At 40.8% G+C, this 115,096-nt stretch overlaps 1 protein-coding gene across 1 annotated transcript; it reads right to left on the bottom strand.

Moving 5' to 3' along the window:
• Positions 1 to 27,945: 27,945 nt before the first annotated feature.
• On the bottom strand, positions 27,946 to 90,324 carry DAPK1 (death-associated protein kinase 1). Its single transcript, XM_014936114.1, has 25 exons — positions 90,257 to 90,324; positions 75,535 to 75,756; positions 64,923 to 65,061; positions 62,900 to 63,029; positions 62,569 to 62,617; positions 62,374 to 62,400; positions 61,801 to 61,953; positions 61,607 to 61,652; positions 59,907 to 59,996; positions 58,794 to 58,886; positions 57,112 to 57,231; positions 55,870 to 55,968; positions 54,972 to 55,070; positions 53,893 to 53,991; positions 52,583 to 52,780; positions 51,340 to 51,537; positions 48,636 to 48,734; positions 45,018 to 45,095; positions 42,063 to 42,285; positions 39,481 to 39,669; positions 37,614 to 37,811; positions 35,260 to 35,398; positions 33,836 to 33,956; positions 30,973 to 31,161; positions 27,946 to 30,364 (listed from the first exon to the last, which is right to left on the bottom strand). Exons 1-25 carry the CDS (start codon positions 90,322 to 90,324, stop codon positions 29,132 to 29,134), a joined length of 4,299 nt encoding a protein of 1,432 aa, XP_014791600.1. The 3' UTR covers positions 27,946 to 29,131.
• Between the last annotated feature and the right edge of the window lie 24,772 nt (positions 90,325 to 115,096).

The raw sequence follows: 115,096 nt of genomic DNA, 5'->3' as shown, positions 1-115,096 counted from the left end.
GCCGCGGGGCAAGGCGGGAGGGTGGGCCCCGCCGCCGCGCCGTCAGAGCGGGGTAGGCCGGTGCTGCGGGGCGTGCGGGGCGGCGCTGGCGGCATCCCGCACCGCCGAGGCCGTTAGGTCGGTCAGCCTTGGTCTACATGTTTATCACGGGGCTGAGGGCAGCGGCGGCGCCCTGAGCCGGCTGGGACGTAACCCGGGGAGGGCCTAAGGCTGCGAACTGGCAGACTAAAGAAAAACAACATCTGGAGGGAAAAAAGGACCAAAAAATGGCGAGGTTGGAGAGCCGGCCCCCTCCCCTGTGCCCAGGTGATGGCTCTTGCTCAGGGTGGGCCGGGGTGCTGTCTGGGGACCGGCGGGCTCCTGGAGGAGCAGCAGCCCCAGCCGCAGCGAGTTCTGCTGAGCACTGCGGGTAGGGCAACTTCATAGAACCAGAGAGAGTGGTTGGGGTTGGAAGGAGCCTTAAAGATCATCTAGTTCCAACCCCCGCGCCACGGGCAGGGACACCTCCCACTAGACCAGGTTGCCATCCAGTCCGGCCTTCGACGCTTCCAGGGATGGGGCATCCACAGCTACGGACGACCTGTTCCAGTGCCCCACCACCCTCATGGTGAAAAATGGCTTCCTGATACCTGGTCTAAATTTACCCTCTTTGAGTTTGAAGCCGTTAACCCCTCAAATTTCTCTGATGCTGGTACCGGGGAAGGTGTGAGGGAGCATCTCCCACTGGGCAGGGTTCCAGTGGTATGGTGGTTGGTTACACTGGCACGAGAAACATTTCCAGGGAAGCCCCTTCTATTCGCCCATGTTTTAATACCTGAAAACTGCTTTTTCCTGCCTCTGGACCTGAACCTGGTAGGAGTTGGGTATTTCACCAGTAGTGTGGCTGGTGTTTTTATGCCTAGCATCTAGTAATATCTACGGGAAAACAGTTTTTGTGACACTGAGAGTTGCAGCACAGGTGAGATATTAAAAGGCATGTGGACTTGGTCCACACCTAACCAGGAGCAGGCAAGACTTTGATTTCTAACAGGGAACTTGCCTCTAGTAGTAGAATAACTGCATGAGTTTTCCCCTTAAACTCTTGTAAAGGCAGCATTACTGATGGCTTTAGCTTACAAACTTGAAAGCAAGTATTCAGAGGAAAAAACAAGGTTGGTTTTTTTTTTTTTTTGTGACACTTGCACAACAGCAAAAAGGAAGAAATCATATGATACGTGCTTCTCCCTTTTTTGATGTCTTAAGACACACAGCATGTTGTTAAAACAAGCAATACGTGTTTCCTTACTGAGATTGTCCCAGGGGCAGTTTTTGCCCCAGGGAAGCCCCACAGAGCCAAATACATAAAGAGAAGTTGGAGGGCTTGTCTTGTACTTTCAAAGTACCTGTGCAGGTCTCCAGCCACTGAAATAGTATATTGATTCCACAAAAAATGCGCAGCAGCAATGGTCCTCCTCGATTAGTCAGTAATCATAAGCAAGCCTTGTAAAAACTCTAAGAAAAGGCAGTATTTTAAAGCTAAACTACTTAGTTAAGTGAAAGCTGGCATATGAACACTGAAGATGGTTTATACACGTGCAGCCCTGCCACTTTGAGCAGGAATGGAAAGGACTTCCTCAAAATAGGACTGCAGCAAATGCACACTGGTCGCATTACAATTTTTAGGAATTACTTGCTCATCGTCTTACTATTTACTTGCTTTGCAAAGCTGTGTTATCAAATTTCTAGATGTCTTTGTGGATGAAATTTCTGAACGTTCTTGTTTTACCTTGAGGTGTTATACAGCTAGTGGCTGACTGATGATACAGACATCATGGAAATGTCTTCTGAAAAGAAGAAAAAGAGTGTGACACGCACTGCAACAATCAACATTGCATGCTTGCACAAATTAGAATAATTAGCAGTGTGTGTAGGCTTGAAAAATTAAACTAGATATCCTTGTGCTTTCTTTTCAACTATTTGTATTTCTAATCGTGAAAGAACAGTTTGAGCACCAGCCTCTTCTATGGAAAATGACCCTTTTTCTCATTTGTAAAGGAAAACAAAAATGCGTGCACTGAGTAAGACTATGTGTTTGTATCTTTCCAGCATGAAACTTTTCACTACCTAGCCAATTCACACGTAAGTACCTCATGAGAGTTAGATGAACTTCAGATGGTTTGACTAACTTGTAGTTAGGGAGTTTTTGTGGGTTTGGGTTGAGTGTTTGTTGTTGGTTTTTGTTTGGTTTTTTGTTTAAGTTGTGTGGGACTTTAAAAGCTTAACAGCTTTTTCTGATATTTTCTGTGAAATGGGACTTCTCAGTCATATTTATGTTAGCTTTGTTTCTGCAATTGTATCTGATAGCAACTGAGCATTGAAAAGCTGTAATTAAGTTCTCAATGAACTGTGGACGAGGACTTCTTTTCTAAAGTGGCAAGATGTTTAGCTGGCATCACAGGACACAAGGTCAAAATTACAGAAGGTCTTGCACCATAAATCACATGTGTGCTGCTCTGTAATGTGCCCTGAGATGCACCACGACAAACTGATGCTTTTCCAGAAGGTACGAGCTCCTGTGTCTCTGGGGAAGTTACCGTGTAGTCAGCTAGCATGTGATACACTGTTCTGCCTCTCCTCCTGAATAGTCTTAGTGCGTGTGCACGCACACACACACAAATGCCAGATACCATTTTTACTGAGAAGATAGTTTCACCCTACAAGTTTATTTAACTGCCGTACACAGGGAAATGTTAACTGAAAACTTGTTGAAATACCTGAAGGAGATGGGAATTACTTTCACCTTCAACACGCTGGCTTTCGGCTTGCACTGAGTCATAACTGTTAAATGGGTATATCAGTTCCCCAGGTATTTTGGGAAGGAAGCCTGGGAGCCCAGGTACAGAAACGTAAGCATATGCAAAGGAACTCCTTATGGGAGGAACGTGGTCATCACAAGAGTGCCATTTAGAAATCTGTGATAGGGAGCTGATCTAGGACTACCTCCAGCTCCTGGGAGAACGTTTGGTCTCCAGAAGTCGTACTATCATGTCATCGATGTGAAGACTGCCAGCCATGCTGCAGAGACTGTTCATGGCTTCAGTTTAAGGTAAAAATGCCCTACAGCACCACTACTAGCCATCCCTCTGTCCCAGCACTGTCCCTACTGCTTCTGTCTATGCACCATGATGTGTTTCCGTGCTAAACTGCAAGCCCAGCATGGTGCCAGCATGGTGGTGGTCTGCTGAAGTGTCCAGAGGGCCAGTGGCAGCAGTTAGCGGTGGTAACTGGGCAGATACTGCTGGAAGGCATTTTCTGTCAAATTACAGCCTTGTGACACCCTGCTGCAGTCACACCATACCAGCCACAGCAGGCTTTGCTCTGTTGAAAACATCTCTGCAGGGACTAGCAACTGCGTGGGGCTCTTGAGTGCAAAGCATTCCTTCCAGGTTAGCAAAGAGAAGGGGTGAAATCAAGTTCCTCTGCTTAAAGACCTCAACTGAAGTCATGCCATGCAGAGGAGACCTGGAGAGCCACACTAATCACAGTAATCACAGTTCTTTCTGCAATAACCTAAAGATCAAAACACTGAACGAAGAAGACCCTTGTCCATTAATTTAAGTCTTTCCTTTTTTGGAGGGTAACTTTTCAAATTGCTTTGAAAAAAACATCTTTTGAGGAACTCTATATATGCAAAACTCAATTTTGTCAAAGGCAGCGCACCACTCTTCTAAGATGCAGGAGCAACACCTTTTAATTGAACGGTCACGTCTCCATTGCAGCGGCCAAAAGATTGCCAACAGCCCTGTAGCTATCTGGCCCTACAAATTACCAGGTGATGGAGGTCATGAATTTCTCAATAGTCCGAAGAACTTCCATAGTGGTGTGTTGCTTCCATAGTTGGAGGGGTGAACTCAACACTGATCTCCAGGGAAGCATTTCATCAACATGAAACTGAGCTGCCACTGCACATCCCAGGTGTGCAGCACAATCCTCCCACTCTGGAACCACTCTTCTTATTTTAGTCCAAGATTTCTGAAACTTTTTTTGTACTTTTAAATCCTTTTTCTTCTTTGTTCTCCTGGTACAAAAGCACAGAGGAAAGGGCCAACCTGTATCTGCCAGAAAAAGACCCAGAAATCAGAAAAACAAAGCTCCTTTCTAATGGTAGTTGGCATGCAAAGCTATAGCTGGCTGGCAAGGTATCAAAAACATCTCTAGAGTATAAATGGAATGACGTATGTCACGCTTAAGTGGCAAAATTGTGGCACAAGCAGCTCCCGCAGAACAGCTATCTCAAGGTAACTTGTATGCTGTGATCCTTCCTGAAGTGAAAATAAGTGGTTTGTTTGGATGCAATTTCTCCAAAAAGCAAAGGAAGGACATTATATTTAGGGAAACATTAATTTTTGCATTACTACGAAGACTAAATTCAGGATCTTTATTCCTGGAATACAAAAAGCTGAGCTGGCTTGCTTAAAAGGTTATGACTGTGAACATGTTTGTTTATGCCACGTTGAAGTCCTCTGGCTGAAATCATTTTTCCTTACTACACCATGGCTTAAGAATGGGCTTCTGCAGCAGCATAGTCTTAGTCAAGGTGTATCTTCAATTGTTATCAACCCACAAATGTCAATTACTGTATTTCATAGCAAGCTTTCACTGACCAACTTTTATTAGATGCTACAAAAAAAATAAATTAATAAATTCAAGTTGTGTACATACTTCTGCTGAGCCAAACACCAATCCAATTAAGAAAAGCATGGGTTTATTTCAGAGTGGACTGTTCTGATTTTACATGCCAGTGTCTGGTTTATATGTAAGAAATGCCAGTCATACTTGTGTGTAGGAAAACAAAACTTCATAAAAACAGGTCAACTTTCGTTTCAGAAAAATAATCATGTTTTTCTTCTATTTTACTGTAAAGATTCTTCTTACAGAAAAAAAGCACAGTAAGTTTCCAACACCAGAGTGACTGTTTCATAAAGCTAGGAAGATGTGAGAAGAAAATTATAGAACAGATATCCCCATGCCATCTTAAGAAATGCTGCTCACTTTAATACTTATTTTTAGTGCCAGTTTCAGAGAGGTTTTAGGACCTGCAGATTTTTTTTACCTAACTTGATTTGAACGTGGTGGGTTAAAAGGCTTTCTAAAAGACATACAGTTTCTCTTCTTCCTTGCAGCTCCATGAAAAGTAACCAGCCTTCCTCCCCAGCCTAGGCTTTCCTCACCAAAGATCTGAGGTGGCTCTGAAGTGTATGATGTCCCTCTGTCATTAACGATGTGATGTTCGTAAGTACCCACTTAAGAATCTTTGTTTTGGATTCTCCATAGTAAAAAATCAGACTCAAACTGTGCTTCAGATGGAGCACCCATAGGGAAGTTAGTTATTCGTTATCATTATTAGATTAAAAAGGAAGCAGCATCTGCTTCAAGGGAACATAGATAGGGTTCTGTGAGTTTTCTGAAGACCTGGGAGATGGCTGGGGAGCAGTGACACAACCCTTCTGAAACACCTCTTTGTTTTCAGCAGTCTTGTGATCTCCCAGAACCATCATTTCCTCGAGACAGATAAGAAACTGCATTCCAGCTTTTCTGCTGGCCCACGAGGCAAAGGAGATTTCGTTTGCATCTCAATGTCTTACCTGGCCACAGGAGTTGGGGATGATGCAAGGGACTGCTTGCATTGCAATTAAGGCTGGGTACGGGGTCCTACCATCGTCACTATGTCAGGGTTAGGGTTTCCCAAAAGCAGGATTATTTTCCTGTGAGGTTTTCCAATTACGTTATTTTTGTATGCATGGAAAAAAAAAAGAGTTGTTTTGGTTTGTTTTTTCTTTTACCTTAACATGTATTTTTTTAGACAGGCTGAAAACTGAGTCATACTTGAAGCCAGCTCTGAGGCTTTCACCATGGTGTAATTCATGTACTTAAAATTTCAAACCTCAATTTGATTGATTCCTCATTCTTTATTCAGTGTCTCCTCCTGATTTCTGGCGGGTAGTAATTTCTGAGTTTTAGGAGATTTTAGGAGATTTGTGATTTTAAAAGCTAAGCTGGGGAAATAGTGGGGGGATGTGTGGAAGTACCATAGTAAATTGCTGATATAGAAGGTCACAAATATAGAATAATTTACACATTTTGTTGGCACTTTTCTAAAATTTAAAGGACATCATTGGTAATTTTGTTCCCCATAATTAAAGGGATATTTTTGTCAATTTTTACTCAAAAGTAATTACTATTTCCTGACTCTCTTAATTTAAAATTTTATTGTAGCAAGTTGAAATTTGCAAATCCTGTCTCTCTGACCAAGTCTGGTTTTTTACTGCCTGTCTCTAAAGATCACAATGAAGGCATTTTAACAGAATTAAAAGAAGACTTTGGGGAGTATTTCACATGCTATTTAATATTTGAAAATCACATTTTGATTTAAATGAACAATGATCCAACATTTCTGTTTTGAAAAGAATGTAGTAAGAAAGTCCAGAGAAGTATAGATCTTTAAGCGCTTGAATGCAATATTGGTGTTTCTGCAAGCTGCTGTAAACAATTGCAGAGCATGAAAGAAAAATCTGTTTGTCTCCTGTTGTTCTTGGAGCAGTGGCGTCTAAAGGGCAAGCTGACATGCTGGAAAGCATTTCCCATGATAAGGTTAGAGACTGCGAGGAATTATTTTTAAACTTAAAAGTTACAGGCTGGGTTTCATTAACAGATCATGTGAGGGAAGGTTAAACAAAGCTGCTTGCAGAAGAGGAGAGAGGCAATTGAAACAATCTGGTGTAAAGTTTGTTTTCCGGAAAATCAGGTAAGAGGAAAAAGAGACCAGTGCATGTGCTTTTTGGGTAAGAGCAGTGGTGAGTCACAACTGCTCTTTATTCCTGCCTTACAAACGGGAGGACTGAGGCAAAAAGCAGCAATACCATGCTGCTGTAGCCACTGAAATCAAGTGAATGATCACTTTAGGCTCTTCAGAGGCTAGCCATGGTAAATCACAGTGTATCTTTTTTTCCCTCTTCTACTGATCAAACTAAAGGCAAGGGTTAGCTCATTTTGGGAAGGTGAACAGAAATGATACAAATCAATGCAATACGCGTTGCATTGCCTGTCTCTCAGAGCCAGCTGAAGCATACTCAGCCCATTGAACTCCAGGATGCTGGTAATTGCTGTCAGATTTACATAATCATTTCAAATATTTTAATCACTGTTTAATCACTGTGGCAGACGCACACTACACTAGTCTTTCATAGGACCTTTGCGGCCACCAAGGACCTACTTGATTGGGATCTCCTCGCTATCAGTAGAGCAGAGAGTTTCTTTTGATCTGTTTCTCTTTGATCACCTTCAGCTCATGGACCATCCCAAATGTACGCCTCAAAGCTTCAGGACAGCACAGCAGAAGGAAAAGGACTTCTGCACTGGTTCCTCATGGGGTACAGAAGGAGAGTATGTGCAAGAGGACATGCATCTGGATGTGAGATGAAGCGGGTTTAGTTAGTGGTTAGCACAAAACAAGATATTTTGGGAAACTGTTTCACATCACAGTGATGTCCTGATGATTCCATGGCAAGGCCGTACATAGTGCAGCAGCCACAGAGCTGAGAGCTGGTTGCTGCTTCTCTGACTTGTCTCATGAGCAGCTATTAGTTTGTGCAATTTCCTCTTGCTCCATATGGGAACATCCACAGGGACTTCACTAGACCTTACCCTTAGGCTTGTTGAAGAGCACAGTGTGTGACTGACACAACAACATTCATGCAATCGCTTCTCATCCCCATCACCAGAGCCTTCCTCTTGCTCTTACGGTAGGTGATCTCTTGGTGTGTGGTTGTGCAGTGCTAGAAAAGTGGGCTGGCATGGGATGATCCCTGTGGTACCTATGGTAGCATAGACCTGTGCTGGACTGTGGCCCAGCTGCCTAAAATTTGGACCTGCTGAGGCCCAAGCCTCACCATTCACGTGTCAGCATCTTTTACTAGCAGATTCCTCTCTCCCTGAGCAGTATTTCTGCAAGTCAGAGACTTGAGCGTCAGCCAAGAAAGCTGTTTTACACACTGGCTTGCAACCAACTCATTACCTACAATACCCATGATTTAATGCAAAAATTTGACCTTTGCCCCTCTCTGGAGAAGCGGTGATGAAACCCCTTTGCCCAGGCGCTGTTCTGATGCCACGGGCCTGGGTTGCCTTCTGTTCCCCTGCCCCCTGATAGTGGTTCCAAACACCTCCCATTAGCATGAAGGACAGACAGCTGAGCACACGCTGCAATCCAAACACGGCGCTCGCTCTTTCCTCTCTCCTGGTTTTGGGTTTTTTTAAGGATTTTGTGTCTGACTAAACAAATATCTGTTCAAAACACAGGCTGTGCTTAAGGGAGAACAGTTTGGGCTCCATTTGGCTTTCTTTAGTTGGCAGAGGCTGGGGCTGGAGGGACACAGGAGCCACTGGCTGAGGTGTCCCTCCTCGGCGTGGTGGGAGTTTGCTGGGTGAAGGCAGGATGCTCCAGCTCCCATCTCTGCTGGCAGGGGGTTTCCCTGCGGCAGGTTTCAGTGCAAATGTACACAGGCCCTCAGCCCTGACACTCAGATCTAGAACTAGGTACATTCACCGCCTGGCTGCAAAAGGTTAATCCCCCAATACTTTGGTGGAGACAGGCAGAAAGGAAGGGAGGGAGAAAGAAAAGAAGAAACATATGAAAGATTCAACACACTAGCAGTCTGGAGTATTATAAAACCTTATTTTGTGGCCATTTTGATGACATGTACAGTGGCAAAGATCAATGTAAATATTACATGTTAATAATTAATATTACATATTAATACATGTTAAAATATTTTTCTAGTTATTCTTTTTTCTTAGCAAGGAGAGTGTTTTTGGAATTAGCTTTGGGTTGGGTTTTTTTGCATCACCAATAACTATTTCATGAAATAATATATCCGTAACTCATATATAACATCACACACATTGTTTCATGTATTGTTCAGTGGATTGATTTTTTACTGTCCAAAACCATTCAGGGAATGTAAATGAAAATTACTAGAAAGAAGGGCAAATTATTAATGGGAAAAAAAGCTTTAGCAATGTTCGGCATTTAGTATACTGTAATCATTTAAATTATAATGCTTCTTCATAACAGTATTAAAAATTTCTTCCCTTGAAGCAGTGGCTGAAACTAAAACTAGAGAATTTTCCAGTGAAATATCGGATTAGACTTTGTTGAGCTTGCTAGAAAGATTTTTAATTCCACATAGAAAGCTTTTTTTCTCCTTTTCTCACCGCTCACTGACAGGCCAGCCAAGCAGAAGTGGCAAAGTCCAGCTGAGACTAGACCATACTTCTCTTTATGTTTGGCTACATTTAAAAACTATGTATAAAATGTCCATTGCGTACTATTAATGTCTTCAGTTGCCTGGTTTATCTGAAGGTGCTGAAAACATTAAATGAAAGCATGAAATCAGCTTTTAAAGAGCTACCAAATAGAGGTTGGTAGGTACAGATTTCCTTTTTTAAAATAGCTTAGATAATTCAGACTCAGATAACTCCCTGGCTTTCCATGTTTGCTTTTGAACGGGAATCGATAGACACGTGTTTGTAAGTGATACCGGAGTGAGTAGCACAGGTATGTCTGCATGTTTCAGCTCTGGCCATAACGTGCCCTTTTCACCTGGACTCGGGGGTGGTTTTGTGCCTCGCAGATGATCCCAGACAAACTCAGCGCCGCCGATGTTGTTTGCTGCTCCTGCCGTCACCTCCCTGAGGTGGAAGTCCACTTCCTCAGCCCCCTGCCCCCTGCTGCCAGTGGCCTTTCTCTTAACCTTTCCTCATGTGACAGAGGTTGTGTGCTGACGGCTCCTGGCACCCAGTGAAAACAAAGACAGAGGACAGAGTTGCCAGGAGCTTAAGTAGAATATGTGGGGTTTCTTAACATTTTCCCTCCTCACGGGTGGCTTCTTCTCTCCCACCCATCAGTGGGAAGTCTTTTTTAAGTCAAAGTCTTTTTTCAAAGTCTTTTTCAGTGCTCTTTTATGCCTCAGCTTCTTAAAAACATAAAAAAAAGAGCAAAAATAAGCCTCCCTCCCACCCATTATCAGCAAGACCATTCACTCTGTAAAACTCACTCTCCTTAAGTGCCAGCCGTACCTTATCACTGTACTTTGGGAGAAGCAGAGGGCAGCAGCCGCCCTAGATACCGTGTTAATGCACATTGTAGGTTTTCAGCTAAATCTTGATTGGAGATAATCAGAACAAAATAAAAAGGAGATAATAAAATACCTCACTGTAATGATATCACTACTAAATGTAGTGCTTTGCATTGATTGAATGCCTTCCTCTTCCATCAGTGTTAACTATGATGCTTTGTTAATTTAAGTCCTGTGAGGGAGTTGGGGAACAATCCTGAACATAATTTGGGACTGGTGTTTCTATATAATATCCACACAGCTATCAGGATGCTATCCCACATATTTTCCTAGCTAAAGCTTGGCTGCAAAGACAAATTCATTGGGATGACAAATTAGCATGTACGTCACTGCAGGGTTCCCTAAACTCTAGGGGCAGAAGATGAAAGCTAATTCTCAAGCTGATTTTTCTTTTTTTCTTGAGATAAAATTTCCCATTTTTTTCAAGCAAAACGTGGGGAAAACGACAAGAATTCATGAAATATGTTTGTAATTCATCACCTCAGATGTAATTCTGCATCCTGAATTCACTATGGGCCTGGAGGATAAAATAGCAGAATGGGACTATCATGGTTCACTGAGGTCTCGCCTGAGCTGTTGCTGTTCTCTTCAAGCAGAGGACGTGAGGAGGATGCTGGTTACTTGTTCTCATGTGCGACTGCAAAGGTATATTCATAGGAACCCAACTGCTCTGTGCAGTGCTTTTTTTTTCTGGTAAGACTGCAGGTAGTGGGGCTGTGGGTGGCTCTTTATGAATGCTCAGTAGGTGAGATATATCATAACAGCACAATTTTGTCCCCAAGTCCCTGGGCAACCTTCTTCTCACCTTTGGTTACGTACTTGCAGTTGTGGCCCTGCGTAATTCACCTGCCTGTTGTCTTCCCCTCTGTTTCCGTTTTGTTCCTCCCTCCCACTGCTTCTGCGAACAGCCAGGGTTACGTCACATTTCTCAAACAGCTTTTTGAAGTTATGAACCCCAGTGTTTTTCTCGTTAAATTGCTGAGTGTGCTGTGAAGTAGGGATTTCTTATAAACAGGGAGCGCAAGCAGAAATTCAGCACTAGTTTTTTCCGTTTTCCTGTTTTGGAAAGATAAGAAAATACCAAGTTTCATGTGAATCATAGTGAAGCGCACAGCACCTTATCCTGCATCCTTACATAGGCTGAGTTCAAAGAGCAGCAGTAAGAGTTTCGCTGGGTAGGCAATGCAGAATAAACGGTGAGAGTCACTCTTGCCCTACTCCTGCTCCCTTAGTCAGACCATCAGTGCCTTCTGCATGGTTTTTTTTCCCTCTAAGAATATGAGACATCGGGCATCACATCATCCATGGGTCTGTTTCCCTCCTCGTGTGTCTGTTGAGCCCATTGGCCATCACAAGTCAGGTGTGAAAGGGGAGAGAAGTCTCCAGCTCGCCTGGAAGGCAGCAGTTTGGTAGGAGAGAAGCAAACCAAACCAGAGCTTCCACTGGGGGAAAGCCAGGCAGACCACAGCTGCCACAAAATAGTGCTCGGCAGCTGCCAGTGCTTCCCCATCTGAGAAGGTACAGCTCCAGACTGTCTGTGGCTGCAGCAGGTCAGTGCCCTATCCTTGGCTAGGAGAAGGAAGCCTTTGCGTTGCAAGCAGGCAAACTGCAGGAAAAGGGGGAGGCAAAGGCAGGATGAGGTTTGCTTTTCTGTTTGACTGGTTTTGATTATGTGTAGTCTTCTTTTTTTTTTTTTTTGGGCTAAGTGAAATCACTGTAAAGATGGAACACACTGTGGCTGCCAAGTATGATGTGACAATGTACTACTCATCAGTAATGGAAGCCAACAATGGTAATAAACGTCAATAATTTTTCTAACCAAACATCTTAGAAAAGCGGATAGACCGAAAGGATTAGCACTAAAGCTCAACATATTGCTTGAGGAATCCATTATTTAGTATGAATTTTAAAAATAAAGCACTTTCCTGTTTCTATAGATCCCACTTCTAAAACACTTGGCAGGAACCTCCAGGCATCCTGGTTCTGAAGACAGTGAAAACGCATGCAAAGGTGATTTCATATAATTCTGACAATTCACTCATATGAATAAACACACACATGTTTAAATCTTTGCAGGGTCAAACACTAAACACCTAGGCTTTCTGCTTCAGCGGGATGGTGGAATTCTTTTTTTTTGCTCAGCAAATGCCTGGTAACACCAAGTCTTTTGTCCACTTACAATGTAGCGCCTCATTTGTTTTTCAGATTGTAGCACTAAATTTCATGAAGACTGTGAAATAAAAAAATAACTATAGGGCACTTATATGCAGTCTTACTGAAGAAAGTGTGTTTTAACCGGTGTATAATTTAAGATGGTGCATTTCAGAGGACTAAATGGAGAGTAACCTGACATTTTTGCTGTGGAAACATCTAACTTGAGAAAACAGCAACTTTCTAAGAGCCGCGTAAGCTGTTGTAGGCTACAGAAGGCAAGTGGAACTGGCGAGAAGAAATTTTCTCCCTGCCCCAAAGCTGTTGTGAGCTCATGCAGCAGTTTTTGCAGGTGTTACTCTCTGCAATGCAGAGTATAAGGATCATTGGTGTTTTGTTCCAACATGTACAAGTGTTACAGCAGCATTTCATAGTAACATACATCCAGTGTCCAAAGAGTCCAAGGGGCTTGAATGTGGTGGATTGATGTTGGTGGTGTTGCTGTTTGTGCACAACGTGTTTTATGGAGAGGGGTGCATCTCATTCTCTTACAATCCTCCCGGTTTGCTTCCCTTAGAGGTTATTTGTGGGGAGAATAAGGCTCTGAGCATCATGAACTGAGCGTTTTCATTAGGCAGAGTTGATGAAGCAATGACACTCACAGATGAGATTAGCAGTCACTCACATTACTTGTACACGGACACTGGCAGGGTGAGAGCAGAAGATCAGAGCTGCTGTTTTATGAAGACCTTGTTACACCCTTTTTTGACTTCGAGCCTAGCTTTGTGTTCTTCTCCTACAGACTTTGCAGGGGTTTCTTTTGTCACTTGAAGAACTTGATTTCTTCTGAGCTTCCTCAGGCTGGAATACATGTGTTTGGTGTGCTTTTCCCCCCGCCCCTCTGACTAAATAAGCCATCCCCTGTGCTGTAAACATCCCTGCAAACTTTTGCTTTCCTACTTCTCAAGTTGTTTTCCCTGACAGAAAAGGCCAGCTGTCTCTCTACGTGGAGAAGGTGACTGAAAGCACGGGATGAAGCAGCAACTGGTGTGGAGGATGGCCTCCTCTACAGGAGGTCCGCTTCAGCACGGGGGCTGAGCAGAAGGGGGGAAATTCCCCCTTGCTTACATGGATGGATGCAGCACCAGACTGCTGGACAAAGAAAGGCATTACTCTTTCCCTTTGAAAGATGAAATAACTCCCAGACTCTTTCTGCTGGTGCAGAAGTAGTATGTACTTAGATTCACTGAATTTCACTGAATTTGTAGAGTTGGAAGGGACCACAGAGATCATCTAGTCCAACTCCCCTGCTGAAGCAGGATTGCCTAGAGCTTGTCAGAGCATGTTACTCAGGACTGCATCCAGGTGGGTCTTGAAAATCTCCAAAGAAGGGGACTCCACAACCTCCCTGGGCAGCCTGTTCCAGGGCTCTGTCACCCTCACCGTGAAGAAGTTTCTCCTCATATTTGAGTGGAACCTCTTATGTTCCAACTTGTGCCCGTTGCCCCTCGTCCTCTCACTGGGAACCACTGAAAAGAGTCTGGCTCCCTCCTCCTTCAACCCTCCCTTGAGATACTTAAAAGCATTAATAAGGTCTCCCCTCAGCCTTCTCTTCTCCAGACTAAAGAGTCCCCGCTCTCTCAGCCTTTCTTCATAAGGGAGATGCTCCAATCCTTGAATTATCCAATCCTTGATTCATTTGCATCCAGCCAAGCGCTGGGAGAGACGTTGAAGCGTGTTAAGCAGGACCCTGCTAGCTTGGTGACTTCAAACGCCCGTGTCCGCACGTGACTTATTTGGCTAGCAGCTACAGCAATTAAACAAGTTCTGCTGGTAGCTTGGGTCGATGTAGTCTTTTTTCCCATTAAATAGGTCACAACGGTTTTTTTTTGATTTTTTGCTCTTGTTTACCAGATTCTCCACCCCGGCTGACAGATAGCCTGAAGCCACAACGTTGCAAAGGGGCAGCAGGATGACTGTAGGTCCTCTCATTGAGCGATACCTCCTTTTGGTCCAGTTGATGGAGCTCCCACTGCAGACCCCCCCCGTGCCCCTCTGGGAGCCCCGGCAGAGGGAGGCGGGAGGAGATGGGGGTCAGGGCATGTTGTGCTCTGCGGTTTGGTGGTTGTGCAAGGGAAGGTCTGCCAGCAGAGACCGGAGCCGCTGCAGCGGCGCGTTGGGGTGTCCCCCTGCAGCAGGCAGCTCCCCGTGCTTTGCCAGCACGCATCGCACACCGGCTCTGCAGGAAATCAGATGTCATAGATCCGCGGTCAGGCGTTGCGAAAAAAGCTTGGCGGTGTGAAGAACAACAAACGGGTGGTGTTTACCTCCCAGAATGGTCAGATGAGAGACCCCCGCAACCTCCTTTCCCAGGTGAGTTGGACAGATTGTGCCTCCGAGGGGTGGCCCGGGGGCAAACCGAGACCCTCCCTCTCACCTCCCGGAGGCAAGTGTGCTGACAGGAGTCGAGGAAGGATTGTAAAACAGCCAAATACAGGAGGCATGTCGCAATGACCGTTTTGAAATAAACCTGTTTGTGAGGAGAAGTGACTCTGGCGATACTTATGCTATGATTCATACCAAAGGACAGCACCTGCAGTTTTAGTCTGGGTGACTTTTAGGGTAAAACCAAATACTGTTCTAACATTTCAGAATGTGAAAACAAGTGTGAGGGGTGTTCTTGGTTCTGGAACTGCATTAGCTTACTTGTGTAAGAGGTGGCAGGAGCATTTTTCCCCTGTGAGGTGCAGCTTGCTTAGAACTGACTGGCAACAAACAGGGGGTTGCGTGGTTGCCTATCTCTCTGTATTCACTTGCAGTCTCTCTTCTCTTTTATGTAGTAATTGCAATTACACTGAACACTTAGGTGGTGTTTCATTCCACATTAGAGCTCTTCAGGGATGCCCTCGGAAAGTCCTTTACCCTACCTCCCGCTCCTCCTTGATGACAAATCTGAACCATCTTATCTATGTCTAGGCTAGATTGCTGGGGACAGCTTCTGCCTCTGTGTCCGTGGGCTCCAGGCACCCCCTGACAGCCTCCTTACAGCAGTCCTTGCTGAGAGACACGCATGTTTTTCTCTTACCACTGCTGATAAGTAAACTCTTACAGCCAGGAAGAGGTCAGAGATGGTCACTGTTTGTATGCCTGGTTGTTGATGCTGTCAGAGGGAAGCCTGGGTATCTGCTTTTAGAAACTCATTGTATTCCTGTTGGAACCTCTGGGAGCTGCATGGTGGAAAAACAGCTCTTCTGGTGGAATCAAAAAGTCAGGCTCCCATTTCTTTACAGAAACATGGCATGGAGGCTTCAGAATATTGGACTGCGCTCCCACTCCTGCCTTAACACCATTGCTAAATACCAAGTTAGCAAAAATACCTGGCTTACTGCTATCTTACCAGGGAAAAATGACATCAGGGAAGGCAGCGTCCAAAGATTATTTACTCCAAGAAGATCTTTACTTCCAACAAAATCCTCAACGCACAGACTTCTCAGTTCTGTCCTCAAGGATATGCAGTGCTTTTTTCCTACAAGTGCTTAAAATACTTGAAAGTGCGGTGAAAAATCTTTACACAGGCTGGTTGGATGACTCTTCTGCTTAGAACTACACATGTTTTTTTGTTGGTTTTTCCCTGTACTCAACCACTGGAGGTAGTTCTGAACAGTTCAAACAAAACACCCTTAAACACTTAGGGCAAAAAAACCAGTTTGTTCAAATGCATGAATGTCTGTCCAAAAGCCTGGAAGAACTGCTTTCTGTGGGAAACCTCCTTGCTGACATTTTACTCTTCTCACTTGACTTTATTTTTTCACTTGAAGTAATTTTTGTTTCTTTTAATTTCCATTTCAGACAAGGAATATGATGTTTTATCTCCTAGGTCAATGCAAATTTCAGATCCCAGCCAGTGCATTATTTGTTTTTTACTGCTGGCAGGGTGAAGTTTGCACCTGTGCACATTGGAAGCAGGTGCGTGAAAGCCAGCGTTATCCACACCTGAAGCAATGACAGATCCCTTGCCTGTCCTAAGCTTAACAGCTTTTCCCCACAGCGCAGTCCTGTCCTTCCTACTTATTTATTTTCATGGGTCCTTACACGTGCTTTGTAAGTGACGATGAAAATAATTCACAAATGCGGATTCCCAAAGCGCTGCTAAATTTATGGGGTTTTCCACACATGCTAAATAAAAGACAAAGCCTACAGGTAAATAGTATTACAAACATCTTTCTGTACTCTCTTTTCTTACCTATACAGACCATTTAGAGACACGTAGACTCTGGAAGCTGTACGAAGGTGCATCCTCCCTGATTCACATACAATGTGCCCTTCCCGATCTGCAAATCTTTTCAGTGAGCTTAGACCCGTTGCAGAAATGACAGGGCAGGAGAGCCAGGAGGAAGCTGCACCATTGATGTCTCTGCAGCTGATGCTGTTACACAAGAAAACCCCTCTTCCCTGCCAGCATGGTCAGGGGGTGATAGGAGAGGTGCTGTGAACTTTAGTAAGAATACATGGACCACTCGCAGAAAAGTTCACCCTTGTCTATGGTTATGGTTTAGCTGTGATACTGTCACTGTGATACAGTCTGGTATCCAGCTGCAGTACCTGGGGAAACCCCTGGAAGCAATACCCTGATCCTTGGTCACACCTGACCCGGTGTCAGGGACCAAGTTGTCCTCTGCTCTGGCTTTTGGGGTGGTGCCATCCTGGGAAGGCTGGTCCTGGAGAGTGGCCCCTGTGAATGACCCGTGTTGTCTCAGCCACAGCAGAGCAATCCCTCCTGCTTTCAGGGTGAAGAACGAATAGATTAAATGAATGCTATCTTTCAGAAGCAGGATGAAAGAGTATCTGTTAAATTCATGAGGGCTTGATAAAATACTAGGCAAAGTGATTTAGAATTAACTTACAGATTCAGCATGGTTTGTTGGTTTGGGTTTTTTTCATGCTTTCCCAGATAGAGTGACGTAGATGTAGGTCTTAAACCCAACAGTAATATTTGGTGTGCAAGAAATAGAAGACCGAGCCTTGCTTTGTGGCTGTACTTTGATTTTTAATTCAATTTGTTCATTATGTTGGTTTAAGAAACAGAATTTACAGCAGCTGCTACATACTTATAAAATCAGTTGGGTTTTTTTTCCCCCCCCTCTTCTTTTCTGACTGAAAGGAAAACAACAAATCCAAATGCCAATAGCCTGAATATCTGCTGGGTATAAATGACTGAAAGGAAAACAACAAATCCAAATGCCAATAGCCTGAATATCTGCTGAAAGATGAAAGAGATGAAAGGGGTCAGATGACACACAGATGAGCTCTACTCAGAAGTGTTTCATGGCAAGCAGTACCATATTTCTTCTTCATGCTCTGTGTCTTCCCCTCCACTTCTCCAGCTAGCCTCTCTCCTCTCTCCTTTGTTTTGTTGCAGCCTGTAAAGCCCAAGTCCCCTGACCTAGAGTGGTATGGTCCACATCTACATCTCTGTTGACCGTGCTGTGGGACCGTAGCATGCCCTGTACAGCTGTAAGGAGTTCAGCAAAAGCGATGGCCATCTGGAGGCCCAAGCAGAGCTCCTGCAGCGCTGAGATGTCCACCAGGTTTAGAACCATTCCCTGTGCTGAGCCTCAGCCCGGCCTGGCCGTTGGGGCAGTGCTATTATGGGCCTGCACGGCGCAGGGAGCTGAGTCAGGGAGGGACTCTGCCACTCCAGCAACGCCACAGGAATCCTGTGGCACAGGCCGGAGCAGAGCAAACTGCCTTTTCCGTGCCTCGGTACTAGCCTTGCTGCCATCACCGGATGAACCAGAATTAGCTGTGCCCAAAGAGAGCCTGAGGAGAGAAGGAAGGGCTACGGGTAGCATTTTTCATCTGCTGGCAGGAGTAAAACACATGGCAATTCCTGGTACTTCAGCGGGGAGTAAGGAGGACTCAGTCCCACTGCAGAGGAGCTGTCGTTGTTCCTTGGGGCTGGCTTTCCTGGTTAAACATCCCCCAGGGCACATCTCATGTTTTCTGGTGTTACTGGCTCTGGGATAGTTGCTGATTCCCTAGAAGGGGGTAGACGGCCGATTTAGCTTACTGTAAACTTTTTTAAATTGTCTTTTCTGCCAATGGCCACTGCCCAGGGGTTTATCAGAGCTTGTGGAAATGCTTTAACTAAAACAAACATTTAAGTCAAACCTTTACAGGGTTCACAACTATTTATGGGCACGGTTTCCCAAGCAGCCTAGGTAGATTTGAACAAGCATTACTGCTGAAAAAAGGCAGTCTGGCCCTTCCCTGCACCAGCAGCTCTGACTAGTGACAGCTCTAAGGTGTCACAGCAGGCTCATCAGGCTGCAGACAAAGCCTACAAAACAGTGGCAGCTTCCTGCTGGACCAGGGAGCTGAGCTGGCTGAGCACGCAACCACACCGGCACTGGGGCAAGCCCAAAAGCCTGCAGTACAAGGGTGGAGAGGACAGGACTTCCCCTTGCAGTAGGAAACAGCTTCAGGTCAGTTTAAGATACTTGGGAAAATGGGCTGTCAAATCTTACAGTGTTGAGACTAGGCTGCTGACTTGAGATAGGGCAGAACCTGGTTAAAGTCTCTTCTGTGTCAAGCTGAGCAGGGATTCAGACCATCCAGCATCAAATTCACCTACCCTTACAAACACAAATTCCGGGTTTACCTGTCTCCATTATTGCAAACGTATTTTTGATTAAAGATAAAAAGATGAAAAAGCAAAATGTCAGAACACAGAAGTTGCCGCAACGGGGTCGCCAAGCCCCAGCAGCTGTCCTGAGTGTAGGTACAAACACACGTGCACCACCCGCACACACCAACTACCCTGCAAATAAGAGATGTCAGCCTTGGACGGATTTGCTGATCGGTTGCCAGCAGTCTCCTGACCAAAATACGTGGACGAAGGCTTTAAGCAGTGGCTGTCGGCCAGAAGAGCACCTGCTCCCCTCTCTCTGCCTGAAAACATCCAGTTACGTTAGCTGCTGCATGCTTAGCTTTGTTTACTGTTTCCCACTAACCTCTACTGTGCTGCTTTTCCAGGACAGCTTAGATAAAGCTGAACATGCTGCTCACGAAGCTGGCAGAATTGGATTCCCTCTCGCAATCGATGCAGAGGGGCTCTGCCAGAACTGGACGTACAGGGCTCTCCAGGAACCTGTACCAGAACACGGACTGGCTTTAGAAAGTGCTTAATCTTATTTCCTAGGTGCACTTAACTCTTGTTTACTACAGCTACGGGCCTTGCTCTCCTAAGCCCCTGTCTGTGTCATGGGGAGTAGTGCACAGGACTTTTCACTGCCTCCTGCTGTCCTTTAAAACTGTTTCTGATCCCTACAGAAAGCAGTGTAGATGTTTCCCAAAGGTGAATGCCATCAATATGCTTTCTAATCTGGCTATTTTAACACAATTATTACATTCCCACTCCCTCAAATGTATTATTTACCTGGCTCCTTGAAGCTGGCAATCATAGCTCAGTCTCAGGTAGCAGAGGTTAGGAGGAGCACATCTGGCTTCCCAGATTTGAAATTGAAGTTTGTTGCCCCAATGGACTGGAAGCTGAAAGAAAGGACTACAGCTATTTGTGACACAGCAAAGACAGATAGCTTGTGAAATTTGTTCCTTGCGCAAGAACACCAACCTTTTTTTGAACCTAGACTCTAGTTTCAGTCCTTGGCATCTGAACACCGTGCCTTTGAGCAACGACTGTACTTAATGTCCCCAAGCATATGGCAAGATCAAGAAAGCACTGATTTCACAGATCTCCTTATTTTTCACGTTCCTGTTCTACTCTCATCTCCAGCCCCTTTTCATGTAATTAATAAAAATAGCCTGAGGTGACAGAGAACATTGAGTAAAGTCTCTCTCATGACTTAAACTGCAGTCCTCACCTCTTCACAGGAGAGTCCAGGACAGTCTCTTGGCCACACCAATTACCACATCTCTGCTCACCAGCGATAAGATTATGCCACTCCTGGTTAATGCTGGGAAATGTGAGGAGAGAACATATCAAGAGTCTGAACTTGGCTCTACCATAACACTATGGCTGTGGCTGTAAGTAATTTTTACAGTAACACAATTTGGACAACATCCCTCATCAACAGTTGGACTGATTCAAATGCCAACAAGAGGAAGGAAGGACATCCTCACAATTAAGCATGTGTCAGATGAAAACTAAGTGGTAGAGGCAGTTTAATAACCTACCACCACACCCTGCCTGATGGCAACGCAGCACGCCAAGAAGTCTCTGTTGTTGGCAGTCATAATAGAGGCCATGTTTGAATTACAGAAATGTGCTCCTACACAGTAGATCTCCAGCTGGGATTTCTAAGTGTTGGGAAGTGCCCTGAAGCATTGATAGTGACCCAGAGCCACATATGATAATCATACTTGTGAGGCGATGCATGGTTCTGCTGGTTGTTCCGTTGGCCAGCAGTGGTCCAATGTAGAGACCCTTCTTCTTGGCAAAGGCAGGAAACATTTCTACCAAGCAGAGGAGACAGAAGTCAGACCCTTGCTTGGAGAGAGAGAGTGTGTTCTTGAATAATGTGTCCAGTGAACCATTCTAATTTCTTAATAGTCATATTTCAGAACATAGCCCAAACTGCTTACAGTACAAGCTTTCAAGACTCTGTTATGTTTCCTAGATTCAAAAAAGATAAATGGCAGCTTTTTTTTTTTTTTAAACTGGAAGTTGCAGAAAGAGAATAAAAGCAGCTTCCTGTTGCAAGTGAAATGACCTTACGATCTCACAGCTTCTCAAAATCACCATTAGCACTGTTTGCACACTTTACTTTTTGAGGCTCACCTCAGCTGAATAAACACGTGGAACGGCTGTGGGCAGATAACAGAAGGAAAAGGATAGGCAGAGAAACACAGCCCTTGAGTAGAACTGAGACTAGGTCTGCCAGTCAGCTCCTCCAAACTACAAATGGAAAAGCTTGGCTTCAGCTTAAGCGAAACGTGGCTCTGGGCCTGGTGGATATCAACAATAAGGTTGCAATAGTAGAAGGGGTCCCTGTAGGTCTGACCACCTGTAGAAGGAACGACAAGCTTCATGCCTACCGAGTATGCATGGATCCACCAGTCTCTAAATACCTGCTGGGGAGTGTAGTCATCATTGACTTCTGTTCCGTGGAGGCATACAGAGAGTCACGACTCTGCAGTGGTAGTTACCATGCAGATGCATAACAAGGACTTGTGGCTCCACAATGATAGTGGATTAAAAGAGGTTCTTCAATCAGGTTTTGGAACTAATTCTTCTAATGACAGGAACAATTTGCATATTGCTTCACTTACCAGTCAAAGTAACAGTCAGCGGCAGTCCCTATTAGTAGCTTCTGTAAGTAGAAAATTGCTGCCAAAGGGTTTGTTTCTCTGTTGGGGAAAACTTCTCTTTCAGAAATTTCATTGAAACCACATCCTAGAAACAACGTGGACCAGAGATGGAGATGACAAACACTTGCTGAAAACAAGTGGTTTCCAGCACTTGTACAGAATGAACACCGAGGTGGGAACGTCCCCCTTCCTGCTGAACACAGTGGTGCTGGGCTTTACACAAACACACAGGCAAATGTCAAACCTGAGTTTCAGAGAGATCACCTGGTGCCTACAAAGCCTGTTCCTCAGCTCACTGGTGGAATGGGAAAGCTCCAAGGCAAGCACACCATAAAGAAAAGCGTTAGACAGTTTCGCCTCTATTCCCTTTAATATATGTGATATTTTCTGTCTGCTGCTGCACAATTTAGAGAGATCACCTCTTCACTGCGCAGCTGAATTGAGCTGGAGCCAAGAGCGTGGTTTGAGTGACAGCAGGGGGAGGCCCTGCCACCATAATGAAAAAAAAACAATCTGCATTTATCTGTCCAGCCCCAGCAGCTGCCACGTCCATTTGCTTCGAGCTGTGCTCTTCCCCCACGCAGGACCTGTCTCGCCTGGTGCTGCAGACGGCGTTTCACACCAGTGACGCCGCGCTCCTTCCTGCGGTGAGTCATTTAAAGCAGAAGGGCAGGTCTGGTAGGGGAACTGTGGAACTACTGCACCAGCTGGGACGCCTGGGCTATTTAAATAACTGGATGCCATTAGTGCAGTAGAATACATAAAAGAAGACAGAATTTCTCCCTGTCGCTTACACCTTCCTTTGGTGGGTACGAGAGCTCCCACAGAGCTTTCCTAGCTGTGATAGTAAGAAATACAACAGCTGCAGAGCGCTGTCACAGCTGGGTAAGTGGTTCTTCCCGTGACACTCCTTGGCTTTCCACCACTCTTGGAAAGATGCTCTCCCTCTCCCATTAAGTACAAATAAACACTGACCCTTGGAGAATGAATGGCAAGTGAAGAGGTCACTTGGTGGCTTTATTTTCATTCTTTATGTTACCCATCCTATACACCCAAAGTGATGCCAGTAGATTAGGTTCCATACCCTGTTTTCCTGAGAAGGCAGCAACAACCGCTTTGCAAAGCACTTCTCAGCCTGGTAATATTACCTGGGACAAAAAGCTCTGGAAGTTCTCCTGGTAGCACTTCCAATCTCCGGGCCTCGATTCAGTTCCTGAAGCATACATGGAAACCGTGTTAATCCACCAGTTTAAACATTTGTACAGCTTCTTGCTGAACCTCTGTATGCTGCAGGCCTCAAGCTTCCTCTGGAATCCTCCCTGGCACTTGGCTGCCAGGTCTAACAGCTGCAAGCGATATTTCCTTCTGGCTGTGAGCAACCAAGGAAATTCAGCCCATCCTATCTGATGCTAATTTGGTTACAGTGACTCACCCCCTTCCACGATTTCCAGGCTAATTGCTACAACATTCTCCAGCTGCCAACACAATCTCCAGGGTTCTGCAGAAAATTCTGATTTGAAATGTTTGAGTTGTAGAGAATGGTGGTTTAACTCCTTACGTATAATCAAATCAAAGAATCTAATCGTAGCTATCAAAACCTTTCACAGGTGGAAATGCCTCCAAAATGATCTCTTTCCTGCATCTTCTGCCAATATATACTTTAAGAATGATGAAATAATCCACAAATCCACACTATAGGATTAGGAAAGAAGGATCTGTTTTGCTTCTGTCCTGCAACTCACCTGGGTCTGGCACTGGCTTTCATGTGAAGACACATTGCCTTCAGCACAAAATTCAAGACCTGTACCCTCTGTTTTCCACAGTAATAAAAGCTTTGGATTAGCAGTAGCTGATTGCAGTCAGCACCCCGCAGAGCAATTTTTTTTTTTTTCCCCACATTTGTAACCAATAGAAAGATCTTAAAAAAGATGCCAGTGCTACACAGCTGTAGTGCTTTGTAGGTAAATTTAGTGACAGCAGGATTTGCTGATGTTCCCCCAACGTTCCCAGCAGCTGACCCTTCTCTCTGCGCTCCCTTTTCTCAGCTGATCCACTTGTTGCATCCATTCTGGCTCGTAAGCAGTGCTGTGCCGGGGCTCCGCAAGGGAGACGGAGTCATCTCCAGGGGAAACAGACTGCAATGATCACAGTATACTTCTGCCTGGCCAGGCTAAAATAGCAGATTTTGCAACGCAGTGGCCAGCTGGAGAGGTGAGGCACTCAGTGACTCAAAGAGCCATGTGCACGAGCTCAGTAAGCGTGCAAGCCCCCTCCCTTCTCTCGCACGGTTCCCCAAAACCGTTTTGACAAGCACAGCTTTATTCTCCCCTCCTGGGGCACCACATGCTGGTGGTGTCTCATTCGGCCCTTACTCACTCACACAAATTCCACCCGCTTTGCTGTGCAATTCCCCCCAGCCCCCAAGGCACCCCAGCCTCCACTGCTGGGAGGCAGCAGAAGCATCCAGACTATCCTTCCAACACACATGGCCTGGAGCTTCTCCAGGTCAGGTGCACCCAGCGGTGACAATGCCCCAGTCGGCAGGGAAGATGCCTCGCCAAGCTGCTCTCCTTGGATCCTGTGCAGATGGTGAGACAGTACATATTCCTCAATCTGGACACAGAGCCACTAGAACAGCCCAAACTACTGCCAGCAGGGGCTGTGGTGTTTCAGCAGAAGGTGGAGGTACGCGCTCAGGCTGTCAACGTCTCTTTCCCAGCAAACCCATGCCAGTAAGATGCAGGATGCCCCAGCATCTACTCCTGTTCAAGACACCTTATCATCCTGCACCAGGATTCTTGTTAGTTTTCCTCTCTGCCTAGGAGATGTTGAGTGCATACTAGTTGTGTAGGTGTCCTAGGCTTAGTAACAGCAAGACCCAGAGTTTGGGCAAGACAGTTCAGGTTTGCCCTGTCTCAGGGTGATTTTTAAGGCACATCCAACTGACTCAGCAACATGGTTGCATGCTGAAGAATGATCTTTAAACATGCATATTTTGGATTTGGACCTCACCCAGGGTATTCTGGATGGTGCAGAAATGCTAGGTCACTTTGGTTAATGCAAACCCAACCCAGGTCCACCGAGATCCTCATCTGACTTTGAGGCAGTGCTAGCTGCTGGCCCCACTGTTCCTGCAAACCTTGTTATGATAAACAGTGCATCCACATGGAGGAATACCGTCAGTCCTCTTCTGTCTACAGCTCATCTGACTTCTGGAGATTGAAGCACTTCTACCTAAAAGGCTGAGTGGCTTGGCTGTAACCCTTTTGGAAACCAAATATCTCAGTCATTGTTAAAACCTGATTTTCTTCCGCTTTTCTACCAGCTACCTTGCTTTGCCTTCCAAGCCAGGCAACGACTGAAAAGATAAGGAAAGTGAATCTGTGATTGTGACCTGAGTTTAACAAACTAAAAGTCAAATAGAAATAAATTTTAATATTGTACATAGTGCTTTCAGACCACCTTCAAAGAAGATATTTCATCTCATCTGAACTAAAAAGAGAGGTTTCAGCCAACAGCACGCTTCATTTACTTTGTCTGGAGTTACAAGATGGGCATTACTTCTCCTTTTCACTGGCAAAACTGAAACAGTGATGTGATTCAAATCGAGGCACCTGCTTTAAACAACGATGCTGCAACACAGCATCTTTGGACTACAAAGCTTGCCATGAACTAACAGGTCCCCACTTCTCCTTGGAGTGGGCAGTGCAGCCAGCACAGTGTTTGGGCCTGGAACTGGCTCCAGCACAGCCAGCTCTAACAGACTCACTGTTGCTGTCTCTAGAGACCTGACCTTTTAGGAAACTGTCCTCTGACTCCTTTCTAAGACTCCAGACCGTCAATCTCTTGACACTTGGGAGTTGCTAAACCCCTCCAGTTTCATAACTCTTTCTCAGTCATCAGAATCACAAGGATCCTAAAACCTGTGGCTATCTCCACTTTACATCCTCTTAAGGCAAGAAGAATGATGTATATCCTCCTCCACCCAAGGTCACCTCTGGATGCCCTTCTTGAACCACCCCTGAAATTAATTTGCCACTGATCTCTTGTGGCTTCCCAAACCCACCAGTCATGTCAGAAGCAAAACCCTCACAGACTTAATACAAATACAGCACGAACCACTTGCCTATCCTATGAATACCAGGGAGAAAACGCTCTTACATTGGAAAAAATGTTTTGCATCAAAATGCTTCTTTGCTTCCTATCTTCATCTTCTTCAGAAATGTTCTGCAGAATTTGAGTCCAGATGCCAGTAACATACATTTCTAAATGGGAAGATCATGTCATCCATCTTGGCCTTGAGCAACTGTGTTGCAAACCTAGAAGTTTGTCTGTGTTATGGATTTTGCAGACAAAGCAAATGTTGCAGCTAATCTGCTTTATCCTCAAAATTGTGTTTCAGAAGCTCTGCTCTGAAGCTACATATAAGTGCAAGGAAGAGTCTCCTAATGGTTAGTATCCAGCTTCACTTATTACACCAGCAGGAGCTGAGCTTAGCCAGTTCCTTGCACAAACTGTACCTAATTTACATGTATAGCTAAACTTTTTTGATCTTGCAAAGACTGGCATTTCCTCAATTTCTGGAGTGAGTCAGGCAGAACCAGTGCATTTTAAAGACTGTTCTAAAAACTGTGGAATGAAGCTCTGCTCCTAGTTGCATTCACAAAACAAACCAGAAAACCAGTAAAAGAGAAGCAACTGAAGGGATGCCCACTTGTATCACTTTACTAACTTTTTTGTCAAAATTGTCATTTTGGACAACAATGTGGTTTTTTTTTTAAAAAACGTCAGTGGCACATGATCTATGGGAAAGCAATCCAAAGCTACCCTATGACTGTGATTCACTTTCCTGAACCTATTACCATGAAAACTGTAAATGATGCAACAGGCTGTTACAGCCATTCAAAGATCCATCGTAGCATTTGTTAAGTAATTTATACTCTCCGGGCTACATTTTACAGTAAATGGAAGAGGAGAATTGTCAGAAACATGCTGTTGGGAAGGAAAAAAAAACCACAAAGAACCAAAAAGACTTCTGCATCAATATTGGTTATCGACCATGCGTCTGGAGCACATATGAAGCATCTGGGGAGGCAGACAGGGAGGAATTACCTGCTATCTCAAAATCTTGGCACTCCACCACCTGCAGTGCAGTGGTGCATTAAACCCCAGACTAACAGACAGCACTGACAGCCCTGCATGGGAAAAGCATCTCACAGCAGCCTCTGCTCTCACACGACTTGTTGCTGTGAAGTCCCACACCTCTGCAGGCACACAGACTCCGTGAAGGTGACTCCAAGTTTGATGCTTGAGGAACAGACCTAAAGAAACCAGCTAGAAAAACATACAGTTTTATGAGATGAGAAAAACCACACACAACCCCACATACCAGAACTTGACAGAAGTGCTGAACACATCCACAGCTGAGAGGGGAAGCCTGGTAGTGGCCACAAAGCCAAACAAGCAAACAGGGGCTGCTCCAAGTTGGGCTCTTCAGTGAGCAGCTCAGAGCAGCAGTGGGAGATGCTGGACTTGGTTCGACAGACGCAGGAGAGTATCAGAGCAGAGACACCCCCGGGCAGGACTGACTGCTCATGAACCACACTCCTCACTCAGGACTAGACTTTAAAAAAGGTTTAAGAAAGGAAGCCCAGTGATCCCCGGGAAAGGATTTAATGAAGTAAGGGTACAATATGCAAAGAAAGGCAGTGGGAAATGGCACCTAGGATTTTAAGGGGAGTCCTTTTAATTCCCTTGCAGCATACACAGGGTGGAGGTGTTGTGCAGAGCTGCCTGCACGGGGCGCTGTACGGGGACTGTGCCCCCACCAGTGAGGGATGCTGAGAGCTTCAACGGCGGCAGCACAGCCCCTGCTGTGACCAGGGAACCCTCCGTGTGAAGGACCATCACCCAAGCACGGCTTCTAACCCAGCGTCCTCCTCCTTCACAACACAGCGGGGACAATCCGGAGGCTTCCTGAGGATGGACTCACACCTGCTGCTCTGGTTTCCCTTGTAAAAAGAAAACCACAAAAGGAAAAGCTACGTGCCCATCTGCTCTGGCTTGCCGTTTGTCTAAATGAATGTAAATCTCTCTGCTGCAGACGGGCCACCTTCTGCAGTACACAAACCAACAAATACTCCTCCAGTGTACTGAGAAACCCCCCTGATGTGGAACAGGAGGCTCCCAGAACTTCAGGAGCCGGGCACTGCTTCTCTCTCTGGGATTGTGACGCTAAGGAAAAGATAAATTTTGGTCCCTTTTAGCTACAGAATATAAACGACAAGGATGCAACAAGCAACAGTTTTATTTGTAGAAAAATCCTTTAAAATTTTACTACATTGTAAGATTAAGGAAAAAATAGTATTAATATATGTACATACAATATATATAAACAAACACACATCGCACCATTGAAATTACATGCTTTTTAAAACAGAGAATGGGTCATATTCCCTCATATCAATTTTAAAATTATCACTGCAAGAAACCTTGCTTCCTTTTTGTTTTTATCCCCATCGAAGTTTTCAAGTACAGGAAGTAAGTAATGCAGGATCTAACAGTAGAAAACCTTTGTTATACACAAATTACAATGACAGCTATACAATATTATTCTGCAGTATCCAACACTTGTGTTTTTTGAACTCTATAATGATATGAACTTTTACCTGAGGTGCATGGAAATAATGAAGCATGATAACTGGCAAGTCTAAGAGATTTTCACATTATGATTTGACTGTAATTGAAGTTGATTAGGTATCACACGTACCTATAGCTATACCCATAGCACTGGCACAAGAATGCTCTGCGTGAGTGAACACCAATGTTTTAGAAGTGCAGGAAAAATTAAAAGGCAAGCACCACTTGCAATGATAAGCATGCAGACAATTTAAGTGAAACAGAGGTAGCATGTTCTTGTAAATCCAGCAGGGTCATTCAAATCAACTGTACCCTCCCTTCTGCAAAAGGCACTCGCTTTTTCAGCTATAAACAACGTTGTTTTAAATTCAGTCAGATTGACCACAAATGGTGGATTTCTCTCCTTACAAATATAAAAAATGTTAAGCAGAAGACACAATGAAAAGAAAAAAAAATGGGTGTAAGAAATACACATTTCAGGTAATATGTGCTATTCCTCTCCCCCTACCTTTTATGGGGAGAATAAAAATATTTTATAAAACAGTTGCAGTACGCAATCCAAAAATTAAGACTTTCCAGTTAAAATGGCAGTATTAAGCAGCACATTATGTATCAGGAATAATTTTGAAACACCAGAAGTACACCAGCCTTTTTAATAGATAAAAAGCAACAATTCACAGTTAGAAGTAGAAAGTTTATGCACAAAAAGGTGGTGCTGGAGAAGGATAAAGATCCTTTGATGTAAAACCTCATAAATGAAAATGCACAGGAACTCTTGTACTATTTCTTTTATCTTTTCTGCACTTTGAAAAGTTGTCCATGCAAAACACCTGCTCTTACCGTGACACTACAGAGCTAATCGAGTTATAAGACGTGCCACTGTTGCAACTGGAAGCATAAGCCTCTTGACCATTAGCATCTAAGTTTATTTTAAATACAGAAGATGCCTTCAGTAAAAAGTCTGCTGCATCTCTGCGACCTAATTCCCTCAGTTTAGACATTAGGATACCTACGGTGCTCTCAGGAGCATTACTCCACTCCTGCAGAAGGGCATGGACTGGGCTTGAAAGAAAGTCATTTTGTGTTCCATTATTTGTATTGTACTTTGCAACAAGATCAGGAAGGCCCAGATTCATGGCCAGAAGGCACCAATCTTTGCCCATAGGATCAGGTGGATCCAAAAGTCGACTTAGCTTTCTCCTGGTAAGCAGATTCAGATCGGAAACATGAATATCCATTCCTAGGCTTCCCTGGGAGTAGACATCAAGACACCCAAAACACAGTATACTGCTAAAGCTCTCTTTATATCCCCCCATAGTGTTAGTTAGTGATGTCTCCTTTAGACTCTGTGCACGGAAAAAGTCTCTAGGCTGGTAGACCATTACTGGTTCATGATGTTCCCTCAGCTGCTGAGGACTAAGGTAGTATTTCACGGTCAGAAGGCCTGGTAAGGTTGTGGCCATTAAGTTATCAATAGTGCTGCATACAGAATCCAGAAGTAAGCAGCACTTGATCTTCTCTGTTTCCAGTCCTCTAACTTGAACCTCTATACCCTGACCATGGTTGACCAACAGCACTAAAAGCTCTGCTCCTCGATTCACAATCTTTGATCCATTTACCCACAGACGTATATCAGCATCTCCCTCTGTGCTTTGCTGATGAATCCACCTGCAGAGATTCACCTGAACTTTATGAAAAATTCCACAAGGAAATGGGGTAAGATGTTCCACAGGAACGATTCTAACACCACCATAAATCAGAACCTCATCCTCCTCATCTGTCCAAGACCTGTGGAGATTGTCAGTCTTTATGAGAGCAGGAATATCCACCATTGCTCCACTGCTAAGGTCCCTTGCACAAATATCCATGGCATCCAAAATCTGTATCAGTTCTTCCACATCACTGTCTGTCACCAGACGCTGGATGTCGTCTATAGTGTAGCGACCTCTATAGTGATGGAGGGCTTTTGGGTTCTCCACTGACAGGATTTTTGCAAGGACATTTGAACAGAGCCAGCGAGGATCCAGAAGTACAACATCTTGGACAGTTTCACTCTGCATAATGTTAATCTGTTTATAAATATGAAAGTTACTATTTGCATCTTGTGAAGTACACGATGATAGCCCATGTTCTCTCCTTACTAATTTACTGACCCAATCATTTAATTAACACTGCTGACAGGAGAAAAACGAACAGTGCATTTTATTTTCTTGCAAGTATTCGGAACAAAGAGCAACTCTTGTTCTTGACTGCCACTAGTAATGAAGCCATTAGAGCCCAACAGCTGTAAAGCCTAGACATGCCTTGCAAGCTATTTATGCAAAGGTGTTATCCTATGATTCCATTTCTAATGGACACATAAATTTCCCATATGCAGTGAACACATGAGGCACTCTCTCATTTAAGACGACAGCATAGTTATCCTTTCTGGGTATTTTATATCCTTTCAATTATAGCAATAAACTGCAATTCTCCCCGTCTCAAAGGAATAATGTTGAATGAAACAGGAGCCACAAGACAATAACAAAAATCATTATTAACCAGTTTCTACTTCTCATGTCTTAAGAGGAAGGAGAAAAAAAGTAACTACAGACATGCGCTCAAATCCCATTAAGCAATATTCTACCAGAGCAGTACCTGGCTAATAAAGATATGCAACTTAGATAAAACCACTTACCTCTCCAATGCTATGCAACTGCTGTGCGATATGCCGTAGGTCATCTTCACTTGCCAGGGGATTAAGCTGCTCTTGCACGTCATATACAAACTGCTGCAAGGACATCAGCTGGTTGGGGCCATTCATTTTTCTCCAGGAAGGCAGCGTGGAGATTATTTTTTCACACAGATGAGTCATAGGTGGGCAAGTCTTACAAAAGCACAGAAAACATCTCTCTGTAATTCTACTCTGCTGATAGCAACAGTACTATTGTTGTTGGGGTTTTTTTTTTGTTTTAATGGAGATTAGAAGGTCTAATGCATTCATGATGTATATTCATGTCTAAAAGATTTCCCTTTGTGGTGGACCCTTACTCTTCCATCTGGCATTCACGTGCCATTAAGACCTAACTTTTCTTAATACAGTGAATTCCAGAAACAACGTTTTTGCTGAAATAAGCAACCTTCCCAAACATCATCACGATTACAAAGGAAAGAAGTTTGGTTTTTGTAGTACTGACTTGTCAAATGTGCTGACCACCTGAAACAGTGACTTCAAGATTGATCAATTGCCTTCATGCATCTAGAAGTTATTTCAGAAATTGTCAAGATTTAATTAAAATCTATTCTCATCAGTATCTGTACAGGACTGATTTACTTCAGCAGGTGAGACTGCAGAGTACCAGTTAAGAAGATGGTAGTTCTATCTGTTGATTGGCTTGGACTTCACTGATGCCTTCAACCCACACTCTCAAGCCACAGCACATTTCTTACACAGCAATGCCCTCCAGATTTCAAGCTCGTGACTATGACTGTGATAAAGTTTTGTCAAAGAGAAAAAGCTTATTAAATCAAGAGACCATTGGGAATGTAAAATAGGCTGAATTTTGCCTAAAACCAAGCATTTTCCTCAACCTACAGAATGAACTTAGTAATATGTTCACTTATAATTCTTTTTTTTAAAAACATACCTATCAAAAGTAGCTGCAGAAACTCTTGTTGGTGTGTCACACGAGTAAGAGGGCCTTTGGTATGAAGAAATATAAATCTGCCTAGCACTGGCTACATAACAACTTGACTTGGTCACCCTCAGTAAGGAAGCCTCTGGATTCATGGTGATGACATCAAATCATGGCTATTCTACCTTTAATCTCATATATATATATATACCTACACATATACATACAACCCCAAGCACATATTTTTCAGTAAAAAAGTGCAGCAAAAGTTAATACATATTCAGTTCACACACCTGTATTGGGAATTATCTTTCTACAATTATCTTTCTACCATGCAACTCTTCTAGTCTAGTGAGTTTTTTAAATGAAAAACGTACTTGCCTGAAATACATTCTGTTTCTCTGTAATACACTCATAAAAAAAAGATTATAAACAAATAGACAAAAAGGACCTGCTGATAGCAACAGTACTATTGTTGTTGGGGTTTTTTTTTTGTTTTAATGGAGATTAGAAGGTCTAATGCATTCATGATGTATATTCATGTCTAAAAGATTTCCCTTTGTGGTGGACCCTTACTCTTCCATCTGGCATTCACGTGCCATTAAGACCTAACTTTTCTTAATACAGTGAATTCCAGAAACAACGTTTTTGCTGAAATAAGCAACCTTCCCAAACATCATCACGATTACAAAGGAAAGAAGTTTGGTTTTTGTAGTACTGACTTGTCAAATGTGCTGACCACCTGAAACAGTGACTTCAAGATTGATCAATTGCCTTCATGCATCTAGAAGTTATTTCAGAAATTGTCAAGATTTAATTAAAATCTATTCTCATCAGTATCTGTACAGGACTGATTTACTTCAGCAGGTGAGACTGCAGAGTACCAGTTAAGAAGATGGTAGTTCTATCTGTTGATTGGCTTGGACTTCACTGATGCCTTCAACCCACACTCTCAAGCCACAGCACATTTCTTACACAGCAATGCCCTCCAGATTTCAAGCTCGTGACTATGACTGTGATAAAGTTTTGTCAAAGAGAAAAAGCTTATTAAATCAAGAGACCATTGGGAATGTAAAATAGGCTGAATTTTGCCTAAAACCAAGCATTTTCCTCAACCTACAGAATGAACTTAGTAATATGTTCACTTATAATTCTTTTTTTTAAAAACATACCTATCAAAAGTAGCTGCAGAAACTCTTGTTGGTGTGTCACACGAGTAAGAGGGCCTTTGGTATGAAGAAATATAAATCTGCCTAGCACTGGCTACATAACAACTTGACTTGGTCACCCTCAGTAAGGAAGCCTCTGGATTCATGGTGATGACATCAAATCATGGCTATTCTACCTTTAATCTCATATATATATATATACCTACACATATACATACAACCCCAAGCACATATTTTTCAGTAAAAAAGTGCAGCAAAAGTTAATACATATTCAGTTCACACACCTGTATTGGGAATTATCTTTCTACAATTATCTTTCTACCATGCAACTCTTCTAGTCTAGTGAGTTTTTTAAATGAAAAACGTACTTGCCTGAAATACATTCTGTTTCTCTGTAATACACTCATAAAAAAAAGATTATAAACAAATAGACAAAAAGGACGGTCAGTGCTGGAATCCAAACACTGTCAATTCCAAATAGGGAACTGTAACTTGGAACTGAAATTCTCAAATACTTTCCTTTCAAGAGAGATAATTTTGGTGACCTGTATGGAACACATACAATTTTGAAAATGCTGACTGACTCTCTGATGTCAGGAGTTTGTTTATCACCAGGTCTGTCACGCATACTGCCAAAAAACTGAAACAGCACTTGCTTCTTTATGTTTCATAATGTAAGTACTAAACTTACAGCAAATTATTACACAAATTTTTCACATTTTGGCTGGCCCAACCCAGACGATTAGACAATACTTACAGAAATTATTTGGCTTCTTATTTCTTGCAAGTGATTTCGGAGAAGCTTCATATCTTTAGACCCAGATGCTCCAGCATCCAAGACAAATAACTTGTCTGAAATTTGCAAATCATTTCCAAATCTAAAAGAGAAAAGGTGAGCAATTATTTACTTAGTCCTAAATCCAGTTTTTCCTAATTTCTTAATCCTGTTGTGCTCCAATCTTAAATTACACAAGAGGGTTTTTTTTGTTTCAAGGAATGATGAAAAAAAATAAGCACTGATTATGCTAAGATATTTTATAAGCACAGACAGCTGCTGTCAAATTTTCTTGAAAACAAACAGAGATGCTGAGAGAAAACTGTGGTCTTTCCTAAGGAAGATGGCTGCAGATGCGTAAGAAAATTACAACTGCATCACAGTGCTTATAATTCCAAACCCAACCTTTTTAATAGAGAAGGGACAGCAGGAATTTTAAGATCTTCGTGTTTGTTGTTTTCTTTCTTTTCACTTTAAATAGTTTAGTTATCATTGCTATTGACACCATCTCTGTTTCTCACTTCCTTTTTACTTTTTAACTGCACTTGTGTTCTTAGCTCTGGACTGATTTGGATTCCAACACTGAAGATTACGCACAGGTATTTTCTGTTGGTTTATTTTCAATTGATTAAGATACTGCTCTACTACTACTGTGCTGGAATTCCTGCAACTGTTTCTTGTACAGTCCAGACAAGTGTCTGCGTTCACAGGCATGGATGGTTCTTCGTACCATGTGTTACCTTTTATGGGTTCACTGTGAATATTGTTACTTTATATAATAGTAAGTTCATGAAAAAAATCCCTATTCTCATCTTCAATTAGCATGCTCTCCAAACATTTGCTGAAGAAGGCTACAAGTTTCCTTTACTTCTAGGTACCTCTTGGGTGACCTTGTCACCTGTGTGACAATGTCCAGCTCAGTTGCACAATGTCCAGCTCTTCACAAACTGTGTATAGAGTACCTCCAGGCCTGGTTTAGGTTCCTTACTACCCTCCTAAATCTATTCAAATCAAAGGGTTGCTCTCCTGTAAGGCTTCCTCTCTTGCACCCAGAGGTTGTAGCTGAGAACTGCCCATTTTTCTGAGACTGCTGCAAAACCTGAACACCAAGACATTACACAGATGGCTGATAGGGGCCTTTGGATATATACCAGTGTCAACAGGGTGAGACTTTCTGAGCCTCAACTCATTGTTGCACCTCTTGGCTCATTTTAGGTCACTTAAAGCAGCTTGCTCACTGCAATATTGGTAATTTTTGCAAAATACAAACTTCCTGAACATACTCAAAATACCATAATACCACAAAGCATAAGCTACATGAAAACCTTTTACATATTCCTATGCATATATTTTTCCTTTCCAATTGTCATGTTTAAACGCTGCATATAAAAATAATCCCCACTCACCTGTTCCTGATTTCTTTCAACAACGACATGTCTTTGTCATACCAGAACTCTCCCGCAACAGGCCGGGGAAGGTTCACTATGTCAGCATGTGTGGCGACCAAAACCACACGCAGGGGGCTTTTCAGCTTCCCACCGAATGCTAGAAGAGAAACAGCAGCACCTTGAGACACGGCGATGGCTGCCTTACTGAGCTGGGAAAGCAGCAGTACATTTTACATTTCTCTCACACTGCTACGTTGGTAGTGACTCTACCAATCCCTTTTGCAGTGGATTTACCAACTCTAAGCATAGCCATGCTGTGTTTACACCACTGGTGCTTTGGCTGTTATCAGCCTACAAGATTATCCATACATACTCCAATTTGAATAGCCAAACTCTTTGAATAACATCAGATGTGTTGATATTACATGACTTTCTTGATTAATGTCTTTGTTAAAACAATAACACTAATGATATGTCTATCAACTAGAAACTACAACAGTGTGAGGAAAAGCAATTAAAAATAACAGCTTCTTGAAAGGGTTTCTCATAATCTTTGGATGGTCCTTAATACTACAGGTGCAGAGTAGAGGATTATAAGTAGAACACAAAATGTCTAGAACATTCATACATTGGTATGAATGCTATTTTGCAGTACTTACACAAACAATGACCTCTCACTTAGGTGAGAGTTAAGTAGGAAAGCCTGGCAGAAACCATTGAAAAGAACAAGAAAGAAAGAAAGAAAGAAACAAATGGTATGAATGAGGTGACAGTATGAAACACACAGTTTTCAATCTTTTCTCAAACTGATCTTCCAGAACAGAGGAGACATCATTACATTATTTTTTAAAAAGACAGTAAATCCAATAATGCTATTTCAGTTTGACAAAACTCCACATGAGAGAAATATGCTTATATCACTTCTCAGTTTTCATTAATTGAGAGCTACAGAATCTTGGTTCATTCATAAAATGCCAAATATTTCCAATTCTCTGCAAAGCATTTCAAGGCAAGTATTTTAAAATTGTAAGTTGTTTTTTTTTCTGGCAGCTGAAGGCATGGGTGCTCAAATTGAGCAGAGCAGTATAAACACTGATTTAAGCAAAGTATCTAAATAATGCTGATAATTAGATCAGCAAGAAGAAATGATTAACTCAGTCTAACTTGGTCAAACCAAGAACTAAGTTTCCTCGCTAGGCTGAGGAGCCATGAAAAGCTTTCAGCAAGTGCAAATTAACTGTATTTTAGGCTTTGATACTTTTCTGCAAATTTCTGAGCTTTTACTTCCAGAAGTAATTTCATGTCAAGTATATACAAACACTCATATTGTTAACCTTGCGATTAGAGCTAAGATGGAAAATGAAAGACATGCAGACACCTGAACTAAAAGCTGAAGGCCTGCTTTGGCTCATCCTTATCATTATCTGGCTGAGATAATGCACACAGAATTGAGCAGAAGTCAAAAAGAGAGGGGAAATACTCTTTGCACTATGTATTTGTTTTCCTTGTCTGATGAGTCCCTAGCAGCTTTATAAATGTCCACGAGGCCTGAGTTAGATCCACTGGCTGGAATAATATTTTGGTTCATAGAACCAAGACACATGTCACAGCCTGGCTCGTCTGTCAAGCTCTCCCAGTCTGCAGACCAATACTCAGTGACAAACACAAGTTATATAGTAGATATACCTAGACACTTTAAGAAAAAAAAAAAAAGTTATTTGTTTGCTGGCCAAGTAACTTGGTTTGTTACAAAGCTTGCATATAAAACAAGTAATCTTACTTAAAACTTGTGTGAAGTCTGAGAATGTGTGAAGTGAAATTTACTAGAAATACTAGCTTCTGTACTCCCTGATGCACCAAAGATTAACATATTTGAAGTTCAAATACAACTCTAGCTAAGTACATTAAGGTGGCACTATTGAGAGGGAACATCACTCCACAATCTCATTCTGTACTGTTCTCAATGACAAGACTAATTTATGCTGGAAACACTGTTTACTGGAGTTAGATAAAAGTAGGATTTCAGCAATGTGTCTGAAACTGTTTTTAAATGGTTCCAACTGTCTGAAGCACTTTTCCCCACAGCTTATCTGACATAAAACTTCATCTGCCATTTACAGATGTAAATCCAAGTGCCACAAGGGGCTGCACTGTACCTCATGACCACGGACCGAGGGGTATGCACAACTCTGCAGGCTTGTTCCACATAATAAAATTGTCTTTCCATAAGAAACCTGATGTAAAGTTTGTTTGAATACATGGGATGAAGACACATAACAGGACTCAACACAGAGGATGTTCAAACTTGCAGAGAAACAAGAAGCTTTATCTTACAGTCCCCTAATATTTTGTTAACAGGCAGAAAGGCATACCTATTGGCTCCTCAACTGGGACTAATGATTTCAGGAAACTGAGCCAAAAGGTCACTTGGTTTAACTGGATTTCGTAAGGCTCCTCGAGACTAAAAAGCACTATGTGAATTGCAGTGGGATCATTTGCAGCAAAATAGTCGTAACAGCAGAAATACACAGGATTCCCAGAGAATTCCCAGATGCTGAAATCACCAACTCCTGAAAAACAGCCAAACAGATGAAGAGATCAGACCATACTTTGTCAGTAAGAATGAAGCATCTTTCAGCCATGGAGAGACAAACAAAAGAGTTAATCTGATTTAAACTTTCACAAAGATAGAGTGTATGCCTGTGAGAAAGCAAGACTGTAAATGTAATCATGAACAAAGTGAACGGGTTTCAGTCAGATTCAGTAGCTGAGAAGTTGGGTCCTCACAATCTGTTCCTCTCTCACATTCACTTCTCTAGGACGTTCAGCTGGATGCCACATGGAAGCACCTGTGTATTAAAGGCATGCATCCTTACGTATTAAATTTACCTTTGCCTTGCACAACAGCAACGGATTTTGCAACTCCCTTGAAAAACAAGAATGAAGGCTCCTATTATTTGCCTGCTCACCCCAAAAAGCTCAACATTTTTATTAATTTTTCTTCTTAACACATCACTGTTGGTATTACAAACAACCGAAGGACATTCTCAAAGAAGATTTACAGAGTTGCACTATTCACACCACGTTGTTAAGTAAGGACTGAAGAATCACCACGTTAAGGATCCCAACAGTGTGGCACTTCCCAGCCTCACCACCTGATCAGGGTGAAGTCTGATTCACTTGTACTACCACTTTTTAAATAAATGCTGATGAAAATGCACCTCAAACTTCTAGAAGAAAAGAAGCTAGAAACCTCCATATGTGCTGTTGTAAGTACAGCTATTCAGAGTTCATCCACGTGCACCTTCTATATCAAGACAGCACAGAGAAAGAAAAGAAACTCCTTTTGCTAGTCTGTTGCATAACTCTATTTCACTACAGAATTTGACTTGGTTTCAAATTACCGTGAAAGAGGAAATTAGCCTGGACAAAGAAGGAGCTTTTAGCTACATGCCAAATTCTTCAGCATCTAGGACAAATATTTTGTCACTGCATATGTTAGTGTGCATATACTGCATTCATGAACAGGTTTCTCTCTCCAAAATAAAATCTTGATTAATCCTAACTTAGCCTCAAACAATTAGTATGGCTGGAGCTGTATATGCACCACTTGTATGGTCTTCACAGTCAAAAGCCATATATGTACTTATGACAACTTCTCTGACTGATCCCTCTTACTGCTAACTGGTTTCAATTGCAGAGCTGTTAGCCTCCTTTTAAAAAAATGAAATTAGAAGCTCCACTTACCATGTTTGGTGAGCTCCAGGACTCACCAACCATGTTCCAGCCCCGTTATGGGGTGAGAATGTTAGGTCCTTCATATAGCTGGGAACTACTTACATGGTAAGGGTGCTTGGGTCTATGGGACCTGACTGAATCTGCTAAAATCCCCAAACAACATAGAGTATATAGGTGAGGAAGCCTTCACACCAGTAGCTGGTCTGCCAATCCACTCCTATTACACTAAATCCCTCCTTCCCGCTACCCCACTTACTCATCTCAAAAACATTTCTATGTGATACCATAAGGATCTGACACAGGTGATTTCTATGTGTATTACAGGTGGAGAACTTTGCATACATTTACTTTCTACTTAAATCAAATTCCAGCATTGCTGGATTCTCAGCCAGTCACTAAGACACCAAGTCAGATTTTTTTTCATTGTTATTTTTGAAAACAAGCAACACGGCATTAACTGCCCCACGGCACTAAGGCATGCCAGCCCAGGGCTCTGCTTACCATGCAAGGAGGCATTTTGAATGTCAATGGCCTTGGTGGACTGGTCATCAGCAGAGAAGTGAGAGTGATGAGCAGGTGAAACGAAAGCTTCTAATACTCCTTTGGTCAGGCCCGGCTCAAACATCATACTACGGCTTCTCACGCTGACATTCTCACAACCAGGATAAAGATTCGTAATGCTTACTGAAACTGGGTCAGGGAAAGGAAAATGAGATTATAGACCATGTGAAAATCACAACCAGATCACTTCAAAATAAGTAGGCAAAGCATAAAAGCCGAGTAAAAAAACCCAGACTGCTCTTCAAAGAAAGGAGATAACTACCAAGCTGTGAGCATACACAAATACATCCTTATTCTGAATGATGAAAAGGGAAATATTAGAATGATCCCACATAACACTTAGCCTTTAGCAGATATGCCACTGGCTGGGAAGCATAGGAAAAATATTGAATGATTTGGTAATAAAAGGTTTCAGTAGTTAAAGTTCTTCTATTTTGCAAAGATATACTCCTTTTTTACCTAAGGGATGCAATTTCATAGCATGGGCTATTATTATTGGCATGGAAATGCAACATATTCATACAGTTGATTCCTGTAAGGAAGGATAAAAATATCACTGTGTAACAACTGTTTCGGTGGAGGAGAAAGGCAGGCCCTAACCAAAATTATTTAACTAATAAGCAATTTATTTAGTCCATGCTTAATACAGATTCCTTAGGATTAAATGAGAAACGAAAAAGCTTTTTAATTGACTTGCACCATCTAGTGGAGAAAGTTAAGATTCCTTTCCTCCACTAGACACTGAATTCTAATATTCGGGTTTTAATATAGAAAGAAACTACCTACCAGCTGTACTTGGTATACCTTCATGTTTGATGTTCTAATGTAATATTTAAATCTTTAGGCTCTTGTAAAAAAATACAAGGTGAATTCACGTGCTTATTTTTACAGAATTTAAACAAACCTAAGCAGATGATCAAGTATAGAACAAATTGTGCTGGTTTAAATGTTTATCTGATTAGGTCACTCAACACATAACATTATTTACATGTTATATAATTATTTTAATCCAAAAAGAACACATACTGAAACAGGCAAAAACCAAAAACCCAAACATTATAACACCACCATAGTAGTGATTTTTGGCATAAAACTGCACAGTTTCAAGTGTGCATAGTACTGCACAACTTCCTGGCTTTATATCCAGGTAAGCTATTTTCAAGTGCATGCTTCAAGTTCACCAGTATTTCTATAAAGATTTGCTAATGTGACTGGCAGTTTTGTCTGATTTTATGATGGTGTGAGTGCGTAACACTTATCCTCTGGTTCTGGTACTAACCAACCTAAGACAATCTGTCTTCAGTCAAAACCTTCCTGCACTGCCTGTGGGAACTGATACTCCTTCAGTGACGTATCTCCCCTCGTATGACACAGTAAATTAAGATACGGAAATCAAGAACTTCTGACTGATTCATTTAATCCATTTCTTTATACTGCTCTCACAGATGTAAGCCTCTTGTGTTAAGTGAACAGCATATAAAACAACAATCTCTGTGCCAGGTATCTTGTCTTGTTAAGCTGCTCTCTGAGTACCTTATAGCTTCCTCAGGTGACTAGAGAGAGATATGAAATCTACTACTAGCACTGTTCTAACATTACTTAAAAAATGATGAATGAAGCCTCAACATGCAGGTATTATCCAAACATTTCTAAAGGCAAAGGCAACCCTGACACCATCTAAAACTTACATAGTAAGACCACTTTTAAACACAAACATCAATTTAAACCTGAGCTCCTTGATATGCCTGCTTAGCTTTGTATACATTGTACAGCCCCTCAGTGTTACAAAAGGAAGCTGAACTAATAGTTCACTACTCTTTTAGCGTCCTGCCACAACTGTAGGTCGAAGTATAAACCTAGCTAGTTCCTCCATATCCTAAAGCTCTTCCCACTTCTCACAGGCTAACTGGTGCTACACGTGCAAAGTTTCCCTATTACCTGCATCCATTTACTTCAGTTTGGAAAACCTTCATTTTCATCATGTTTGGAGACAATTTTAGATGTCTCTAACTGGGCTAATCCACTCCTGTCCCTTAGTGGACTCCAAGCCATTAGAGGCAGTTCTGAATCCTCCGTTATTACTTAAAGATCACATAAAGATGCAGCAACTGTTTCAACTTTGCATGGGGTCTAATGAAGCTACTCAAACAAAAAGGCAGACAAAACACAATGCCTAAACCAACAACAGTGGAATCTGGTCAGAACACTGGCATTCACCGCCTAGAACTTTTTGTGAATAATAAATGCCAGTGTTCCTGAGTCCTGTCCTCCACTCTCCAAGTTCACTTACGCAGCACGTGAGTAAACAAAACCTTAACCACTCCTATACCCTCCACATCTGCTGCTCCTCTTCACTTTTTAGGTATGATCCTGTGCACAGAGAACTCAATATCTTCTCCCCTTCATTTGGTTTCTTACACGTTTATCTTATCCTGTCTTTTCCAGTACAGCCAACAGCTCCTCCTCCACAGACTAAGAGGAAAATGTCTTCTTGTTCAAATGCTACAGCTTTGATGTCATACCTGAAGGTTTTGAAGACAAAGGAGATGGAGGGAATCTGGTTGAGTTTGTGGAGGAGAGCCTAGGCCTACGCCTTCGGAAAAAGCTTCGTATCAGGCCACACTTGAGAGACTCCACGAGGGTGGTTTTCCCAGCTCCAGAGTGTCCAAACAACTTCAGTTTGATCCGCGGCTGTGGATTCTGAGTGTGCCTCAGCTGCTGGATAAAAAGGCCCCGGTGTGTATCCTAAAATTCAACATAAAGAAGAAATCAAAATGTGTGGCAGGCAACTTGTGACTCTCAAGAAACCCAAAACACAGGATTTAGGTAACAGTTTCTTGCCAGGTTGGTGCTCATCTGCATCAGTTCCCCAATTTGGTTCATCATGCAAATCATCAAGAGCCACCTTGAGCCTTCATCGAAATCACACATGACTTCAGGCTCAACATCAGTGAATGGGATCTTTTTGACCTCTGATGGGCAGGGCAAAGGAGGAAAAACTAGCCTCTTTCAGTACTCATTCTCCTTACCTGTGAATCTCAGTAGCATAACCAGTATCTGTAATCTTATATAATATTCACGCAGCATTGAAGAATTTTGAAGTGACAGTTACCACCTGAGCAATCCAAAAACTTGATGTCTGTCTCCCCTCTTCTTTAAATCAACTTTATCTGTGCTTCTCATATTTGGTTGGCTTCTCTTCCTCCCACCCAGTTCTCCGTTTATTTCCACTTCAGTTCTGCTCAAGAACTGAAAATATTGCTTTTCCCCGACTGATCTTATCTCTCCTACACACATTCCTCTTTGCCTTAAAAGACCTCTCACATACTATTCAACTTCCATTTTTCTACCCCTCTACTGCAAGCATACAACTTCCAGACTGGTTCTCATCTTTACTGCCAGGCCTCAATAGATCTGTCTCTCTACTCAATTCTCCTCTCACAGTTTGCCCTCTGTGCCCTCGTTGTCTCTTCCACAGCTGCAATCTCATCCTCCCACACAGGCCTTTCTGAAACACAATCACATCTCCGACAGAAGAGCTTTCCAGTTTGAGCTTCTTCAGTACCCCTCTGCATCTTGTCTTGTAGTATCTCAAGTACAGTCCTCCTGTTCCCATCGAAGACACGAGCAGGGAATGAACAATCAAACCTGTCTTTTCTCTTTGCCCAGTAACAGGCAATCAGACATGTAGGCTCTACTTCCCACACAAGCTAAGCTTTCAAAGATCAACTCAGCAAGGGGATGCAGTGCAGGACAGCAAACTAGCAACTGCCTCTCACCACAAAAAGGCCTGTTTTAAGCAAACAGGGAGACAGCAGAAAGGGAAGGACAAAGGAAGTAGCTTCCTCTTCCCTTCCTTCATTCCTCACTTGGAGCTCAGAGAAAGGTCTGTTGTTCTGCCCTTGTACTAAGTTTAACATGTAGGATGACTCATTAAACAAGCACCTACAGCCCCCCAAAATTATAAGCATGCAGCAATTAAGCTGAGAAATCTGACAGAAATAGTAGTGCATATAATTTAGTTCCTTTCTTGCTAACAGGCATTTATTAAATAAGTTAGTCACAATGCAAATACTGCACCCCCTCATGGCTAATATCGAATCCTCTGCCAGAGCCATGGTGACAGCAGGTTCTTCGTATGTGTGCTGTTAGGGACAAAACCCTCCACAGGCACTAAAAATAAAAAAAAGTGCCAGGTACACTCTGTACTAGATGCAACTGACCATTTTGAGAAGTAGGGCATTTTCAGTGGTTTGATGCAGTTTATTAATTTCAGTTGATCAGAATCTCTGTTGCAAAGTATACTCTGATGACGTATATAATTATCATACATTTTCCCTATATGTATAGGCAGGACTTCAATAATTAAGTATACTCTGCTATCAAGAAGAGAGTTACCAGCTGCTAACATCTCTTTCAGAAGAGATTCATCTGACCTTCTACCTTTTGTTCTAGGTCAACTTGTGCATCATATTTACATCATCATGTTTAAATCATATCTACATCATGTTACTAAAACGCAAAATTGTCCACCTGCATGCAGGCCCAGGCAAGGGTTTGGTGCGATCATACAACTATACAAAATGGATCCTGTTATGACAAACAGCCAGAAAAGCTATCATTGCAAAGAAAACATGAACTTTGGCACTTTCTGACATCTTCACTAACACATTTTACAATCCTAGTGTATGGATTTACTGGCAGAACTAAAGGACGTGATTCTACTTCCACCTTGGCAATGCCTGCTACGTACCATCTTCTATTGCTACTCTGAAAAGGTCATCTATTTCAGTTTTCCACAGATCCATCTGCAGAATTGAACCAGGATTGTTTTAACTGGTCTGGCTCTTGCATGTAATCTCCAGCCAAGTCGCCTCTGAACCTTTACAGCATGAGTGACACTGCCTATCCAAAATAATCTATGTGTATCAGATATATCAGACTTACTGCCTTACAACAAGCCCAGACCAGCTTTGCATTCTAGTTGTCAGGAGATTGTGAGATACTGAAATTCAGAATTAAAAAAAGACATTGAAACCTTTTGCAACTATTCCACATGGTATTAGAGTTACCAGAAGGGGCACAAACACTCATACTTCATAAACTTAATCTAACTAAAACAGTGATGGTGGGGAGGTAAATCCTCTTGTGGGATGTGCTAATTCTACATAGTTTATTTTCAATTTACTTCTAAGCACCTTAAGTGGTTTGAATAGGCATTGTTAGAGACAGGCTAAAATAGATCAGTGGTGAAGACTAGCTTAGCCATTTTTGTTAAGATGTACACACTAGATTTAACTAAGGCCATCATTTAAAAAAAAGGAAGGAAAAAAAAAAAGACACCATTCCAAAGGATTTTTGGAACAGCGTTTCAGAAAGGCTTTGATGACTATATTATCATATGATCTCCCACGGTCAAACTTTTCTCGGTATATTAAAAACATGAAAACCTCAGATAAAATTAATGCATTGCCAACCTTTTTAAGTCTTGCAAGCAGACTCGCTACATGTTCATGCTGCTCTGCTCTGGCAAGATCTTCTGCTGTTTTCCCATCCTGTTAGAACATAAATTATTAGCAGCAGTTCTTTCCTTTTGCCCATAATAAAAAAAATCACACACAACATAGCTCAGCTGCTCAAGGTAGTTACAGAATTGCTGTCAGATGCGATTGAAATAGGGAGAAGGAAAAAACCAACAACCAACCAACAATCAGTAATAGTTACCCCCCACCAGAATCCCTGTTTTTTTCAATTGTACAAAAAAATACAGTACAATGCAGAATAATGGCATTTCTTCATTGCTTTCATATATTGGCCTCTGGATGCCACTGTAACAAGATACTTGGAATTTAGAGCCTGAGAGCCATCCCATCTGAATTTCTCTTCTCTTCTTAGCAAATTGATGACAGTGATTTCTAGATATTACATACTGAACAGATCTGAAAGTTTAAACAGTTCACAAAGACGGAACACATCAGCATACTCACTCACACGAATAGCAGGTGAATTTTAATGGGTAAAGAATGACAGTGGCATACAAGTCACTGGAGGTTTCCAGAAAGCTAGAAATGCTGACTTCAGCATTCTGGTCTTGCCATTTAATTACCCATGTTTCACAGGTCAGCAGTTTAACATTAAGTAGGCTGAAAGAAAAATTGCTCACAACTTTCACTCTTATGACTACATTAATGATATTGTATTGTTCTAAATTGTGGTAACAGGTATATGATTTACAAGCACTTTGCTTCTTTCACTCTCAGATAGGAGCTTTCAAGTATTAAGTAGTACTAAAAAACTAAGATCTTTTTCTTGGTTTTCTATCTTTGATTTTACTGGTTTTTCATGTGAAATCTGCATTGGTTTAAGTATCTCCTGAGGTTACTGTAATTTTTATCCCTACACATGAAATAAATGCCTTTGACAATTGAATGTCCACCTACAGAAACCATTTTCAGGTTTCCATAAAAATTATTACATACTCCAGAATTACAGATAATTCAGACAGAGCAGGAACAGAACATGAGCAAGAAACAGCCAAAATTGTAACTGATGGTGTGAACTGACTAAATTTGAACCAATACCTTATCCTTAAATTGCTTCCATAGTTGACATGCAATCACAACTTTAGTAAAGAAACATCTGAAAGTATTTTTTAAATTTAATTTTCCTTAAAGAAGATGTATCAAAGGGGAAGAATCTCTTTGTCTGTGTTGACCCCGTCCTCCAAATCCCAGTTAATTCTGACTGCCTGCTGTACAAGAGGAAGAGTAGTCTAGTGGCTGGGGCTAGCTGCCATCAGGAGAACTGCTTCAATTCCTACAGTACTTCCTGAGTTTCTAACCTTGGGCACATCCAAGGGAATCAAGGGGAAACCCTGATCTTCTTCCTAATAACCCCTCTGGCAACAGGATGCAGCCTTCACCAACCCACAGTATAAATTTTAGCTGGATCCCCAAATCTTTGGCCTCCACTTCAGTCCAAAGCAGGACTGTTACAGCCTGACCCTGTGCTCTTCCAGAGTACAGTGTGTTCCTGTTGCAGCATAAGGTTGGAGATGGCCAAGCAAACTAGCACCTGTTAAACTTGGTATGATTTTAGAAACTTCTGTGAGGAGAAGCCAAGGACAAGGTGCCAGCTAGCATGTGAGCACAAAGATTTTTTGGGGGGATATTCAAACATTGGAAATGATTGTATACTCTAGGACCATAAGGCTTTCTAAGGTCACTTAACAACATTCATGCAATTAAATTAAAAATCAAACTAGCCCTAAAACGGGCTTTAGCCTGGGGAGAAGGCAGGGAATTTGTACTGCAGCCCAGTGAACTTAACAGTGCTGAAAAAGTTAAGTCCTCAGAAATGGCATTCTGAGAGAAGAAAAAAGGCAATCAATTCTACTGCACTGGCTCGGAAACAGCTGTTAATAAGACTTCTCAGAACAGCTTAACATTCACCTAGCAAACTAATGCAAAACTGAAATGCTATTAAAATCACCACACACACTTCCTCCCTTCCTCTCCTCCTTTTCCCTTCTCTCTGACACAACACTGCTGAAATAATGCATAGATACATGTATTCAGTCTGTTTCTCCTGCCAAATGTAGTATCAGCATGATTTACTTTGTTATCTCCTTCAAACTGATCTGAATTAAAGAAATAAAAAGTACTTTTACCTTGAAAGGACAGAGTCCACACAGGCAAATATACCAACACAAATCAAATGCTACAGCTCAAGAATTCCCTCATTGCCTTTTTGTTTTATCTTATCCCTACAGTATGTAGTACTGAAAATAGATACACAATGGGATACACACACCAAAAAAAAAAAAAGAAAAAAAAAAAAGGAAGGAAAAAAGGGACAAAAACAGGTGACAAAGGAAAATCTGTAAAACACCCCACAATGTCCACTTTTCATGCATGCATGCATGCACTTTTCGCTATTATTGATTAATAGGGGACATGGCAATCTGCAATCTAGTAGTTATTAAGAGTAATTTTGATGCTAAACTCATTTAAGCTACAATTCCAAGTTCACTGGTTTTAATGACTGCTTTTTTAAGGTTTCCTCCTGCCATATGACACACTTTTTGAGGAAAAAAATGTGTGTCATATGTACAGTCCTAAATGTACAGGAAAACAACAAAAATATTTGTATTTTCTACATGGGTAGAGTAAATGGGTAAAGTAAACGGAACAGAAGTTCTCTCCCTTTTCCCTCCACTTAGCTATCTTAGGGACACTTTTTAAGGAGAAAAACTTTGAAAAACATGGACTCAACTGAAGTCTAATCACAACATGCCTAAAATAGGCAGAGCAATTGTCATTTCTATGCAGAATGCATTGGTTAGGGTGAGTAGCAACCCAATCCAATGCATGTGAAAATAAAACTTGGTTAGTTTGGTCAAAACACAGCTCATGGTGTGTAAGATCCTTATAATATATCATGTGTGTATGAGGTGTGCATGATGAAGGACACATCAATCTGGATATGTCAGCTAAAACGATGTTTCTCACTTTAGTGAGAATGAAAAATACCTTCAGTGGTGCTAATTGGAAGCAGTGGTGCTGACTGATCTGACATAAATTATTTGTTTTACAAGGATACTTGCATACTAGTTCACTCATCCATTCACTCCCACATCTCCCACCATGAAACTAAACTTTTTAATCCCCTGAAAGGAAGAAAAATGTTTATGATATATACAATACATTTGTATGGTAACAGTACCTGATGTGAAATGATGTACATCTTAATGACAATGGCTCACTGTGCTTACAGAAAACACAATTCTACAAGTAATTCTTAGGTGAAGGAATTCTTAGACGAAGGAATTCTTAGACGTAGATGAATCAATAGCTGAATTGTACCTTAATCAGTTTCAAATTCATTTGTAAGAAGGGAGCAAGTTGACAACAGAGAATGCTTTCAAGCTGTGGACACTTAAAAGCCTAACATTTTAAAATTTATTTTCAACACATAATTAGCTTAGACCATTGCTCACATGTGCCTCCCTCAACCTCTGCCCCAAAGAGATGAATTTGTTTCCTGCTATCATGCACAAAAAAGCAAGAAACATAACAGTATCTCTCAATACTTACAGAGGTTAAAGCTTCTACATTGGCACCAGTAAGACACAGGAACCGGACGACATCAAGAATGCCATTGTTTGCTGCCAGATGTAAAGGTGTTCTTCCATACTAACATGGTGAAAAAAGTGTCATTACGTCAGTCAAAGAACAGAGCTCCAAATTTTATGACTAATAATTGAACGTATTGTACAATTATACATACTGATACACAGCAAAGGCCTTGCAAAAACTCTAAGAAAAAGTACAAAGCAAAAACTGCAGAAAAAAGCTTATGCAGAGCTGCTTAAAGCTCAATTAAAAACAAAGGCTAGATTGACTGCTTAAAAAATGGGAAACAATTTTATAGCTAAATCCCTCATAACTGTGAAGGAATCCTTTAGAGTTTTTTGGCTACATTTCAGGATATCTTTCTAATTCCCTGTAAATTTGATTGCATTTTGCTTAATTAAATATGAACCAGTTAAGCAACACTAAGTCCTTAACCTTTAAAACTCTGGATTCCATTTCAATCCAAGTATTACTGAAGGTTATCTATCTGCAGCCTTCCCACTTCCACCCAAATGAATAAATGCAAGAAGCCTGCCTGAAGGAATTTTTGCTTTCAGTGACAGAGGAAAGAGCTGCAAGTACTCCTTCCCCAATTTTTGCTTTTCCCCCTGAATCTCTCAACTGACAGGCCCTCATAACATCCACTTCTGGTCTTCCATGTTCAGAACTACTGTTACAATAAAGATCACTACCATTTATTCTCTGCTTGTCACTCTTCTTGCTGTACCTTGACACATTTTTGTCCTTTCAATACTGTTCTCCCTGTTCCAACCCTACAATCAGAAACAAACTCACAAACTTACTTCACAAAAGAGTATTTGAAAGCAAAACTAACTTTCAGACAGCTGGAAACTGAAAAGATGCCTGGCTCCTCAAAGCCCTACAACACAACTCAAATAGATGTGTATGATGTTCTACTGCATGTAAGTATGTGGAAGAAACAAATGGTGCCTTCGGTCAGTATTATGGGCACATGGCACAATGTCAGATGTGAGGACCAAGGACAGACTATGTTACAGGACTCACTGCTGAAGAAGACCAGTAGAAATAAAGACTCTCTACTTGGTAAGACTCAAACCCACCCTTTCACATAAAAAGCACTCTAAAAATCACTCAGGATACATGACCCATAAAATAAAAACAGGACAGAAAATTTAACCATAGCTTCTGTAGTCATGATTCTACCCTCACCGAACACCTGAAGATTATTTTTTTCCACAGCAGGCTTGCGGCCAGGCCACCGATCCCAGCTCAGCATTCTCCATTATGAAAAGAGGTGCTAATCCTGCCTTGTGCTGCATTAACTCACCTTCCTCAAAATGTATTCTCGGCTGTGGGTTTAGATTTAATTGCCTAGTCAATCAGGTTTAACCTAAGAGGCAGGACTGGAGAGCTCATTATTGTAAGTTTTTTCACCTGACAACTGATGATTTTAATGATTAAAACCAAAAGTGATTGCTCTGGACAGCCCTCAAGCCAACACAACTTTCTCTGGTTGGCTAATACAGAGAAGGTCAGTGATTTGGTAATAAATGGAAGCGTTAACTAGCAAAATGTTATTGCCAGAATATGTACTTTTCCAGAAAAACAAAGAAGCTACAACACCTGAACCAAACAAATCATAGATAACAACATAAATACTCCTATGAATATATTTTAAATTTAGTAACATATAAAGATTAAGTAAGGAAGAGAAAGGCATTCAGAGCTAAATATCAAGCCCTAAGCCCCATAGCCTGTCAGCAGAGTCCAATGGCTAACTTTAACCTATTCAAACTAACCAAAGGAAAGTTTCCTGAAACAGCTTACTTTTCTCTTAGATATCTCTAGGAAGAAAGCCAGAATGTTAATTCTGTAAAGTATTACATTTAATTATCCTATGCACTGCAACACTAGCATGACCAAAGAAGCACACAAGGCACTAGTATCTCAAAGTTCAGAGACAAGCTATTAAACATATTCTTTATAGAACTGCTTTTTAATTCTGAAGTGCATTTTGATTCTGAGATTTCCTGTACCCTGCCCGTGGCAATTTGTTTAACAGATAAATAAAGGTTTTCTATTCTAAGATTAATGTTTGATTAAGATTTAATAAATCAACTCAACACAGAAAAACATAAATTAACCAATATAACACTTATTTTTATAACCAGGAAAGAATCTGCAGTTGATTTAAAACCCTTGTTAAGATGACAGTGCAGACCTTTTCATGTAACTTGGAAGAATTCAAAGCAGATTTATCATAAAAATGTACCAGTCTTCAATTCTCTTTATAAATTACTATTATTATATCACATCAAATCAACACCTTCTTGCACCAGTAGCAACGCATTTCATCTGTTCTTCAGTGGCTAGAGGTAATCTGCACAAAGCAAATCTACACAGATAGGGAAGGAGGTTAGCACATACTTCAACATTAAAATTGAGTGGCAAAATACACTGTGATAATTCATTTGGGTTCTGTCTTCATGGATCTTGAATCACCTATGCAACTGAAACAAACAGGTAAATTTGCAAGGTGAGTATTTAATGCTTTGCGTTTGGCCACTTGAAGAGAGAAAATGTAAAAGGAAAAACATTTTTCATGCCAGAGGACTGGAAAAGGTCATCTGATGCAATAGGTGAGCTACTAAACAAAGTAGTTCAGTACCCGTATTCCATTTACCTTATTAGTGACATCCAAATTACAACTTGCTTCACAGAGTGCCATCACAATAGGAACATTTCCATCTTTGCAGGCCACGTGCAAGGGAGTGTTGCCGTGTCTGTCTTGGAAATCTACAAAACATCCTCGACTGATGAGAGTTTTAACGACTTCTATTTGACATCTTCTGACAGCAAGGTGTAGGGCTATATGACCATCCTGAAATCACAAGATAGCTTGTAAGTGAGATTTAATAATGCTAAAAATCAAAGTATTTTGCAGAGGCACAATGATTTCATGCAACTGAGTGCATGTCCTTGCCTCAAGAATCACAATGTTTTTTGTTTTGACTTGGAGGGTGGAGGCAGGGAGGTGCACAGTATCTGTCAGAACAAATCAGCTACGGGATGAAAGCAAATTTGTATTAAGCCACTGGGCTTTGCAGTGGAATGGATGAAATGCAAATACACATTCTCAACTGATGACTTCCCTAGGAAGTGGGAGAGTGACCAACTCTAACAACCAGCTGAATATTGTAAACCGTTCTACTGTTTACTGGTAGAAGTTGATCAACTCCAGAAGTGATGCAAAAGTCATGCAATCTGCTTAGTGATCAGTAACTTTACAGAGAGAGCTTTTTCTCTCCATGGAACAACTTACAGAGGCAACGTGACTGGAAAAAGCAACTTAATTTTTCAGAAGAAAAATTTTTTTCTGAATTTCCTTTAATAACTATTTCAAAACTATGAGCAATAAAGGTAGCTAAAAGCATACCAAAAGTAGAAGCAATGAAATGGAAAATTTGTTTTTTAGGACTACAGCATGGAAAACAAAAAAAAAAATTCTGAATCAAATAGAGTTATGTTTTTAAATAGCTGGCATTTAGCTTATTGGAAATAGGTCTGATTTATTCAGCCCATAGGAATCAAAGGCGACCAGCAAATCCATCTTTTTTCCCTTAAGTTAATAGTTTGTTGCCAATTACAGAACTCCGTATTCGTGCCATTTTTCACAGAGTGTTTCTCAGAAGGTGATAATTGATAACGTGATAATGAATCAGCAAAAACCCAATCCTGGACAAATAATCAGTGGGCAATTTTAAAAACTACTGCAGTCATCAACAGCCTCCATGTGAACTGCTCAGAAAACCTGCACCACAGAAACAATGCTAGCTTGCAGTGTCCAAATGAAGCAATTCAGACATGGCTCTGCAACACCTGTGATCTCTGAACGTAATTCCCCACCAAAGGCAACTCAAACTAACCTTGTCTGTTGCATTAAGGTCAGCCTTGTGCTCTGCCAAGCATTCCACAATGTCATGGTAACCCCTAGCAGATGCTGTCAGCAGCGGAGTCTCCCCTTCCTTGTTTTTAATGTTCACATTGCAACCTGTTTCACAGAGTGCTTTGGCAACAGAGTAGTAGCCGTGCCAAGCCGCACAATGCAGTGGCGTTTCTTCTTCCTATCAACATGTAAAATAAAAGAACAATACACCTGAGCCAAATGCCAGAAGGAACAATTCCCCCAATTTAACTTAGAAAGGCAGAAAGATGTCACGAAAGAAAAAAGATCATCTACTAAGTAAGCCCTATACAAGATGTTGTGATTTCTAATGCTGACATTCTCAAAGTAAGAAAAATTCCTGTTGCCATACTAAGTGATTATGGTAATGCACTAGATTTTCACCATCACCTGGATTCTGAGAGTCCGTACTTCTCACCATTAAACTATCTACTGACAACACCTTGCATGTCATCAATCTTAGTACAGATGTTTCCATGCTCCTGAAGCTAACTACTCGAAAACTGATCGTCATTCATAAGCAACCTCTACACCCTGTGTGCTGAGGGACTAATCCCTCAGATTGCTCTGATTGCTCACAGAGGGGTCTCATTAAAACAGATCGCACACCAAGGAGATGCAAATCCCACTAGACTTGCAGTTTCAGGCAGATCACTGCCTAGCATGTTCAAAAAGCACATTCTCATGATTTAGGAGTGTAGGCAGTGACTTGGATACCTAGAAACCTGAGTCCTTTAAATGTGCATCATAACAAGCCTGTGAAACTGCAGGCATTTTGAGTTCAGTTGTGACTGAAGTTCTAATTTGCTTTTTGTTTAAATCTAGGAAGCTTCAAAAAAAGCGATTTCTTTCCTGTTCTCTCATAAGAGTTCAGAGTTCTAAAGAAGCCCCCCTGAGCCCTCCTCTCATTTTCCAAAATGAGTTCTTGAGACTTCAGGAAAGTCCCATGACAGCTAAAAGTAAGCTGAAGTCAAGCAAAAATGAATAAAAAGCTTTAGTGGAATTCAGAGCACATACACGGCCACCCATACCTTCATGATGTTTAGTTTATCTTTAAGCTCTCATTTTTGAGAGAACCTGTGTTTTATAACAGCAGCTGGTTCATCCACACTGGTTTGTGAGTAGTCTTTGTCTTTTAAGAAGTATCGAAACCTCCATAATTCTGTTAATTTTCAAACGCAAACATGGCAGAGGCTGCAAGGCAAGACTAGGAGTTTTGACCACTCAAACTAAAGCCTCATGTGTTGAAGAAAAACAGTGTCCGTGACTCACCTTGTCTTGAAAGTTTGGATTGGATCCAATGCTACACAGAAACTGAACCACATCCACGTGCCCATACCGAGCTGCGACGTGGAGAGCGGTCTCCCCAGACTGCAATTACACAAGAACATGTCAGCATAAGATCATCTCTCAGCCCTAGATACAGCCTGAATGCCTGTATGCTGCATGGGGTAATACCTCCCCCCCATAACCCAGCAGCACAGCTCTGTTCCGCAGAGAGAAGTCCTATTTCTATTCATACTATTTCCATATGCCTCTCCTCTGCCCTGCATACACAAATGTAAGGAGCTGGCCTAAAACCTTGGTATATTCTGGCGTATTTTGGTCATTACATGTAATTACTTGCAACCTTTTGTTGAAATTATATGAAAAAGAAATGGTATTCTTATTAAGAGCATGACCTTCTTCCTAGTAACCCTATCAGGAGTTGAACACTAATTTTGCTAGTGTGCCTTGCTTTGCACTAGTTCCCTGCACAAAATAAACTATGTTTCACAAGTATAACTGCCTCTGTACTGGAGCTTTGGCTAGTATAAAAACACTGCTATGGTATAATTCTTTAACAGTAACTAGTTTCTAGGGCAAATGTTGCTGAAGTAAGACTGCTGGAGACAAGGTAAGTGCTCATCAGCTATGAATTGTTAGGCTTCATTATACTCAACTTAATAACAGTCAAATTTACTTGTCAGACAAAAGTGATTTTCAATCAAGAGGAATGAAAAACAGAATCACGATTTTACCCTGAGGTCCAATGAGAAATCTAGTCTTCAAGCAAAAATTAATTTAGGTTTTTACTTGCCCACCTACCCACCATGTACTCACCACATTTAATATGCACGCTTGGTTAACATTTGTCAGGAAAATAATCAGTACTTCCAGATACTTTAAACCTGTGGTATCACAGCCCTATACATGAATTTATAAAACCACAATAACAAAATCCAGTCACATTACTGGAATTGCAGCACAGCTGAAAATCATTCCAATTGAAAGACACCTCTCTTTGCTAAGATAAAGTTATTAATAAAAAGGCTCTCTGAATGAGAAATGAAAATAACGTTTTTTCTTACCTTATCCTTAACATCCAACGGACATTTGTTATCATTGAGAAATTTCAGCGTTTCTACATGACCATGCCGAGAAGCCCAATAGATTGCATTAGATCCAGCCTGTCAAAAATATTTGATTACAGATGTTATTAATAAATTTAGAATACAAATTCTAGTTTTTCAACTGAGGTATACATGCATTTAGATGTATGTAGACATATTGAACAGCTATTCAATCTTATATGAACATACTTGATGTAAAAAAAAAACACTGCCAAATAGGTTCAACAACCCTGCATACCAACAACGACAACAAAAACTCCTCTATGCAGCAATGATTAACAGGATCACTAACAGTTTGCAAGGATAATCCTCTTCCCCCTTGTAAGGGAGTTTTTTGGAAAGAACAGTCATGAGATAAAAACCCGCTGCTTACTTTACCATCTATTAGATAGAGCAGGAGACAGTGCTTCAAGTTTGCTATGAATGAACCCCAAACCATTACAACATATTTTGAGAAAAAAAAAACATTGTCCACCATCACACAGGAGTTTTTGTTGCAAAATTCCCCATCGCTAAAACCTGCATTTATCATTCCATATTAAATAAAGTTCACCACTGTGTTTTAGGGCAATTACTAATTTAAACTAATTGAGGCAATTTTGTAAGCATGAACTACATTTTAAGATTACTATCATTCAAACTACTTCAGCTAATAAAGAGATCAAAATCGGAGAATATGCACTAGTAATAAATGACATTATTAAATATTTGCTTTTATCTTTTCGCTGTGGAAGATAAAAACCAGGCTCTACAGCCCATATTTTTTCATTTCCAATACAATTTGGTCTGAACCGTTTGCCCTTTGCTAATTGTACTGAAAAACTTATACAGAATGGTGACAAAGTAGAACCCTGACCTTATCTTGAACATCAATACGGGATCCACGCTTCAAAAGCAACTGAAGCATCTGAACGTTTCCACAGCCAGCAGCAATCAGTAGCGGAGGTGTCCCATGCTAACAACGAAATACAAAGAAGAATGTCATACTTAATTTTTGAAGGATTAAGAAAAGAGAGTGGAATAGAAGGCAGGCATTGAGAGGAATCTCTGGATTTCCAGTTTCAAATTAAGTCTTCAGGGAATACTGTACAGAAAATACTTTGTCCCTTTGGTCCAAAGAAATTTATTGCACGGGAATCTTCCATATTTTGGGGATGAATTCACATTTATTACATGACACCACACATTAAAGGCATGCTTTTCAAATTAGGAATATTAATGTTAAGCTCTCACCAGCCCAATTTGGCAAGGATGTTTCCCTTTGCAACTTCTTTCTATCTACAGTTTAAGCCAGATTACCTAAGGTGTTTCCCACACCACCTCAAAGACACAAGCCACCACCAACACATGGGAAAGTTCAATGGGACTCCACCATTAAAACACAAAATACAGTGATTTCTTGAAAAGTTCAAGACCCCATCACATTAAAATAACATAGCGTTCTTCATGAATATTTCTCAAGGTACTTTATAACAAGGGTCAGTATAATAAAAATAATAATAAAAAAGTGAAAATTAGAGCAGAGATGATTTATCCAACATTAAACAGCAGAGCCAGCAACAGAACTCTGGTCTCTTAGTCTCAGTTCCACCACTCCTGTTGGTAGAGAAGCACTGCACTGAAATACTACTGTAGAAGGCAAGTCATTTGATTTCCAAAAATGAATGACACCATCTAACATTATGGTCACATAACCAGTTTCTGCAGTAAGGGGCTTCTGTTTGTAACAGTGCTCTGCAAAGTCAGTTTTGGCGATACGGTTATTCCTACATACTCTGCCATCTTCAACTGCCACAGGAAATAACAACTGCAAACAAAAGAGAAGGCTGGTATCTGATGTACCACAGCTCTTGACAACAGATTTGATTAATACTTTTTCAAAGGCATCCGCAAATAAGATAGGCTCCATTTTCATGTAGTTTGAGAAGACTGAATACAGAATGCATTAAAATTTCTCCTAAAGAAAGTCAGAATTATTTCACATCCACTTGTCTTTTCCTTTTCATTTCAGGTGTTACACTCTATTTTGCAACCACCTTGCTCTATTCAACAGGGTGATAGCTAGCCCCCCACGCACCTCAACGCAGACCCACACTACCTTGTTGGGTTGATTGACATCGTAATTTGTCAGAGATCCCAGAAGGTGCTGCAATCCAGGAACATTGTCATCATTGATGGCATGAATAATAGCTTTCATCACAAAAGAATCTTCCTCATCCTTGTAATTAAATGAGAAAAAAGACAAATTGTTAGCTTCACAGAAAAAAAAGATCCCTATCTCAACCGCTGCTAAGACATCTAAAAAAATTTAAAAAGTAAAATTTTTAAAGTGTTTAAGAGTGCTTCAGCTCCAAGTTGTAATCCTTTGTAAAGCATATGGCTCACATATACGCATGTTATTTGAAAACCCACACCAAAAACCTCCGCACTTTTCCTGGTACAATATGCTTTCCTCTTCATACACGAACCCATTACCCACTGAGATTCCAAACAGGTTTCTTTTATTAGGTGTATTTTCTTTCTCCTCCTAGGACTTTCAATAAATACAACACTTGCATGAAATGAAACGAATTCCATGCATATATGTGAACTTTAAAAAACCCAAGAGGCACACAAATACAAGCTGGGCTTATCAGGTTTCACGCCATTCAAGAATATGACACAGAAGATGTACTCTGGACCAAGTTTTACCCCACTGAAACGGACCAGTTAAAAATCTAGGACATCAGTAGTGAGCCTAGATACCTCTGCAGCTGTATCTTTACTTTCCATGCACCAAAATGTCAAAGAACTGTAATTCACTGAGCCAAATATTTTGATCACTCTTACCTCCTCTCTCCTGAGGTTTCAGATTTTTTTAGAACACTAGCATTAGGCTACAATCCCTTCTGCTGCAACACAGGTGTGAAATGCTGATCCAGTGTGAAAAGGAATACTAGCAACTGAGGTGGAGGAGGAAGGGAAAGGAGAGCAAGACTGAGAGAACAAAGAGCACGGAAGCAGAAAGGTAAGAGGAGGAAAAGTGGAAACAACAGTGTGGAGTTGCACAGAAGGGACACAGAGAGCCTAATATGGATAAAAAGGGCTTTGCAGCATTTTTGAAGTTTGATCCTATTAATGTTGAGAAAAGATGAGGTTACCCAGCTCTAACCACCTTAACATACATATTTTGCTGATCACAGGGAATTTGTGAAGCATGTATTAAAACCTGGAGAGTAAGCTAAGTAAGAATGATTTTGGATTTACAACCATTTGTAATAATAAAGCATACAGCAACTGCTCCTAAATACTTAAAATCTAGTAGACATACATAATACCACAAACTGAATACTGGCCAACTTTAAAATTTCCTTCTTGAACAACTACTTTTTGCAATACTGCTGCCTAGCATCTAAGAGGGTCTCAAGGATTTTTAATATTATGTTAAAAAAAACAATGTTACTGTACTGTACACAGTGCCATAAAAGAGATGCAACTTTTCCACATTATAATTGCTACAGTACAAAAAATCCTGCTGATTCAAAACCAAAATAGATGACTTTCAGGCACTAGCTATCAGCCTCACCATGGTAATTAACAAATTAAATTTTGAGGTTTGTGTCATGCGGAAGATCTGACCATGGATAACTGATCTATGTAGCCTTAAAATCTATTTATTCTGAGATATAATTACGCACTGTAGCCCAATATTTCTGTTAGAATAATTTCAGAAAATGTTAAGATTCATATATAGCATTCTAAGACATATTCTAACATTTCTAACATATTCTACACACTTACCAGAGTATCATCACTCCTAGCGACGCTCATGTTACTTCTGGATAAGAAAGATCTTGACAATCTTTGGCACAAGGATATTAAGCGCACTGATTGCTTTTTAAAAACAACAAGAAAAAAGCTACATGTAAAAAAACCTTCAAAACAGACTACTTGCGATAAGGCGCTTTTCCACAAATGTTCACATTAAAATATTTAAAATGTATGTATATTAAAGTATGTACACACAGAAAACTAAAGCACTCCTCTAAATGCCATATTACAAAACAGTTTAATATATTCCTAGACCCACCATTTCGTTCTAGGGCAGTGGAATAGTACTTACACTTTGTGAATACCATAGATGTTCACCTACTGCAGACACTTAACTGTGACAAAAAAGCTGTACTGCATAGCTGGATATTTTGTGCCTGTGGTCCATAGCTAAGTAAAATCATCTTACTTCTTGGGCTCTGTGACAAAGCTCCTTTTCTAGTAATAGAAGCCTCTGTTGTCTCATGTGTCATCTCATCTCGTGATAAACAGATTTTTCATACAACAGTCCTCTTCCTTAGCATCAGTATGAATTCCCCAAGGAGGATGCTCAAGAGGAAGGGGTAACTGTGTTATCTCAACTGCTCCTTGCAAAGATCAATGCTTTCAGCTAATACCTTGCCCCCAGCCTTCTACATAGGTTGGCAGTTGTAGACCAAAAATCCTTTGCGGAAAAGACTAGTTTTTCCTTCCTTTGTTAAGTGTTGGCATAACTACTGGAATAATTAATTCTGTGAGACCTGCATAAGAGATGTTTGATTTACTGGGATTACTGTCACAAAACCATGCACCTACATTTAGAAGTGCCTTTTCTCTGAAAATATTACCAAGACAAATGATGACAGCATACAGCTAGATCCATAAAACAAACAATCCACATATAAGCATTTGTATGCAGATCAGTAATAAAGAAATCTTTTCCCATACCACCACACTCAAGCACTTAATTTATTCCAAATGACAGAGGAATGAGTTTCTTTTTCTTTCTTCTCCGCTTTCAAAATCACTGATGTGTCCCTTGAGCAGGTAACTTTACTGCGTCTGTATATCACCAACATTTTGAAGATTTATTGAACAACTTACTTTCCATTTTCGCCGTGCTGCAAACTTTTTGAATTTCTCCATATTCACTGCAGATGCTTTTCTACTAAGTGCTTGCTGGGTGTCTTTAGGCTATGCACAAAAGTAAAATAAAGCTATTGTAAAATATCCCACAATTACAAAGAGAACTTTCATAAAGCACCTTCCTGTATGTAAGACTCTGCCCTTCAGTGATGACTTCCACTTACATTATGATAGCACTGTAATCATACTGTAATAATAAAGTAATTATTACATAATATTATTACATAACATTATCAAAGCACATCATTTTAACATTCACAGCCTAGTAGGGCACGCAGCTGGAATTTCTTGAAAAAATGTGATAAAGGAAATCCAGGCCTAAGAATGTTTCATGCAACACTAAAATGTCCTTTTTCCTTTTACACAAAGTAAGCCAACACCCAACAGAACATCCAGCTTTATCCTTCACCTCTGTGACAGAGGCAACAGGTATCATCTCCTAGATAAATCAGATAACCAAATTTCCTGGTTGATTTTAAATGCAGTCAAACTTTGTTTCAGTGTAATCAACTGGATGCTGCTGAGACCCAAAATAATCACATCCCACTTATCTGTGCAGGAAGTTTTAAGACTGCACCATTTGAACTTTCTCATAAGCTAATACTAAGCACCAGTTACCAGTGGAGTATACCAAATTCTGCATAATGTGGTCCCATACTTGAAGTCATTTTTAGAGAGAAACGCAGATAAAGGTAGTGATGGACAGGGAGAAAAGAGAATATGACCAGTGGGATGAGAATGTCCATAAAGTAAGATCTAAATGAATACAACAGGGTATGAAACAACATGTCTTGTTGCAGGAGTCTTGGTCCCTGAGACACAAACTTGGACAACGCTTGCTTCAGCAGTTCATTTCAACATGTTCGACATGTTTCAACTGTTTAAGATTACCCAGGCAGAAAGTCAGCAAAACACAGTCAAATCTGTAGTTTGGCATATTGGTGAAGAAATGTCTGCCCTAGGATGCTGAACTGTGAACTGAAGCAGCTGTGGCATGGATAAATATTCTGCTAACTGGTTCTCTGGGAAATGGAATGAGGTCAAATACTCACTATGCATCCCCAAGACCTAGAAAATCAATGGCACTGAAGAGGTTTAGTACTCACTATTAAAAAGCAATATAGAATTGAAAAAATTAAGTGGCACACATTAAGAAGAAAAACAGGTCCCATTTTCTCCCTCTCAACCTACTGGTACCACAACACCTTGATCCAAACAAAACACTGTGGAACACTGAAAGGAGAAGCGTACCACTGCCCCACATCAGCCGCTTTCTTCAGTCTAAAGAAGGTCAGAAGAGAGATGACCCCCTTTTGCCTGATCTAAATAAGGGATTAGAAGATGACAAATATGAAAGGACTGGATTCAGAGAATGTATCTCTGTCAGTGCAATGCTCCCTGAAGATTAGCTTCTCTGTCTGAGCATTATTTTAATCTCAATAGTGGGCTACTTCCTTATTGCTAACTTATATAGAGGATATGTTAATGAAGTCTACATTCTGCATGTATTAGTTTTCACACAGACAGCTTTAAAAAACAGTCAGTTATATTAAACAATTATGCTAATTTTCCTAGTTAAGGAACTTGAAAAGTGAAAGGTAAGTACGACATGAAGAATGATTAAAAACAGGACAACAAAGAATGAATTACATGCTAACCTTGATCCAAGGATGCAGCAAACTATCTTGAATAGTCATTCTCTTCCTTTAATAGAATAAAAGACAGAACTATTTCAGATAGCAAAAAGACCATACTGCTACATGTTTATTGAGCTAACATTTCAAAATAGGATGAAATTTGAAATATTAGAGACATAGGCTGCAACAGTCCATACACAAGAGAAACAACTCACTTTGGATCCTTGACTAGAAGTCTTCGTATAAAATCTTTAGCAAGGGCACTGGTATTACTGAAGAACTCTTCTTCAAATTCATAATTCACAGCAGACACATTTGCTAATGTTTCCTGTTTGGTTTCTCCAAGAAATGGTGACGCACCACTTAGACTGCAAGAAAGACAGAACACTCTTCTCATCACATGTTGTAACATTGCTGTTTCAATCCTCTGAAATGATACAACAGCAGAAAGAGAACATTTTTCTCTTCTGCTTTAAGACCACAAATGTACTATCAGGAGGATGTGATCTAGCTGGGCAAAAGCTCTGCTGTAAGTTCAGAAAATATTAAGATAAAGCCACTGTGGAAAATCACCTATGGATCTGAAGACAGCTTCCTATGCTATCTCAATGCTGATGAATGGCTATTCTTTCAATAATTATACTATTGATTTTACGATCATTCAACTTGAATCATGTTGTGAAATCAAAATGGTTTTACTTGTAGAGACACCACCAAAAACCCAGAGGATACAATCAGAATTAAAACACCAGCATTTGCAAGAACAACCCATAGATTTTGGTACTTACAGAATATAAGTTATTACACCAATGCTCCTGGAGTGAAGGGAAAAAGAGAGAATCCAAAAAAAAAAAAAAAGGATGAGGGAGAGGGGAGAGAAACAGATGGAGGGAGAGAGAGAGAGAGAAGAAAAAAAAAAAAAAAAGGTTAGACCATAAGAATAATCCTGAGAGATATATTTCAAGTAAGATCCAATAACTTACCACATATCTGCTTCAAGACCAAGAGGCTCATAGTTTACTATTTCAGGAGCTAAAGGAGAAAGCAGGAAGATCAGTATCTAGTCAAACAACAGAGCTATGTCACTCTGAGCCTACATGTATTCGAGATAGTAAGCTAAGATGCTGACAGATAAAAACACTTTAATGGGGGTCTAAGTTGGAACTAAATGCTACAAATTGCTTATTTAAATTTCATAATGTCATGAATTACACCCAAATTACATAATCTATAATTCAGCCAAACCAAGCTAAGCCACATACACTGTTTCACAGACTGAGAAATAAAAGTTAGAAGAAACAACAGTTTTCTCACCCACAAACTCTGGTGTTCCGAAGATATTTTTGAATTCATTTCCAAAGTCAATTTTGTGTGCTAAACCAAAGTCAATGATCTTGATTCGAGGCTTTGGTACATTCCTGTCCAACAACATTATGTTTTCAGGCTTTGAGAGGGAGGAGAGGGGGAGAGAAAGAGAGATTATACATAGGTACAAAATATCTGATACATATCAGCATTCTTCCGCACTGGACATTTCTCTTTACCTCTCTTCAGCCTTTTGAATTGTGTCTTCAGCACAAAAATCCTGTTTTTTCCTATTACAATCTAACACATGCTAAAAATTAACTCCAGTAAACTAGGATTTCATGTTCATGACAAAAGCTATGATTTCCACAAGGCAAGATTTTACTTCTTGTAGATACAAGTTAGAGTTGATACATGGATGGGTCCTAAATGAAACATGCTGGCTTCAGTAAAGACCACAGTCCCTATGCTATGGCCATTCAAGCAGTGCTAGGAGGTTGCAAGAAACAAAGCCCTATAAACGACCATTTTGGGCTTGGTTAACATTATTCCCTGAAAGAGGTTTCTTTCACAATGCACAAGCAATCAGGGAGGCGTATTTTGTTCCCTTTGGCTCTCTGAGAGAAACTTTAGGAATGGTGCAGCTCCCAGATTTTAAGGCTGGGCGCAGAAGTGAGACTTACTGGCCTGTAGTTCCCCGGGTCTTCCTTTTTTCCCCTTTTTGAAAGTGGAAGTTATGCTTCCCCTTTTCCAGTCAGCGGGAGCTTCATCGGGCTGCCATGACATTGCAAATGTAATGGAAAATGGCTTAGCAACTTCATTCGCCATCTGATTCAGGACCCATGGACGGATTTCATCAGGTCCCATGGACTTAGGTACCTTCCTATGGTACCTTAGCCCACTAGCTGGCATGCTCTGAAGAGTTCCTGGAGCTACATCAATCCTGCTCACATTGTTAAGGATTTCTGGAGTCATTAAGGACAGCTCTTCATCATCACCCTTTTTTTACCTTTCTTTCCCAGTCACAGGAGCTGAAATGTGCAAATGCAACTTTTTTCCTTCCCTCCCTGCATTTCTATTGCATACTTGAATTGTTCTGCGTACTTTAATTCATGTATTCTTGGTATCCTGTGTAAGGATGCTTTATTACAAGCACGTTTACATTCCATATTGTAAGAAATGTATTTCTTACTAGATTCACAATTCTTGTCTCCTGCTGTCACACAACGTTACTGTAGGTAATGAAGATGAGACTAGAAATGGTATCCTTAATCTGAAAACCATTCCCTTCCCTATCTCATCCCCAGAACACAGCACCCTTTTCAGAAGTGCACTGCAATACAATAATTATGCCTCCCTTTCCTGTTAAAGATGTAGCTGCTGACTTCAGCAGACTTCAGGAAATGTTCAGATCTCTACCTCTGAAAAAAATCTTACAGAAGAAGAAATTCTGAATCAAAACATTAAAAAAGCAGTAACTGAGTTTAGATGCAAAACCTGTCTTCTCATTACCAAGAGGATGCAACAAACAGTTAATCTAGAAACAAACAAAAAAGCCCTGAAAACTAAAAAGAGGAAATTATCTGTTCTGTCTGCTCCACAAGAATCTTTGTACTTAAGCCTGTACTGTTTCAATTTAATATCTATAAATAATGTTCATGTGAACATAAAATGCATACAACAGAAAAAAAAAATGGTGAAAAAAGGCCATCCTGTTCAGAATGTTTCATCCATATCCCATTTGCATTCCATATAATCATAATCACATTTTTTTTTCAAGATTGCTTCCTCAGAATGGTTTCATTTCATTGGAAGTCACCATTTTCCATGAAGAATCTCACATTAAAAACAGATAGGAGCTATTTATGGTTCAGTAATTTCTTTTCAATGGCTGAGGTCTCCCCCATCTACATAAGCTACCAAAACAAAACTAGAGACAAGATCTGCATGATGGCAGATTTGTGGCTAGTGTTATATAGGACTTCAGTGGATGTTGCTTACAGTTGTCAAATTTTTTATCTGCTCAACGTACCTTGAGATCGAAGTGGGCAATTTGCAGCGAGTGGAGATACTGAACACCATTAAGTATCTGTTTGAGAAATTCTGTGGCTTCCTCCTCTGTAAGAGATTCTTTCTCAGCTAAGAAGTCGAAGAGCTCTCCGCCTGCAACACTTGAAGAGCAAAAGCAGAGTTATTAGTGAGCTTATTTTAACCAACAGGTTCCTTTTGCTGTAGATGTTCTCAGTCCAGTGCTGAAAAGGATCCAGATGCTTTGAATGTTGTATCACAAAATAAGAGGAAAATTACTTAATTCAATACCCAAAACAGTAACTACCCTTCCTCCCCCTGAAAAGAATACAATAAGAAGAGTCTTTTTTTGAACAAAAAAAAAGTTTTAAAAAACCAAACACATAGGGTTGGCTGTATCTAAATTTAAATGAAATAAAACCCACCAATCCTCTGAATGCACATTTAAAAGAATAAAGTTAAATGTGAAGTAGGTATACTCAAAGCATACTAGATGGGACATCTAGAAAATAAAACATGAGTTAGCTCATACTACCAGTAAAACATCAGATTTCCACCGCCTTTATGGAAAAATATAAAATTTAAAGCTTTCTTTGAAATAGTTACTGGTAGCTGTCCTACTATTCAGTTTCTAAACCCCACAAAGCATTCAACTCTTTGCAAATATATTATGTTCTTTGAAAAAGCGTATTACATTCAGCACGTGTGTGGTACTTGAACATTACCACACCTTTCCTACAAGGAAAAGCCACTACTGCCCTTAAGAGTATTTCCAGTAAGTGTTCTAGCTGCACAGGCAGAAAGAAGAGAGTACATAAGCACACCTAGACTTTGCATTTGAGGTAGAGGAATAAACTGAAGACAACCCTTTTCGTAGCTCAGTCAGCGGTCTGGCAGGAGCGATGATAATAATTTTCAAGAGAAAAAGAGATACTGAAGTGAAGTAAGTAGGAAACCTGTACTTCAACTATTCTTAAAAAACAACCAGTTTAAGGACATATACCGGGATGACTGTCCACTGGGAAGAACAGTTTTTCCTGTTCATAAAAGCAGTATTGTTACATAGAAATGTCTTAGAGACTGTAAAAATGGTCATATTATCTGCTATATTTTGCAGATAATTGATATTTTAAAAAAAATCAGAAAGTACACCCTAATTTATGTTGCCTTTCTGTAGGGAAAAAATAATCAGTTAATGATTTAAAGTTCTGCTTATGAAAAATAATGGGATTAAGATGTAACAACAGCTAAACACTCTGGGCAAATTTCTGGAAATACATTTGACTTCTTTATCATGTCTACTTTTCAAGAGACTTAATCTGCATTACTGTAATGCAAATTGCATGAAAAGTGTATTTTAATGAGTTCTTGGAGCTTTCACTGAGCTGCCTAGACCATAATGAGAGTATTGTTCTGAGTATTATTTGTGTTGTAATATTTTCTGCATGAAAGCAATTATTGAAACAAAGTGCCATTAAATATAAGAATTATAGACTGGAAGGAAGAGAGGTCATTCTAATAATCTATTTTTTTGTTGCTGTATAGACATAAAAATGGAATTCCTAAAGATTAAATACAGTTCATTATTTTACAGAGGCTTGTCAGAACCATCTTTCAAACGGATACACGTGCATATTCTCTCATTCTTTGCTCCTGACTGAATAAAACATCAGAAGATTTTCGGGCCAAGGTCCGTACCTCTCTGCAGCACTTTGTGATGATGAGCAGAAACCTGGGTGGTGACACAGTGCTGGCATTTCTCTTCATTGCCAACCACCGGACTATGGGACACAGAGGTCACATGGAACTTTTCCCCACGTGTTTCCAAGTGGACGTCTGCTGCAGTTGCCAGCAGGCTGTTAAGTGGAGCATGGCCGTGCCACGTGGAGCAGTCCGACCCACTGTGGCTACTTCCCCAGCCACGGCAGCAGCCACAGCAAAACCCAGCACCTTTACGCACTTGGTATGGTTTGGCACCAGGCTGACCACCACACAGCCTGGTGAGCCAGCAGAGCCGGACCCTTGGATGAGGAAGAGGTTGAAAAACTGCACCCAAACCATGGTTATCCAGTCTGCTTTTCAGGTAGATCACCCATCTGGTGAAAGAAGTCTCCGTGAAACTGACTAGCCATCTACGAACAGCAGCATTGATTACACACGTTCTTTTTAGATCCAAAAGAAAGACTTAATTCCCAAGGTTTACTTATTTTTGAGATATCTATAGAAAGAAACCTAACTGCATTTCTTTAAAATTGGAAGAGCCTCTTCACATTCAGCTGCTTCTCATCTGCAATCATTCTGTTTTGTGTAATTTCATATCCCAGAAGTTTAGACCACATGAAATGGCAAGCTTGATGTAGATTAATTTTCGTGTATCTCAAAGATGCATTCACATTTGTGAATACTTAATTGCATGAGATCACATATAGTTCTTCTCTAGCACTGCTGAGTCTTTGCCACAGATTAGCTGTAATGCCATTTCTTTTATGAAAATATCATAGGCCTTGTAATAGTGCGAAATAAAATGTTGCTTGTATTTCACAAGTAACATACCCAGTGCTTGCAAATCTTGAAACTGGGGTTCAGAGAAGCTAATAGGCTAAAAAAATACAGGTTTTTTTCCCTGAAAATTGGAAGTTAATTAGCAGAAGTGCTAGATCTTTCCAAAGTGTTGTGTGCTTCTTTAGAGACTTGGCAGGCCTTGCGTAAGGAGTAGGTGACTCAGGAGGGACTGGATGTAACACCCTCAAAGCTTTGTTCCAGAAGCAGCTGGGCCTCTGGTCTGCAGGACATTTGTGTGCCTCTTCATGTTCCACACCTCACCCTCAAAGCCTAGGGGGAGATCCTACACGGGTTCATCTCAGAGAGCAGGCCGTGGTGACTTCTCCAGTCGGTACTCCTCAGCTGCGGGGGCAAGCTCAGTACCCCATGTTCTCCCTTTGGGTGCTGCCACTGCCTGCAAGCCCAGTGCCCAAGCAGCTTCTCCTGCTGTTTACTTTTACCGGCAGGGAAATAAGGCATGAAAGAAATAGGGTTTTACGGCAATGACGAGCGAAGTGTTAAACTAGCACATATAAGATGACGTGGAAGCTCCCAAAAGTCTGGCTTCCAGGAAAAGTCCCTCCGCTCCAGATGGCCTCCAGGGGCCCTCCTGTACGTGGAAGGGCTGTGACACACGTCCTCATGGGAGCTCAGTGATGCAGGTTGTGTTTTTAGCTCTCGGAAGACTGCTTATTCCCAACCTTCCTGCCGACTCTGGCAGGTCTGTTAAGCTGTACCACCACAGATATACAAATATGGTATTGCTGCACAGCAATTACTTCAAGCAAGTCATAGAGGATTAATACAGGTCCACACTCAGCATGGAAGATTCACTTCCACAATTAATTCACTGGATTGTACTGCCCCCAGGTCTATCAGCAGAGTCTTCTTTCATAGATTTCATAACCAGATCACACACTGAGCAACACTAGATGATCTTGACTGGGCTTCTAGATAGCACATACAAGAAACGGGGGCCAGAACAAGCCAGTAAGACATGCAGAAGACTACATAAGCTATTGCAGTCTTCACAAAACCCCTGAAATGCTGATGGGTTTTCAAATCTAGCCCTGTGCCTCAGCCAAGATAACACAGTTCCACGGTAAATAAACACTGCACATTTTACTATCCCATGCTCACCTTCTGAGGTTGAGCCAGAAGCCAAGCAGAAAGCCTCACTCCACCAAGTACCCGTGAACATCTCATGCACAGAGGCAGTCTTAACCTAAAGGAGATGGGGCAGACAACGCGACACATCAGCCCCTATCACTGATCTTTCTGAAGGTGAGTTTCTCCCAAGAAGTACACTGGTTCCACCTCCATTACAATGCCTAGCCTTGTTTCTAAGTGAGCTTCGGGTTTGCTGGTGCACAAACACCCTGTTGAGATCTGTCTGAAATAAGACCACTGTGGGGATTTCCAGAGCCGTGCAAACTCACTCCCAGCCTGTCTTTGGGGGTCGGCAGGGTGGCCCATGCAGCTAGTGTCTAACAGATTGCCACCAGCCGGATAAAGATTGCTTCCTGAAGGGAGCAGAGACAAGGGGTTCACCAAGCGTGAGTGTTTCTTCCTGTAAAGCACTGTGGAGTGTCCGTACCCAGTATCCCCTGGACTTGCAGAGCTTCCTTCTGCTCCATTTCTCTGTTTGCCAGTAGGAATCACCAGACAGCTTCCTGAGCAGTTCATCCGTGCCATTACACAATTCTGACCTCTGAAGTGCTAGCAAGTAGATGATGGGCAATAACTGTACTCCTTCAGATTAACAGAAGAATCTGATTACAGTCAAGTCACACATAAATTCCTTTACAGCTGCAAAGCCTCTATGTTCACCTTCTAAAGCACTAATTCTTTAACGTTCCTTTATCAAGTCACAGTCATACTTTGCAGTCATAATAGGTTTTGCTCAATATTTTGCTCAATAAAATAAGAATTTGATGGAGGTCACATCTTAATCCTAAATGGCATATTATATTATTGATCATGTTATTTATTGCACAAAAAGCCATAAGGGCTGAGTAAATCTATTTTCACTGTTATAGCATGACCACATTTTGCATTGCTTTTAAGTAGCAGAGCACATGTTTTTAAAAATATTGTGTAGAAACATTTTGGCTAAGAACAAAGCTGGTATGTGTTGCTTCCCTGGTATTTCTAGGTAGAGGTCCTAGCTTTCCTGAACTCATACAAGTCAATAAAGCTTTTGGGTCAGCTGCATTCTTCCTTATAAAATGCAATAGTGGTAAAAGCATTTCCCAGCCTTACTGAAGGGAAGGCTGACAGATGTGTTTGCAACCCACGTTATCTCCCTCTGGGAAAGAAAATACATCATGCCTGTAGAAAAAGGATTTCTGGATAGTGCTTTTACAACTTGCTTTCTGAACTATGCAACAAAACTGATCACCAGATCTCAGAGGAAGAGATCTGGAAGAGAGGTTCCCTCAGAGGGGAACCTTCCCAGGGAACTTGGAACCAATTAACCTCCAAAGTCAGTGTGGTTACCTTGTAATGACTCAGTCATGTGCCATGTTGATCACATTGCTCACATTGTAATAGCACCTAAATGATAATTAATGATTATCTAAGGATTTCTGATGAAGTTAAAAAAAAACACAAACCCCCAAAACTAAGCCCAAACTCCTTATTTGAAGAAAATTACCTAGTAAGTTGAAGTCACAGGGTTAATTTACTTTGCTTAGATTTCAAACCAACATAAACTAGTAAAGTTAAGGAAGAATTCCAGAACCAATTTATTCAATTTTAAAGCAGATTCAATTTGATAAATTATCTGAATTCTTCTCTAATCAAATAATTTCTTCTGTCAACTTGCAAAACAAATGTTTTCACTAAGGATTCTGTGGTCAAATGTCTCTTGTATGACTCCTTGCATTATTTCGAAACAGAAGTTATCAGCCCACAACTAGACTGAAATATTGCTACTTCTGTTTTATTTAAGGTTAAGGAGTTTCACATCCACTTCATTTCACAGCCTTTATGAATTGTGCTGTTACCAACCCACTCCTCAGAAGTACAAAGTGTACCAAATATTTTGAAAAAGCAGCACGCCTCGTTACATCACCTACCTGCTCAACAACATTATACTTGGTTTTTTCTTTATCTAGCTACCAGAAAAATCACAGCATGTTACTGTGTCACTATGCCTTGTCATTTTCATTTGTCCAGCCTCTATTAGAGACATCAACTGTCATGAAATCCTCATCTTAGTGTGCCTAAATTCTTCAATTATATTGAAAACGAAGCATTGGCCTTAGAATGGCCAGCCAGAAGAGAACACAGGCACCAAAAGATTTAAGCAGTTAACACTCCCGCGAATCTTTCCTGCACCCAAACACGGCTGTCATTTAGGTTTTCATCACTGAATTTCCCTAAGTGCCCAGAGGTTGGATGAGGCATATGGTTACCAAAACTTCAGCACAGTGGAGCGCCTTAGTATTTTGGTCCTGCCTCGGATGTTCAAATTTAACATACGAAGAGCATTTGTGTTTAGCATACAGGATCACCATGCATTTTGCTCAGGGGCTGGAGAGCCCAGAAGCCAAGCGCTCTCCCTCTGAGACGGGCTCAGTGCATAGAACCATCACACTGGCTTTTCCTTCTTTTCTGCCCTGTCAAGCCTTCATTCTTACCTGACTACAAGTCCTTTGTGCATCTATCTGCAGGTCTACCATTCAGGATTTTGAAGTCAAAAGGTAACACAACATCTACAAGCTAGCAGTGCAGAGCTTGCTTACCTGCTGTTACATCCCTGTAAGCACTAATGATTCAATCCCCCTCTCAAAATTCAGTACCAGGCCACTCAAAACCAACTTTCTCACGACTTACAGGCAAAACTAACAAAAACACCTGAACTATTTCTATCAAAAGACAACTAAAAAGTAAAGAAACTCTGTGCAGACTTCAAGCTTCCTTGGAAGCCAAGCTGTCATAAATGTAACAAGTTAAATTAATTCTCCAATAAGAGAAGAGGAATTTAAAGAGTTCATCCTTATTTGCTGTTATTTAATCTTCAATGAGCAACCCATGACATCATCAGAATTTTTTACACGGATCTATCATCCTCTTCTTGCTCTGTTCTCTTTTGGTCAGTATTATGAAGGTACCAATAACATCAAAACTCTTTCTGAGACACTGGAATTCAAAGCACCAAATTTTAAAGAAAGCATACAGGAACTAACTTTTTTTAAAAGTATAAAACTTAGTATTTAATGCACAATCTCTTCTAAGTTAATGTAATTCCTCTCTTTCTAAGCTAAGACTTCCAAAACTTTCTTCTCTTTTTTGAATTTTAGAAACAGATATCCATCATTCAGCACTATGACAGAAGAGCTAATGGTCTTAAAGATTTCTAATTCAGAAATGAAGATACAGTTTTTTGCAGAGAAACATACGAATACCTAACTCCATCTATAGCTTCCCAGGGAAAAGTCAGCTATTGCAATCAAGCTATTTTAAAAGCTGAGACCATCTGCACTACCTTTGAGGATTCTAAGGAACTACTATATAATTCAGGATAAGGGTACTTATTCTTTGTAATTGCACCCAGAAACCATAATCAAGTCTCTACAAAGCACCACTTACTGAGTGTGTTTTGTAGGTCTGCAGTCTAAATGAAGACATAATAAAGTCTACAGAAAAATAAAATAGAAGAGACAGAGATTATGCATCTAAGGTTACCAGCAGGCCACAAAAGGGGAACCAAGCAGATGCAAAATGTGCTTGAGAAACGAAAATAATTACCACTGTGCAACAGAGGCATATGTGTCTTCAAGTCTGTGAAGTCTCACAAAGTGATGTCTTCAGCAAAGCCCACTGCAAATAGCTTAGTATTGCTAACATATAGCAGAGACTACTTGCTGTAGCTGGAGACAAAAAAGTACTACAAAATAATGACTATTTCAATTATTTGTGTGATAAGAAAAAAACCCATTACAGTTTAATGCTAGATGAGGAAGAGACAGTGTCCTCCAGCTGATACGTATTATGCACAGCATTCCTGGCAAGATGATAAACGAGGCCAGAGAGTGGGAATTTCAAAGGTTATTTCCAAATCGGCGACATACTTGCCACTGAGACCTAGAAATACAAAAAAATGCCCAATTTCTCTAAATATACCAACAGACTGTAATAAAGAAAGGCTATTCAAGGATATCTCATGCTGCTGAATCTTTTAAAGAAGCATTTGATTTTAAAAGTTTCAGAAATTAAATGTATTTTTTTTGTAGTCAGTTTCCTGACAAAGGGTAGTTGAGAGAAAAACCTCTGAGCCCCTATGTGGAAAAAGCTGTTTTGCATTCAGTATTCTGAGGACCTTACCACTGCAATTATTAATGAACTGTCTACATATTTCTGCATACAGATTGCCACCTTGAATACTGTGCTGGCTGATATAACATATGCTGCAAGTGAATGAAGGGAAAACTTCTACACTCAGAGAAACTTCTGACTTCTCACTTCTACAATCTGAGAAACAGATGATCGATATGCAGAAAATTGTTTAGGAGGCTGCATGCAATACTGGAAACCTCTCGGTGAACCAGGGGATAAAAATCAATAGCGAACAGGCAACAGATGCTGTTGTCCCGAGACTGTGGTCCTTAACATCTACTGGCAGCCACCAAAAAGGGCAGTTGCAGTGGCCTGATGTCTCTAAGCCACAACTTCTATGAAAAACAGAAACCAGAGACACTTTTCCCTGTTGCTACTCACGTTATTACATTCGCTTAATAAGAAATCAGTGTTCCTTCTGGGTTTATGTTTTGATATGAACTTCCCATACATAGCTGGAATGTTGATTTTTAGTTTCTCTCTAAATTTTGGAAATAATAAATTACACAGAATCCTGTCTGTATGTGGTATACTGTCTCATCTTATAGTCATAAAGGAACACAAGTCCCAGGAACAATGCTGTGTTCTAATTTGAAGGAAAAATGGTCACTTAGGATGGATTCTGAGGACAGCAAAACAGACTATTTAATGAGCTCTCAGCTTTATTTCTCTTTTCTTTGAAGACGTTCTCTGAGAACATAGAATGTCGGGGGAGTAGGTCCCTAGGCAAAATGTGAACATTAGAACCGTAAGAGAAAGGGATTACATATTTAAGTGTCTAAGCATGTGATTAAAATGACAATCTTTTGCCTTTTCAATAGCTTTACATAATATCACAGTGACTTTGAGAATTACAAAACTTTACAGCCATTAGTATATTCAGTTTACAAAGGTATCACTAATGTGTAATCTTTTCCTCTTTGACCCTCTAACTAAACAAATGTGATACCCCAAATAGCACTTCTTCAACTTGAAAAGAAGTTTGGAAAAGTGAAAAAAAACCAAAGTCTTCAGCTGAAACTTACTGGGGATTTTTAACTAGGCAAAACAATTAGCTAAATTGCAATGCAAACAGTTTGGTGAGCTTCACACTGTCAAGCTTACAAAATATTAACACCCATTGGGAGAAGCAATATCTGTTTCCATTCAATAAACGTCACTGGGTACACACAGAGACACACAGCAAAACAGAGCTGCCACAAGAGCTCCTATCTCATGTAGAAAGGGGGGGCTGGGGCAGAGTGGCCCCATTCCTCCTATTGCTGTCCACCATTACTGAGTCCTCCTCAGAGCTTTCCAGTCCAGACACTGGCCTTAATTTCACCTGGACAGATTACAGAGCAGAAAGAAAGCACTGCAAAACCAGTGATACACTGACAGTAAGGTTATAGACAGGAAGAATGTGAGAGCTAGTATCAAGTGGGTACAGAGAAAGCATCACACTAATTTTGGTTTGTATTCATGACACATTTAAAGAATTCTGAACAAAAAACAGAAGTAGATACTCTTGAGAGAAACATAAGGAAGTTTTACATGACACTGAATGATAATTTAGCTTTTTCAAAAAAATCCTTGCTTAAATTATCCAAAGTTGACAAACTAATACAAGTGTATACTTATGGAATTAAAAAACCAACCCAGATTACAACAAGTATTACAGTAAACAATCACATGCTGGACTAGAAGTGTAAAAATACGTTCTAATATAACAAAGCAGTATCATGCATATATATACCATAGCAAAGGTGAAACTCCAAAAGCTATTTTCCAGTTTTCTTTTTAAATCTATACATGTGTTACTGAAAGCATGCAGCACTGAAGTATACTTATAAGGTAAGTGGACATAGCATTTGCCAAAGCTAAACAATAGGAAGACATATCCTGTACAAAAAAAATCACATGAACAGCCAAGAAAAGGACACAAGTGCTGCCCAAGCTTCTGGCACCAAATCACTTGCTTGCACAAAATATTTATTCTAAAGCACATTTGACTGATACAGAGCAAGTATGGCAATAATACAGTGTCAGGCATGCAAACAATGTGAACACATGCAAGCCCCACCAGCAGACACTACCAAACTGTAATGGGTGAGTAATGGTTAACTTCTAACTTGCAATCTTTGAGGAACTTGAAGCCAGACCTGAAACAATGCAGAAGTGTTCTCTGCCGACATATTTACCTCAATCCATTAACAATAACCTTGCATGAAAAATAGGAACTACAACAAGGATATGAAAGCTCAGTTTACATTTCACCAGGACAGAACTGGGAAAATTCTGTTCTCTGTTATGTGGCTTAAAAAGAGCAAAAGCATTCAGTTATGCTACTTTACACCAACATAAAGCACAGTAAAACTTGCTAAACTTACTTCCACTTAGAATCTCTATTTCCTTCTGCTGTTATCTCCAAATCAATTTATATAGCTCCAGGTTATTCTTCTGGATCCATAACATCAAATAAAGTACCAAGCAGAAAAGATTCCTAAATATGCTGGACTTTTTTTTAACCTTTGCAGTGCATTTGCAGTGAAAAATATGTGTAGAAATCAAGAAGCTACAACTTGGACTTAAAAATAAAGAATTCTCAGGCTATTACCTATGTTCTTTAGGGGTGATAAGGAGCATCCATTAAATTTGTGCAATTCTCAGAGAAAGTATTTTTTTTAAAACAAACAAACAAACAAACAAATAAATATTCTGTTACTCCTCCCCAAGTCTCTAAAGATACTTACAGTTCCAGAATAAGAATGACATCTGTTTTGTTCTCATAAACATCATGCAGCGTGATCACATTAGGATGTCGAATCTCTTTTAGTATGCTGACTTCTCGCTCGATATCTTCCCGGCTGACTCCGCGACGGCTGGATTTTGTTCTCCGTTTCTTGATGAATTTTGCTGCAAACTGCTGACCAGTGCTTTTCTCACGGCATTTTTTCACTACAGCAAACTGCCCGCTTTAAAAAAAGAGAATAAAGATGAGTGTTTAATTCAAGGAAGTTTAGAGCTAAGAGTAACCTCTATTTACTACTGTGGGGGAAAACAGCTGTACTTCTGAATTGCTGACTCAAGTGCATTACTGGTTTTTATGCAATCTAGAATAATACCTGAAGAAAATCCTAGAGGAGGCAGAAAAGGTAAGTTAAGCTCTCTCTTTTACATCACACAAAATGTACATACATACTTATACACACATATTTCAGCATATCTGTGAGTAAAAGACAACACCTGTGTAGACCATTGGATTTTTGACAAATATGGGCATCAGGGAAAAGTAATGGTTTCTGGATTTCTCTTTCCACATGCATGCTGAGGATAATTGTTTCTGATCTGCAAGACAGACAGTCCTTAGTTTCTTCCAATCTATATCATCAGTCAATATTCACTTTCTTCTATGTTCAAGTTTTGGTTTCTTAAAGTTTTAAAAATAATCCTGTTTCAGGACACTGCTTTGGTTTAATTTTTAAAAGCACTCACTAAATACAGCAATATCAAGAATTACAGTTATTGTATCATTTTGTTAAGTAGGAAGACTTTGAAGGTGAGAAAAGTACTGGGGAACAAAAGCCTGTGATTGTGTTACAAGCCAGAATAAACTCCAGGAAGCTGCTGACTCCAGCACATTATCACTGATGTATAAGCCTGTTGCTGCCAGATGGATGTACACACTGGTTCAGATCAGAAATCTCCAAGAATCTAATGCTGACTTAAAGCAAGAACAGTACTTCTAACAATGCTGAGTTTTCCTTTTAGGTTTTCTTAATCTCTTGCTGAGGATTCTCTACCACTTCTGATCTTGGTTTATCTCACTGTACAAGGAATTCACAGAACTACAGAGAGAATTACCAATGAGAAAATCTTCTGATTAACTGGATAAGTGGTGTCCCCCAAAGTAGACTAAGAACAGTGGTTAAATCAAAGCTAAGCCTTGAGTAAGTTACTTCTTAAGACGTACTTAAGTAAGCCTTAAATAGGCTTGACTATCTACACAATGATGTAACATGTAGGCATGGGTAACTTCACCCGGTACCAGGGGGGCCCCGGGTGCCGTCAGCAAGTGGCAGTATCATTAATCGTGGTTGTATATTTCTCAGTCAGAGTTATTGCTGTTGTTTCTTGCTCCTTTTGCTGTTCTGTTAAATTGCCTTTGTCTCAACCCATGAGTTTTGCCTTTTTCTTCCAATTTTCCCCCCACGGTGTTGGTGGGGGCTCTGGTCTGTGCCAGTGGCTGCCCCCGTGGTCCTTTGTCACCATCTGAAGCCAAACCACGACAAACTGACAGAGGGACCTCTAGGAGGACCCGCAAAAAGGGCATCACACGATGACAAAGTGCCAAGTGGGAATCAGTGAAAGCTACACATCTCATGCATGAACTCAATGCACAATACTACTCTATTACTAGAGAATGAACATGTGCCAAATACACCGACAAAGTAATTAAGCAATTAAGGAATGCATGACAAATACAAGACGATAACTGATCAGCAACAGTGTTATTCAATAAATGAAGATAATAAAATGCTGTAAGGGAATATCACACTCATGATTTTTGAATTCAGAGGGGTGAAGAGCTGAGAATACTTTATGCTGCTGGGTCACCACTGCCACCGTTACTACGCTGACCGCACAGAGAACCCTGAGTGACAAACTGTCTTGAACTGGGATATACAATTGGGCAAGGCTAAATAACTGTCATCTGCAGAAGGCAGGGCAAAGACAAATCCTCTCCTGTGATCTCCTGGAAAGGGCCTCTAGAGTAGCCACCACCAGATGGGAAGCCTTTGAATGCAGCCACAAGCAGTGAAAGGAGTAAACTCTGACAGAAGTACTCAACAGTCTTAAGTTTTATTGGTTGACTTTGTTTTACTGTAATCTTATGATCAGTATTCAAGTTTTATTATTCATTTTTCATGAAATCAGTTTATGAACTCGTAAAATGACTTTGTGTTGCATGAAAAAAATCCTTGCCTTAAATTCTGGGCACCCATCGCCCCCAGTTCTGCACTAAGTCATCTATGGCCACGGTCACCAGACGGGGCCCAACATGTGATTATTACAAACAGCCTCAGACAGAGCACTGCTTTCGAACACATCATATTCTCTTCCTCATTATACGTAGGCTGGAAGACCTGCTTCACATGCCTAAACTTGGTCAGCTAGTATTCTCTGAGATGCTCTTGGACACCTAAGGCATGCATACAGGACTGAGAAATAAGGCACAAAACCTCTGGAAGATCTGTGTCACCCTACTTTGGCTGCAGAGAGCTAGACAATGTACATCAACCCTCCCTGCTTGCTTCAGTTCAAGTCCACAGTGCAATGGTGGCTTTTGGTTTGGTCTCTGAGCAATTTCACCCTGTGGGACAGCAGGCCAGAGAGAAGCAGGCACTTAGGTCTTGCACTGCCGCAGAGAAACACAAACGGCGTCTTCTGGGCCTTGGTGGTGGCATGGTGGTTAAAAGCAGCGATTCTCTCACTTTCTCACCCGCAATGTGCACATCTTCACAGAGGTATTCAGCTTTGTTTAAAGAGCAACCAGCTTTTCAGAAAGTTCACAGTTCCAGAGAAACCACAAAGTCAGGCAGTAGGCAGACGGAGGAACCACCACAACTCTGAACAGCTATTCAAGCTACTTAAGGACTAGAAGAAAGTAAAAATCCATTGCTTGCCTTTGGGCCACCTGGCTGGCTTTCAGGCTAGAAGCCTGAAATACAACCACCTGGTTGAAGAATATCCTGAGCTTTCACAATTGAATATAAAAATGTTATCAGAAGACAAATACATTGTTTAAAACCACATGACCTTATAGATTGGTCTTATCCACAGTTTATTATGATCTTAGGCTCCAGAAACCTTTGATATTGCTCAGGACTGCAAGAAATTATCAACTAACAGTTATACAGAGTAAGTGCAGTTATACACCAAATAAAATTCTTATTGTTGCTGTTGTGGTACTCAGCACATAACCCCCTAATTAGCTGTTTGTTATTAAATGCTGCACATGCAGATTACACTACACAAAAGGGCTATTTCATGCCTGGGATCCCTAAGCCACACTATTTTATAACTCCCTATAAACTCCTGTTTTAAAAGTAGAGGAGAGGTGTAAATCAGATGGTGTTTACTGGGCTTTAACCTGTACAACTGCAGCGACAAACTGTTACAAGTCAAGTCTGTGTGGGCTAACATGTTTATATCCAGTAATATTCTCCCACAGATCCCACAGCTTCAGAACCAGCATTCATTCATACAGCATCTTCGAAGGCAGAAAAGCCCTTTAGTTTTTTAAGTTCCCTTGCTTTTTTCATGTGTGATTTAAAATGAGTGGGGTCAAAAAAGGATTGCCACTTTAGGAGACAATTAAACTGAAAAAAAAATTACAAAAGTAAATCATAAACTCACAATAAGGTATCTGACATTGTTTTTTTTCTGTGTGGCAGAATCAGGTTAAACAGCCAAGAAGGATGACAGCTCAATGTGAGAACAAATACTTCTGCTAATAATAGTAATTTGTTTTGTGATCTCTTAATTCTTACCCAATCAGCAGTTAATTACTATCCTAAATCCACTCTTTTTGGGACACTTGGCATGGTATCTTCACTTCCAGTGATTTTTCAGGCTAGCTTCAGAACAAGTATTGAACCCATTACCTGATCATTAAATGTCTCTGTCTTCTTTACATCATAAGACAACACAGACCGCCCTTTGCAATACAGATATATATATATATATATATATGCAAAAGTTATGCAAAAAGGTAATGGAATCCTCCACCCTTTTTTGGTTCTGGCTTAGCAGGATCACAAAACAACTACTCATTAGCATGAGTTACGGACAGTTTTAACTTCAGAGATGAACGTTTTTGAATGAAAGGGGAAAAAAAAGTCCTTTCATTTTTTCCAGAAGGATGATCACAGTGATTAGAGGTGTCAGACACCCCGTATTCCTCCCCCGGTCCTCTGCAACAGCTCTTCCCAATTAGCTCTTCTGCGAGGATTGAAACTCTTGCCCCAAGAACCCTCCAAAGAGGTTCAAGCTGAACACAGAGATGCTCAAGTAACCCTGAGGGACCAGTTTTCTAGTATTTATTGCCACAATAGCACAAGCATGGGGCAATTCTCTGTGCCATCTTCTGAGGACTGCATTCAAAAGACAAAGTTTAATGGCAGCAGGGTACAGGAATAAGAAAAAGGTGTTGCATTGACATCAGAATAGTAAGATGTCTTGGTATATCTCTGACACTTAGCCACTTTTTTTTCCTATGTTAAAAATTTGGTATTCACTACTCAAGTCTGAAAATGTGATATATTAAGATCCAACTGCTTTTACTATTTGCTTGACTGCTTTCCTTTTTTAAAATTATACTAATCCAGCAAAAAGAGACTTACATAATACTATTAGATTAGCCCATGAAAGAAACTGCAAATCAACCATAGAGCCATTTATTTTCCCCAATGAAACAGCTACTAGCAGACTGTGGACATCTCTGTCTTTAGAGATCTGCAGCAGAGAAGGCCAATCGAGCAGGTGATTTCCTCCCCCAGCAGCATCTCAGTATCAGTAAGCTGTATTGGTCACCACCATCACACGCATACTGCTGCCCGTCATCAAGGGCATCTGAGCTGCTTCTGCTAATAAGGTTATGCATTGGATTTGTGTGGCAAGATTTTGGTAGTGGGGGGAATTATAGGGGTGGCTTCTCTAAGGAAATGCCAGAAGCTTCCCCTATGTCTGACAGAGCCCATGCCAGCCAGCTCCAAGACAGGCCTGCTGCTGGCCACAGCCAAACCCATCAGTGACAGTGGAGGACCTATAATGATGATGTATTTAAGAAGGGGGAAAAAACTGCTACGCAACAGCAGCCGGAAAAAAGTGAGAATGTGTGACACAAAAAACTCCGCAGACACCGAAGTCAGTGAAGAAGGAGAGGGAGGAGGTGCTCCATGGAGCAAAGCAGAGATTTCCCTGCAGCCTGTGGTGAAGACCATGGTAAGGCAGTCCTGCTGCATGGAGGTCCACAGTGGAGCAGATATCCACCTACAGCCTGTGGAGGACCCTAGGCCAGATGAGGCTGATGCCTGAAGGAGACTGTGACCCTGTGGGAAGCCTGCACTGGAGCAGGCTCCTGCCAGGACCTGTAGACCAAGGGAGAGAGGGGCCCATGCTGAAGCAGATTTTCTGGCAGGGCTTGTGATCCTTGTGGGTGGCACCCCAGGCTGATGCAAGTGAAGAGACTTAAGAGGAAAGAACAGCAGAAACAACGTGTGATGAACTGAACACAACCCCCATTCCTCATTCCCCTGTGCCGCCTGGTGGAAGGAGGAAGAGAAACCAGCAGTGAATTTGAGCCTGGAAAGATGGGAGGGATGGGGGGAAGATGTTTTTAAATATTTAGTTTCTATTTCTTATTATGCTACTCTGATTTGATTGGCAGTAAATTAATTTTCCTGAGTTGGGTCTGGTTTGCCTGCAACAGTAACTAGTGAGTGACTGTCCTTATCTTGACCCACGAGCCTTTCATCGTGTTTTTCTCCCACTGACCAGCTGAGGAGGAGGAGTGATAAAAGTGGCTTGATGGGCATCTGGTGTCCAGCCAGGGTCAACCCACAGGTGAACTCGCACAAAATTCTTCAGTGAGGCAGCAGGACCCAAGTCTTTTTCAAAGGAAAGGAAGACTTCTCCACAAACTGTGAATCACAGAAATATAGAATGGTTTGGGTTGGAAAGGACCTTAAAGACCGTCTAGTTCCAATCCCCTTGCCATCAGTAGGGACATCTCCCTCTAGACCAGGTTACTCAAAGTCCCATCCAGCCTGGCCTCGCACATGCCCAGGTATGGGGCATCCACAACTTCCCTGGGCAAGCTGAAGTGTTATAGCTACACTAAGTCCTTTGGCACCTTCTACTTCAAGCAAAACATTTTCAATTCAGATGCAATGTCAAATTGCAGACAACCTCTTCCTCCTTCCTCTCTCCCTGTTTATGGTCTTGCAAAAGACAATAAACTTTATGAGGCACCTGAGAGCCTCTCTTGCATGTAAACTCCCTACAGTACTGCAGCTGAGAGTCACTAGCATGAAGCGTTATACTTAGCCCATTGAGAAGATAAACTATTATCAGCATTAGCAGGGTGGGGTAAACCACAGTAAACAGGCAAATAGAGCACTCCAAGCAGATGTGACTGCGAAGTGGTGGTGTTTCATGTGTTCCACGCTCAAAAGACAACCTGTTTCATGAGATCGCAGTTTTAGTGCTAGCTACTAGCATTAGGCCTGCAAGGAAAAAAACTAATTCGTTGATCTCAACAGATGAAGAAACTGAGATATGCTAAAACAAGATAACTTGCCAGGTAGTTTCTTCAAGCGTGCATGCACATCTTTTTTTATTCCCTGGAGGGCATGCTAGGGAACATAAGGGCCCTTTCCCCAGATCGTGTCTTTAATTTTGCAGCAAACCAAAGAGGACAGGCAGACAGTGAATGAATGCAGAACTGACTGATAAGCTTGTACCATATTTATTTAGACTCTGAAAAGTCAAAAATACTTGAAGAGTTCTTTTTTTTTTTTTTTGCACACCTTGCCTTGCCCTGAAAGGTTTAATTCTCTAGCAAAGATGCTGAGAGTATGCCAAAAGGATGGTTTAGCTGTAAGCCCTCCAAGAACCAGAAAGCTTTGAAAAGAAATGGCAACCACCATGAAGGTGAGAATATCCCAGGACACATAGAACTGAAGGATTCATGTAACCTGGAGAGACCATTAGGCTGTTTGCTTGCTTGGTTTTTCAACAGCTCTGGCAAAGCAGTTTTGCAGGTAAGTAACAAGTTTACACTTCAAGTGCAGGCACAGATCTCCCACTTGACAGTCGAAGTGTCTGCTTTGCGTCCACAGCAGAGAAACACACTTTCACAGTCCACAGTGAGTCTAAGACAGCTGAAATCTGATGTTGCACCACAGAAATCATCATCTTTTCCAACTACTACTGACATAGAAAAGCAAATATGAAGGACTTCATTAAACTTGACCATGAAGCTATAAATAATAGAGCACTGCAAGTACAAAGGCAGAAGAGGAACACACGTTATGCAATTGTGCTGTACATTTCCAACAGGTACAGAGTTTAAAACAAGTTGTAATTCATGCCCATCAGTAGAGTGCATGCTGATACACTTAGGAATATTTTGGAAAAGCAAAAAGGACACCAAGGAAGGTGAAGGAGAGAGGAAAATCAGACAGATTTATAAAGCAAATGTAAACAAATGTACTGACAACTGTTACGTCATAACTTCTGACTCTCTTGTTATGCACAGATGTGCTTATACACTTCTGAACTCCTTAACTGTCTCTCAAATTCCCTTTCCTTGTTTCTGATTTGAGTATCTTTTGGTGTCAAATTACCAAGTTTCAGAAGCACCCTGATCCCACACAGAGACCCAATGTATGCGATGATAAAATAGTCTGATCATCTTTCAGTACGAATACTTCATTTCAACTTATTTTACCAAAACATCCAAAGTTTAAAAAGGACTTCTTCCCTTATGTAGTATTTTAAGAAAAAAAACAAACTCAACAGCTTTTAAAATAATCTATAATATTACTCTATGAAATACTTCTTGTTAGAAAAAACATTGCATTATCAGATATCATTTTTTGCCTGTATAGTAATCAGCTAAAACCTTTGCTGTACTGCCTATTCAAATACAGTTTTAACAGTGTAACTGTAAACTTATTAATAAAAATAATAGAAACACTCATATTATTTATAACAGAAGGTATCGCAAGATGAAGCAGTCAGAATTTTAGGTATCAAATGGAAGAAATGAGGTTTCACTGGAAAAAGCAGGTGGACTAAATTAACTTTTTAAGCATACCCATAGCTATACCACCTACCCTAACTTTGTATATCTGAAGTCAGATTGCAGGAATGACCAGAAAGTGAAGGATCACAGAAGCAGGGAATTTGTTTAATCTGTTCTTTTCTCCAGCATTTTATAAGCTCATGCCTCACATTTTTGTGGTTTGGTTATTTTAAAAGCAACTTATCATGCATTTCAGCTTATTTATCTCCTGGAGAAATCCTTTTGTGCTGTCAGTCTCAGCACATTACACTGATGAAAATGGAGGTCTCTGTTCTTTTCTGCAATTTCATTAGGCTGCTAACAGACTACGCTAGATGTTTACTGAGCTTACAGAAAAGTGATTTTTCAGTCTCTTTGTTGCATCCTTAGAAACCTAGAGGAGCCGCTAGTCCTAAGGGAGGGCCTAACAGCACGATAAAGAACTTTGTTTACTGTTTATTATTATTTCTTATTTTATTTATATTGCTCTGAGTCATGTATGAAAAATTTTAGAGGAAGAATTACATGGGATGATGGGCTAAGAGATAGAAATACAGAAGAATACTTCTTTATCTGTGTACATGTATGTATTTGTATCCAGTACCGAGTGCAAGACTAGGCCACTGTCTTCATGATACCAGTTATTATAGTATTACATTGCTTTCCTGGCCAAACATTTAAAAAGGCAAATGAACCAAGGGTGTGACTGGCATTGCCCATACCATTACCCACGTTTAGATTCAGCCAAGATCTCATTTCACTGAACACAGCTCCTCAGAACAGTAATTGCTGTCAAACGCAAGCAGATTAATCAGATAGCTCTGGCTGACTCCGAGAAACAGGGATGAGGAGAGCTAGATTTGGAATACTTTTAGTGTATCGTACCCACATGTTGAAAGAAGACCAGGCACACCAGTACACCTTCCCATGGCCTTTCCCCAATGCCCTCACCTAAAGGAGAAGGGCTGATCTGCTTGGGACCTTACGATTTCTCATTCTACTCAGAGAACTATGACAAAAATTTCCCAATATAGTTAATGTGAAACAAGTTAAACTGCCGGAGCATGCATGCATGCACACACCTGTGCATACATTTGCTGAGCTGAAAAGCAGTTATTGACTAGTACAGTCCATCATGCAGAGATGGTGGAAAGTGGATCCTACATATCAGCAGTCTGGCAATAAACTTTGACTGCAGATGACTAAAGAATTGTTCACAATTAGAAACAAGGAGTTTAGAAAAAAAAAAAAAAAGTAATCTCATGATGATTAGGCTTAATTTTGTGAAGTGGAAGAAAGGACAAGTCAAAAAAAACCCAGCTCTTTTACTCCTGTTTACATGCAATACATGTTAACTCTCTGTATACTTATGTCACTATTTCTCTATACATCATGACAAGAACACCGTAAAAACAGGATACAAAAATAAAATATGACTGCATGATATTTTGTTTATAGACTATTTTACACACACTATACTGCGGAGTGACTTGATAGATATTTGGTATATTCTATCTTTGTGAGAAGTAACTGAGTTGCTGCCCTTGAAAGGGTTTTAATTAGAAACGTAACACCTTGAAAAAGAAATTAAAGGAGCCAAAAAGCCTGTGACATTTGCATCATGCTGATGACTTTGCCTGAAGGTTAATGCATAGTCCTTGCCAAGTATGGCTGCTGCATAACTAATTGAGAGTTCGGTCCTACCTTTTATCTGAGGAGGGCGCCTTTATGTATTTTCACTTTAAGGAAGGCTTTGTTTCAAGTCAGGACTCCAAACTGGATGGCATTTCAGCATGCAAAATGTGTTCTGACTAGGTAAGACCAGATCTCCCCATGAAGTTAATGTGTGTCTGCTCTGTGCAATTCCCGAGCGTTAAGCATATGACCTCAGAGTAGTGAGAAGAGTGGAAGGAATTACAAAAACCAAAGCTAGAGATGCTTTATTGTTTGATTCAATGTGAAAACAGTTATAAAAACACATGAAAAAATAGCAGCATAGGTTCTTTTTGAAACAGAGGCCATTTGTATTTTCCTTACATAGTCCACCTCCTTGACATTTAACTAGATGTGACCGAACTGTGGCTTATTTCATCACTTCAAAGTGATATTGAGTCATGATGTATCACACAGAGTAAAGGAAAAAGCAAATAGTGTTGAAGAACACTTTCATTACCCAAAATAAAGGCAAAGATATTAAATTATAACCAAGCATTAGAACAGAAACACGTATAGCAAATTTAATATAAACAAATCACATGAAGAGCATCACTTTGGAAGACTTACTCAACATGGAACACAAATTTGTCTCTATTTAAAGATACCATTGGTCACAGTTAAAAATGAGGAAGAATAATACGGGAGTTACAGCAAAGAATGGAAAGCTCTGTACAAACTAAATATGAGTCTTTTGTATATACAATACCTCAACAAATATTTATTATCTAAATGGAGCTGCCACACAAAGCACGTCATTGTGAGACACAATCAAGGCTTACCAATGCATTTCATCATTGTGTAAAAATACAAAATAACTAAGTTTACCAAGACTTTACGTAAGAGTTAACATCCATAAACTCAAATTGGCAGATGACAACTCAATAACGTGAGAAAGATTTCAGCAAGTCCATCAGAAGCTGCTCAGAAGAAAATGCTTTGCAAGGAAGATGCATCTTAAACCCTCTGAACAGCCCATAAGTGTAACCTCTGAAGCTGCCTGTGTTTCTATATACTTACAACGTAACTCAGTCTTAAATTCAGCTTAACGCTTTTATTGATTTTTCACCTTTTTTACGGGTAAGAAAAACTTCCCATGACTGAATTTTCCTCAACTTAGATAGCTATAAAATGATGTTTTGTTTTCCCTGATTACCTTTGAATTTCTTATGGCATTAAAAATAACCCTTATAATTTTCTTTCCTAGCCAACAGAAGAAGATTTATACAATTCCGATGCAAAATAAGTGAAAAAATCCATATGTGAAATTATTACTTTATGATTGAGACATGATAGAAAACAACCACATACAAAGTGTTACATAATATGACAGATACTTTAGAAGATTTAAGCATTCACACAGAAATTTTCAAGCTACTTCTCTGAGTAGCATTTCCCTTTTCAGCAGCAATACGATGGAGTAATTTGGGTAGCACTTCAAGATGACTGGAAATACCTCCCATCTGTTAAATGTAATACTGCTATTTACACTCTGCTTTCCAGTGAAAACCTTTCAATAAAATGTTATATTGCTTTAAACACTCAGGTGCAACTATGTCATGAGTTTACTCCTCCTCCTGATTAGAAGTAATGGCAGGGACAACAAAACCAACAAGTCCAAGATTTTAGAGAGTCTGGAGCATGGTACCTCCTACTTTTTCCTTTCTTCCATCCCAATCGTGAATTATCTCCTGGTTACAACACATCTGATGAATGAGCCTGAGGCTTCCTGTCACCAGGTGGCCCACTATGGACACGTGATGAGACGAAGTGCAATGTGCACCACGTATTTTGCTCTATTGATAGTAGTCTTTCTGGGTCAAAGTTTTGCAATACAAATGAAAACCTGCTTGTCTGCCTTTCACTTTTTTTCAAACACTGATTTTTGAATAAGCTGCATGGTTTCATAGGCTATTTATCTCTGGTGTTCATCATCTTCAGCCCTCTTCACCTCATTCACTGAGTTCTTTTAGTAACATTGAAAGGTTTCCCTCTCATTATTTACACAACTGTAAACCCACTGTATTTATTCTCCCTTAATTCCAGATTTTTATAATCCCCACCTTTGCTTCCAACCTAAGCACTCTCAAATTCACCTCTCCTGTACCTCACTGGGTCTAGGTATTTCAGCCATTGTGTCCAAAACTTGGAAAAATTAAGAATTCCTCCTCACTCCTTCCAACTCTGCTCTCTTCTTTACTGCTGTGCCTACACACATTCAGCTGACTCCAGTGGGACGTCCACGTACTCAGGTCTCTTCCTGAGGCACAATTAAAGAAATGCATTATTACTCCCCACAAAGTCTCTCCTAGGAGAGATGCCTTTCTCTGAATCACCTCACCCTCTTGCTGCATATACTGTGTCCTAAGCACAACACTTGGTTTCTTTCCAACTTGCCTAGCTTAACCTTTGCAATAAAATGGCAAAGCACATCAAAGAAACAGACTTGGGAAAAAAAAAAAAAAAAACAGCAACCCAACCCTGACAATTATGCCTCCTTTCTGGATTAAACAGAGTGCTGCACCCCCAACATGGTATTCACACTTTCCCTGCACCTTTAACACTCAGCAGAGCTTATTTACTAAGAGAAAAAAAATTAGTCAGAACCTATCAAGTTCTCAACTATGGATGTTTGAAACTGTGGATTCATAGCACATACAAGTTAAAACACACAGTTTTAAACATGTTCTTTACTATAATCTAAATGAAAGAATAAATACTAAACTCTAAGTTAATAACTTAAAGCTTCCACATAGCTCATATTAAAAAAATACAAATTTGCTACTTTCAAAGTTATTTTCTCTCTTTTACCTAAACTTAATAATCTGAGTAACACTTGTAGCAAGTGCTCTAAGGAATAAATAAAAAATAAAAACATGTATGCACAAAGTCTAAATTTAACTTAACAGCTAAGTGGCAGATGGCACATCATGTGGTTACACATCAATCTGCAGCATTGGCAGAAGGATTAATCTACAAATCCTGCTGCATAACCAGCACCAATATAAAATGTATTTGCCTGCCTTCCTCACTCCCCTGTATTCTCTCCTCCTCCCCATCCCACATGCACAAAAAAAAATAATTCTGTTCCTTAGACAATGGTATTCCAGTAGGAAATTCTTGGACATTTACTCTGTCTGCTTTTGGGCCCAGGCCAGTCCATTTTTAAGTGCAGGCCCATTTGAAGTACAAACCATCTGAAGTTCCTGTATTTGCCAAGATGTTTCCCTTCCAGGATTTTTCTTATCTGTGAAGTTTCACATCTCTCTTATAATTCCAATCCGTTATTCTTCCAAAGATGTAAACGTTATCTCCACTGTTTTGCTTTAGGTGTTTTAGCTCCTTTCTCTTTCACCCCCAATTATTTTAAGTATCGGTATCAACAGTCTTACCGTAACTGAACTAAATACGACAATTATCTGAAAACAAAGGAAATTAATTTTTCTTTGGCTTACTGCATGTAGGCTCTAACTTACAGCATATAAATAATTTTTAAAAAGTTATTCGAAAGACAGAAAGGGCTGGGGCATTCGTATGCTCTCCAATCTGAGTGCACAATACAGACGCAGCAGCTGGGGGGAGAGAGAGAAGAGGGAAGACAGTGACAAGCATTTTTTCTTAAACCATTTTTACCCAACTGCCTGTAAATCTGTAACGTAACATGTAACACTCCAAACCCCCTTCCTTCCAGGGAAAACAGAGCCTGTGACGCAGCAACTCAATCTATGCATTTTTACGTTGAAACATGCTGAACTGAACATCGCTGCTCTTTGCTACTTTGGTATGGGTTTGTTTAACAGGAAAAATACTTCATTTTAGAACTTTGTGCTATAACAACAATCACAGTGTATTGTAAAAGCAATGGATGAAAACCACTGGTGCCAAACCCAACCACTTTGCTCCTTTCATTAAAAACACAGTGTTTTCTTCCATTGCTGGGATTTGAAAGTGCTGTTTTGCAGCACTAGAGAGGGCAAATTTGGAGCACGATCACTGAGTAATTACACAGGCTCAGGTTCAGCATGCATTTTATTCACGAGTGCTCCATGAGGAACAAGAATAAGGCTTCCCGTTAGACTTTCAGATGGAATTTGAGAAGAGTCAAGTCTTTAGAGGGCTGATTGCCTAACTTCTTCAAGAACTTAAAATAACAGCAGATCACTGAAAATTAAAAAGCTTGTATCAAATTGATAAGAGAAATAGGTACACCATCATTTTAGTCATCTATTGGCTCTCTTTAATGGTCTGAACTAAAGTAACACCACTGCCACTATTTCATTTGTGTTCCAGATTCTTAGTGATACTGACTTCCTCTCAAAAACCACCTAATTTTCCTTGCACAGTTTTTAAACACACTTTCTGCCTATATGCACTTACTTTGACCCATCATGAAAAAGCCAGCACTATGCGTTTAGTTAAGAAAAGAACATTAAAAGCTTCATTTTTCAGCGTTAGTGCTGCTATGCAGAGAATACCATAAATGTTTTTTCTATGCTTAAACGCAGTAGAGTTGTTCTTCTTTCGAAGCAGAGACACGGACTGATTTCTAGAGATGTCATCATGTTCCAGCTCTATACTTCACATAAACAAGCTTAGTGTTAAAAATGTGCATTTTTTTTTCCAAATGCTCTAAATCTGTATTTTACTCGACATGGGTAGAAAAATTACTGTGCCTTAAGAAAGATTAGGGAGGATGCAGTGATCCAGATTTATGGTCATTTGAACAAAAGGATCTCTGGAGACAGCAGCACTCTGCAGCATCCACAACTTACCTGAATCTGATGATCTGGGATTCAGACTTTCGTACTTCCAATACTAATACAACCTACTTAAGGGCTAAGTTCCTCGAGCGGCAAGACATGCCTTGCTTTCACTCCAAGTTGTGTACTTAGGATGAAAGATTAATCTACTCTGTAGCTCCTAAGCTTAAACTTGCTGGAGAAAGCTTATGCACAGCAGGACTGGGGCTATGCCGCATGGCCGCATGTGCGCAGGCAGCCGTACATCTGAACCGGCAGCTGTCTCTTGCTGGTCTTCTGAGGGCACAAATGCCTCTTCTAACCCTGCTGCATTTCTGCCAGTGGATGTCCTGCATAGAAATCCTCTTCCATAAGCTTCGACACTTTGATTTTTTTCAACTTGGTCAGTATTTTGAAGCAGTCCAAAATCCACACGTGTACTTCGGTGACCTTTATGAAAGCTACGAAAACTATTACATTGAACAAAAGGTCAGGGACCGTTGTAAACAATGTATATAGTGTCTATTAATGCAAGCAGTATGGTCAATGAATATCAACAGTGAGAAGAAATACAACTGAAAAAAAAGGAAAAAGAAAAAAAAAAGAGAGAGAGTTGCAAGTCCATACCAGCATTACTAAAAAGTTTTTCTAAAACTCCGCTTCTGTGCCAAAACAGAAAGCCTTTTTTTAAGTTCAGTTTTAACTAACAGGATGCCAGATTTGTCATTCAAAACGGTTGCATATTTATAATCACTGACGCTGCACTGGAAACGTTTCGCTTTCAACAGTAATTCAGCCAGCCTACAAAAGACTGCAGCTCTCTACTCAGATTAATAGTTAGACATCAGAATAAAAATGCAGTCACATGGACATCAGCATAACAGTCACTGCAAGCTGCAGTTTAAATCCTTTCTTCCCCCGTTACAAGGGCTGCGAGTAAAGGAGTACACAGACTGCAGGAAACACCACAGAAATTATAGTCACAGAGCACTTCTGCAGCCTGCAGGGACTGCAGAATTGAAACTGTCATACATAACCTGTCCTTGCCCACCTCTGCACTCTGGCTTTACACCTTACGGACAGGCACTACTACACCAGAGATAACACAAGGGTCCCCAAGTTAAGAGATGTATCATGTCTCAACACAGCTCCAAAACAAAGCAATGATTTTTGAATTCGCAAGTGACTTTGTAAATGGAGCTGTAACAAGAACATTTTTCCAGAAAGCTGGTATTCTGGTTAGAGCTGGCAAACTAGAGGGTACAAGCTCTACAGAGAGCAGTATCTGAGTCCATCCCTCAGCTGTGCTCTGCTTCAAAGAGTTATGAACGAGCAAGTAAGGGATCTGTACTTCTTCCCCATTGCTACCACCAGCAGCGTGCTTCCTAGATTCAATTCCTCATCTCCCCTCTACTCTAGACCTCCCTGCATGCCAACTGAAGATGGGCAGGTCCCTAGAAAACAAAACAGCAGAAAACAAAAGCAGAACCAGCTGCCCAGCAGCATTTCAGTATTTCCAATACACTCTCTCTGCACATAACTTCCCCCTCCACCCTTCAAGATGTATTTTACTGTACTCCCTTTGCTGTCATGACTGCCTCAAAAATAATGCAAGAAATTAGCTTCCTAAAAGCATTAACTCTTTATGTAATAAATTTCAGAGCCTTAGGGACACTTGACATGCTGGAAGGGTACAATGGGCTTTCAGTTAATTTTAACTCTGCATCAAAGCTCTCTTTGGAAAGTTTTGGTCAGATTTTTCTGTATTACATGGTATTCTAATTTTAAAAAGTCGCCTATAAATGACAGCCTGCCTTACGGAAGATATATTTGTTCTAGTTACTACGTGGTTTTGCACATGGAAATAAATGACAGACAATCCTGAAGTATTCCACTTCACAAGCCATGGCCTACTTTGATCTTGATTTTATAGATACAGACTTTTCAAGGAAAAACTTTAAATATTAAACAGCACTAATTCCTGAAATTTTCTTGTATCTATTGCTTTCTTGACAAAGGTGTATTTCCAAAGGAAACAGATGGAAACAAGTCAAGCTCCAGTAAAACAAACAAGACTGAGACTAGTTTCTGCTGCATTTTTTGTTACATATCCAATTCACAGAGGCATTTTATTTTGGCCTCAGGAACATTAATTCCATTTATGCATTTCCTTCTTTTTTTCTGTCATAAAATAGTAAAAATAGTAGAACCACTTAGGTTGCAAAAGACCCTTAAGACCATCAAGCCCAACCACTAACTTAACACTGCCAAGTCCACCCCCAAACCATGTCCCTAAGCACCACAGTTACACGTCTCTTATATACTGCCAGGGATAGTGACCCAACCACCCCTCCGGGCAGCCCACTCCAATGCTTAGCAACCCTTCCAGTGTAAAAATTTTTCCTAATATCCCACCTAAACCTCCCCTGGTACAACCTGAGGCCATTTCCTCTTGTCCTATTGCTTGTTACCTGGGAGAAAAGACTGACCCCTCCACCTCACTAAAACCTCCTTTCAGGTAGTTGTAGAGAGCAGTAAGGTGTCTCCTAGCATCCTTTTCTCCAGGCTAAACCACCCCAGGTCCCTCAGCCACTCCTCAATAACACTTGTTCTCCAGACCCCTCACCAGCCTTGTTGCCCTTCTCTGGACACATTCCAGCACCTCAATGTCTTTCCTGTAGTGAGGGGCCCAAAACTGAACAAGGGACTTGAGGTGCAGCCTCACCAGTGCCTAGAACAGGGGGGAAATCACTTCCCTAATCCTGCTAGCATTCATCTCCAAGAGTTGCATCCACTGGAAACATTACCTGCAGCAAAGTTTCTCTTAATCAGGGACTGCTATTGTTTCTTTCACAGAAGCTCGAATCTCTTGCAAAAGGCATTATGTTGGATGACCATGTGCCTCTCTACAGCTTTCCGCAGGTACCCGCCTGTGCCAGTGAAATGGTTAGCAGCCTGCCTTCCCTACTGAAGCTGCCTTCCACCAGCTTTTCAGCTCAATACAAATTGTCTCAGGGAGGCCAGCACAATGTGCTCTCTCCCAGTGTCATGCCTCATTTTGTTCTTTTTCATGTTGAAGTGTCAGACAAAGAAAAATTGCTCTGATGGGGGATTTCTCTCAGCTCTTTGCACAGGGAAAATACATCAATGAGGAACTACGAGTGTGAATGAGATCAGTGTGATAGTGTATTTGCTACAATTGACCTTGCAGAATAGTTTTGTGAAGAACAACAAGTTTTAATTGTCCTTTTTCATCCTGGGGAAAGAGTTCCTTTAAGAACCTACTGCACTTAGTAAGAAAACCCGTGCTGGCAGAGGCAGAGTTTGGTAAGCAGCATTTTCTTGTTTCACCTCCTGTAAAGGTCTCACACTCAGCCTCTGAAGGCAGCAGTGGCTGCTCCTTAGGAGGCCAGCACTCAAACGCAGCTCCCTCAAGCCAGGGGACAGCCTGGAGATGGCTCTCTCCCTATTCATGGTGTCTCAGTAACCTGCCTCAAGGCCACTTCGTGCTTCTGCTTCTCAGTTGCTCAGTGTGCAGAACTCTTCCTTTTGAATCCCTCTACCCCATGCTTCTGGAGTATTTTGGCTGCTCAGTCAATTTCACCCAGTACCAAAAACCTGGGTGCCAGAAAAGCCCTTTTTTGACAGGGATCAGGGAGCTGGTGGAGCCAGCATCACCCCTGGTTGAGGGGGTTGTCCTGAGGCAGGGCCCTCCACCAACGGCAGGGAGACGATGCGCAGATGGGGTCAGTACCATCTCCAAATCACTGCTTTCCACTAGGGCAACCACAGAGAGCCCGGCATGCACCGGGGAACACGACTAAGCGTTTGGCCAGCAAGCGTGCAGCCAGCAGCGCTGCGCAAGCACTGCCACCACAGCCAGACCACAGCCCTCAGCACCAGGGCAGCACACATCTCCCAGAACAGGGGGAACATCTCTACCACAATATAGTTCAAGGATATGGGGCCTAAAACCAAACCCCATTTGCCCAAGAGAACGAGCCTCGGTCCCCAAAACATCTTGGTTGCTTCCTCTGTCCTTGCCTGCCTCATGCTTGGAGGTGAAGAGTGTCACAACATGTCGGGAAGGGAAGCATGCTACTGTGTGAACAGTGTTTTGGATGGACTGTCCATCACTGCAGAAGAGACTATTTTGTTATGGTAACCTGTGGGGTACATCCACTATGATCAGCTATGAGCAACCGTATGTGGCACACTCTTCAGCAGTCACACAAAAATTAATGAAAGCCACTCATGGTCTTGGTAGCCTGCCCAGAAAACATGGTGGCACCTGAGTTTGCATCTGCAGAGCAACAGTTGTGTGCCAAAGTCCCTCTTGCCTCACAGGGCGGGTGCTTCTCTCAAATTCACACCAAGAGAGGCTCTGGCCTCTCAGCTTCCTCATGGCTGAAGATCAACAGTGTGCCAGAAGAAAAGTTCTGGAGAAGAAAAACTAAATAAAAAGACTGCCAGAAATGGAAAAGTGGTAGTTCACCAAATAAAGACAGCTCCCTTCCTATTTCCTACAGTGACATCAGTGAAATTTCTCTAGCAACTAATGAGTTTGCACAGGTGTTACTCCAAGTGTAACCATAAGACTGTCTAGCTGGCAGAAGCGCCGCTGAAGTGATAGTGTGTTGGTGGCGACAGAGAAAGGCAGTGAAGCTCATCTGCCATAGAGCACAGTAACTACTGCGGGGTTGGCAGTCAAAAATCTACTTGCAGGCGTGATGTGGAAATCTGTCAAAAGGATTAGGGAATCCCCAAACACCTTCCAGTCTGAAACAGTACAATCACATCCAAAGAGTCAAAAGCACTTCTGAATTTTTTTTCATTATCTTGGCAACAACAACAGACACACCAGTGAGTCTTAGCTCTTTTATAACACCTCACAGGCCTTAATTCACTGTCATTCTCAATGCACTCACTAGGTACAACTTAAGGTATTTACTGCTCTTTTTGAAAGGTTTCTCAAAGCATCAGAGAAAGTTTATCTCAAGCATTGTCTCAAAGAACATTTCAGTAAACAAGCTGAAGTCCTGATAGGGTTCAGGCTTCTACTAGGTAGTGAACAGAGTAAGCCTGGGCATTGCTGCAAGGAGCCAGACACAACCTTTGTCAGGGATGCAGGGGCAAACTGTCTTCACAGTGAGTAGAAACTCCTCCCAACAAATGGTCTTCAAAAATACACATCCCTTTGGAAGACCCAAAACAGTAGTGGCCACATGGGGAAAAGGAAAGTTAACTGTGCAGCTGTAAACAACCCTGCACACAACTGTTTCACCATGGTGCTGAAAGAAGACTGTTTATCAGAGACAGAAACGTGATGGAAACATGAAACTAGATGACAGGATGGCTTGAAGCAGCACCCACATGAAAGATAACGTGCTCTGCGCTGAGCGGGTTATAGACGACACTACCGCTAGCACCACCTAAGCACAAACACAGCATTCTTCTCATGATTGCAAGGACAATGGGCACTGGAATTACGGTGAGCAAAAAGGAGACTGCCCTCTTCCAAAGACATTACAGAAAACCCACAACCATGTGGAAATCAGAACACCGCCAAGAAATAGTCACTCCTTCTGGCCTCACATGATTTTTCATGCTATAATGGTGAAACTCTTTTCCCCATCTGCCACGTGACTAGCAGAAAAAGTAAATTTCAGTCAACACAACCAGGGTGGCAGAAAAAAAACCAACACTGGAACTCTAAAAACAAAACCAGGGAAGGTAGCAGCTTTTTGGAACTCTAAAGCTCTGCTCCAAAGTTAAAGCCTATTAAACAGACATCTTAAGTAAATCAGGAGAGCACATAAAATTACTTTAAAAAGCAGTACTATGAAGAACAACTACATCAGAGACTAAGCAATTTATTATCAATTTATAATTTTCTCCACCCATAGTCTTCACAAAATAGTATTTTTTCCCTAATTGAGTTTAATTAACTTTCACATTAACTTAATACACTTTACACACATTTGTTGCTGGATTGCTAGCACGGTAGCAATTCTGCAACATATGCCACTGCAGAAAGTTCCTAACACGTTCCTCCTCTGTCTCAACATGAAGTTGATTCAAAAAACTGTCTGCATAGACATTACCCACCCTCCTGCATGCCCAACTATTTGTTGACCTGTTGTCACACCTCTTCTTCAACTGTCTCACAGAATCAAAATTTACTGCTAACCATTAATGCTCAATGATCCAATTTGAAAGATAATTTAAAAAAAAAAAAAAAAAAAAAAAAAAAGAAGTGTTCACACAAGTCATGAAGGAATGTGCTCCCACATGTCCTAGGATGCAATGGCCATCAGCTGAAATTCTTCAATCCAGCATTGCCCTGTGTCCTGCAACTAGACTTGGAAAGACAGAACTCTAAGAGAGGCAGGAGAGACCTTAGAAAAGTGGGCAGACTATAACATGAATATATCAGAGATTGTTTTCAATTTCTTTTATACCACTTTTTAATGAACAAGAAAAGATGGTTTGCAACTACTTTTAGAGTTCTCATTTTCTACTTCCTCAGTTTTCATCTGTGATAGAAAACATCTCATGTAAGTCTTCTGTTCGGCCAGCCATATCCCAATCATCAATGTTAGCTAAAGAAGTTAGAGGAAGTATTTTCAGGGTAGCATGTAAGAGCCTCTGTTTTGTTTCATTTTTGCTTCTCAGCAACTAGTAGTTACTCATCTTAATATTCTGATATTTCAATTCTTTTAAGACACTCCATGAAGACAAAGATGAGGTTATTTGTCATGCAATATGATGTGAGTAAGGAGAGATTTACTAGGACTTGTGCAGGGTTCAGTCAAAAGCTCCAGTACTTTTCCACAGTGCTCAATTTCTCCCAACTACAGAAAATTGATTACTGCCAAGTTAAGAAACAAAGCTGAAATAAATTATAGCTAGGTTCACTACTTTTGGGATACTATTCTAGAAATACCAAATCTGATTTTTATATAGGGCAGTTACAGAGATGGATTACCTAAAATGAAACATAAGCTCACTGTTTTGAACTAATACAGACAAAAAACGCAGAACAGGTCAGAGAATTTTCCCTGTAGATGGCATCCTCCCTGAATTATACAGTTGAGTGGCCAGAATTGAAAAGATTACACTTTGTTACACTGATTTTCCAGCAGTAGCATCAAAACACCCACGTTAAACAGCGCAAAGTTAACGCCAAATGTTTTCAGCAGCTTCCACTCCTGGCAAACTACTCCCAAATTCCACAGAAAACAAACAAAAGGGTTACATTGCAATGGTTGTGGAGGTCACTTCAAGTAAGCAGAATGGTCAGAACACACTGTTGGCCCTGTAACCTAAAAACCAGTAGAAATGCCTACCTAGTATAATAAATACTCTCCTATACCATGTAGTCATCTCCTTCCGGACAATATTGACGTGAGGCTTGGACACTTGGGAATTTCAGCAGGAAGGTTTGTATGTACAGTGAGGTTGTTTCCAGGACCACCAATTCTGGTGTCTCCAAGCAAAAAAAGTGATTAATTCAACTGTTGCTTCACTATGAGCAGATAAAAAGGCCACGATAGAGCCCCGTCTCTCAAACAGTTCTTCGTTCAGGTTCAGAGTAGCCTTCTCTAGCCCAAAATGCAAAAGACTGCAAGTCCTAAACACCTAAAAGAGCTTAAAAGCAATGCAGCTACTGCAAATGGCAAGGAAGAGACACCTGAAGGTGTAAAACATTAAGGCATTTACACTAATACTTTTCTCAGTATCTACCTACCCTATGTAAAAACAGAGTTATCTTACAATTTTCAGAATAAAAATTCTGAACGGGTACAGAGAAATGAGACTTTCCATCAATTACATATGCAAGGCAAATAATGATTAGCAATTTTAATTAAGATGGATGCAAAAATTCACTGCAAGATGTCTTCTGATACTAGTGATCCCAGCTTCACTCTTGTTTGATGACAGCTGAAGTAGCAGTATTCCTGTCACTTTTGGCTAAAACAGCTATGACTGCATAAAAAAAACCCACAAAAATCAATGGATGAGAATTCACCACATATCAAGGTGAGTTTGTTACCACACAACACAAATTTCTGACGCAGATGACACAGGCTGTTGGACAAAGACAGGCTAAGTAAGAGCAGATCACAAATGAAGGAGATGTTTTCAGAGTAAAAGTGAAAATGTTGCCATCCTTTCATGACTATGAACATCCTGTAAAATCCCAGCTTCTGGGTGTTTATTAAGTGGTTAAGGACAGCATGGTGCATTTTGACACTGAGATACAGGCAAGAAAAAAAATCCAACAGGCAGTGAGTATCATGTTGAGCTTGAATAGTTGGCAAAGGACAAAAAGCAAATGTAAACAAAGGTAACAGGCAAGACACAGACCAGAGTGCAGCAATGGGCTGTTTCTGATGGCATATAGAAACAACCAAACCTTGATCCAACAAGGAAGAAAGAGAAGGGAAAACAAAGGGTGGAAAACAATTGATCTAAACGAACCTAACAAGCTGTCAAATGTATTTAACAACCTGGTCTGAGCTTTACAAATATTAACCAGCCTCTCTCTGTGCAACCTTGAAACACGGGGAAGCTACTGAAGAGAGAAGGTGAGGAACAGCACTCCAGGCAGCACCTGACACTTGCAGCTCTGCTTCACTTCTGCTAGAGCAAGTGCCCTGGTTCACACTGTACAAGGACACAGCCATTACACACCCCAGCTGTAAAACCTGTAAAAACCTGCTGTAAACCTCCTCTCACTCCACTATATGGTGCATCTGATAAACATGCATTTTCTGCAACCTCCATGCAGGTACCTGCCACCCAAACACAGGCATGCACATTTTATAATCACCAGAGTGACATTTACCATATCCATAAAGCTCATCCTTTTTCCTAAAGGACAGGTTCAATTCTCAGTTCAAGAAGCATCACATTGTGTTATCTTGCTTTTTCCAACGTTTCAGCTCTAACTGTAGATGAGAAACTATTTCTGTAAGATACCTCTTTTTCTCTACATCAGCAGCGTTTGTCGTCCTTGAGGACGTATGAAAACCCACCAGCACAGACATCATTAAAGATAATATTACTTAGTAGATATAAGAAAGCTGCATTCAAAAAAGCTTTTAAAAATTCATAATCCCCCCAAAATGAGCAACAGAATTGGGTGATGGAACAGAACTTTATTATTAAGCCATTTTTATGCAGCTGACTAAACACAGGACCTCTCAAAACATTCCAATTACAACACAATTTATCTGTCAGTAAAAATGGAAGAAAAAACAAGCACAGAAACCCAAAGAGCATACATCCTGTATGTCCCCACAAACAGGCACACGAAGTCCTTTTCCTCTTCCCCTCCACCCTTGTTTTTAAGAGAAAAGCAAGTAAGCTTCCTCACAAATATATTCTTATTTGCCTTTATCTCTCCTTCCCTCCAAAAGACCTGCTACAGAGGACTTCAGGCTGTATGGTCGGGGACCTTGGGCCATTACACCTTTACAGAATAAACTACAGACCGATAAGATCACATAAAAAATAGTATTAATTTGAAAAGACACCCTTAACAACACATGGCATACAGTACACACGTGACATTTGAAAGGCCAGTCACCTTTTTTTTTTCCCCTTATTTTTTTTAAAGCAGTTAAGAAAAAATAAAAAATGGGATCACTAATACTTAACACACAAACAAAAAACATCAATGTAGTTTGCATTTTAATTGTCAACTGAAAATGACAGTCAGAAGAGCTCTCCCCCCTCAGCCTTCTTTCTCCCATCATAAAAAGGGGCATGATGACAGCATGAGGGATACTACTCTGCTACAACAGATGAGCTTTGAATTAAGCAGGAGTTGCACAATGATAGAGAAGTCTCCTACAATCACTCCTCCACAAGAAGATAAAAAATAATATCTCACAATTAATTTATTTAGCTAACAAATCCAATTGCAGCTAGGAAACACTGATGCTTTTCCTTGCACTATGCTTTGCAGACCATTAACTTTAATAATCCTTAAGAACTTCACACTTGACACTGAAGGTCTATTCTTATTGGAAAATGGATTTTTCCTGTCACTGGTCTGCTCCACAGGCCAGAAGAACTCCTGCACCCACACGTATAATTTGGGGCTTGTTTTAGTACAGATAGACATACTCAAGGAACTCAGAAATAACTTCCATCTGCCTCACAAAGGAGCCAGAGAAAACATTTCTTCGCTTGACTCATTTATGTTAACCAGTATGCACAGCTTAAACCAGAAGTGTGTTAAGAGAGTTTTCACAGTGTAGCGTAGCTGTACATTCATCGCTGGTAACGAATGATGGCAGGAAACACAGGTTTTAACAGATGGAGGATTCGCTGTGCGGCAGCCTTCAGCTTCAGGTTGTTGAGAGGTGACCCTCTCAAAGTGTGAGCACACAGACAAGAGCCAGGCCTACTCCCTCTCTTCCCACCATGTTTGCTCGCTGCTGGGCTTTGAAGGTTTTCAAAATGAAGGAGGCTCATACCCATCATTGCTTTACTTTGTCTTCTAGTCTCATAAATATTCTTTACCTGTTTTCAAATCATCAGAGCATTTCAAATTTACACAATGCCTGCACGTAAGGCTTCTAAGGAACAACAAGCAGGAACACATGCCCAGGTATTTTACATTTGAGGAAAGTAGAGATTCTTGGTTCAACCAGGCATAGATTCAAGAGTGTACCTCCTTAAGTGCTATGCAGCAAGGGTTTTCAAGAAAAGGTGGCACTGTCAGTGGTATTTCAGACAATGAAAGAAAGAGAGAGATCTTGCAGGAAATCCACCGCAGGCAGCACCAGTACACAGCTCTCCCAACCATCAATATGGTCATCTTCTTTCAAAGGAGCACATGACTTTAAAGAAGTTATAACCACAGGGTTAGCAGACAATATATGGGGATTTCTCCACGATCATACTCTGGTAAGCAATTAGGTCAAGCCATGCTCTTGAAAATTAGTTTAACACAGCTGAAGGTCAAGGAATGAAAGCATGTGGGGGAAGAGACGAAGCAGAAAAGGAGTTGAAAGATTTATTTTAACTCTCAAGCACGTATAAAGCCCTTGCCAGAAAGAGGAGTTGCACTGCTGCTAGAACTCCAGTGTATGAAAGGAACATTCTTGGCACTGAAAAATCTGGCATCTGTGTACAAATAGAAAAAGTGTTGTTCCAAGTTACAAGCTGTACACAGAAACAAAAAGGAACTCCTTTACATCAATGTGCTCACCAGTACTGTCTTGTTCATTTTAAATTACACTTTTGTCAATGGATTGATGTGGCTCAATAGTCAGGTAAATAAGCAGGTTTTTGTTGCTGTTAACCAGAACAAAGAGATATTATACGCTTTTATTACAGACAGAGTTCTGTAATTCTGTTTTTTTAAAGCAGAGTCTCTTGCATGAGCAAGAATTCTGATGTCAGATTTTTTTTCTATTCACATTTGGGTTTTGGAATGCAAATTTGAATGAATAAAGTACTCTGGATCTTCATTGGCAGCAGATGTTCAGAAGAGAAGGCACACTGAAAAAGCTGGAAGCATTACTAAAGGTTTGATGATTCTGTCCTCCTGGAAACCCATAAATTACTGCAGATACAAAACAAAGACATACTAGCAACTTTACAGATTGCTCTAAGAAGTTCACTGAATTATTTAAGTCTGAAAGTAGCCAAAGACTAAATTCTCTTGCCTGCTCTTTATAGCGCTATAGTCTTTACTGTCTTTGAATGCAGAGAATAGGTGGGTGAGAGGCAAACACCAGACAGGCACAGACAAAACCTTCCCTGCTTCCTGTATGTATATAAACAATTCTGCTCTGTCCTCAGTTTCATATTATCTATCCAGCATTCACTTGTACAGTCTGGGTAACACCAGACATGCGTGCTTGTCATTGTGCCAACAGACGAGAGAAGAAACGCAAGTTACCACCATGACTGAAACTTTAGACAGGAGGCTGAGCAATGGCCAGACACTCATTTATTTATTTTTTCTGTTCTCTGATCCAGTTATTGGCTAGGCGGGAAGAGCAATTACAACATTATTAGGGAAAAAAAATTTTAAGAAATCAGGTTGTTGGTATTCCTTTGTAAGCAAGAGCATAATACCTATATGTTGTGATCTGGTCTCTTTAGGAGCTGTAAAACTCCTCACTGCTCATGGGAGAAAGAGTTTTTCATGGTTTCTTGTTGAGAATTCATTTTACCATATGATTACTTTCCACTTTTAAATTTAATCTAATATAGTTCAGTGTGAGATGGCCCAAGTGCAAAGGTATTATATGTACAATTTGACTTTACAGTTAGTTTTTAAACAGTCTCCTCTACGGTATGTTCAATCCCTTTTTTAAAAAAAAAATATTTTTAATATGATACTAAGCCATACTACAAAGCTCAAGAGTTCTTAGCTTCCTAGTATACAGACAACTGCAGTGCTAAACCACACTTTATCATTCTCACTGTCTCTCTCATATGCACTGTACAGCTCACAATACACTGTGGAGTGCCAGACTGACTGAATCTGGGTATTCTGTGTCTCTCTCTGAATAAACACTTCCAAGTCACTGATCTTTGACATGTGCATTGATAACACTGTAACACATGGGAAAAAGTACTGACCTATTCTAGAATGCATTGGAGCTGGTTCTTCATCAAGTGGAAAGAAAAAAAAATAAATCACTGAATGTGGTGTCCATTATATCATATAACAAACATAAGATGCACACAACCAGTATGAAAGTGAACTCAGTCCAAGCACACATGTATCATTCTTGTAAAACTTGGAGATGGTAAAAACAAAGAAAAAAGCGACATGAGAAGGTCCCGTGCCTCAAGCCCCTTAACACAAGCACTTACACTGAAGTGATTGTCAAACTACAGAATGCAAAGAACTAGGTATTATCTTATTTGCCCAAGCAAGTACTCAAGAAAATGCTTCAGACAGAAGTCTACTTATAGACACAGTGGTTTAAAATACCAAAGTGAAGTCCATGCTGAGATGTAGTGGTTATTTAATGTATAAACTGGGGGAATATGTTTGGCTGTAAAACTTCCAAGGCAGCTGGATGTCAGCCATTTCCCATTAAGGATGCTTGGGCTGGAGCTTGCTCAAACCCATTTGGTCTGAACACATGTACATCTGCTAAAGCCTTTTCAGAAATCATTTCAGAATGTGAAAAGGAGAGTACTCACACTTGTAAACAATTCATGTAATAACTATGTCTATGATGGAAAGGAAAAATCCAGAAAGAAGGTGGGAGAAATGCAGAGAAATGCACAGATTTTCAAGCAAAATGCTACCCTTACTGCCATTTTTGGTATTAAAAAGAAGCTTGCATGTCCAGGTACTTAAAGGATCAATACCTAAATACATAGTGATACAAATAAAGAACATAATATACTGAGACAGTACTTAATGCTAGAGTTGGAGTCTTAATGCTTCTATTGTTCGTTAGTATTTAATTTTCCTCCTTCATTTGGGCTTTTACTGAATTTTTTAAACCAGCTCAGCAATTAATATTAAATCATAAGTTAATCTTGCAAATATTAAAAGATGTATGTGAAGTACATCTGACTCAGAACATAAAAGCTCAGTCATCACTTGCTCAGAAAATCAATGATGAGCCTGGGCCGAGTATTGAAACATATAAGCAGAATAAACATTTGATTTTAGTGATGCTTAAGAAAATTAAAATATTTTGAGTTTCCTGCTTCTCTTCTGTAGCAATGGGTTCTGCAACATACTGAAGTGGGTGTTTGTCCTTCAGCTTGGGGAAGAAGACTCTATTGATAATGCTTGTCAGATCTCAGTTATGCCATCCACTCTTTCATCACAATGAGCAGCTTCCCTTTATTTCACCTTTTCAGAACCTCCCTGTTTTATAGCGTATGACCTATGATCTTAATGAGCAATGAAAATGTGCCTCTAGGCAGCATTTCTGTGCAGATTTTGACTCTGGAAGATATCTACATTGAATGGACACAAAAATACACAAATGTATGACAGCTGCACCTGTTAGATACACTAAACAATGCTAATGCAATAGAATGTTTTTACAGTATATTTGAAAAATCATTTAATATGGTGATAGGGTATGGATCATTCACCAAACACTTGCTAGAAAAAGGGTAAAATCTAATTACTGAAAGGAGAAGCGAGGATGGACTGCAGAGCTCTAAACAGGTTATGACACAGCTTTCCCAAGAAACAACAGAGTTAAAAGCATGGAGTGGATTTTATCACATTTCATTAATTCGCATCAGGTATGAAGAATCACTGTAAAATCCACAGGTATCTTAATAACCTTTCAGTACCAGAGCACGAGGAGAAACATACAACCTCAAGCTTATACTCCACAGAAGATGGCAGGGCCATTTTTTGCGTGGGAAAATTTCTAGGTTTTCTCCTTAAATTATTAATTTGATGTTAGCTAAATAAGTCAGAAACTCACCAAGCAATACAATCTATAAAAAAATTTAAGCCAGTCATGAAAAGACTTCTTTTCCTTGATTTCAAGACAGCTTTTTAAGAAGATATGACATGACAAACAAAGCACGGTTTGTGTCACATACACAAGCGGCTTAGTAGCCATCCATATACATTATGGCTTTATGAGCTGCTATTTACAGCCAAATAATTGTCTGCTTCCTCAGCTCTACAGCCTTTATTCACAACTACTCACTCTTGCAGACAAGCTTGGACACTTAGGAATGTAGAACATCTTAAAAAAAGATATATTCTAAGTTGTCCTGGCGGAGGAGGGCTTGCCTGGCTAGCCTACGGCCGCTGCCACCGGAAAACATACTCAGACTGTGCAGTCACACATCTCATTGTCCAGGATTAATTGAGAGTCAGGTTCTGCTTCCCAGTTCAGAGCAGCTCTTCCACGTGCTAACACCTGCACAGCAGTGACACAGAACACACCGGGCAAGGGTTTTATGGTGTGAGTGAGCAGTCTGAGCCAGCAGCCGTCACAGGCAGAGGCTTCCCCATCCCAGCATCCCGACGCCAGGCCGGCAGCTGGCACTGGTACTTCCCCGACGTGCCCGCAGTGACCCACTTCAGGGAGCTCGGTCTGCAATGCCCTCCTGCTCCCCGGCTGCGCTTGGGATGCTGCCAGTGCCAGCACGGGAGGAGCAGGAGGAGAATGCAGCTCAGCGGGTGAGGAAGAGGATCGTCCCATTCACCAGCCCTCTCATTAGGCAGGTTTAGCCACCCTGTAGAAGTACAGGGTGGCTAAATATATAAATAATATATAAATAAGTAAACACCTAGGCAGACCAGCGGGCAGGTGGGGCATTGCTGACCAGGAACTGACACACCTTTAGGAGGGACAGTAATGTAAAGTTTTCTCTTTAAAGGAACAAAAGGGGCAGCAGAAGTGGACTAGATTTATAAGATATGATCTGGAATGGTCTGTTCTCCGGTTAATGTTATAACTGGCAACAAAAGCAGGAAAAGCGATCCTTCTTTTAGGCAGGACTGCCAAGTAAATAGTATCAGAAGGCCCTTACAAACAAAAAGTAATCAGAAAAGATGAGACACAAGGAACTAAGCTGTTCCCTGGTGTGCTTTCCTTTCCCAGGGAATCAACAGCGACTCTCCACAGATGGCCCTGCTCATGGAGATAATACTGCCAAAGAGATAATACACCAAAAAAAGTCCAGACATTTTGGTATGGGAGTTAGAAGTCTATGCTTGCAGAAAAAAACCCACACAAACACACACCAACCCCCTGCCTTCCCCCTATACCCCAAGAAAAAAACCTCCAAAAAGATCAAGACAGCAGGAGGAAGCAAGGTGAAATATCCATCTCTGGGACTACATCAGCATCATCTTAATTAAAGGTAACAGAAGACAAGTGTCCAAATAAAGTAATCAGAGTCAGCAAGAAGAAAGGTATCAAAGAAAGCTAAATTTTATTACCCTTCAAGACTCCCATGTACTTTTTTTTTCTTGCCAATTTTGTTGATGGAGCTATTGAAAGTGCTGAGTTCTTGGCCACAAAGTTGTTAGACCCAAGTAAAATACCCACTAATATTATGTTCCTCTGTTGAAAACGGGAGAAACCCCACACCTCAATCTCCATTAAACTTAGCAGAATAATTTATTTGTTACTGGCATGTTCTGGCATGTTACACCATGCCAGAACAGAATACAATATTATCAATTAACAAAAGTTAGCTCCACCTAGTTATACCTATATGACTACTAAGCAAAGTAAACACTACCAAATAACACATACCACACGGAGTACTGTGACCATAAGTTTTTAAGTATTTTTTAGTCTTATTTAGAAATACAGGACTAGAAAGGACTACCTCAGCAACAAAGTCCAATCCTCTTAAGCTGCAGATGACCCTGCAACAGTCAATGAAACTAAAAACTTCAGAAAACAAAGAAGGATGAGAAGCCTCATACCACTTCTCTACAATCACAAGACCAAGGACTCCGGAAGACCAACACCCTTTCTCTGTCCTGCAAGAGTAACAACTGCAAAACAACACAGCTTCAACAGACTGTGTGACCCGGGGAAAACATTCCTATGGTATCAGTTCCCGTGGCACCCTAAGTGAGCACTTCTACAGGCACACTCACCCAGTGCCTCAAGTCTTACAACTACTTCATGACACTTGAGATAAAACTGATGAAAGGAACAACAGGCCAGAAGTCCATTTACATACCAGACGTAAAGTAGGGATCCTCAAGTAACTTGTGAGAAATTAGAAACACAGTATTAATTGCTCACAAGTAAATATTTCAGGTACACCAGTTCAGTTACAGACTAACTTAGTGTCCTGCTTAAATCAAGAATCACACAGACAGAATGCTACTGCCCAAAGCAATTTTTTTCCCTTTCCAAAGGCTCACTCCTCTGCAGAGTTCAGCAGAAAATTCAATTAAACTATACCTTTCAGTCAGGTTGTACGCATAGTTATAATTTACACTGGCTGTGAACAATCCCAAGCTTTGGATAAGTTTTCCCTTATGTTCACAACCGCCCAGTACGAGGTATTTTCCTGTAGGTTAAGTACAAGGCAAGACCACCTAAGCCTCCTCACAAACAAACAGACTTGTACCTACAAGCAGACAATGCTAAGGAAGACTTGCTGTAGTCAAGAGTGGCACACCACTGCACCACAAGGTCCCTGCTGCTGGTGGTGAACATACTCCTGTCGCCTGGGCAGCTGTGCAATGACGCTTCCTCCTCAACGGTACTCATACTCTTCCAGCGGAAACTGTCTGCCACATTCGCTTGCGTACTCAGGAGGGAACAAGGGGAAGGAAATACAACATCGAAACCAAGAGAATCAAGTTGCAGACCACCACGTGGATTACTCAGTGTGGCGTTTTACAGCAATCCTAAACCAGGTCAACTATTCCAGATTTGGGTGAAAGGCATCTATTACAAGACATCCTCCCCAACATCAATGTGTGCCACAACCAAACAAACCCACCAAACCCCAACACGGTAAAAATATAACACCTCTAGTAAAAAAGGACAACATTCTCAAGAACTACAATAGGCCTGAAAACTCTGAGTGTTAAAACTGATCTAAGATATCTACAGTGACTGTGTCCCTATCAGCTTCCTCCTTCCCCTGGACAGTATCATGAAATCTTTTCCTTTAATTTTAGACGCTCAGTCTTGATACAATTTATGTTCCCTGATCACATTGGCTTCATTTCAAAGAAAAGTCACAAAGTTCACTCTTCTGGAGGCAGGCAGCCTTTCAAATTCCAGCCTGCAGATTTATCTGTGAACACCATAAATGTTAATCCAGTTTCCAAAGTTTGACTCCCCAAGCATTTTCATTCTTCCAGTGTACATAAAAAAACCATACCACTCCAAGCTTTGTGGTGCAAGGCTAAATGTACCAAAGTTTTAAGTCTCCTCTCCCAAGAAGCTTCTTCCCACAGCTTCACCACCTTAGTAGCCCTTCCTCACTTTAGAACAAAACAGCTCTTTGAAATGGAGGGATGAGAGCTGCAAGTACCATGTAAAGGAGGATGTAGCAAGGTATCACACAAGGATACGGGGAGATACACAGTTCATCTGTGGTATTAGCTTGCTCCATAACTGCACCAAAACCAACAGAAATGTCACCCAAGAACTGACCAAAACATGCCGGCTCTATTCCTTCTGTATTGTCCCTTAGATGATGAGATCTCAAGAGCTCAACAACAGTGCCTAAATTGGAATCCTTGGCACAGGCCTTTGTATTCTAGCGGACTAAATTTCACACCATTTACGTTACTCCAAAATTCATGGCATAACAAAGACATGCAACAAAGTAGATCTTTGTAGATCTTCAGGCTTTGTCCACACTTGTGTCAGCTCCTGCCTAGCTCAGCCATGAAATAGTGATGGTTAAGCAGGATCTACCATACTGCAGGGTAAATCAGTGAACGCCTTCCAGCTTTGTTGGATAATCCTCCTTTGCATCACCTATCTTCCTGAAACTTAGTGGATGCAAGGGACCTCCGAGATCATCGAGTCCAACGGGGTCAAAATAAAGTTTGAGAAACAACAGTCTTATTTGAGACAGAGCTCTCATGCAAGCCGCTACCATGCAGGAAACAGAAACTAATGAGCCACTGCTTTAAGTGGCACCTTTTCTTTGGAATATAAAATTGTACTAACAAGTTGCACTGGTTTGCTAACCAAGCCAGTTAAAAACAGAAGGACACCTGGCCATTAAGCCCAGCTGTGGGTCTCAGAGGCAACACGCTATTTCCTCCAAAAACTGATAGACCTTTGAGTACCTCTGACCAACTGCAACAACTATTTGTCAAGGTTACCCCAGAATGTCTGCATCAGCCATCGTTCTCCGAATTTCTAGCTTAACTTCCTTGTTGTTGGTTTATGTCCTCCTGCCTTTGTAGTAAAGAGACTCTTTATCTCTGCTCCTCCTACATATTTAACTTGAGGTGGATTTATGGAGGCAATCACAACTCCATGTAGGCTGAGATTTCACAGTGCTTGCAGGTGATCTGAGTGTGTGCTGCTGCCCCCTTTGACAGCACTACTGCCTCAATGAAAAAGAAAAAAAAAAAAACAACAAAAAAGCCACTCAGGAACACACAGCAAAGGAAAGTGATATTGCCCCTTTCAGCCGCTGACAGAGTGGATGGAGCTCAGCACATAGCTCTCAGGAAAACACGGCCTCAGCCTCCCCTCTCCTAAGCTGAAGGGGCCAATTTCTGCTCAGTACACACAGTGCCAGCAGAGGAAGTGACATACTCGAACATCTGTAAAGGAAGATAATGGTGAGGAAAAAGGAAAGGAACACCAAAACCCCCTTATAAACACATGACCAAAAAAGCAAAGCCCGGAAAGGCAGAATAAAGTCTCATCACACCCATAACATACCAGCTCTGGTACTGATTGTGCCTCACCGAGCCTGGCTAGAACAGAAATCAAAGACAAGCATTTTTATCTGCTTCCTGATAAGTTTAGATTTACAAAGACTTGCGCATTTAAACTAAAGGCACAGAATAATCAGCAAGCTCTAGTTTTAATTACACTTCATTTTAGAAGACCTACAAAAGAGGCATTATTCTCCCCCACAGCAAGTAATAAACTAAACGGAACCAAGCTGTTACACCCAAAAAGCATCTGCACCTCTTGTGCTTTTCACACAGCGAACCTCCAGCACATTTTATAAGGCAGTAAATGTCACCAGTATCACTGTATGGTGACAGCTTCACGCAGCCTGTGCAATCAGCAGCCTGCAGGTTATTACGTGTTTGTGAAAAGGAGGCATTTTGAGGCACAGCTGCGAGGTAAAGTGACTTGAGATGCAGAAGAATAATTCCTGCCACCACACTTCCCAGTAAAGAGACTTTCTTCTTCAGTACCCACGCAACCACCAGGGCCAGGACTTGCTGATAAGCTTGGAATAATCAACGTCTCCTCTGAAAGCTGACAAGACTGATACGTTTTTGCAGTTCACAAACAGCACAGAAAGGGTTCTTTGCTGTAATTCGAATTTCACAATTTTCAACTCTTAAGGAAAAAACAGGACACAAAGATCCCAACCAACCACGTTTCCCGCTCAAACAGTGGCTTTGTGGCCACTGTTTTCAGGATTCCTTCCCAGATCCTTGTCCCTAAAAAAACGTACACAGTCCATCCTATTGTAATTAATTGCCATGTTCTGCTGGAATTTGCTTATGTGTAGTTACAGAAGCAGTGAATTCCACACTTGCACTATTTATCGTTGTGCCTGTACAAATAACACAGGAAACAGTACCGCAAAGCTTTGCAGCTTCTGCATCTTCTGTACTTAACCATTTTACCTCCTTTTGATAGAGCAACAGAGATGAGGTTACAACATGAAAATCAAAGAAAAATTAGAAGTTTCAGTGTATCACAGGTTAAAATTTTATACCTCACATGCAACACTTTCAGCCTCACCAGATCATCGTTCATATTATCCCTCCCTCCCCATTTAACTTTCTAATATGATAAATCATAAGAAAAAATGTTACACTATTAACATTATTAAAGACCATTGGCATGGGTTGTAAATGTGAACATTTTGAAAGGAAGTATTGCCTCAAAGAAATTTCACATCCTATACATCTTACAACAGAGACTGACAATACTTCACACCATTTTAGCACATCGGCTAGATTTGTTCAGGTCGTCAAGTCCAAAAAATGCCACAAGGCAACACAATTCTAGTTGTCATCCAAGTATTTTTTGTTTGGGGTTTTCACCTTCCTCCCAACACAGAGGTGCGATGTAGTTACAGTTATTGTGAGTGGACAGATGACAGGCAGCTTTCACAGTTCTAAAAAGCAGCATTTCTGAAAACTGGTATGTGAATAACCAAAAATACATACATGCATATATATATATGTGTGTGTGTGTGTGTTCTGCCTACATTTTCTCCCTGCTTACTACAGAAATCCATTTCCAGCATTCAAAAATAAAAAGATTAAAAAAAAAAAATATTTCTTTTCACTCAGCACTCAAACGTAAAAGAACATTTTTCAGATTGTTCACAGATAGCCTTGCACCACACATTTGCACAACTCCCTGTTCTCTCTTATCGGCATCTTCAGCATGTTACCCTATGCATTTTTCTTACTCAACTGATAAAGCAATTAGATACCTTAGATAGCAGCGTTAGCTTGCTTTTTACTGTTAGCATCTCTGCTTAGTGAGCTACCAAGCAGAAACTGACTGGTTTCCAAAACTGCTGGGATTCATCATAGCTTTTATCCAACAAGTTGCAAGCACTTCCCTAGTGATTCTAACAGGTCCAAACAAGCCTGAAGTTTAAAATTGTTAGATGCATCTTCCTGCTTTTTGAGTCAACAACAGTATGCATCTATATCATAGCTTTGTTTGGATACCTCTCCCTGCAATGATCTAAGCAATGCTGCGTTTTTCACAATCTGTAGCAACTCCCAAGTAATGCTAGTCACAGGAGGGTAAAAAAATATTTTTATGGGTTTGATCTGGTTTCAAGGTCTTTACTTGCATGCTTACCATAGTGAGGTTTTTAATACTGATGAACTTGAAATCCTGTCTTCTGGGCAGACTGAAGTAAAAGCAATGCAGCAGGGTATTTAAAATGCACAGTCACACTCCCTGCAACTGCAGGCAGAATTAAAATGAACAAAATAGCTTTAATAAATGTGTTGCTCTTTCATGACAATCTCTCCCACCCCTTGAAATTTCATGGTTAGATGACTGCTTAACACATTGGTAGGTAGCCTGCATCTGAACAATACAAGTAATACGTAGCCAAGTCAAATGTGTAAAACAGAAAAAAGCCTAGCAATGCAATGTACACCATGATCTAGAGCACAATCCTCTTAGATGTTCTGTGCTAAAGACAACATTTGGTCCAGTCTCACAAGACTGTTTTGGTACAAAAGCTTGTACCAAAGATAAACCAACTTGAACACTCAGGAACGTGTCAGAAGAAATCAGGAACAGGCCGGACAAGTAAGGGTGATCCTGCCAGTATCCACAATCCCAAGTCCCTTTTTTCTTACTCTCCCAAGGCATAAATTAGAACAAACAAAAAAATGGAATAAAACTCAGAAGCGTTTTGGTAAAAGGATGAGGATCGTTGATTACTTTTTATGCAAAGTTACTGTGAAATACCAGAAAACAAGCAAGTGCATTTCTTTTCAGCCCAGGCCCAGGTCGCTTCTCCCTGTTTCTAACAACGCTAGCCTTTATGTTAAGCAATATTTAAATCTCTACTAGTTTCAATCAAAAACTTCATTTACACAAGCCATTTACTTTCTTCAAGACACCTTTCTTAGATTGCTTTCTTATTCAAATGATTTTTTAATTCTAGTTACTCTCAGACATATTATAAGGTTATAAAGACTGCTAAATATTTTACAGGGGAAAATAGTGAAGATTATTAAAATTTCTGAGTATTTGCATCTTCACTGTGCATTCTCAAAAGGCAGGTTGGCCTAGGAACTTCATGATCTGTTCATTCAAACACACCTCTGTCAATAAAAACTCATCTGTTCATTTATTCACCTTGCTTGCTGCATGACTGCAGCCAAGTAAGAGGAAATAAAAGAATTCTTCCCTAAGAAGGGGAAAAACTAGGTTGATTTTGCAAGGTGGAGTCTTTCATCATTGCTTAACTCAAGTATTAAATCTTGGGGTTCCCAAATGAACACAAGAAATTTTAAAGTCAAAGGTGTTCTTAATATTCACACTTTCTGAGTTTCGAGCCTCAGGGTTGACATTTGCAACTACATTTATATGCAAACATAACGGTGAGAAACCTATCTAAGGGGTAAAGGAGGAATGAATGGAAAGTGATGGGATTCACAAGAGGATATTCGAAGCAGCCCTAGAAATTTAAGTTTAAAAAGAAGTTAAAAACACCACTGAACTAAACCGTCTAACAACTATCCTGAGATTAGCTTATTCTTATGCTTTACAGCAACACTTCATAGCGGAATAATCCCTGTTTCTCAAAGTGATGTTGAAGTGAAAGCTTTGGACCTTTTAAATAACTTCATTCCATTTTTAAAGCAAAAGCCCTGTCAAACATTTTGCAATGTTTTACCGTCTGCTGGCATTTTCTCACAAAAGCAGATACAACTGATGAGGTTCTTAGTTTTCTTTACATTTTTCAAGGAAAAACCTGAGTAGAGTTTAAAATTCTTTTAAATTCTTAAAATATTTTAGGTTTAGACTGAATGCTTATATAGGGTTAAGATGAATAAAAACAACCTCAGTCCTGTAATACCTTGTCTGTAACTGATCACATGAATATACCAGGTTTTTTACTGAATTCCATTACCTAATATTCTGCTAATCGGAAGAATTTTATTAATTTTTTTTTACTATATAGCATTATTCAGTGTCTGCACTTGCCCGTACTGTAAAAATGAAAGACTTGGTCTTCACTGCTGTGTTCTGAAGCTAGCAACTTCCCTGTACGGTAAAAATGAAATGCTTTGTCTTCACTGCTGTGTTCTGGAGCTATCATGTGACTTCCAAAGCACGTTTGTTTGGAAAAATCCCCATATATTTTAACGTTTCTTATGTGACTAGCCTAAGGGCAGTTGTTTTATTTCATAAATATGTATTGGGGACCAAACACGGTGTTGACATTTTCGCTTTAAAATAAACACAACAGAGGTTACATAAACCTTAACACTTTCTGAACTAGCATACTGACATCTTCTCCCTGAAGAACCTTAAGAAAACACAGTAATTTGTAGATCTGTGTCTTTAGTTTCTTCTATGAAGTAATTGAAGTATCAGTGTCTGTAAGTACAAGCATAGTTTTACTTTTAAGAGTCCAGAAACCTAAACCTGAATTTCAGAACACTTTATGTTCTTGCCAGAAAGAACGGAAACCAAATCACACAATTTTTACGTGTCTGAACAAAATATTTAGAACACACAACCTGAATTGGGGTTTAGCAGGATAACACATCTTTCTAACAAGACATCCAATACATTAACACAACTTGGCTGTCCAACACAGCCTGTCATTCTAGATGTATGAAAAAGCCAACCCAGAGCACTATGTGAAAATGAAAGTACACATTCATCAAGTACCTGTACAAGTCGCGGCAACAAGCTCGCACACAAATGGGGTGAAGTTCGTTTTAAATACAGCCCAATGAACTTTCTGAAAACGTGGGGACTTTTTGTTTGTTTGGTTGGGTTTTTCTAAGACACAGTGTTGTAGGTCTAAGTTCTTGCCTATGCCAGTACCTTCTTTACAACGTTTGTTACTCCTGTACCCTTCACTGGACCCTTTGCTATTACTGATCCCTTCCCACGGGATCATCTGCCCCACAAACACCGCCCTGTGGTACATAAACACTGACTGACAGCTTTGGAATTGCCAAGATGAACACCAGAAAAGCATTTTGCCATACTGGCGTGCTACAATGCCACCGGACTCCCCCTTAAAGAAGGGGGAAGGAAAACGAAAAGGGCTTGAACGTGACACACGGCAGCGTTAAACTAAAGGTTTTAAAACACGGGAAGCACTGAAAAAAAAAAAAAACCAAACCAAAAAACACAAAACCAAAAAACCAAGGCACGACTAATAGCTTAAGCTCTTTACACAAACAGCGCGGCATGGGGAGATGATTACGCAGCATTCAAGAATCAAGGTTCAAGCGAGGCAGCGCTCCAGCCGGCAGCGCTCCGCTCCACATCCCCCGGCTCCCGCAGGGATGCCTGGAAAGCCATCCTCACCGCCGGACTGCTGGGAAGCAACCACAGACCTCCTTCCCCACCGCCCCCCCGATCTCTTTCATCGCGCTACCACCAGCGGACCCCACAGGCGCTACGCACACCAGGCAAACTTCTGCCCCGCACGGCCGCCTGGGGTGCGGGTACCCGCCCGCCGCACAGTGCACCGTGTCACCGCACCCAGCCCAGAGGCCACCGCCCGCACCCAGCGCCCCGCACCCAGCGCCCCGCCACAGCCCCAAAACCCAGCCCCGGCCACCCCGGAGCGGGGGGGATGGCGACCCGCAGCCATTCCCCCAGCGGC

Source organism: Calidris pugnax, unplaced genomic scaffold, assembly GCF_001431845.1.
Source record: "Calidris pugnax isolate Ruff unplaced genomic scaffold, ASM143184v1 scaffold2, whole genome shotgun sequence".
Lineage (NCBI taxonomy): Eukaryota > Metazoa > Chordata > Aves > Charadriiformes > Scolopacidae > Calidris > Calidris pugnax.
This window is presented reverse-complemented; position numbering and strand designations above follow the sequence as displayed.

Bases quoted from the DNA above. Each gene is read 5' to 3' on its own strand.
- DAPK1 (XM_014936114.1), bottom strand. From the start codon at position 90,324: ATGCGGCATAGCCCCAGTCCTGCTGTGCATAAGCTTTCTCCAGCAAGT. The intron at 61,954-62,373 runs GTAAGTACCAAA...TCTTTCTTGCAG, and splicing joins GGTGTAATAACTTATATTCT to TCTAAGTGGTGCGTCACCAT. The intron at 35,399-37,613 runs GTATGCCTTTCT...TTTCTCTTCTAG, and splicing joins CCCAGTTGAGGAGCCAATAG to CATTCGGTGGGAAGCTGAAA.